Source organism: Mesoplodon bidens (assembly GCF_964165515.1).
Source record: "Mesoplodon bidens genome assembly, chromosome: 8".
Lineage (NCBI taxonomy): Eukaryota > Metazoa > Chordata > Mammalia > Artiodactyla > Ziphiidae > Mesoplodon > Mesoplodon bidens.
The window spans coordinates 98,505,228-98,649,406 of NC_138165.1; the positions used below are offsets into that span (position 1 = coordinate 98,505,228).

The following is a 144,179-nucleotide window of genomic DNA, read 5'->3' on the forward strand; positions in this document are numbered from 1 at the left end:
TGGTAGCATCTTTAGGATTCTCTATGTATAGTATCATGTCATCTGCAAACAGTGACAGCTTTACTTCTTCTTTTCTGATTTGGATTCCTTTTATTTCCTTTTCTTCTCTGATTGCTGTGGGTAAAACTTCCAAAACTATGTTGAATAAGAGTGGTGAGAGTGGGCAGCCTTGTCTTGTTCCTGATCTTAGTGGAAATGCTTGCAGTTTTTCACCATTGAGGATGATGCTGGCTGTGGGTTTGTCATATATGGCCTTTATTATGTTGAGGAAAGTTCCCTCTATGCCTACCTTCTGCAGGGTTTTTTATCATAAATGGGTGTTGAATTTTGTCAAAAGCTTTCTCTGCATCTATTGAGATGATCATATGGTTTTTCTCCTTCAGGTTGTTAATATGGTGTATCATGTTGATTGATTTGCGTATACTGAAGAATCCTTGCATTCCTGGAATAAACCCCACTTGATCATGGTGTATGATCCTTTTAATGTGCTGTTGGATTCTGTTTGCTAGTATTTTGTTGAGGATTTTTGCATCTATGTTCATCAGTGATATTGGCCTGTAGTTTTCTTGCTTTGTGACATCCTTGTCTCGTTTTGGTGTCAGGGTGATGGTGGCCTCGTAGAATGAGTTTGGGAGTGTTCCTCCCTCTGCTATATTTTGGAAGAGTTTGAGAAGGATAGGTGTTAACTCTTCTCTAAATGCTTGACAGAATTCACCTGTGAAGCCATCTGGTCCTGGGCTTTTGTTTGTTGGAAGATTTTTAATCACAGTTTCAATTTCAATGCTTGTGATTGGTCTGTTCATATTTTCTATTTCTTCCTGATTCAGTCTTGGCAGGTTGTGCATTTCTAAGAATTTGTCCATTTCTTCCAGGTTGTCCATTTTATTGGCATAGAGTTGCTTGTAATAATCTTTCATGATCTTTTGTATTTCTGCACTGTCAGTTGTTACTTCTCCTTTTTCATTTCTAATTCTATTGATTTGAGTCTTCTCCCTTTTTTTTCTTGATGAGTCTGGCTAATGGTTTATCAATTTTGTTTATCTTCTCAAAGAACTAGCTTTTAGTTTTATTGATCTTTACTATCGTTTCCTTCATTTCTTTTTCATTTATTTCCGATCTGATTTTTATGATTTCTTTCCTTCTGCTAACTTTGGGATGTTTTTGTTCTTCTTTCTCTAATTGCTTTAGGTGCAAGGTTAGGTTGTTTTTTCGAGATGTTTCCTGTTTCTTAAGGTGGGATTGTATTGCTATAAACTTCCCTCTTAGAACTGCTTTTGCTGCATCCCATAGGTTTTGGGTTGTCGTGTCTCCATTGTCATTTGTTTCTAGGTATTTTTTAATTTCCTTTTTGATTTCTTCAGTGATCACTTCGTTATTAAGTAGTGTATTGTTTAGCCTCCATGTGTTTGTATTTTTTACAGATCTTTGCCTGTAATTGATATCTAGTCTCATAGCATTGTGGTCAGAAAAGATACTTGATACAATTTCAATTTTCTTAAATTTACCAAGGCTTGATTTGTGACCCAAGGTATGATCTATCCTGAAGAATGTTCCATGAGCACTTGAGAAAAATGTGTATTCTGTTGTTTTTGGATGGAATGTCCTATAAATATCAATTAAGTGCATCTTGTTTAATGTATCATTTAAAGCTTGTGTTTCCTTATTTATTTTCATTTTGGATGATCTGTCCATTGGTGAAAGTGGGGTATTAACGTCCCCTACTATGATTGTGTTACTGTCGATTTCTCCTTTTATGGCTGTTAGTATTTGCCTTATGTATTGAGGTGCTCCTATGTTGGGTGCATAAATATTTACAATCGTTATATCTTCTTCTTGGATGGATCCCTTGATCATTATGTAGTGTCCTTCTTTGTCTCTTCTAATAGTCTTTATTTTAAAGTCTATTTTGTCTGATATGAGAATTGCTACTCCAGCTTTCTTTTGGTTTCCATTTGCATAGAATATCTTTTTCCATCCCCTTACTTTCAGTCTGTATGTGTCTCTAGGTCTGAAGTGGGTCTCTTGTAGACAGCATAAATGTGGGTCTTGTTTTTGTATCCATTCAGCCAATCTGTGTCTTTTCGTGGGAGCATTTAGTCCATTTACATTGAAGGTAATTATTGATATGTATGTTCCTATTTCCATTTTCTTAATTGTTTTGGATTCGTTATTGTAGGTCTTTTCCTTCGTTGTGTTTCTTGCCTAGAGAAGTTCCTTTAGCATTTGTTGTAAAGCTGGTTTGGTGCTGCTGAACTCTCTCAGCTTTTGCTTGTCTGTAAACGTTTTAATTTCTCCATCAAATCTGAATGAGATCCTTGCTGGGTAGAGTAATCTTGGTTGCAGGTTTTTCTCCTTCATCACTTTAATTATGTCCCGCCACTCCCTTCTGGCTTGTAGAGTTTCTGCTGAGAGATCAGCTGTTATCCTGATGGGGATTCCCTTGTGTGTTATTTGTTTTTTTCGCCTTGCTGCTTTTAATATGATTTCTTTGTGTTTAATTTTTGACAGTTTGATTAATATGTGTCTTGGCGTATTTCTCCTTGGATTTATTCTGTATGGGACTCTCTGTGCCTCCTGGACTTGATTAACTATTTCCTTTCCCATATTAGGGAAGTTTTCAACTATAATCTCTTCAAATATTTTCTCAGTCCCTTTCTTTTTCTCTTCTTCTTCTGGAACCCCTATAATTCGAATGTTGGTGCTTTTAATGTTGTCCCAGAGGTCTCTGAGACTGTCCTCTGTTCTTTTCATTCTTTTTTCTTTATTTTGCTCTGCAGCAGTTATTTCCACTATTTTATCTTCCACCTCACTTATCCGTTCTTCTGCCTCAGTTATTCTGCTATTGATCCCATCTAGAGTATTTTTTATTTCATTTATTGTGTTTTTAATCGATGCTTGATTCATCTTTAGTTTTTCTAGGTCCTTGTTAACTGTTTCTTGCATTTTGTCTATTCTATTTCCAAGATTTTGGATCTTGGAAATAGAATCTTGGATCATCTTTCCTATCATTATTCTGAATTCTTTTTCAGGTAGACTGCCTATTACCTCTTCATTTGTTAGGTCTGGTGGGTTTTTATCTTGCTCCTTCTCCTGCTGTGTGTTTTTCTGTCTTCTCATTTTGCTTATGTTACTGTGTTTGGGGTCTCCTTTTTGCAGGCTGCAGGTTCGTAGTTCCCGTTGTTTTTGGTGTCTGTCCCCAGTGGCTAAGGTTGGTTTAGTGGGTTGTGTAGGCTTCCTGGTGGAGGGGACTAGTGCCTGTGTTCTGGTGGATGAGGCTGGATCTTGTCTTTCTGGTGGGCAGGTCCACGTCTGGTGGTGTGTTTTGGGGTGTCTGCGTACTTTTTATGATTTTAGGCCGCCTCTCTGCTAATGGGTGGCGTTGTGTTCCTGTCTTGCTAGTTGTTTGGCATAGGGTGTCCAGCACTGTAGCTTGCTGGTCGTTGAGTGAAGCTGGGTGCTGGTGTTGAGATGGAGATCTCTGGAAGATTTTCGCCGTTTGATATCATGTGGAGCTGGGAGGTCTCTTGTGGACCAGTGTCCTGAAGTTGGCTCTCCCACCTCAGAGGCACAGCACTGACTCCTGGCTCCTCAATTTGGGATGATGTGTTGTCTATTCATGTATTCCACAGATGCAGGGTACATCAAGTTGACTGTGGAGCTTTAATCCGCTGCTTCTGAGGCTGCTGGGAGAGATTTCCCTTTCTCTTCTTTGTTCCCACAGCTCCTGGGTCTCAGCTTTGGATTTGGCCCCGCCTCTGCGTGTAGGTCGCCGGAGGGCGTCTGTTCTTCGCTCAGACAGGACAGGGTTAAAGGAGCAGCCTCTTCGGGGACTCTGGCTCACTCAGGCCGGGGGGGAGGGAGGGGCATGGAGTGCGGGGCGAGCCTGCAGCGGCAGAGGTCGGCGTGACGTTGCACCAGCCTGAGGCGCGCCGTGCGTCTTCCCAGGGAAGCCGTCTCTGGATCCTGGGACCCCGGCAGTGACGGGCTGTACCGGCTCCCGGAAGGGCGGCATGGACAGTGACCTGCCCTCGCACACAGGCCTCTTGGCGGCGGCAGCAGCAACCCCAGCGTCCCACGCCCGTCTCTGGGCTCCGCGCTTTTAGCCGCGGCTCACGGCCCGTTTGTGGAGCTCCTTTAAGCAGTGCTCTTAATCCCCTCTCCTCGCGCACCAGGAAACCAAGAGGGAAGAAATAGTCTCTTGCCTCTTCGGCAGCTCCAGAATTTTCCCGGACTCCCTCCCGGCTAGCTGTGGCGCATTAGCCCCCTTCAGGCTGAGTTCTCGCTGCCAGCCCCAGTCCTCTCCCTGTGCTCTGACCGAAGCCCGAGCCTCAGCTTCCAGCGCTGCCCGCCCCGGCGGGCGAGCAGACAAGCCTCTCGGGCTGGTCGGCACCGATCCTCTGTGCGGGAATCTCTCCGCTTTGCCCTTCCCAGGTACGTGGGGGAGTTTCTTGCCTTTTGGGAGGTCTGAGGTCTTCTGCCAGTGTTCAGTAGGTGTTCTCGGTTATCTCTTTTTAATCAAATATATTGAGTCTCTGTTCCAGTACACCTTTGAAAAATAATAGAAAACCAACTATTCTGGAGAGTTTAATATAACTGCCTGAATTCAGAGTTTTTTTTACAGATATAAAATGGATAGGAGAGTTATATGAATTGATAAATTACAGAGAAGTTTTAATAAAAATAATATAAAAAGCTAAGTATTCAGAGACTAATACATAAAACAGCAAACAAGCCCAACAATGGATTTGAAGACTTTGAGACACATAAGTATGTGTAGCTAATTAATGTTCATTGCCTTAACTGGAAGTTATCATTAATCAAAATGAACCAGGAATGAAAAAATATGTGTGGTTACTTTAAAAAGCCAATTAATTTTAGGCTATTTTAATGGAATTCTGATAGGTAAGGACTTGGAATGGATTCTTTCAATATATTTTACAATTGTCAGGCCCTTGTTAAAGTTTAGGTATTCTATTTTGTCCTCCAAATGACGAAGAAAGGAGAAGAATAATAAAAATGACTAAAGGGATAGAAGATAGGTCATTTGGAAAAGAGTTAAAAAAAAAAAGATAGTCTAGCCTGGAAAAGAAAAAGTAAAAGTGGAATTTAAAGTATTTCATTAATATGAAGGGTTACTAAAAGGAGGCGGGTCGGTTCTTAATCACTAAAGTGGAACAAAATTAAATTACCTTAAATTGAAGAAAGAACACATTGCTAGAGTGTTTATGGAATCCAGTGTCATTGAAAGACATTGAGTTTGAGAATCTCAATCCCTAGAGATCTTTAGTGGATGTGAGGGTATCCCACTGTGATGTCTCACCCCATGATCAACATGTACATCCCTCCTGAAGTTGATACCTGTGTTGCAAAGAACTTCCTGGAAGGACTGCAGGATTTGGATATACAAGATCTCTTAGAATTCTCCTGATTCTTTCCTTGAAATTCAGTAATTGGAAAATTTCTTAAAATACATTCTAGTTTCTTTTTTTTTTAAACAAAAGGATAATGACAAACACTGTTGAGTGTCCACCTGTAGCAGATTCTGTTGATGCCCTGAACATATCCCCTCAGCATTCACACGTCCAGGATTTCCTGATGGCACCTGTGAATCTCCATCTCAGGGCTTTCTCCCTACCAGAGGGTAAGGCAGTAATTTGTCCCTATTGGGGCTGATACATAACCCAGGCACAGTTCTGCCAATCCTGCCTACTAAGTCTTGCTAGCACTACAACCTGAGGCCCCACAGAGTATTGGCTTTGCCTTCATGGAATCTTACATAACACTGACCTGCAACCAAGAAACTCATTTTTCTGCAGAGTAGCAGCAGTGGGCATGTGACTATAGGACCCATGGGTATTACCATACACATGCTGCCTGACAGAACTCTTAAAGGTCTCTTAAAGGCCCAGCTAAGGAGTCAGCTTGTAGATGATGCTCTTTTGGGGTGGGGCCCTGTGCTTCAAAATATGGCATAGGCTTTGAACCAAAGGTCAAATGATGCTCTGTCCCCAGTTGCTAGAACATTCTCTCCCAGCCCTAGTGGATGATCTATGATTGAGCTAAGCTTATCAGGGTATTTTCATTTGCTAGTGATTGGTTTAGGGGAAGTGGGCTGAATACATCTTGGGAAGATGCAGTGCCATAATAAACACATACTGACATGTCGGAGAAGCCAATTTTCCCTTCTGGCTTTGGATGTAGTATTGTGTAAAGATAACATTTGGAGCAGTTGCAGCCACTCTGTAACCAGGAAGAGAGAGAACATGAAGACTGAGAATGGCAGAGTAAAGAGATAGAAGGAGCTGGGTTCTGATGACACCAGTGAGCCCTTTGAAGAAACCCTAGAATTGCTTTCCTCTGGACATTTTAAGTGAGATAACAGATGGTTTTATTGTTTAAGCCACTTCTAGTCAGAGGTGGGTAATTTCCAGTGATACCCACGGTGGACACTTCTGAATTGGGCTTCCCACGTTTATTCCTTCCCATGGCTGCTTCTGTGTTGATGGTGTCCACCTTCTACTAGAAAGGCCAAAAATGCTGGCATTTCCTGGTTTCTCTTGCAGCTAGGAAATGACGTGACCCAATTCTGGCCACTAGGACTTGAGGAGCAGTCAGTTGTTAGCTTTCTGAGAAAGGGTTTCCTCCCTGATAAGAAGCGGCATTTAGGAAACATGCCCCTATTCTTTGGCCAGATGCTGTTGTGTCTTCATGTGACACTTGAAACTGTCGCGGCCATCTGTGACTATGATGGTCTAAGGATAAAGCCAGAGTGAAAGATGTAAAAGCTGAGGGCCACAGTGACCTAGCAGAGTCCCTGGACCAATCTTGGACTTGTCCTTCCTCTTGAGTTATCTTTAAGTGAGGTAAATAAATGTCATAATTTAAGTTGGTTTTTGTTGGATGTTCTGCTCCTTGAGGCCAGCGCCATCTTAACTCAAAAATATAGTATAGTATGCTACTTCAATCACGGTCTTCCCTTCCCAATCCACCAGAAATGAAAGAACAAAAAGTTTCTGTTAAACTTTTAAACATCAGCTGGTCCTGGTTTTACCTTATAATGATTATGGAAAATGCTAGTAGTATATAGTTTACTATAGAAGCACAAACTATTTCCATGACCCTTCACATGAGACAGATCATTAGGTATTCATGAAAATTACAAGAATATCTCCTCTCAATAGCCCTGTAATTGGGAGAAATAACAAAACTGTAAAAGGAACCGTTGGATGTTTTCATTCAGTTGGCCATTAGAGTCTCTGAATTGAGTTTTTCTAAAAAGAAGGAAAATGCAGCCAAATTTCATAATTCCCTCAAAAGCTCTAAGTAAAAATATACTGAAATCCTGAATAAAAGAAAAGCAACTGTGCATATATTATTTTATTTTAAAAACAGAACATCTTAGAGACTGGAAACATTACATTTCTGTTTACCCTAAGCAAACAAGATGGGAATTTAGAATTTTGAGTCCAAGGAGTATTTTTCTTTAAAAATATATATCATACATACACACACACACACACACACACACACACACACACACACACTAGTAATACAGAAAGAGATAATGAAGATGTTTTGCTGGAATTCTACTAGTCTGCTTTATGCTTATCGATGGAAAAAAAGATTCCTCCCTTGTAAATTACTTATTTTGCTAGAGGCTTTTCCTGGTTCTGGAACTACCACTTTTAAGGTATACTTCCCTCAGCGTGCAGAATGGTGGCAGTCTTTTCAGATAAGAAATTCTGCATTCCATTTATCTTCAGGGTGTTAACCTTTGACAGCGCTTCGACAGATTAGCGAGCAAATGAACCTATTTTTCTAGCAGAAGAGCAGGTTGTCTGAATCAGGTATCCTTTCCTTTAGGTAGTTAAACTGGCCTGGGGCCCAAGATGAGTGAGATTTCTTTGCTCTCAGCCTCATCACTCCACCTAGCTCAAGTTCAGGCGGCTTCAAGGATTTTGAGATTCTCTTGGGAAGCGAGCCCCTGCTTTAGCCAGAGGCTGGCTCATGAACGTCACCTTTCACCTACTTAAAGACAAGTTTTGCATAGCATCGAGGTTTACTATTCAAGTAGCTATTTCTAGCTCCTTCATTACTTCAAAACAAAATAAACCCCTCCAAATGTTTTATTTCTTGTGGTATCAAATCTGACTTAATGTTGTAACTTTGTCCACAGACCAACTAAATAATATGTTGGATTAAAGAAAAAAGAAAAGCTCAACCCCACTGCTGCTTGGGTAATGAAAGCCATCTTTCTTACAGTGTATTGTACTTGTTTTAGTCATTTGTGTTTTGGTTTGTTTGCTTGCAGTAATGCAGTCTACCTGCACTCTATGTTTTTTTCCTTTTTGTAGTGTCTAAAGTGAAATATAATGGCAAACTTTAAAATACAGAAAGTTTTAGCTTCATAAAAAGAACGTCCAAAGACAATAATTTGGGGTCAGCTTTATCATTTGAAAACAAATATCAATCTGGTATAATTAGTGAGTGCACTGAGGGGAGATGGGTTATTTGCTGGGTTCGGTAAGGCCAAAACAAGAGACAATAAAGAAACATGCTTTGAATTTTTGAGACCCTCTCGCTTCAGACATTTCCAAAAATCATTTTATTTTATAAAATTTGACAAATTTGTGCAAGAACGAAACAAGTAATCCAATTAAGAATGAAAATAATAACGCGCATTTTTTTTCCTGACCTATATTAAGATTTATGCATTACAGCAATATCTGCGTTTTCTAGTTCATTTTTCGGGGGACAAGGCGGTGGCCTTTTTCCTCAGGAACTGCCCTCCTGCAGACCCGGCCGGCCCCGCCCCATCTCCGCCCATGTCGCGGCCGCACAGACTGGCTCCCCTCCCCTCTCCCGGCCGCAGTGGTCCGGTCCCTCCCCGCCGACCTGTCCCCGCCCCGCGCCGGCTGCGGCTGTGTCCCGTCCGCCCCAGCTCGGGCGAATGACCCATAGTAACCCCGCCCCGCCCCCGGCCGCCCGCGCCGCGCTCCCGGCCGGAATTCGATAGGCCCAGCCCCGCACGCGCCACCGCCCGCGGGCCAATGGGCGGCTGCCTCTCTGCATATGCAACGAGCGCCGGCCGGGGGCGCGCGTCTTGGGCGGTTCGGTTCAGCAGACGCTGGTCTGCCGGCGCTGGGGCGCTACGGTGTGCTAGTTGCGAGTGCTGGGGCTGAGACGAGGCGGCGCGGCAGCTGACCGGGCAGCCAACCGCTGCCCTCTCGCAGTGCGACCGCGGAGGCTGCGTCAGGGTCCCCAGGAGGCGGCCCGGGGCGTGAATGCTCTGGGGGCGCAGCAAGGCCTGCATGGGCCGGAGGAACCGGAGCTCCGGCCTCGCGGTGAGTGCGGCGCCCGTGGTGGGAGCGGCGGGGCCGTGTTGGCGGCGGGGCCTCCGCGTGCGGCCGGGTTGGGCCCGAGGGCGGCCCGGGCCTGGGGGAGGGACGCGGCCGGCCTGGAGGCCCCGGCTCCTCGACGTGGCCGCCGAGCCCGGCGCCGAGGGTGTGCGCGCTGGCGGTGCGGGCTCTGGGGCCGGCCCGCGGCGTGTGTGGGAGGCGCGGCCGTGGGGTCTGGGAAGCTGGTGAGGTGGGGCCCGGGCCGAAGGGCCCACGTGAGCTGGGGGAACCGCAGCCCGAGCGGCCGCGCTGTCCCGGGGAGGAAGGATGCGGCAGGGTCTTTCCCGGCGCTTTGGGGGCGGGGTGGCCTGGGGGATTGACAGCTATCACTAGCCCGGCTCTGACGCCGTCGCTGGGAGGAAACTGAGCCCTGCGGTTTCGGAAACCCACACTGGGGGGGGGGGGTGGGTGGGTGGGTGGGGGGTTGCTGCGGGGTGTGAGGAGAAATTGGGGGTGTGAGATGGGTCGACCTTGGTATTTGTTCAGGCCACGATCGGTGGTGATGGGGCGGGGATGAATACTATTGTTTTGGGGTTGGGAGTTGAAGGTTTATTTTCCCTAGGTGCATTTTAATTACACAGCAGTAGTGGAATGTGTAATACCGAGAGAGTGCTCGCTATCACCAGCCCAGTGGGGTAGGGATGATCCGGCCCGTTTCACAGATGAGCAACCCGAGGCCCAGAGACATAGAACTGGTTTGTCCAGGCTGGATTTAGAAAATGTGCTCGAAGCTATTGTGTATATGGCCTTTCAAAAATAGGGTAGAACAACGTCTTTGAAATTATATGGACGTTAGAGAGAGACTAGGCCTCGTGAAAGTGATTGTAGCCGAATAAGATGCCAAACAGCTGACACTTATTGAGCCTTTATAACATTGCGGGTGTTGTGCTAAGAGCTTTCTGTATAGTACCTCTGAAACTGTGAACAACCCACTAGGCTGGCGGTTATTCCCATTTTACAGCTGGAGAAACTGCTGTTTGGATATATTAACTTGCCCCCAGATCGCAGCAAGTAAGAGGAGAAGCTGGGATTCAGATCCGCCTGTGTGAAAATCCAGAGCTTTCACATCTAAGCACTGCACTATACTGCCACTCCTTGGTGGCTGGCTGAATAGTTGTCACCGTGGATTTTTGTTTGAGTGTCCAGGAGAGCTGTAGTTTGATGATAACCTTTTTTGTTTCCCCAGATTAGTTCCGAGAGTTGAAGGGTGCTGCTGAGGTGCTCCTGGAAGTGTATTAGTAGGTTATTACAGGGCGGAGGAGGTGTGACACGGGAGTGTGCTGCACAGACTTTATTCTTTTTTTGTGTTCTGGCGTCTTCCCATTGCACTTCTTACCCTTAGGAATGAGTAAGGCTTCTTTAGTCACTCTGGTAGTTTCCCTTCAGACTTTTCCTGGTTTCTCTCTTTTTCTATAGAAAGCGTTGGTTCTGTAGGATGGCAGTGTTGGGTGTAGAGCAGAGATCCACTGGATGTATGGGTCACCTAGTGTCTTTGGGTCTCAGTTACTGGGTTTGTAAGATGTTTGCGCTGGTTGATTTAAAGCTGAAATATTCTGAGTCATGTCCTTGAAGGAAAGAAGGAAGGAAGGAGGGATGGGAAGAATCAATCCCTGTCTGGTTTGGGAAGTCAGATCTTAAAGCCCCAACATTTTTCTCATTGCTTATGTGCTCCTCTGCTGTCTGGTTCTGCTTAAGTTAACCATTCCTCTTTCGATTAATTGCTCACTTAGAGCCTTTAGTTCCTATTCTATATCAGGCACCATGTAAAGTGCTGAGAATGCAGCAGTGAACAGAATTGATGGGAGCTTTGCCTTTACGGAGGAAACAAACATGAAGCAAATCTCATACAAATAATATATAATTACACATTATGATATGTGTAATGTGTAACGAAGGACAAGTAGTGTGTGAACGAATACTGTATAGAGGATTGTGATTTAGATGGAAATCTAGTCTAGGGAGGTGGTTTTGTTTTTCCCCTTAGATGGTGGGTGACCAATAGTGCTTGTTGACTAGACTGGGTACTATATATATTTTTTATTTTTTATTTATTTATTTATTTATTTTTTGGCGGTACGCGGGCCTCTCACTGTTGTGGCCTTTCCCACTGCGGAGCACAGGCTCCGGACGCGCAGGCTCAGTGGCCATGGCTCACGGGCCCAGCCGCTCCGCGGCATGCGGGATCTTCCCAGACCGGGGCACGAACCCGCGTCCCCTGCATCGGCAGGCGGACTCTCAACCACTGCGCCACCAGGGAAGCCCTATATATATATATTTAAACTTTTTATTTTGGGATGATTTGAGATTTACAGAAAAGTTGCAAATATGGAATATTCCTGTATACCATAACCCAGCTCCCCTGCTCTTATACTAACGTGTCACATAACCTTGGTTCATTTGTCAAAACAAGAAATTAATATTGATATTATCCTCTTAACTGTAGACTTTATTCAGATATCACCAGTTTTTCCACTAATGCTCTTTTTTCTGTTCCAGGATTGAGTCCATGATACCAGCTGGCATTTTGCATTCATGTTATTCTAGTCTTCTCTAATATTAAATATTAATTTTAAAATTTACCTTTTATGAGTTTACTTCTAATAATTTGTAAGAGTGGTATGGAACACTAAGAAAATAAATACACGAATATGTAAAATAAACTATATTATATGTCATTTTCCAGCGATTCCAGTTTTGTTTAAATTAAGATTGCCCAGTATCAGTACGGTAGAAAGAAAATTGATCAGACTTAAAATTCAGTATCTGGAAAGGGAACATTTTCACTGGCATCTCTTTACCTCTCAAATTCCTTTTATTTAATTTTACTTATTTCTCTTTCTTTTTTTTGACAGATTATATTCCATTATAGGTTATTACAAGATATTGCATATAATTCCCTGTGTACATCCTTTTTGCTTATCTGTTTTATGTATAGTAGTTTGTATCTGTTAATCCCGTGCTACTAATTTGTCCCTCCCCTCCTCCCTCTCCCCTTTGGTGACCATGTTTGTTTTCTGTGTCTGTGAGTCTGTTTCTGTTTTGTATATATATTCATTTGTATTATTTTTTAGATTCCACATACAAGTGGTATCATATAGTATTTGTCTTTTTCTGTCTGACTTGTTTCACTAAGCTTAATATTCTCTAGGTCCATCCATGTTGCTGCAAATGGCAATATTTCATTCTTTTTTATGGCTGAGTAATATTATAAACACACACACACACGCATATACACATCACATCTTCTTAAGCCAGTCGTCTGTTGATGGGCACTTGTGTTGCTTCCATATCTTGGCCATTGTAAATAGTGATGCTAATATACATGTACCCAAATGTTCATTTTGAATTAGACTTTTCATGCTTTCTGGAGTGGAATTGCCGGATCGTATGGTGATTCTATTTTTAGTCTTTTAAAGTACCTGACTACTGTTTCCCATAGTGGCTACACCAAATTACATTCCCACCAACAGTGTAGGAGGGTTCCCTTTTCTCCTTCAGCATTTATTGTATGTAGACTTTTGATGGTAGCCATTCTGACAGGTGTGAGGTGATACCTCATTGTGGTTTGTTTGGATTTGTATTTCTCTAATAGTGATGTTGAGGATCTTTTCATGTGCCTGTTAGCCATCTGTATGTCTTCTCTGGAGAAATGTCTGTTTAGGACTTCTGCCCACTTTTTGATTGGGTGGTTTGAGTTTTTTTTTGATATTGAGTTGTATGAGCTGTTTGTATAGTTTGAATATTAACTCTTTGTCAATCACATCATTTGCAAATATTTCTCTCGTAGGTTGTCTTTTCATTTTGTTTATGGTTTCTTTTGCTGTGCAAAACTTTTAAGTTGGATTAGGTCTCATTTGTTTATTTTTGCTTTTATTTCATTTCCCTTGGGAGACTGATTTAAGAAAATATTGCTACGATTTACATCAAAGAATGTTTTGCTTATGTTCTAGGAGTTTTATGGTGTCATGTTTTATATTCAGGTCTTTAAACCATTTGGAGTTTGTTTTTGTATATGGTTTGAGGGAATGTTCAGATTTTGTTTGTTTTCTAGCTGTCTAGCTTTCCCAATACCATTTTTTGAAGAGACTGTATTTTCTTCTAGGGAGATTTTTGAATTGATAATGGTGAGATATTACTAGATGACAATCTTGCGTTCTGAGGCTGTAATTAAATGTACATAAAGCAAGAGTTTGAGAACTTTTGAGCAACAATATTCTTTTAATTTCAGTGTCTGTTTCTACCCAGAATGTCACTCACTCCAGCTCACATTGCAAGATATGAAAATGAGAGAGGGAATTTTTTCAGGAAGTCATTCTCCCTGCCTTTAGGATACGTAAAGCTTAAATATTCCTGTAATACTTATAAACTTTCCCCTTTCAGATGAACAGTTGGGAAGCAAGAAATTTATGTGAGATTTGGACCTGAGGATGGGATTTGGATGTTTTCAGGAAAGCTAGGCCAAAAAAAGTTGACAGTTTTTTCTAACTTTAGATAAGTAGTATTATAATTATTAAAAGTATCCTGTGTAGTTTACACTTTACAGAGTGATTTAACTTAAAATTCTCACCTCTTAGGAGACAAATGATGACATGATTTGGGAAATATAAGCCATTAAATGTGTGACTATTTCAGTTGAACATGTATTAAGCCAATACAAATAGTTCATTGCAGTACATTTACTGAATGCTGTCTGCATGCAAAGTACTGTGCTAGGTGTACAATGTGGAATAAATAAAAAGATGAACTAGTAAAGTCCTTGCTTTCAAGGAGATTTCAATTTAATGAATACTAATACTCAGATTAAAGTTTTTTCCCTTTTTAAAGTACTATCATTTTAGCTTATTTGATCCTCTTAAGAGCCTTATATCATTAGCAGAAATATTGAGAAAATGGAGATTTAGAGGCAAAATTGCCAGACGTGATGATTAATTGTAGTATATGGGTTGGGAGAAGGAGATGTTGAGTGATAACTCGTTTACCGTTTTGATGCTATCAGTGTAGCGATTGCCAGTGGAGAGACTAGAAAGAGAACAGGAAGAGGCCAGGGATGGAGCTGGGTATAGGAAGCTGAGCTTGCAAAGGAAACAGTAGTAGTGGCCAGGGAGGTGAGAGGACTGCCAGAAGCAGGTGTCCCTGCTGCCAAGGGGTAGCTGTCAATACTGTGGAACACCCCTGTGAGGAACACTGAGTACCATCTGTTGTATTTAGCAACTTGGAGGTCATGGGTGACCTTGGCAGGAGATACTGATGTGGTGGTAGAGGTAGGATGAGGAGCAGAAGTAAGTAGAAGGTGGGGAAAATGGAGACAGCAAGAATCGGAAACTGCTTCCACGAGCTTTGATTTTTTAGCATATTTAAATGCTGATGGGAGGGTGTCTGTTGAGAGGGGGAGGTCGAATATAGATGAGAAAAGTGCTACTTGTTTGTGCAAAGTTGGTGACAAGATGGGAGGGCATGGGATCCAAAGCAAGTGAGCCCTGTGCCTTAGCTGGGAGGAGGGACACCTCTTCTACAGTAACAGAAGATGGGCCTGTAACCACCTGACAGGAGTCAGTACCATATTATGGAGCCCTGAGCAATTTCCAGAAAATTGCCAAGAACTGTTGAATTCCTAAAGATCAGCCCAATTTTTGCTGACTCATGACATAGTCTTTTTAGAAAACTTCACTACAAAGCATTGTGTGAAATTGATTTAACATGTGACTTAATCTTGATTTTTATCCACCTTAATATGGTATATACTTCCATCTGGCTTTTGAATATAGTTTATTTCTTTGCTGAAGAAGGGGACAATATAAACATTAAATCTTGTGATTTCTTCCTTATGTGCTATTTTTAGTTTCATAATAGTTTTTGCACTGCTTCTGTTTTCCTGACATTTTAAATGCCTAAATTCTTTTTATTTAAAATTTTAACTTCTGTTTTTACTGAAATATGTTTACTTCTCATGTTTCCCATTTGGAGGAATAAAGAATTATTGGATGATTCAGTGGGCTTAATGGATCTGCTAATTTTTATTTTGAACTGAAGATACCTGAGTAACCAATGTTTTGGATAAATTGCCTCCAACTATAGTTCCTTATTTGTTTGTGAAGGTATTACGAGGATATATAGGGGCAATGATTTATTCACTCATGTATTTCTTTAGTATGTATCTTGCAAGACACTGGCAATTTGAAAATGACTAAGAGATCGTCCCTGGGCTTCTGGCGGCGCAGTGGTTAAGAATCCGCCTGCCAGTGCAGGGGACACAGGTTCGGGCCCTGGTCCGGGAAGATCCCACATGCCGCGGAGAACTAAGCCCATGTGCCACAACTACTGAGCCTGTGCTGTAGAGCCCATGAGCCACAACATCTGAGCCCGTGCGCCTAGGATCCGTGCTCCACAACAAAGAGAGCCACCGCAATGAGAAGTCCGCGCACCGCAATGAAGAGTAGCCCCCACTCGCTGCAACTAGAGAAAGCTCGCACGCAGCAAAGAAGAATAAATTAAAAAATTTATAAATAATTAAATAATTAAAAAAAAAAAGAGATCGTCCCTGTTCTCGAAGAAGTCAGGATTCATGAAAGGAAAGTATGAACATTATATGGTGTAAGGGAAGAAGGTATAAGAATAGGTGCATTACTGTATGGTATAGCTCAGACAGAACAGGGCAGGAAAAACGGGAGACTTTATGGTGGAGGTGGTAGCCCAGTTTTCTACGACAAACTGGACTTTTTGCCAAGTGAACAAGGGAGACGGAATAGAATGTTTCACCTTGAATCTGTGCCAGGTGTGTGTGTACACAGATATGTACACATTGGAGGTGGTATAACAATACTAAAGAATGTTGTTAGAAAAATAAAAACCTTATCTTGCTATAAAAAGCTTCCCATTTGTTTGTCATGTCATGGTCAGCTTTTCTATCCCTCATTTAATTTGGAAAGTAATCACACTTAGATAATATTTTTCTGATACAAAGCCTGGGTTTTCTTTTTCTGTACTAATGGTCTTTGGAATAAAGATGATAGCCAATACCTTTACAGTATTTCCTCTGGCCAGGTGCTGTTCTGATTTTCGTCTCAATTTTATGAGATAGGTTTTTTATCATTCTTATTTCACACATGAGGAAATTGAGGCACAGGGAGCTTCAGTGACTTGCCCAAGTGTGTGCTGTACCTCATCCCAGGTAGTTAGGTTCCAGAGTCCAAGGCCCAGGCGCTGCACCTCCTCTCTGGGGTGACAGCTTGGTTTGAAGTTCATATATACCTCTGAAGGCATGATTATACCTGGAAGGGAGCTGTGATGACAGTTTATCTATTTTTATTACACATAACTTACCTCCCCTCCCCCCAAATAAAAGCCCTGTTTTTACAGAGGAGAATGTGAGGAGTAACAAACGAAATTGAGAGAATTTAACTAAAATTTTCTTCTTGTACTTGAACGTAAATACATCAGGATACATTCTCCTTTAACATCCTTACATAGGAATCATTAACATTGCCCTTTTAGCATTTTTTGGATCAGGAATATAAAGCAATTTTGGGTTCTGTAATCTGCTAATTCCATTTTTTTTCCTTTTCTTTCTTAAGGAAAAAAAAAAGAAAGGAGACCTGCTTTCTGTATGTCTGAGAAATATTTTATAATATTTAATCCAGTTAAAGAAACCTACTTCCTTCCCCCAAATCCTCCAGTTAACCACTGATCTGAATTTGGTGTTCATTATTCATATCCATTGCTCTGCAATTTTACTACATATGGATGTATCCCTAAACAGTGTATAGTATTGTTTTATGTATTTTTAAACTTGATATAGATGGCATTGTATGTATTCTTATGCAGCATCCTTTTTTTCAGTCAATATCACTTAATCTATGTGGTTTCATCAGTTGAGTTTCATCACTGTGGGTATATCTCAGTTTAGCTAATTTACTTTAAAATTGTGTTACTTTCATTTTTATTTCTTTTTTTGTTCTTAGTAGATAACTTTGCAGATATATATCTAATATTGTTTCATTTTAAATTCCATAAATGACTGTAGGGATAATTCACATGTGTCCTTCCTTTTGGGAAATTTTTATAAATCTACTTTTGATTTAGCCAATTCTGTATTTGAGTGCTTGTTTAAGAATTTTCCTCTAAAATGTGCCTTTTTCCATTGTAATTTTGGTGGGTAGGGACATGGACTTGGAGTTAGGTTTTCTTGGAATTGAATTCTGGCTTATTAGTTGTGTGATCTTGGGCAGCTTATTTAACCTCTCTGTGCCTCAATTTCTTCTATAAAAAACAGATAATAAGAAAATCTGCTATATATTGTCAGGATTTATATGAGATAAGTTCCTGGCACGTAGTCAGCACTCAGTAAATATTAACTATTTTAAATTTATTTATTTTTAGACTATACAGTATTTTCTAAGTTCGTCCACTCACTTTTTGTTACTGCCTTACCTTTTGAAGCAGCGTTATCATCCTTACATAGACAAATACACTTTAAGGAAATGTCTAATGTATTGTAACCTCTGGGTAATGGAGATTGGGAAGAGATATTGCAAATAGTAAACTGTAAACTGAGGGACATTAAGTAGATTTTGATATATTTTAACGTCAATAGTTTAGGATTTACCTTGTGCTTTAGTTTTCTGGAAGTGTATATAAAGCACCTTGAAAGTAGGTTGACAGGGTGTACTTCTCAGTCGGGCAACTTAAGAATCCCCTTATTAGTTTTAAACATCTTTTGAATATGACCTTGATAATGGTTCAGGTAGCATCTCTAAATATACTGTCTTAGGTCATCAACTTTGTGTTGAGTGGCGAAGGAATCATTCCCATATATGTGTGTAAAACTTGCTGTGTAAATTTGATCTGATCCCTTAACCTTTCTCAGCCTTCTTAACCTTAACCTTAACCTTCTCATAAAGATGTTCTTACTTTGCAGGGCTATCACGAGGATTGAGGGAGGTGACAGATAGTAGTTTAGGGTACACGGTTGACCCGTATGTTAGTTGTTAGTTATTTCTCTGCCTCCCTCTGTCTTCTCTTTTTTTCCTGTTTTCTTTCTTCTCTATTCTTCCTTTTTTTCTCTTTCCTTCTTTCTCTGTCCTTTCATTGATATATAAAAATCTGCACATATTTAATGTATACAATTTGAGTTTGGACATGCATACACCTGTGCAGCCATCACCACAATCAAGGTAATAGACACATTGATCACCTCCAAAAGTTTCCCTGTGCCTCTGTGTTTCTTGTTTTTTTTTGCATTTTGATTTTTTCTGTCCTTCAGAAGCAGTTTTTTGGTAAGAAGTAACAAGGTATTCTGAGTCCAGCATGTGACCAAACCCATCGTATAAGTAAAAAGCATACATCACTTAAAGGGGGTCTAAGGAGTACTAATTCCTTAAGGATGAGAGTGTTCAAGCTGTCTGAAGATACATAAAGGATGTGGTTAATGTTGAGTGAGCAGTACAGAGGTCAGAGAGGTCATATTGGCCAGGGTAGCCAAGGGAAAGGTCAGCTGAGCAAGATTGGATTTGAAAAAATAGTTGAGTTTGAGGTAGAGGAACTCAAATGGGGATGTCCAGGGCAGTTGGGGAAGAGCAAGATTGACAAATAAAATTGAGGCATCACCTGTTCTGGGGGACTAGAGAACCTGTGAGGATAAGTCACATCCCTGCGGAGAAGCAAAAACACCAGAGATTTGGAGGACAAAGACAATTAAAGATCTTGCCTAAGACTCATTTATTTATTGATTCCTTCAACTCAGGAAGTACAGTTGGCCCCTGAACAACATGGGTTTGAACTGTGTGGGTCCACTTACTTGTGGATTCCCCCCCCCCCCCAAATGTGTACTACAGCACTACACAATCCAAAGTTGGTTGAATCCCTGGATGTGGAACTGTGGGTATAGAGGACTGACTATAAAATTATATCCGGATTTTTGACTGTATGGAAGGTTGGCGCCCCTAAACCCCGTGTTCAAGGGTCAGCTGTAATTGTTGTATGAATGGAAGGTAGTAGGAATAAGAAGGGACACTGGGCAGCCAGCAAGTGAAGAGGACCATGTGGGCTCTGAGTTTTTACAGGAGGAGCATTTAGGGTCTGGCCCGAGTTGTTTCTAACCCTGCTGCTTGACTGTCAGTGTGGCACTGCCCGTGCCATTTAGCCTTTGTGGAGCTCCGTTTCCTTGTCTGTAAACCTTTCTTGCCCAACACTGTTGTGAGCTGCTTCTCCATCAGTGCTCTTTTTCTTTTACCTCCCTTTCCACCTCTTCCTTTTTCTTGGTTTAGGACTTTTTCTATTCCTGCTGCGTTTCTTTCTTAGGCTTCTTTGAAACTTTATCAGTTAGCTTTGTGTGTTTCCCCCTCTGTGTTTATTTATGTGTTTACTACTTGTAATTCACTGGGGTATTTGTACGGGTTTTATTAGATACTAACTACACTGACTGCTGCATAGATGTAACCTTTTGAATATTATTTTCTAAATTGGTATTGTAGGCATAAAACAGTTCATTTTTCTGCATTGCTGTTTCTAGGTTATAAAATACTGTTAACACTTTGGTCAGAATTATGAAAAGTTCCCACTTCAACCAGAGAAGTTTCTTATTTTTACTTATTTTACTTTCATCAGGATTGAAGTGGTCCTCATTCTGGACCCTGACTGCGGCTCTTTTTTACTGTAACATTAAAACAATCAGAAATCTTTCTCTTCTCTTTGGAAACTGACTTGATCTCTGAACTTACTACTTCCAGTTTGGGGGAAGCTTGGGGTAGTCGAGTTCTTTCTAAAATGAAGTAAGGAGTTTATTTTAGTTCCATGGAAAACCAGAATGAACCAGAATGAATTAATCTTAGAACTGTACTTGACATTAATTGCAATTATACCACATGGACCATAATACACGGAATTATTATTTGTTACATATTCACAATACTTCTGTAAGTCATTTTCCTTTTGTACTGAAACTTTCCATATTGCTAGTGTGTTAGAGTCTAGGAATTTGTATTCATCATTGACTCTGAAACTAGGCCTGATGCCCGTTTAGACTCTCCTGCATAGTATTCTTAGAAATTCAAAATGTTTATTTGTAAATCACTTTCTGAGGCATAAAAAGAATACCTGTTTTCTCCAACATCTTGAGGTGGGAGGGTTGTGAGAGGTAGTAGCTGGTTGGGAGTGAGGTGTGAGGTCAGAGAGGGGAGCTCATGGGACCCCAAGTATAAGGAGTGAGATTGGCGTGGTAGAGGGGAGTGATGCAGGGCTTGAGCTTTATGACCACATGGGCACTTGAATTCCCAAATCTGACTCCACCTCATTCTAGTTTTGCAACCACAGCAGATTACCTCCAAGCGTCAGTTTCTTTAAGATAAGGATGGTCTCTGTCTTTCAGTGTACATGTGCTCCGGGGTGTGCATGCAAGTCATCTCTGCAGTGCTGGAAGAAAACGTTAGAATTAAAAAAAAATGTCCATATATTACGCATGATTTGTGGTGCTTATAGTATGTATGCTAGAACAATAACACATATGCACAATGTTAAAGGTACACATGTTTGGGATGCCAGCAGTTTTACCAAAAGGGGCTTGTTGTGATCCTTAAAGTTTAGAGACCACGAGCTAGTAGATAAAAGCTAGGCCCATGCTTGGAGGCCTATTAGTTTGGGGGCAGCATTATATACAGATGAATCGGGGATGGGGTTGAAGAGCTTGGGTTATCTGGCTCTGGGAAACGAAGGGTGTCAGATTTAGGGAGCATGTCTCTGCAAGTTCATTTGAAAAATGGTAGACATAGTAAATCTGGCATGGGTAATGATTTGAGTTACTTTGTGAAAGTTTTAAACTGTATATTCTTACATTATCTCTGTGTTAGAAGATTACATGGTAGAAATTTGGGTGGGATATAACCCAGAAAAGTGAGTCAGTGTTAGGGAATTGCTCTTGATATGCATGGGTAGTTTACCCACAGATAACTGAGAGCTGGCTGTATGTATGTCTAAGTTAATGTTTGTTTATATTGTATGATGCCAGAGGACAGGCTTATTAACTATAGGTGATTAATTACAGTTTTGTGTTTCATGCTATTAATTTCAAATTGCTTTATGAAATAAATGTATTTGCTATCTTTTCTTTTCAGATAAGTCTAAAACATAATGTGTTTCTTTTGGGCTCCTTTAAGAGAGAGTAGCTGTTTATCGTAGAAAGTAAGCATCTCTGAGGACGGGGATACTTGTTATTCACTGATGCACATCCAGTGCCCAGCATATAGAAGATACTCATATTTGTTGATAGAATCAATCTTTGCATCCCTGTCACCTAGCACAACAATGAATATGAGATACTCAGTAAATGTTTATTAAATTGAGCTGAAAGATTTGAACATAATACCAGAAGAATTTTGGAAGGTCCAAAACCTGACATCAAAATGACCAGTGTACACTTAGTAGTGGGAGCTCAGGAATTCTGAAAGAGTAGACTTGCTTTTGATATGCATTTGAATAGCTCACTGGTTGAGTCATAGGTATAGGTATAATTTAAAAATTATGTGATAAAGAAAGTGTGATGGATTGTCTCGGGCCAGGCCAGCTGCTTGTTGTACTTTAATATCATAACCACTTGTAGCCTTTGAGACTCCCGACCATGCCCTCATTGACCCTTATGTCTGCCTTTGGCTTCTAGGACATGCTCTTGGTTTCTTTACCCTTCTAGCTGGCTTTTATAATGAACTGTCTTTAATCCTTTTATCGTATAACTGAGTATACTTTTTTTAAAAAATTTATTTATTTATTTATTTTTGGCTGTGTTGGGTCTTCGTTTCTGTGCGAGGGCTTTCTCTAGTTGTGGCGAGTGGGGGCCAGTCTTCATCGCAGTGCGTGGGCCTCTCACTGTCGCGGCCTCTTTTGTTGCGGAGCACAAGCTCCAGACGCACAGGCTCAGTAGTTATGGCTCACGGGCCTAGTTGCTCCGCGGCATGTGGGATCTTCCCAGACCAGGGCTCGAGCCGGTGTCCCCTGCAACGGCAGGCGGATTCTCAACCACTGCGCCACCAGGGAAGCCCTGAGTGTACTATTTTTGAGGGATTCCATGGTTTCAACTCTAATATGGTTAGAGTCAGTGATGATTCTAAAATCTACATCCTCAGTTCTGTCTGGAGCCCCAGTCTTGGATTTCTGACAATATTGTGAATATCTTTTCTGGCCATTTCCACAGACTTAATATCCTACCCTATACTCATGTACTCATGTGTATCTGTTCTTCTACCTGTATTCCTCATATCTATTGCAAGTCATCCACTATTCTAGAAGTGTTGACTTTAATCTTCAAAGGTTAATCTTCACATCTCACCACATCGTATTGGTTTTACCTCAGAAAAGTCTCTCCAGTTGGTCCTCCTACTTCTGTATCTACTGCCCTAAACCCTGGACCTCATCATCCTTTGCTTGGGCTCTTGTAATAACTACATACCGGGAATCTTTTGTGGTTTGTTCTGTTTGTTGACCCAAGTAGTCATTCTGAAAAAACAAATTTGGTCAAGTGCCTTGCTTATTAAAACCTGTCTCTGCAACATATTCCTCTATTCCATTTTCATTTCTAACTTCCCTCAGTTTCCTATGCTCCAACGATCTCAAGCTCCTTGTGATTCCTTATTCTCTGCCCCTTCATGCTGCTTTGTGTCAGGCAGGAGTGGAGGGTGGAAGTGGGGCACAGAGGGACTGAGTTAGCTCTTGTCCTTGGGACCAGGGAGGGCTTCACATGGAGGCTTCAACTGAATCTTAAAGAATGAGTTTACTTTGGCAGGCCTTTTAGCTTCTTTTAATTCTATTGAATTCTTTTAATTCAATCCCAGTTCCGGGTTCTAGAGAGAATATTAGTGAACCAACACATCATTACTTTCGTTACAGGCCTCACTGGTCATAGGCTCCTGGATCCCTGTGGATGCCTGTGTTTGCCATAGTCAGCTGGGGTAGAGATGGGCGTGAGGTGGCATAGTGCAAACGAAACCAGTGCTTCTCTTCCCAACAGAGTTGTAGGCCAGGCAATGTGGGCTGTGTAGGCTACCGTGGTAGCACTGGAGATGGTTTTATAATGAGAAAAAAGACTTAGGAACAAATCCTTTTTGGGACATGGGAGCTGTGGAAGAGAGGTATTGCTAGGCTGATTGTTTCAGGGATGTGTTCCTCATCTTTCTAGGACTCACATTCAGCCATTGGCTCAATTCTGGTTTTACTTTGATACTGTTTAATTTATTGAACAATCTGTCCTTCACTCATCGATCTGAAATGCCACCATCATTAAATGTAAATGTCGCATGACTATTTCTAGTTTTTACAATTCTGTACCAGAACAGTTAGTGTTAGTTTTGGCATCTAATAGGCTGGTATGGGCTAAGTATTCTTGTTCTCAAATTTTCCTAGCTAATCTTAAAATGTTCCCTTCTAGATAAACCTTGGAACTAGTATATCAACTAATCATACAAAATTGACAAAGTCCTAGTAGGATTTTGATTGGGATTGTATTTGGTTTATAGGTTAATTTTGGTAGAGTTATAGTTATCCTTTCTACCCAGAACCTAGTCTGTCTTTCCATGTATGCAAGTCTTTTAGTGTCTGTTAGTAGTAGTCTATATATATATGTGTATATACACACACACACACACACACACACACACACACGTATATAAAATCTTTTCCCTTTTTATTTTCTAACTGGTTATTACTACTGTATAGGAAAATGATTGGTTTTTGTTGTCTACGTAGTACCCAGATATCTTAGTGAACTTTCTCTCTGGTTGGATAATTTTCAGATGATTCTTTTGGATTTTCTTGTCAGACATTAATTATCTGCAAACAGTGATTATTGTGTCTCTCCTTTTCCAGTATTCCTACTCCTCATTTCTTTTTTTCATCATTGCATTGTCTAGACTGCAGTGCTGTCCATAAGAAATGCAATTAGAGCCACAAATGTGAACCATATCTGTAGTAGTTTAAATTTCAGTAGGTATCATAAAGAAGAAACAGGTAACTTTAATATATTTTATTTAATCCAGTATATTCAACATATAATCAATATAAAAATGATTAATGAGATGTTTTACATTTTCTTCATACTAAGCCTTTGCAAGTCCATGTGTATTTTACATTTAGAGCACATCTCAATTTGGACAAGCCACACTTCAAGTGTTTAGTAGCTCCATGTGTCTAATGACTACAGGGCTAGAGCCTTTTTAACAGTGTTAAATAATTATAGTCACAACTGGCCTCCTTGTCTTAATTCCTGACTTTAATGGAAATTTGAGTCTGATGTTTGCTATTGGTTTCTGATATGCTTTTATTAAGCTGAAGTTTTCTTTTGTTTCTGAGTAAGAAGTTCCTTTTAATAATTGACGGTGATGGGGAAATTGGGCAGCCACATGCAAAAGAATAAAACTGGACCCACGGGCTTCCCTGGTGGCGCAGTGGTTGAGAGTCCGCCTGCCGATGCAGGGGACACGAGTTTGTGCCCCGGTACGGGAAGATCCCACATGCCGCGGAGCGGCTGGGCGCGTGAGCCATGGCCGCTGAGCTTGCGCGTCCGGAGCCTGTGCTCCGCAATGGGAGAGGCCACGACAGTGAGAGGCCCACGTACCGCAAAAAAACAAACAAACAAAAACTGGACCCACTATCTTATACTGTAAACAAAAATTAACTCAAAATGGATTAAAGAGTTGAGTGTACTATGACATAAATCACAGCAAGATCCTTTTGGACCCACCTCCTAGAGTAATGGAAATAAAAACAAAGATAAACAAATGGGACCTAATGAAACTTCAAAGCTTTTGCACAGCCAAGGAAACCAGCAACAAGACCAAAAGACAACCCTCAGAATGGGAGAAAATATTTGCAAATGAAGCAGCTGACAAAGGATTAATCTCCAAAATGTATAAGCAGCTCATGCAGCTCAATAGCAAAAAAACAAACAACCCAATCCAAAAATGGGCAGAAGACTTAAATAGGCATTTCTCCAAAGAAGATACACAGACTGCTAACAAACACATGAAAGAATGCTCAACATCATTAATCATTAGAGAAATGCAAATCAAAACTACAATGAGATATCATCTCACACCAGTCAGAATGGCCATCATCAAGAAATCTAGAAACAATAAATGCTGGAGAGGGTGTGGAGAAAAGGGAACACTCTTGCACTGCTGGTGGGAATGTGAATTGGTACAGCCACTATGGAGAACAGTATGTAGGTTCCTTAAAAAACTACAAATAGAGCTACCATATGACCCAGCAATCCCACTACTAGGCATATACCCTGAGAAAACCATAATTCAAAAAGAGCCATGTACCAAAATGTTCATTGCAGCTCTATTCACAATAGCCCGGAGATGGAAACAACCTAAGTGTCCATCATCAGATGAATGGATAAAGAAGATGTGGCACATATATACAATGGAATATTACTCAGCCATAAAAAGAAACGAAACTGAGCTATTTGTAATGAGGTGGATAGACCTAGAGTCTGTCATACAGAGTGAAGTAAGTCAGAAAGAGAAAGACAAATACCGTATGCCAACACATATATATGGAATTTAAGAAAAAAAAATGTCATGAAGAACCTAGGGGTAAAACAGGAATAAAGACACAGACCTACTTGAGAATGGACTTGAGGATATGGGGAGGGGGAAGGGTAAGCTGTGACAAAGCGAAAGAGAGGCATGGACATACATACAGTACCAAACGTAAGGTAGATAGTGGGAAGCAGCCGCATAGCACAGGGAGATCAGCTCGGTGCTTTGTGACCGCCTGGAGGGGTGGGATAGGGAGGGTGGGAGGGAGGGAGACGCAAGAGGGAAGGGATGTGGGAACAGATGTATATGTATGACTGATTCACCTTGTTATAAAGCAGAAACTAAAAAAAAAAAAAAAAAAAAAAAAAGAGTTGAGTGCAAGACCTGAAGCCATAAAGCTCCTAGAAGAAAACAGAGGTGGTAAACTCCTTGACAGGTCTTGGTGATAATTTTTTGAATCTGCCACCAAAAGCAAAAGCAAGAAAGGCAAAAATAAACAGGTGGGACTACATTAAACTAAAAAACTTTTGCACAGCAGGGGAAACATCAACAAAAAAGGCAGCCTACTTAATGGGAGAAAATATTTGCAAATCATCTATCTGATAAGGGGCTAATATTCAGAATATATAAAGAACTGATACAACTGAACAGCAAAAACAAAACAAAACAAAAAACAACACAACCACAAAAACCAATTGAAAAATGGACAGAAGATCCAAGTAGATATTTTTCCAAAGACATACAGATGGCCAACAGATGAGTAAAAAAATGCTCTACATCATCATTCATCAGGGAATTGCAAATCAAAACCACAATGAGAGATCTCTTCATACCTGCTAGAATGACAGTTATCAAATAGACAAGAAATAACAGTGTTGACAAGGATTTGGACAAAAGGGAACCCTTGTGCACTATTGATGGGGATGTAAATCAGTGCATCCAGTATGGAAAACAGTATGGAAGTTCCTCAAAACATTGAGAATAGAACTAACATATAATTCAGCAGTTCCACTCCTGGATATTTTTTTTTTTTTTTTTTTTTTTTTTTTGCGGTGCGCGGGCCTCTCACCACTGTGGCCTTTCCCGTTGCGGAGCACAGGCTCCGGACGTGCAGGCTCAGCGGGCCTGGCTCACGGGCCCAGCCGCTCCGCGGCATGTGGGATCTTCCCAGACCAGGGCACGAACCCATGTCCCCTGCATCGGCAGGCAGACTCTCAACCACTGCGCCACCAGGGAAGCCCCACTCCTGGATATATATCTGAAGAAAATGAAGACACTAATTCAAAAAGATATGTGCATCCCCATGTTCATTGCAGCACTGTTTATAATAGCCAAGATATGGAAACAACTTAAGGTGTCCATCAGTGGATGAATGGATAAAGAAGACATATATACACAGTGGAATATTAGGCATTAAAAAGAATGAAATCCTGCCATTTTTGACAAAATGGATGGACCTTGAGGGCATTATACCAAGTGAAATAACTCAGAGAAAGATAGACACCATGTGATCTCTCTTTTATGTGGAATCTCTAAACAAACAAACAAACAAAAGCTAAGGTCCTAGATACAGAGAACAGATTGGTAGCTGGCCAGAGGTAGGGGTTGGGGGAGGGAGAAATCAGTGAGCTGTTTTGGCAAAAGTTAATAATAGTTATTTTTCTTAAATACTTAAAAAAACATATACTGACATGGTTACACCTTTCTGTCCCACTTAAACTGTTAATATAAATAATAATAATAGAGTTCTGTGATACAATACGAGAGATATATAAGGTTTTTGTCCCCACTCTTGGCACGGAGCTCCTGAGACCCTTGGAATTTCCTGATGGTTAGGAGTGCCTTTTATTCATAAAAGCTCCTTTGGATCACACCCTAGTTTACACTAATGAAGTGACTTAGGATGGGGTCCCTAGAGCATCTCAGGATGGAGCTGGTCACCAGAAAGACCAAGTGATTAGAGGTTTGAACTTCCAGCCCTACTCACCGACCTCCTGCAAGGAGTGAGGGGGCTGGAGACTGAGCTTTATAAAAACTCTTGAATGAGGGGATATTCAGGAAGCTTCCGAGATGGTGAGCATTTCTGTCCAGGTGCTGGGGAGGCGGCACACCTGGAGAGGGTTTGGAAGCTCTGCTGCATACCTTCCTCCCCATCCCTTGCCCTGTGCATCTCTTCCGTTTGTCTCTTTCCGAGTTGTATGCTTTATAATGAACTGGAAAACATAAGTAAAGAGTGTTCCTGAGTTCTTTGAGCCATCCTAGTAAATTATTGAACCTGAGGAGGGGTTTGTGGGAATCCCTGTTTACAGCCGGCCGGAGACTTGTAACTACCGAGTGGGGAACAGTTTTGTGGGACTGACCCCTTACTTAAGCTGTGGGATATAGCTCTTATGAAATAGATTACAAAACTTAGACCAACGCTGGCTTAAAAATTATCTCTAACTTTTATCAGAAGAGTGTACGCACACGGTGGAAGACTTTTTAAAGTAATTTCTTGGCAGAGTGTGTTTGTGGAATTAAATTTTCTGAGTCCGTGCATGTCTGAAAATGTCTTTATTCTACCTGCAGTTGAACAGGAATGTAGATGGGAATAGAGTTCTGGATTAAAATTTCCCTCAGAAGTCTGAAGGCATTGTTCATAGCCTTCTAGCGTCCAGTACTGCGGAGACATCTGCTGCCAGTATGATTCTTATTCCTTTATAGGAAGGGTGGCTATACATCCTGGTTTGTCTGGAATACCTTCAAATTTATCTTATAATAGTACATGCTTTTATTCTCAAAAATGTCCTTCTTTGTTGATTAATTATAGAACCACCTTATTTGTAAGTGACCTGGTTTTTGTTTTTTGGAAGCTTTTAGGCTATGCTTTTACCTGGTGCTCTGAGAATTCACAAGGCTGTGTCGAGAATTCAGTTAATTTTTTTTCCCCCATTCATCCGCTCAGTACCCAGCAGGCCCTTTCAATTTGAAGAGTAGCGTTCATCAGCTCTGGGATATCTTATTGCAGAATGCTTCAGTAATTTCTACCTCTTCATTCTCTTTGTTCTTTCTTTCTAAAACTCCTTTTAGTGGAACTTGGTCTTTGGGATTAATTTGACACCCAATTAGAAAAACAAAACTTTTTTAACCTCCTGTTCTCTACTTCATTGCTTTTGCTTTCCTTTCTGGGAAAATATTCCCAACCTCATTTTCTAATACATCTATTGACTTTTTAATTTCAGGTGTTATTAACTTCCAAGAACTTTTTCTTATTTTCAGTCCTTCTGTATAGCATCCTATTCTTGTTTCATCAACAAGATGGTCTCTCTTATCCCTTTGAGAATATTAATTACATATGCATATTTAAAGTGTTTCCTACATTGTCTATCTCCATTTCATACCCCCCTCACACACACTTTTTGTTTTCATCTCTCACTGTGATTTTTTTCCCTCAAATATCTGGTGATCTAGAGCTTTATCTTCTGTCTGGATTTTTCGTTCTGATATATCTTCCTGTTTCTAGTTTTTTTCCATCAATAAATTCTCAACATTGGCACTAGATTTAACATTATAAAACAGATCTGATTATCCCATTCACTTGCATAAAAATCTGAATGGCTCTTCAGAGATCTGGATAATGTCTAAGCCACTTAGCGTGGCACACAGGGCAGTGGCAGTGAGGTACAGTGTTTTCTAGAGCTGCTGTCATGCCACAGATTTGGTGGCTTAAAACAACAGGAATTTATTCCCATAGTTAATAGAAGCCAAAAGTTTGAATCAGCATTACTGGGCTGAAATCAAGGTGTTGCCAGGGCTGAGCTCCCTCCTTCTAGAGAAGAAGCTGTTCCCGCCTCTTCTAGCTCTTCTAGCCTCTTCAGCTTCTGGAACTGCTGCAGTCCGTTGCTCCACTCGAGGCTTCTAGGCCAGTGTCTTCAAATCTCTTTGCTTCATCTTCACTGTGTATGTCAAATCTAGTGCTTCTCTCTTACAGGGACACTTGTGATGGCATTTAGGGCCCACTGGATAATCGACGATTGTCTCCCCATCTCAAAAGCCTTAGTTTAATAACGCCTGCAAAGACCCATTTTCCGAATAAGGTAACATTTACAGGTTCCAGGGATTAGGACCTGATACCTTTGAGGTCATTAATCAGCCTACAACAAATACTTAGAGTTTTCTTAAATTGCCCTTTTCTTGAATACCTCTGCTTTTCCAGATACTATTACTGCCTGCAGTTTCTTCTCTTCTTGCCTCCTTGGCCAAAAATGAATGGATCATTAAATCTTTGTTGAGGAGATTCAACAATTATTGAGGGTCAATTGAATACTAGGGCTTGTCATATTAGAAAACAAAACAAGGTAAAGTAAACATGCACCTATGTCAAACCTTCTCCAGGGCAAATTACTCAGAAGGGATTCACTAAGTCATAGGAATTTACATTTTTAGCTTTTGCTGCCAAATTGCTCTCCAAAGTGGCTGCACTTCCCCCAATAATGCCAAGAGCGATCTTGTTTCCTATATCCTTGCCAATACTTGTGATTTTATTCATTAAAAGAAATCTGATAGGGGAAAATTATATTGTTTTAACTTGCATTTCCTTGTGATGTTGACCATTTTTTTCAAAGTTAATAGACGTTTGGATTTTTTCTCTGAATGTACATAGCCCATTTTTTCTATTGTGTTGCCTTCTATTTATAGAAATTCTACAAATACGGATATGTATTGTTCATATCTGTTGTTGCTGTCCTCATTTACATAGTGAGTAAACTGGCACAAGGAATAAATAAATTGATAAGATGCCCCCCTCACTCCCCATGGACAGATGGATAGATGAATGAAGAAACGAATGAATGTGTCTAGAATCATAGCTATTAAAAAACAGAGCAGGGATTTTGGACCCACATATATCTGGTTTTAAGGACTGTCCCTTTTAAAGTACATCTGGCTGCCTTGTAGCGAATGAGGAAATTAATAGTGAGGCACTGGTGTGCTGAATTTTGACTCAAAATACTTAACCATTACTTACTACTAGTTCTGTGAGTTTGGGCTGATGTTAATATATTTTTTTAAGTAACTGTAATGATTCCTAACCTATCTGCTTTGAAAGTGATTGAGAAAATCATTGAGGTGATATACAAAAGTATGGTATATACAATGAAATACTATTGTAAAACTTACTAATTCTCCTTGACCATCATAACAGTGAGTGAAAAAACTCAACATACTTTATAAAAGTTTTGGATATACCTTTTTTAAAAAGATAGACTTTATTTTTAAAGGGTAGTTTCAAGTTCACAACAAAATTGAGAAGAAGGTAGTGAGATTTCCCATGTATCCCCTGTCCTCCCATATGCACAGCCTCCCCCAGTTTCAGCATCCTGTACCAGAGTGGTACATTTATTACAATCGATGAACCTACATTGATGCATTGTTATCACGCACAGTCCGCAGTTTACATTAGAGGTCGCTCTTGGTGTTGTACGTTCCACGGATTTTGACAAATATGTAATGTCGTATATCTACCATTATAGTATCGTACAGAGTAGTTTCACTGCTCTGAAAATCCTCTCTGCTCTGCCTGTTCATCCCTTCTTTCTCCTTAACCCTAGGCAACATTTTGCTGTCTCAGTAGTCCCAATCCTGTCTCCGTAGCTTTGCCTTATCCAGAATGTCATATAGTTGGAATCATATAGTATGTAACCTTTCAGATTGACTTCTTTCACTTAGTAATCTGCATTTGAGTTTCCTCCATCTTTTCATGGCTTAATGGCTCATTTCTTTTTAGTGCTGAATAACATTCCATTGCCTGGATGTAGCAGTTACACATTCGCTTGCTGAAGGACATCTTGGTTACTTCCAAATTTTGGCATTTACAAATAAAGCTGCTATAAACAGTTGTGTGCAGCTTTTTTGTCTAGACATAACATTTTCAACTCATTTGAGTAAATACCAAGGAGATCAACTGCCAGATCATACGGTAAAGAGTATGTTTAGTTTTGTAAGAAACTGCCAAACTATCATCCAAAGTGGCTGTACCATTCTGCATTCCCACCAGCAGTGAATGAGAGTTCCTGTTGCTCTGCATTGTTGTAGCATTTAGTGATGTTAGTATTTTGGATTTTGGTTATGCTAATAGGTGTGTAGTGGTATATATAACATGCTTTTTTGGTAAAAGTTTACATGATAAAATGTCATTTGCTAGTATAATAGATGATGTTTCCAGAAAAACTCAACAGAAATTTTCCTGTGACGTTTGGAGATAGAGATATCTCCAGGAAAAGGTTGATATTTGGCTCTATGATTAACCACATGAGGAGTAGTAATGCTTGCCTTCATGTGTTTGTTTTGACAGGTATTGAAACAAAGGCATATATTTGAAAGGCACTAGTACCTCCTACCATTGTTAACTGGTAAAATGTTTAATTTTATTTAACTACAAAGTTTCTGTTATTAGGTGTGAAATGTATTAAGTTAAAAGCAAGTGTGGGTAAACTGTCAAAGAAAATTATTTTCTCTCCATTTTGTGATTGTAGAATTATGAAAGTTATGAGAAAGTAGCTTTTATACTAATTTTAATTCCATATAAGCCCATTGGAAAATTGAGCCATGTTATTCAGCAATACTACTGATATTTAACCTTCCTTTCCTCAATTTGAATTTCATTAAGCGTCTCTGCAAAAGTTTGAACCTCAGTATCCTCTTTATTTGGCAAAGTTTAGCACTAATTAGACTGGTAGCCCCATGTCAACACATGATGGTCCTTTGAAATATGTTTTATTTAAAATTTCTAACTGGACATTTTAACAGAAATTGTAGGTTGAAGGCCAGTAAAACGGCAGTGGATTTGTTGTTGTTGTTTTTTGACATCTTTATTGGAGTATAACTGCTTTACAATGGTGTGTTAGTTTCTGCTGTATAAGAAAGTGAATCAGCTGTACATAAACAATATCACTATATCTTCTCCCTCTTGCATCTCCCTCCCACCCTCCCTATCCCACCCTCCCTATCCCACCCCTCTAGTTGTACACGAAGCACCTAGCTGATCTCCCTGTGCTATGTGGCTGCTTCGCACTAGCTCTCTGTTTTACGTTTGGTAGAGTATATATGTCCATGCCACTCTAGTCTCTAGGCCCATCCACCTCACTACAAATAACTCAATTTCATTTCTTTTCATGGCTGAGTAATATTCCATTGTATATATGTGCCACATCTTCCTTATCCATTCATCTGTCGATGGACACTTAGGTTGCTTCCATGTCCTGGCTATTGTAAATAGAGCTGCAGTGAACATTGTGGTGCATGACTCTTTTTGAATTATGGTTTTCTCAGGGTACGTGCCCAGTAGTGGGATTGCTGGGTCATATGGTAGTTCTATTTTTAGTTTTTTAAGGAACTTCCATACTGTTCTCCATAGTGGCTGTACCAATTTACATTCCCACCAACAGTGCAAGAGGGTTCCCTTTTCTCCACACCCTCTCCAGTATTGTTTGTAGACATTTTGATGATGGCCATTCTGACTGGTGTGAGGTGATACCTCACTGTAGATTTGATTTGCATTTCTCTACTGATTAGTGATGTTGAGCATTCTTTCATTTGTTTGTCGGCAATCTGTATATCTTCTTTAGAGAAATGTCTGTTGAGATCTTCTGCCCATTTTTGGATTGGGTTGTTTGTTGTTTTGATATTGAGCTGCATGAGCTGCTTGTAAATTTTGGAGATTAATCCTTTGTCAGCTGCTTCATTTGCAAATATTTTCTCCCATTCTGAGGGTTGTCTTTTCATCTTGTTGCTGGTTTCCTTGGCTGTGCAAAAGCTTTTAAGTTTCATTAGGTCCCATTTGTTTATTTTTGTTTTTCTTTCCATTTCTCTAGGAGGTAGATCAAAAAGGATCTTGCTGTGATTTATGTCATAGAGGGCTCTGCCTATGTTTTCCTCTAAGACTTTTATAGTGTCTGGCCTTACATTTAGGTCTTTAATCCATTTTGAGTTCATTTTTGTGTATGGAGTTAGGGAGTGTTCTAATTTTATTCTTTTACATGTAGCTGTCCAGTTTTCCCAGCACTACTTATTGAAGAGGCTGTCTTTTCTCCACTGTATATTCTTGCCTCCTTTATCAAAGATAAGGTGACCATATGTGCATGGGTTTATCTCTGGGCTTTCTGTCCTGTTCCACTGATCTATATTTCTGTTTTTGTGCCAGTACCATACTGTCTTGATTACTGTAGCTTTGTAGTATAGTCTGAAGTCAGGGAGCCTGATTCTTCCAGCTCCGTTTTTCTTTCTCAAGATTGCTTTGGCTATTTGGGGTCTTTTGTGTTTCCATACAAATTGTGAAATTTTTTGTTGTAGTTCTGTGAAAAATGCCAGTGGTAGTATGATAGGGATTGCATTGAACCTGTAGATTGCTTTGGGTAGTATAGTCATTTTGACAATGTTGATTCTTCCAATCCAAGAACATGGTATATCTCTCCACCTGTTTGTATCATCCTTAATTTCTTTCATCAGTGTCTTATAGTGTTCTGCATATAGGTCTTTTGTCTCCTTAGGTAGGTTTATTCCTAGGTATTTTATTCTTTTTGTTGCAGTTGTAAATGGGAGTGTTCCCTTAATTTCTGTTTCAGATTTTTCATCATTAGTGTATAGGAATGCAAGAGATTTCTGTGCATTAATTTTGTACCCTGCTACTTTACCAAATTCATTAATTAGCTCTAGTAGTTTTCTGGTAGCATCTTTGGGGTTCTCTATGTGTAGTATCATGTCATCTGCAAACAGTGACAGCTTTACTTCTTCTTTTCTGATTTGGATTCCTCTTATTTCTTTTACTTCTCTGATTGCTTTGGCTAAAACTTCCAAAACTATGGTGAATAATAGTGGTGAGAGTGGGCAACCTTGTCTTGTTCCTGATCTTAGTGGAAATGGTTTCAGTTTTTCACCATTGAGAACAATGTTGGCTGTGGGTTTGTCATATATGGCCTTTATTATGTTGAGGTAAGTTCCCTCTTTGCCTACTTTCTGGAGAGTTTTTATCATAAATGGGTGTTGACTTTTATTGAAAGCTTTTTCTGCATCTACTGAGATGATCATATGGGTTTTCTCCTTCAGTTTGTTAATATGGTTTATCACACTGATTGATTTGCATATATTGAAGAATGCTTGCATTCCTGGGATAAACCCCTCTTGATCATGGTGTATGATCCTTTTAATGTGCTGTTGGATTCTATGTGCTAGTATTTTGTTGAGGATTTTTGCATCTATGTTCATCAGTGATATTGGTCTGTAGTTTTCTTTTTTTGTGACATTTGTCTGTTTTTGGTATCAGGGTGATGGTAGCCTCGTAGAATGAGTTTGGAGGTGTTCCTCCCTCTGCTATATTTTGGAAGAGTTTGAGAAGGATAGATGTTAGCTCTTCTCTGAATGCTTGATTGAATTCACCTGGAAGTCATCTGGTCCTGGGTTTTTGTTTGTTGGAAGATTTTTAATCACAGTCTCAGTTTCAGTGCTTGTGATTTGTCTTTTCATGTTCTATTTCTTCCTGGTTCAGTCTAGGAAGGTTGTGCTTTTCTAAGAATTTGTCCATTTCTGTCAGGTTGTCCATTTTTTTTTTTTTTTTTTTTTGCTGTACGCGGGCCTCTCACTGCTGTGGCCTCTCCCGTTGCGGAGCACAGGCTCCGGACACACAGGCTCCGCGGCCATGGGTCGCGGGCCCAGCCGCTCCGCGGCATGTGGGATCCTCCGGGATAGGGGCACGAACCCGTGTCCCCTGCATCGGCAGGCGGACTCTAAACCACTGCGCCACCAGGGAAGCCCAGGTTGTCCATTTTATTGGCATGTAGTTGCTTGTAGTAATCTCTCATGATCCTTTGTATTTCTGCAGTGTCAGTTGTTACTTCTCCTTTTTCATTTCTAATTTTATGGATTTGAGTCTTCTGCCTTTTTTTCTTGATGAGTCTGGCTAACGGTTTATCAATTTTGTTTATCTTCTCAAAAGAACCAGCTTTTAGTTTTATTGATCTTTGCTATCGTTTTCTTCATTTCTTTTTCATTTATTTCTGATCTGATCTTTATGATTTCTTTCCTTGTGCTAACTTTGGGTTTTTTTGGTTCTTCTTTCTCTGATTGCTTTAGCTGTAAGGTTAGGTTGTTTATTTGAGATGTTTCTTGTTTCTTGAGGTAGGATTGTATTGCTATAAACTTCCTTCTTAGAACTGCTTTTGCTGCATCCCATAGGTTTTGGTTTGTTGTGTTTTCATAGTCATGTGTTTATAGGTGTTTTTTGATTTTCTCTTTGATTTCTTCAGTGATCTCTTGGTTATTTAGTGTATTGTTTAGCCTCCATGTGTGTGTGTGTTTTTTTTTTTTTTTACAGATTTTTTTCCTGTAATTGATGTCTAGTCTGATAGCATTGTGGTTGATACGATTTCAGTTTTCTTAAATTTACCGATGCTTGATTTGTGACCCAAGGTATGATCTGTCCTGGAGAATGTTCCATGAGAACTTGAGAAGAAAGTGTATTCTGTTGTTTTTAGATGGAATGTCTTATAAATATCAACTAAGTCCATCTTGTTTAATGTGTCATTTAAAGCTTGTGTTTCCTTATTTATTTTCATTTTGGGTGATCTGTCCATTGGTGAAAGTGGGGTGTTAAAGTCCCCTACTGTGATTGTATTACTGTCGATTTCCCCTTTTATGGCTGTTAGCATTTGCCTTAAGTATTGAGGTGCTCCTATGTGGGTGCATAAATATTTAACAGCTGTTATATCTTCTTGGATTGATCCCTTGATCATTATGTAGTGTCCTTTTTTGTCTCTTGTAATAGTCTTTATTTTAAAGTCTATTTTATCTGATATGAGAATTGCTGCTCCAGCTTTCTTTTGATTTCCATTTGCATGGAATATCTTTTTCCATCCCCTCACTTTCAGTCTGTACGTGTCCCTAAGTCTGAAGTGGGTCTCTTGTAGACAGCATATATATGGGTCTTGTTTTTGTATCAATTCAGTCAGTCTATGTCTTTTGGTTGGAGCATTTAATCCATTTACATTTAAGGTAATTATTGAAATGTATGTTCCTCTTACCATTTTCTTAATTGTTTTGGGTTTGTTATTGTAGGTGTTTTCCTTCTCTTGTGTTTCCTGCCTAGAGAAGTTCCTTTAGCATTTGTTGTAAAGCTGGTTTGGTGGTGCTGAATTCTCTTAGCTTTTGCTTGTCTGTAAAGGTTTTAATTTCTCTGTCAAATCTGAATGAGATTCTTGCGTGGTAGAGTGGTCTTGGTTGTAGGTTTTTCTCTTCCATCAGTTTACATATGTCCTGCCATTCCCTTCTGGCTTACAGATTTTCTGCTGAAAGATCAGCTGTTAACCTTATGGGGATTCCCTTGTATGTTATTTGTTGCTTTTCCCTTGCTGCTTTTAATATTTTTTCTTGGTATTTAATTTTTGATAGTTTGATTAATATGGTCTTGGCATGTTTCTCCTTGGATTTATCCTATATGGGACTCTCTGTGCTTCCTGGACTTGATTGACTATTTCCTTTCCCATATTAGGGAAGATTTCAACTGTAATCTCTTCAAATATTTTCTCAGTCCCTTTTTTTTTGTCTTCTTCTTCTGGGACCCCTGTAATTCGAATGTTGGTGCGTTTAATGTTGTCCCAGAGGTCTCATGGACTGTCCTCAGTCCTTTTCATTCTTTTTTCTTTATCCTGCTCTGCAGTAGTTATTTCCAGTATTTTATCTTCCAGGTCACTTATCCATTCTTCTGCCTCAGTTATTCTGCTATTGATTCCTTCTAGAGAATTTTTAATTTCATTTATTGTGTTGTTCATCATTGTTTGTTTGCTCTTTAGTTCTTTTAGGTCCTTGTTAAACGTTTCTTGTATTTTGTGCATTGTATTTACAAGATTTTGGATCATCGTTACTCTCATTACTCTGAATTCTTTTTCTGGTAGACTGCCTATTTTCTCTTCATTTGTTTGGTCTGGTGGGTTTTTACCTTGCTCCTTCATCTGCTGCGTATTTCTCTGTCTTCCCATTTTGCTTAACTTTCCTCGCTTGGGGTCTCCGTTTTGCAGGCTGCAAGTTCGTAGTTCCCGTTGTTTTTGGTGTCTGTTCCCATTGGGTAAGTTTGGTTCAGTGGGTTGTGTAGGCTTCCTGGTGGAGGATACTGGTGTCTGTGTTCTGGTGGATGAGGCTGGATCTTGTCTTTCTGGTGGGCAGGACCATGTCTGGTGGTGTGTTTTGTGGTGTCTGTGAACTTATTATGATTTTAGGCAGCCTCTGCTAATGGATGGGGCTGTGTTCCTGTCTTGCTAGTTGTGTGGCATGGAGTGTCCAGAAGTGTAGCTCGCTGGTCATTGAGTGGAGTTGGGTCTTAGCATTGAGATGAAGATCTCTGGCAGAGCTTTCGCCATTTGATATTACGTGGAGCTGGGAGGTCTCTGGTGGACCAGTGTCCTGAACTCGGCTCTCCCACCTCAGAGGCTCAGGCTTGGCACCCGGCTGGAGCATCAAAACTCTGTCCGCCACCCGGATGAACTGTGCCCTGAAGAGGAAGCATATCTCTATCACCTGCTTATCAGGTTTAGAAAGTGAAATGAATGTCATTGCATTGTCGGCATTCAAAACTAGCTTTCCATGGATCCTCAAGTGCCTGAAGACTTGGCTTCACATGGACTATAGGCATTGTATTGCCCGCACCTGTGCCCACTGTACCCGCACGTGTTCAGCATTGGAGTTTTTGTTAACCTGTAGCAAGATCTTCCTGTTAATTAGTTGTCATGGGTAAAATATAGCATAGTTTTATTCTTTACTTACTATGACTTCTGAAGTGAATTATAGTTTGTGAAATTTTGGGGCAAGAATTGAAGGATCAGGTGTCCAGGAAGTTTTTAGCATTCTGAGAAGTGAAGGAAAAGTTGGTTAGAACCGTTATAAGGAAGAGTCTATGTTGTTTAAGTGCTTTGAAAATATAAGGGCAGTAAGCATTTTATCTATTAGAATCATGATTGTTGACATTTATCTTCTATTTCAGAAGATCACTTCAGAAACTTTGTCCACAACTGTTTAGTGATTTTACATTTTCTACTGATTTTAAGAAATTACATGAATAATGTTTATTACTAAAAACTGTAAACAGTATGAGAGTGTGTAAGTAAAAGGAAACTTCCCTGTCCCCTGTTTCTTTTGCTAGAGGTTACCCCTTACCAATTTGGAGTGTGTCCTTCTAGACTTTTTACATGCATATCCGAGATTACCATCTTTTAATGAAGCAGGTATGATGGAGAAAGGCAAATACCTTGCCCATTGGTGTGCCTTCATTTTACTTTAGACATTTCTTTGCCTACATCTTCTTGAGCGATATTCTTGGGTAAATGAAGAATGCTTTGACGTGAATACATATATTGCAACACTGTAGTTTCTCTACAAATTTCTTTTAGCGAACATAAAAGGGAAATTCTATGGAAACCCAAACGTCAAATTTCTAGCTAAGAATAGATCAACATAGTTTGGATTTACATTGAAATTAAAATCGCAAAGTTAATTTACTGTGTACTGAACGACAGGTATTAAAGAGTAAAGCATTTATATAAATGACTGCAATTAGTGTTGCCTTTATTGAGGGTCAGCTAGATTGGGGTAGAGAAAGAAGTGGTTTTGGAAGTTTAGTCCATCTGTTTAGGGTGGGGGAGGGAAACAGTGCATGGAAAAAAAAGTGCTGTGGCAAAGTGACAAAGGTAACTTTGTCTCTCATAATTTTGCCTAGACTTGATCAGGTATCCAAAAAGAGGAAAGGAAATTCATCATTTTATGTAGGTTAACTATATTATGAAGTAAATAGAATTTCATGGACTATTTGAGAAACCCAGTGTCTTGAATTATAAAACTTAGAACTCCACCTCTTCACATTTGGGAACTACTCATATTCAGGAGTTTTGTGACTTAAGATATGATGTAAAAATTGACCTGATTCACTTGTGTGCATATCCTTTGTGTAGTTGTTAGATTGAAGCATTTAAAACTCCTTAAGAAATTTGGAGAAGCAGATTTTGATTTGGGTTTTATTTTAATGCTACTTATTAGTAGTCCCCCCAAAAAATGACATGTAGAATTTAAAAGAGAACATTAACAAGTAGAATTGTATGTGAATAAATTTAGATTCATTATCATTGCTATTCAGTAGTGTTTTAAATCTATGTTACAGATTCACAGCAAGTTGATTACTCTTTTTCTTGATGTTCAGTTATACTGATTAAAAAAAGGGAAATTCTATCCATGATTCTAGTGATTCATACTTAAATATTTTATAGAGTAGACAAGTTTTGATGGCCTTCAGGATTTCATCACTCACTTGATCCAGTAGTCCACGTTCAGCTGGTAGCAGAAAGTGTTACTTGTGTGTGTAGTCGTGCAATAGAGAGAAATCATTCAGAGTATTTTCATTTGTGTTTCGGTGAAAATGATGCAGATTATAAGTTTGCAAGGAGATGGGGACAGCAGCGGTTTTGCCACTCCCTTGGCATAACACGAAAAGGTTTCTTAGAGTCAGGCCAAATACTACTCATAGGTATTGAAAGTGGATTCCTTTTTTTAACACCTTCTGTTTTTAAAACACAATCTAGTTTTTGAACATTGATGGAAAAGCTGCAGAGGCCAGAAAACTGAGCATATCGGAGAGTGGTGGAGAGGAGTGGGAAGACAATGCTTTATCTTGGTAGCTTTGATTTTGAAACCTGTTTAGATAAAGCTTTATTAATGGTAAAATAAGTGAGGATTTATGGAAAGAAGAAAATATTTTATGTAAATTAAACAAGGAAAAAATCATGAATAAAATACAAATAAAAGACTATTGACTAAAGGAAGTAGTTGAATGTTTAAACCTTATTCTTAGCTATCATTCAGATAGTATAAATAATGAAGTTGATGTAATGTTGTGATACGGGTCATTCATCCAGTTCTGTATATTTCCACAGTGTACTTATAATGTCTAATTATATATGTTATTTGCTTTTTCTTAAGTTTGTTTTTAACTGATACGCCAAAATTTAGATAAGAAGGGCTTTTGGGGTAAGGAGGTGAAAAAGGAAATTATCTAAAGAATCTTACTGAACAATTTATAAATCCTTGAAATTGAAAGAACAGGTATAGAGTCAGACTGGATAGTTTTCAGTAGAATTAAATTGCAAAATTATTCTAGCATTTTATTATTTTTTTCTTTTTTACTAGAAGCATTTTAAAATTATCTTAGATTAAATTATCCTGAAAATCTTAATTTAGACATTTGAATCTCTTCATATTCCTAAAGGCTAAACTTACCTGAAGCGCTTTCTTTTCTCAAACATGCATACTTTGCTCATTATAAGCACATTTAGTTTGCTGACATATTTCATATGTTTGGAACTATTAAGTCTTTGAATTTTCTTTAATTTTATTTTAAATTTTACTCTAGGGAAGAAAATAGGTAAGTTCAAAAGGGAAATTGTTAATATAGCTAAATCAACCTTCACTTAAAAATTAGGCCATCTGGGGAATTCCTTGGTTGTCCAGTGGTTAGGACTCTGCGCTTTCACTGCGGAGGGCCCAGGGTCGATCCCTGGTCGGGAAACTAAGATCCCACAAGCTGCACATTGTGCCCCCCCCCCCCCAAAAAAAAACATTAGGCCATCTGTTTACTATCCTAGGTATGGGTTCATGTAATACTATATATAGCACTTAGCTGGATTGAGTTGGAATTATAAAGACCCTCAAGTACCAACCAGCCAAGCTGATGTCATTATATAATTTAATAGTACATGTTCTCCTGAAATGTTTATGTAGTTGGCCCCTCATTAGCCATTTTGTGTGAGATCACTGGAATAAATAAGGAATAGTCCTTAAGGGGAAAGTAGTCCTATTTAATATATGTTTTAATATAGTCAAGGAATTCAATTCTTGGCTGGTTAGTACTTACTGGTAAGTATTGTTATGTCAAAACAATGCTACTAAGTAGGGGTCCTAGGTTTGGTTTCTCTGCCCTACCATTTGGGTAATGTAATAGTGACTAACATGCCATTCTCCCCATTCCCCTTCAATGAATCAACCTTCAACAAAATTCTAATGTAAAAAGCTGTACTTTTGTATAGAGAATTTCATTATCACTTCTTTTGGTTATAATAAGAGGAGGGTATATGTCTTGGGAAGGTAAGTAGAAAGCAGAGTACGGGCAGGCTTTCCCATAGATGAGGAAGTTGAGGCAAAATGATTCAGAACCCTGAACCTGGGGCTTGTGTATATGTGGTTTTCTGGGCGGGAACTGTTTGGTGATCGACCACACGATAATGAGATAGATGAATGGACTCCAGAGCCACCTCTTAGTACTTCCCTGTGTGTTGCTGGGTCCAGGTATGAGGTTGTTAAGGGTGGACCTAAACCCCTGAGAGTTAGGGAAGCTTGTTGAGGATCATATTCTTTAGGGGTAGGGGGCTGTGTAAGTTGAATTGGTTAAACAGAGTTGGTCCTGAGTTGTGTTCCACATGTATTCTCTACCTTTGGGACTGGAGTGGGATCCAGGGAGTGGGATTCAATAGTTCTGTGTTGTAAAATCCAAGGACATTTAAATTTTTGCATGGAGTACTAGACATGAGAAAAAAATATTAGTATATGTATTTTCGTAAACATACATTTGTAATCATCTAACTAAAGCTCATGGAGAGAAATTCCCAAAACAGACTGGCTAGCTAAGGAGGCTCAATGGACTAGTACCAATTCCAAATACAAGATGTGTTAAGCGTCATTATTTTTGCTTACTATTTTATAAGGGACTTCATGGATGTATATATGGTTTCAGCTTCTTCTTACCTTTGAATCTTTATTTAATCAATAATAATAGCAGCTGAGATTTGAGTGCTTATTATGAGGCAGTTGTTATATTCTTTACATGTATTAACTGTTTATGTGATACAGATATTATTCTCCACATTTTACAGATGAGGGAACTAAAGCTTAGAAAGGTAATTTACCTAAGGTGACATTTGGTAAGTAGCAGAGTGAAGTGTCAAACCCAGTGTGTTGGGACTTTCCTGGTGGCTCAGTGGTTAAGAATCCGCCTGCCAACGCAGGGGATGCGGGTTCGAGCCCTGGTCCAGGAAGATCCCACATGCCACGAAGCAACTAACTAAGCCCGTGCACCACAACTACTGAGCCTGCACTCTAGAGCCCACGAGCCACAACTACTGAGCCGGTGTGCCACGACTACTGAAGCCTGCATGCCTAGAGCCCGTGCTCCGCAACAAAGAGAAGCCACCGCAATGAGAAGTCCGCGCACTGCGACAAAGAGTAGCCCCTGCTCGCCACAACTAGAGAAAGCCCATGTGCAGCAACGAAGACCCAACGCAGCCAAAAAAAAAAAACAAAAAAAACCCCCAGTCTTTTACTGAGAACTTAGGCTGTGGAGCCAGAGTACAGTTGAATTGACTTCAGTACCTTCAGAATCAGAGGGGTATAAGAAATTATCAAGGTAAAAATATTGATATTGGTATCCATAGTTTTGTATAAACAAATTTAAAGTGCTACTAAAACATACATTGTATTTTGTGATTTATGTAGAATGCTTTCACCTACCTCTCTTATTTTTTCCTCAAGGGAGTTTCGTGAGGTATTTGTTATCATCCCAGTTTTACAGTGAACCTGAAGCTTGGGGGTGTTAATTGACTTGTCTCATATTATACAGCGAGAACGTGGGGGGCCAGCATCAAACCCAGAGCTTAGCCTTAGTTCTAAATGGAGCAGGTCTGTTGAACAGTTTCTGTGTGCAATCAAACCAGTGTTGCAAGGAATAGGACCTTCAGTAGGTCATGTAAAAAGTATATAAGTGAAACAAGCACCTGTCTGCTTTGAAGCTCCACATGAAAAAGAACTTTGTACCCAAACCAGCTATGCTAATAATTAGCATTTACATGCCTTTGCATTTTTCCAGAGTCCCTTATATCTACCACACTTTACATTTTGTACATATGGGGAAATAAGGTACAGAAAAGTTATTTCATTAGTAAAAGATCAGACTTAACTAGTGGTGGAGCCCAGGCTATAATTGGTTTGCTTACTTGGTGAAATGACTAATTTTAGGGTGACTAGCTCATTCTGGTTTGCCTGGAACTTCCCTGGTTTTAGTACTGAAAAGTCCTGTGTCCCAGGAAACCCTGAAGTCCCAGGCAAACCAGAGTGGTTGGTCATCCTAATTTTCCCACTTTGTGGTGGATTGGGGATGGGAGTAGGGTTGCCATATAAAATACCAGGCACTTAGTTAAAGCTGAATTTCAGACAAATGTTGAATAATGGTTTACTGTATGTCCCAGATATTGCACGGACATATGTACACTGAAATTTGTTGTTTAACTGAAATTCAGCTTTAACTGGGCATCTTGTATTTTTATTTGTTAAATCTGGCAACCCTAAGGAAGAGTGAAGGGACATTCTAATGGGTAAAAAGACCACTTTGCTGCTTTTTTTGTGTGGACCTCGGGTTTATACATTTATCTATGTAAGGGAGTATCATCTGGCAGTTTCCTTTTCTGGGGTACTTGACTCGTTCTTTTAGCCAAGTGGACATAGATGTGAGAGGTCAGGATGAATGTATGAAACCACATTTTGCCAATGCATTAAAACTGGTGTGTGTGTGTGTGTGTGTCTGTGTGTGTGTGTCTGTGTGTGTGTGTGTGTGTGTGTGTGTGTGTGTTGGTTTGAGCAGTTAGTTCTCCTTTACATGGTGGGAAACTTAACCCAGATCTGAGCCCCTCTGCTCTTTGTTGGATCAGTCTGTCCAACACCTGCACAATCTCACAGATCACCCATATCATCTTTAGACTATATATATGTTAAAAAGTACTTTTGTTGTTGTTAAGATGTGATTCAAAATGAAAAGGAAGTAAAGGCTTTCCCTACCCCTTTCTTGCAACTCTTCTTTTTCTCACCATGGAGGTAGTCTGATTAGAAAATGTTAGAATTTTTTTTTTTGAAGTGGACCATTTTTAAAGTCTTTATTGAATTTGTTATAATATTGCTTCTGTTTTTATGTTTGGTTTTTTGGCCGGGAGGCATGTGCGATCCTAGCTCCCCGACCAGGGATCGAAAATGCACCCCTTGCATTGGAAGGCAAAGTCTCAACCACTGGACCACCAGGGAAGTCCCGAAAATGTTAGAATTTTTGAAATGGATTTTTAGAAGTCTTCTTGTTGAGTGTTTTTTCTTTGTGTGTGTATGTGTGTTTGTGTGTGTGTGTTTTTAAGCAGGGAACTCTTTTCCTACCCCTTTTCCCTTCACCCCCAAAAGGAGAGGGATGTACCTTATAAAGAAGACAGAAATGGGTTCCTCAGGACATTTAAATCTCCAGTGTTTGATGGTTGTCAGTACTTCTAAATCAGTCTGGGAGTCCTTTACATCAATAGAATATAGCCTTGAAATAGATCTTGTTGAATTCCATCAACATTAATGGTAAGCAAATTAGGATTTAATGACTTGGACAAGGACTCATAGTAATTGGTTGCAGAGCTGAGACTGGTGTAGGTTTGTATTCCTGTATCCTTGTGCATGAATTTGTTTAAAATCCTTGTTCTGCAACAAGCAGAAAAAAGTATAAATTTCCTTGCCTAATTTCTTTGTTTCTTGTTTAATTTTATGCTGGAACCCAGCATTTTTTATTTTTTGAAAGAACATCTGGCTTGGACTTTATTTAGAAAAGGAAAATGGAATAAAAGTTTTCAAACATATATCTATATTTTCAGATTACTTTCTGTTATAGGTTATTATAAGGTATTGAATATAGTTTTTTGTGCTATACAGTAAATCCTTGTTGGTTATCTATTTTATGTATAGTACTTTGTAGCTTTTAATCCCATACTCCTAATTTTTTTCTCCCCCCACTTTCCCTTGGTAACCATAAGTTTGTTTTCTACACCTGTGAATCTGTTTCTGTTTTGTATAGATCCATTTGTATTATTATTATTATTATTTTTACCCTTTGAGAAAGCTGAACATTTTTTTTTTGAAGTATAGTTGGTTTACAATGTTGTGTTAGTTTCAGGTGTACAGCACAGTGATTCAGTTTATATATATATATATATAAAGAATATATATATAAGAATTCAGTTATGTATGTATAAAGAATATATATACTCAGTTATACATGTAAAGAATATATATATATACTTTTCCAGATTCTTTTCCTTTATAGGTTATTACAAAATATTGAGTATAGTTTCCTGTACTATACAGTAGGTCCTTGTTGGTTATCTATTTTATATATGGTAATGTGTATATGTTAATCCCAAATGCCTAATTTATCCCTTCTCCCCTTTCCCCTTTGGTAACCATAAATTTGTTTTCTGTGTCTGCAGGTCTATTTCTGTTTCGTAAATAAGCTCATTTGTGTCTTTTTTTTTTTTTTTTTAAGATTCCACCTATAAGTGATACCTACGATATTTGTCTTTCTCTGTTTGACTTACTCCACTTAGTATGATATTCTCTAGATCCATCCATGTTTCTGCAAATGGCAATATTTCATTCTTTTTTATGGCTGAGTAGTATTCTGGTTGTGTGTGTGTGTGTGTGTGTGTGTGTGTGTGTGTGTGTGTGTGTGTATATGTGACATATTCCTTACCCGTTCTTCTGTCAGTGGACATTTAGGTTGCTTCTGTGTTTTGGCTATTGTAAATAGTGCTGCTGTGAACATTGGGGTGCATGTATCTTTTTGAATTAGAGTTTTCATCTTTTCCGGATATATGCCCAGAAGTGGAATTGCTGGATCATATGGCAGCTCTATTTTTAGATTTTTAAGGAACCAACATACTGTTTTCCATAGTGGCTACACCAAATTATTGATGTATTCCCACTGACAGTGTAGGAATATATCACACCCTCTCCAGCATTTGTTATTTGTGGACTCTTTGATGGTAGCCATTCTGACAGATGTGAGGTGATACCTCATTGTAGTTTTGATTTGCATTTCTCTACAAATTGGTAGTATTGAGCATCTTTTCATGTGCCTGTTGGCCAGCTGTATGTCTTCTTTGGAGAAATGTCTTCTGCCCATTTTTTTTGTTTTTTTTTTTTTTTTTGCGGTACACAGGCCTTTCACTGTTGTGGCCTCTCCCATTGTGGAGCACAGGCTCCAGACACGCAGGCTCAGTGGCCATGGCTCACGGGCCCAGCCTCTCCGTGGCATGTGGGATCTTCCCAGACCGGGGCACGAACCTGTGTCCCCTGCATCGGCAGGCGGACTCTCAACCACTGTGCCACCAGGGAAGCCCATAAATTATTATTATTATTATTTATTTATTTATTTTTTTGCGGTACGTGGGCCTCTCACTGTTGTGGCCTCTCCCGTCGCGGAGCACAGGCTCTGGACACACAGGCTCAGCGGCCATGGCTCACGGGCCCAGCCGCTCCGCGGCATGTGGGATCTTCCCGGACCAGGGTGTGAACCCATGTACCCTGCATTGGCAGGCGGATTCTTAACCACCGCACCACCAGGGAAGTCCCTGCCCATTTTTTGATTGGGTTGTTGGGGTTTTTTTTTGATATTGAGCTTTATGAGCTGTTTATATAGCTGTTTGTATATTTTGGATATTAATACCTTGTCAGTCTCATCGTTGCAAATATCTTCTCCCCTTCTGTAGGTTATCTTTTTATTTATGGTTTCTTTTGCTGTATGAAAGCATTTAACTAGATTCCATTTGTTTCTTTTTGCTTTTATTTCATTTGCCTTGGGAGACTGGTTAATTTATTCCTAGGTATTTTTTTTTGACACAATTTTAAATAGGAATTTTTTTTTTAACTACTTTTCAGTTTTTAATTTATATTTATGGCAAAGACTTGAATTTTCCTCCCTCTTTTCTTCCTCCCTTTCTCCCCCTTTCTCTTTCTTTCCTTCCCTTTCTTCCTCCCTCCCTTCCAATATATGTCTTTTGGGTCAAAATCTTATTTTCTGAGATTAGAATAAATATAAGCCTCATAGTTTTCTTGAAAAGACCGAACTATTATTTCCTTATCACATTTCCTAGTTGTGAATTGAAAGTTCATTTAATCCAGATGGTAATGTGACTCATCCCTCTAAAAATGTCTTTAATAGACTTTCTGGCCCAGAATGTCTTGAGCTTTTTAATTTGTTATATTAAGGAAGTACTTACATGGATCAGTGGGCTCAATTTTCAGCTGTACAGTCTAATTTCATTCATAGAATAGTAATAGCTGTGAGGTCAGAGTTCAGATTTTTAAATTTGTGAAAGATTGTATTAATATTTGAAGTTTTATAAAGGAAAAATCTTTTTCAGTAAAGGAAGAGTGAGAACCAATGCAGTACTGAGTCAACATAGTAAATTAGCTTATATGTTGATATTTGTAAGAATTAAAAAAAACTTTCCTACAGTTAGGGTCTGGGTGTTTTTTTTTTTTTTTTTTTTTTGCAGCAGTGCATACAGTCAGTGAATGTTTTAAAACCGTTCTCCTGAAGCAGATGTGTATTTTTCATATGAGGATCTTAGCATTGGGAGGCAGAGAAGCAAACATGTTCATCAGAGCCAGGGTCCCGCCTCTAAAATTCTTTCCTGATAGCAAATCATAATTGCTGGCTGCGTTTTCTGTGACGATTCAGTAAAGCCTAGTTTTGGGAAGGAAGTCTTTCTTTCTGCCCTTCTTGACCCCAGTTTCTTATTTCAAAGTAAATAATTTGGATAATTTATCAGGACTCTTGGTTTCTGTAGAATGTATGTGACTGTGACTATTGTGGAAGGGAGAATCTGTAAGTAGTGAAGGGCTTTTTATCTTTTTTTCCACCCCTTTTTTTAAAAGAGTTTAGGGGGTGTGGGGAATTAAAAAGTTTGGGTTGGCTTTGGAGTCAAACATGTTGATTAAAATTTCACCTCATCTGTTTGATGTGTCTTTGGGCACAGTCTGTTTGAAATTGGGTTTTTGTGACAAATGAGATGATATGAAGCTCCCTACGTTGTACTTGCTTGCTTGGTACTCAGAATTGCTTCCCATTTATTGCAAGCCTGGTGAAAAATTCTAGTTACGCTTTACGCCAGCAAATACAGATTTCTTGATGTTCATCGCTGTGCAATCCACTTATACCTCATTAGAAAATGCTAAGCTGTATTTTTTTCCAGATGTGAGTAGTTATATAGTATTGATGCATGTTTGGGTGTGTAGGCTACAAGGAAAATATAGAGGAGGAAATAGGACTGGGTGGTGGGTAAGGTTAAGCAAGAAATAAATTGTCTGTGGGCATCAGGATGCCCCCTCTGGAGCCTTTTTTGGTCACCTCCTCTCTCTTTTTGGGTCACTCCCTCTGCCCCCAGTGAATTTGTAGGAGAATTTCCAAGTTTAGGGGTTCTTCCCCTGCTCTGGAAGTTGAACTTTCAGGTGGCTTTTCTTGGTGGGGGTGAGTGTGGAAGCGTAAAAGACTCTGTTGGCAGAGGGAATATAATGGTGTTAATTGACCTCTTCCCTCCTGTAGATACTGCAGATGTCTTACATTCAGAGTGACGCCCATTTCCATTGTTCAGTCTTCCAACTTGTGGAGGTTGATGGATTGAGATACTGCTATGTTGCGTCTCTCCTGAGCCTATGACCTTCTTGTAGATGAACCAGATGTAAGCAGGTAGAACCATGGAATATGATAGCATGAACTTGATCCCTTTGGCAGCCTATACCCCGACCCCCAGCCCCATAAATTCAGGCATTTACATTTTTTTTTCCCTGTTACTAAAACATGTTGTCTCTGGAAGCTGCTCATATGAGAATTTATAGCTTTTTATTTTGGGGGAGGCCGGCATTTAAAGAAAAGTGGGAACTTAATATAGGTTGTATGACTATGATATTACTAATACCCCTTGGTAACAATTTAAAACATAAAATTTTATCTTAACGTCAGAATTTCATATACTTCTGAAGCATATTATTTGAAGGTGGTTTTGTAGGTGGGCATTAATCTCCATTACTTTATGCACAGTCATTTTCATAACCCCAACTTCTGTCTTCAGTGTTCTGACAGTTACCCACAATCCTGTCTGCCCTCCTTGCGCGTCCTCCACTCTCTCCAAGTCTCCTGTGTTCTTCTTCTCAAAGAAGGATAGAGGCCACACTTGGCGAGATTTTTCTTAAACTTCATCATTATGATTTTAAACAAAAGCTAAATAAAATTATATAAGATCTGAAAAACTTATTTTGATGTAGTACAATTGACCATTTACATAAAACGTTCTAACAACATATTTCAGGTGTTTGAACCTAGCTAGTTGTAGTCACACAGTTTCATGTTTAAAGATTTAGTGTTGGCTAATCTAGCATTGTGTAAATAATGATGGGTCATTTTCTTTTAGTGTTAAACTTGACTCATCTTGTTATTTTAATTAGCAGTTCCTAGAGCATTGTAAAGGTGGAAGTTATTATGGTCTTCAAAGATTAATGTACTTTGACCAATTATAGCTGCATTTAAATTTTTTTAGAATTAACAAGATATGTGGAAGTCCCTCCAGGTTAATTGCAGATACATATAACTCGTTTGTGATGGCTGCATAAGTGTCCACACATAATCATCCATAATCGTTTGTGATGGCTGTAGTGGATGTATAAGTTCTTTAGCCATTCTTTGATTTTAGATTTTCTGATTTTAATTGTTAAAAATTTCCACAATTTTCTGATGTAGTAGGATTTATTCAGCAATTCAAGAATTAGGCAACATCCAATGTAGCAGACAGAAAGGAGCTCCAAAGAGCTGTACAAAGCAAGAGATTTTTGTAGATCACAGTGAGCAGGAAAAAGGAAATTATACTGAGCATTTGCTGATGGGTTAAAACGGGCTTAGTTTCCTTTACATGGTGCAAAGGGTGGTATTGGAGCTGGGTCAGGTAACTTGTGCTGAGCAGGCCAGACTGATTGGTTGACCTACGCCTGCCTTTTCTGGGAGAGCTGAGCATAGAAACTTAGCCAAGTTTTGCTTTGCTGACGTGGGGCTGAGCACGAGCGACTCCATCTTGGGCCTAATCTGATCAACAGTTGTTTTTTGCCTTTGAAACGGTACTACCTCATCCTCCAAGCTCTGCCTTCAGACTGTACTACTTACCATACATAATTCCTGTTTGTCACAGTCATCTATCCCCTTATTCCTTAACTATTAGAGCCTCAGGCTTCCTATGACTCTGCTGCCATCCTGTCATGGTTCTTAGCGTTTTCAATCTTTCCAATACCACAGCCTTTCACTTCCTTAACCTCCTGTCCTTAAATGATCTCATATTCCAGTCTGCCTCTGCTTCCCCTTTCTCCCTTATTATAATCTAGACCTCCCCGTGATGGATAAGCATACGGCCTCAGCAATCTCAACTTCAAACATTCTGCACAGACCATTACCTCCTGTGGTTCCAACCTACACCCTTTTAGCACCTCACCTCCAACAATCCTGTGACTAATTCCACTGATCTGTCTCCTCATAAATGCTTCCCCTCCTTGTGGCCTTCCTTTCTCAAGTTAAAATTGCCTTATCAGTCATTATACTGACTGCCTTGGGAACAGACTTAGTTTACTTATCTTTCCTTTCTTTACCCCTGTTTTGTTCTGGAGCTTGCCTGATGAAATCCCATCCTTGGTTAATCTAGCTCTCCCTGATCCATATTTATGCTCTGTCCGCCGACCTTGGCTGGGAAGCACACAGCCAGCTTGATTGGTCTCCCTTCACATCCACGGCGGCTGACCTCAGGTGGGCCTTTCGAGCTGCCAGGTGATCCTGCTCTGTCCCCTGCTCCATGCACCCTCCTGCTTTCCTAAATGACTACTTTATACTTAATTTTTTTAAACTTTTTATTTTATATCCGAGTACAGCTGATTATCAGTGTTGTGATAGCTTCAGGTGCACAGCAAAGCGGCTCAGCCATACACACACATGTATCCATTCTCCCCCAAATCTTTCTCCTTAATTTTTTAATACTTTCCTCCCTCTCAGCCAGTGATTTTTTTCTTCCTGTTACTCTGATAACATAGAAGCACCCAGAAGAGGCTCTTCCACCAGCTCCTGTTAGCATTTCTACCCACTCACATGCATCTGCCTCCCTGTTCCTCTCTAAGGCCAACCTCTTCCACTTGGGTACCATGCTCACCCTCTCCTATCCAAGGATGTGACTCTCTTCTGCACACAGTTGACTCTTGGTATCTGTGGGTTCCGTATCCATGGCTACAGAGAGCTGACTCTATAGTGCCATTTTATGTAGAGGACTGGAGCATCCCACGGGGTCATGGAAACCTCTGAGGTTTCTGAGGAATGAGTGTAATCCTTTCCTTTCCTCTTTTGGGTCATAGCTATCACTATGCAGACGAGCTATACTATCTCTTATTTTTATTTATTTTTATTTTTTTGACCGCCACGTGTGGCTTGTGGGATCTTAGTTCCCCGACCAGAGATCGAACCCGGGCCCTGCAGTGAAAGCTCCAAGTCCTAACCACTGGACTGCCAGGGAATTCCTGTTACCTCTTATTTTTGAAACAAAAGGAACTGCTTTGTCCTGTCCTATTACTTATTTCTCTACTCCTCTTCCTAGAGCTCTCTTCCTGTTCTTTCTTGAACTCTCTCCAGTTGGGCTTTGATCTTGAACCACAGTTCTTTTCAAGGTCAGTAGTGACCTTCACGTTGTTAAATCCAGTGTCTGATTCCCAGTCCTCCTCTTTTTTTAACAATTTTTTTATTTTTAAAAAATTGTAGTAAAATATACATAACAAAATGTACCATTGGAATCATCTTTGAGTGTATAGTAGGCATTAAGTATAGTCACATTGTTCTGCACCCGTCACCATCAGCCGTTCCCCAGAACTTTCCCATCGTTCCAAACTCTCTACCCATTGAACATAATTTTCCATTCCCCTGCCCCCTCAGCCCCTGGCAAACACCATTCTACTTTGTCTCTTATGAATTTGCCTATTTTAGGTTTCTCATGTAAGTGGAATCAAATCTTTGTCTTTTTGTGTCTGCCTTATTTCACTTAGTGTAATGTTTTCAGGGTTCATACATGTGGCATGTCTCAGAACTTCATTCGTTTTTTAAGGTTGAATAATACTCCACTGTGTGGCTGCTACGTTTTGTTTATATATGTATGCGTCGTGGATATTTGGGTTGTTTCTGTCTTTTGGCTGTTACGAATAACGCTGCCGGGAACTTTGGTGCGCAGATATCTGTTTGAGCCCATGCTTTCAGTTCTTTGGGAAATATACCCAAAAGTGGAATTGCTGGATCATATGGTAATTCTTTGTTTAATTTTTTTAAGGGACTGCCGATCTGTTTTCAGTAGCAGCTGTACCATTTTACATTCCCACCAGCAGTGGATAAGGGTCGCAGTTTCTCCACCTCCATCTCCCAGACAATGCTTTTTATTTTCCGTTTTGTTTTTTTCTCTTTTGGTAACGGCCATCCTAATGGGCGTGAAGTCTCAGCTCATTGGAGGCGTGGCTTCCATTTATCTGTGTTGACGACACGTGTAAAGCGCATCAGTCTTCCTTGACTCCACCCTCCTGCTTCTCCTCTGTCAACACCGACCCCTCCTCTCATGCTCTGTTTGCTGGCCCCTCTCGTCCCCGAGCCCTCTAAACATTGACATGCCCCAGGATCTGCTGTTTGTACCTCTTCTCACTCCCTAGGCCATCTCAGCCAGTCTCATGCCTGAAATACCACAAATAGGCTGAGAATTCCCAAAGTTAACCTTTCACAAAACGGAACTGCTCTTCTTCAAAATCTCCTCCTGCAGCCTTCCCCATCTCAGTAAATGGCAGCTCAGTAGTTTTCAACGTCTCAAGCCAAAACCCTGAGAGTCACTTTTGACCCCCCTTTCTCTCTCGCTGTATACAGGGCTGTACCTTCAAAATAGAGTCAGGTCATTTCTCACTGCCTCCTTCGTCCTCCTCCTGGTCTAAGCCAGTGTCATCTCCCCATCCGATCCCTGTCAGAGCTCCTGCAGCAGCTGCGGTCTCCCACATCAGTACTGTTCTCACAGTGACAGGCCCTTCAGGATCCGGCCCCTTTCTCACAGTATCCTCTCCGACCTTGTCTCCTTACACTGTCCCCCTCTCTCCCTGGGTTCAGCTAGAGTGCTCATTTCCCAGATATCCGCTCATAACATCTGAGATGCCTTTTCGTAACTGCTTTCTAATGCAACAGTCCTCTCCTCCCCCAGATTCATTCCCTTTAACCTGCTTTATTTGTCTCGGTAGCTCCTGTTACCTCTCGATATTTAGTTACTTGTGCGTGGTCTGCTTGCTTCCCATGTTTTGTTCGTGACTGTGACTTCATCCTCTGGAAGAGGTCTGGGTATGGAGTCTGGGTTCAATATTTATTTGGCAAATGAATGATTGAATCTTTGTTTATATGTTTAATAAGCATTTGCTTTTCAGTAGACTGGAGTTTGAATGTGGGATTGCAAAGGGTGTGTTTTTTTTGTGTGTGTGTTTTAAATATTAATACTGTACTGCTGGAATACTTCAGTGCACTCTGGATATATGGTAGTCTTACATATTTGTGAAACTATTGGATGCAAATTAGTATGGTTTCATTTTAATCTTAATTACAAGTTGAGGAGAATATATTGTCTGTATGTATTAGCCATCTGCATTTTCTCTTTTTTGGCTTCTTTGTACATATTCTTTGCCCAGTTTTCCTTTTTGTTGCTTGAATTTTTTTTTTTTTTTAATTTATAGGAGTTCTTTCTATATTCTGTCACGGCATTTTTTTTTTCTAAATCTTGTTTTCCTTTTTTTAATTGAAGTACAGTTGATTTACAATGTTTCAGGTGAAGAGCATAATGATTCATTCATATATATTCTTTTTCGTATTCTTTTCCATTATAGGTTATTACAGGATATTGAATATAGTTCCTTGTGCAATGCAGTAGGTCTTTGTTGTTTATCTATTTCATACGTATCAATAGTAGTATGTACCTGTTAATCCCAAATTCCTAATTTATCCTCTCCCGCCCTTTCCCCTTTGGTAACCATAGTTTGTTTTCTATGTCTGTGAGTCTATTTTTGTTTAGTAAATAAGTTCATTTGTATCATTTTTTTAGATTCCACATATAAGTGATATATGATATTTGTTCCTTTTTGATTTTTTAATTTAATTTACTTTTTATTATTTTTTGGCTGCGTTGCGTCTTCGTTGCTGCATCGGGCTTTCTCTAGTTTCAGCGGGCGGGGGCTGCTCTTCGTTGTTGTGCGTGGGCTTCTCATTGCAGTGGCTTCTCTTGTTGCAGAGTATGGGCTCTAGGCACACAGGCTTCAGTAGTTGCAGCACGTGGGCTCAGTAGTTGTGGCGCACGGGCTTAGTTGCTCCTCGGCATGTGGGATCTTCCCAGACTAGGGATCGAACCCATGTCCCCTGCCTTGGCAGGCGGATTCTTAACCACTGCGCCACCAGGGAAGTCTCTTATTTTTAAAATTGTGTTACCATAAAGAAATGTTAAATCTTTAAAATTTATGTGGAATTAATCTGTAAGAATTTATGAGAAAATTTTGAAAAATATGGCTAGTGAGGGTCTTACCAGCTATTTAAAGCAGTAGTTCTCAAACATAAGTGAACATTAAAATCACATGGTTGCTGTTTAAAACTGAGTCTGCCAGTAGTTTTCAGCTTATAGGTATTGGGAAGGAAAGGAAAGGAAAGGTATGTCTGAGGAATCTTTATTTAAAATATACTCTAAGGTAATTCTGATCTGATTGGTCCATGGATCACAGTTGAAAAAGCATTGTTGTAGATCTGTCTTTGGTGTAGTGTGGTATTAGCAAAGCAGTAGACAGATGGATCCAAGAAACAGAACAGTGTCCAGAAACGAATCCAAGTGTGAATGATAACTTATTATGGAAGATGACATTCTGGTTAATTGAGAAAAGGATGGTTTATTTCATAAATGGTTCAGACAGTTCACCTGAAAGGAAAAGTTAGCTTTTTCCCTTACACAATAGAGAAAAATAAATTCCATGTTGATTAAAGATCAAAATATAAAGATTTTGCAAATACTAGAAAAAAATATAGGATACCATTAGTTTAACCCTGGGGTTGGATGAGGCCTTCTTAAACTAAATTGGAAACCTAGAAGCTGTGAAGGAAAAGATTAATACATTTAATGGTTCAAGTTTACTTTCTGAAAGGTGATACTCATATTCTAAGATGTGGCAACATAATAAAATAGCTGTGACTGGTTTCCTAGTGTGGATGAAGAATGTTGCCTGCCACATCAGTAAACAAAGAATGTTGTGGCCGTCAAGCCATGAGCCCATTCAGGATAGAGAAGAACAGAATACTGGCCCTACACAGTTAAGGTGCATATCAAAGGAATGATTTCAGTGAGCCCAGACTCTTGCATCTTCCTATATATAGAAAAGCACTAACTTCATTAACTTGATGTTTGTTTTTTTCTTTAATTAGCAGAAATCTTTTGATATTCAACTACCTGATTTGTTTTTGCAGAACTCCTATATATCCTGGCTCCTTCCTTACCTCTTTGGAACAGTCTTTCAGAGCTATCTGAGAGCCTGTCTCCTGGGCTTAAGTCCTCAGTATGTCTGTGGAATAAAACATAAACACTCGACTTTTTGGATGTGCATTTTTTTCAGTTGACACTAGTCTACATTTTCTGTAGCCATTGAGCAAATAAGATGCAATTGACCAAACTTTTGTAACTTTACCTAGTTTATCTAAAACATTTTAGAAAAGTTAAATGTCTTAATTGCATGTGACTGGTACCTCTAGGCTACGCTTGACACCATTGTCTCTCCCCTCCCTTGACTTTCATGACACTGCCCTTTCCAAGTTCTCCTACTTTGTTGGCCTTTTCCGTGGGATTTTCCTCCTCTCAGTCTTGGCATTAGTTTCCCTCCAAAGTTTTCTGTCCTTGAACTTATCTTGGAGGTTTCCTGTGTGTTCTTTTTGGGCAGCTCTGACCCCTCTTAACTTTCACAGTTTGTGTATTTGGATGACTCACAGACATCTTAAACCCATTATTTTCGAGACTTGTATTCATCTCCTTTCCACCAATCATCCAGCCACTGACCAACCTCTTCACTGTTTGTATTTCTGTCTCAGTTGAAGGCACCCCAGCTGTTTTCCCTCCTTTCACTGCCTCTGCTCTAATTTGCAACTTTATTCTGTTGACGATTCAGATACAGTACCACCCTCACTATGTTAAGCAGAAAGATTTCAGTTGTTGGAAAGGCTGGAGGAACAGCTGCTACCCTTGCCACCCTCTGGGCAGGTAGCAGCCAGGAATCCTAGCTGCTCGCTCCTTGTCACACCCACCATAGCCTTGTGACCTAGGAGTAAATGATTACTTGTTATCTCTTATGTAATTTCCTTCCCTCCAGTTTCTGCTGCCTTCAGGTTATCCTCTGCATAAAGTTATTTTCTAATACTGTGTGTTTATGTACATTTGAATGCAAACTAAGTTTCTTCCTCAGCATCAAAGGCCACAACAATTTGACCTTTAAAATTTGGGGCCTTTAACACCTTGCCCTCATCGCTCATCTCCTCATCCCTACCCTGCTCTACTGGGTGGCTAATTATTTCCTGAACACCTGCTGATTTTGGTGCTTGTTCAAGCTGTGTGGTATCATCTGTTCAAAATCTCCATTCCTCTGCCCTCCCTATCCCCAGACTTTTAAGATCGTAATAAATTGTTGTTTGGTTCAAGAGGATGTCTCAGAAAAAGCCAGAACTAGCCTCTACCTTTTACTGTACTCTTCTTGAAACACTTTATACCCAATGATCAGTACTTATTAAAGTTTCGTAGTTTTAGTTCTTATATTTAGGCCTGTGATCCATTTTAAGTTAATTTTTTGTATGGTATAAGAAAAGGGTTCGTCTTCGTCATTTTATATGTAGATGTCCAGATGTTCCAGCACCATTTGTTGAAAAGACTGTGCTTTCCCTGTTGAGTTTTTTTGCCATCTTGTTGAAAAGACTCTTCTTCCCCTATTGAGTTTTTTTTGCCATCTTGTTGAAAATCCGTTGTCCGTAATGGAAAAGTTTATTTCTGGACTCTCAATTTTATTCTATTAATCTATATATATGTACTTTTTCTAGTACCACACTGTCTTGATTAATATTGCTTTGTATTAAGCTTTGAAATTGAGATGTGTGAGCACTTCAACTTGGTTCTTTTTCAAAAGTTTTGGCTGTTCTGGCTACTTTGAATTTCCGTGTGAATTTTAGGATCAGCTTACAAAATTCTTTATAAAAGTCAGCAGAGATTTTGATAAGCATCTTGTTGAATCTGTACATCAGTTTGAGGAATGTTGCTATTTTAACAGTATTGAGTTTTAAAATCCATAAACAGGATGTTTTCTATTTAGGTCTTTAATATCTTTAAACAGTGTTCTGTGGTTTTCATAGTACAAAGTTTGCACTTCTTGTTATATCTAATCCTAAGTATTTTTGAAAGTGTTGTAAATATAATTGTTTTCTTCATTTTCCCGTTATTCATTGCTAGTGTATAGAAATACAATTTATTTTGTATATTCATCTTATATCCTGCAGCCTTTGCTGAACTCTTTGTTCCATTAGTTTTTCAGTGGATTCCTTTGGATTTTCTATATTACAGTCATATCATCTGTGGATAGAGATAGTTTTTAAAATCACAGTTATTTTTATTTTATTTTATTTATTTATTTTTTTTTTGTGGTACGCAGGCCTCTTACTATTGTGGCCTCTCCCATTGCGGAGCACAGGCTCCGGACGTGCAGGCTCAGCGGCCACGGCTCACGGGCCCAGCCGCTCCGCGGCATGTGGGATCTTCCCGGACCGGGGCATGAACCCGTGTCCCCTGCATCGGCAGGCGGACTCTCAACGACTGCGCCACCAGGGAAGCCCTTAAATCACAGTTATTTTTAAATTCAAAATACAAACATGTGGAATTAAATTTCAGAGTACTTAGTGAGATAACATCATTCTCCTGGGTTATTAAGGTGCATCTTATTCTTTGCAGTTCTGATGTCCTGAAAGTATTAGGGCCATTGTTTTCGTTGTGCCACTTTTCTGTACAAAAACCTTCAGTGGCTCCCCATGCCCTTTGTGGCAGACATCTAGATTCTTTGGACTCATTCTTCAGGGTACTACACAATACGTTGTGGAAGAAAAGAGCTTGGAATGGTGAACAGAGCCCAGAGGTCAGTTGGGAGTCCTGGCTTCTCTCCAGCTGTGCATGAGCAAATTCGGAGGTGTCCCTTTTCTTGTAAAGTTGCAGAGTTTGACTTTTAATTTTTTAAGAACGGTTTCCTTTAGTTCTCTGAATATATTTATAATAGCTGCTTTGATGCGCTGTCTGCTAGGTCTGACACTTGGATCCTCTCAAGGAGGATTTCTGTTGCCTGCTTTTCTCCCTGTGTGGGGGTCATACTTCCCTGTTGGTTTGCATGCCTCATAATTTTTTGTTGTAGACTGGACATTTTAGTTATTTTTGTAGCAGTTCTGAATACTGATTCCGCCTTCCCCTTTTCCGCACTTTCTTGTTGTGTTGTTTGCTTGCTTGTTTGCTGACTTGGCTGACCGGTTTTGGTGAAGTTTACTTTTTCTGCAGTGTGCATCCTCCGATGGGGCTCCTTCAAGGGCACAGCCTTGGGAACACGCACAGTTACTCTGAAGTGCCTTCTTCAGGGGGTGACAGCGCGGTGGTTCTTGTAGGGACTGTCTGCCTCCCTGATCTGCCTCTTGGCACCACACCCAGCAAATATTCTCCACTGATAGCTAGTTGATTGCTTTATTGTCTTGCACAGTGCCCTGGGCTATAAGTTGCCCCACAAGGTGATCCAGTTAAATTAGGTGGTCTTCGTCGGGGTTGTGTTTGAGGCCAGTCTTTGAGCTGCGCTGACTCCAGGAGGGCTCTTCCTAGCTGTCTCTCTCCCACGATTCCATTGAACTTCTCTGGATCTGTTCTTTTGCTTGTTCCTGTTGTGCAACTACCAGCCTCATCTTAGTTGCTCACCACTAAAGTCTCCATTGTTTTCCATAGTGCCATTAGGCTTGAACTTCTCTGTTCTCTGTTCCAACTAAGGTCAGTCCTCTTAGGGATTGCTGAGTGGTTCTATGTTCTTACAGCCTGCTTCTCTGGCCTGGGGAGAACCTCTGTGCCATTGCTCCAGAGCCAGGGGCAGGGGCAGCAGCTTGTCCTCTGCTCTGTGAGTGGGGTCCTGGGCTTGGCTGTAGCCACTGGTCTCTGGAGCTTCTCTCCCTGCATCCACCTTACGAATCACGGTGCCCAGTAGTCTTGGTCTGCTGCGTCTGCAGTAGAGCTTCTGCCCTGAGTGGAGACTGGGTGAAAGAAGGGATTCCTCAGATTTCTCGGCCACACTTTCCTAGAATAGAAGTTCTACGACTTGGAGATGAAGAATGCTAGAAATCATCCTGGATTTAGAGCTGGGTGGAGTAATCAGTTAGTAGTTAGCTTCAGTTTTGTTTCTTCAAAAATGATATTATCACCTACCTACCGAACAAAGGCTGTGTCCTCTGCCTCGTGTTCTTCTTCCCCACTCTCCCTCTTCCTTTAAGTCTCAGCTCAAATAGCACTGGCCAGGGAGGCTCTCATGGACCACCCACATACTAGAGCACCTCTTTACCCTTGCCTGGTCACCTAGTATTTCCCTTATTGGGTTCATTTTTCCCTCTTAGGATTTCTCACCATCTGGTGATATTTGTCTACCTCTCCCAAAGAATGTATAGGTTCCATGGGAAGAGAGACTTAGATTGTTTCCTTCACTGTTACAGTCCCTATACTTAGAACACTGTCTGACACATAGTAGATTCTCAATAAATCTGATAAATGCAACATATAAAATGTCCAAAATCTGTTGTCTTCTTGCTTTACAATTTAACCTGCCTAAAGTGAAAAATATCTAGAATCACTGTGGGAAGTGAATTTCATATTGTTTGCTAACTCCAATTGCTTGTTGCTGCCTAGAGTGGGAGAAGGGGGCTCCCTGGGAAAGAAAGCAGTGATGATTCAGCAGTGGCTGCAGGGGTCGGGAGAGAGGAGAATGTGGCATATGTGCTAAGTGTTTGCCATCTCTAATGTAATGAGACACTGAAGAACAGGAAATGGGTGCATTGTTGGTCTCCATTCTCTTGTAGGTCTTCTGGCTTGCTTCCTCTTCACCACTGGGAAGTATTTGTGGTTACTGGGGGTTAAGTTGGAAAAGCCACCTGTTTACAGAATGATGTGGAAACTTTTCTGTAGAAATCCCATTGTTAATAGATATGGCATAAATGTGTATCCTATAAATATCAGGAGTGGACAGGAGATTGCTGGCGGCCAGTATACTAGCTGCTGTTTATTGGGAAAAAAATCGTGTGCCTATCTGATATGAAGACTTTTTCTTTAAAGTTATTTAAGAATGATTTTTTGACTAGTAACTTTCTTTCTTTTCCTTCTAGATTCTTACGGAAATCTGTTAATTCTACTTTTTGAGCACTATGAATAACCACGTATCTTCAAAGCCATCTACTATGAAGCTAAAACATACCATCAACCCCATTCTTTTATATTTCATACATTTTATAATATCACTTTATACTATTTTAACATATATTCCATATTATTTTTTGTCTGAGTCAAGACAAGAAAAATCAAACCAAATTAAAGCAAAGCCTGTAAATTCAAAACCTGAGTCTGCATACAGGTCTGTTAACAGCTTGGATGGTTTGGCCTCAGTATTATACCCTGGATGTGATACACTAGATAAAGTTTTTATGCACGCAAAAAACAAATTCAAGAACAAAAGACTCTTGGGAACACGTGAAATTTTAAATGAGGAAGATGAAGTGCAACCAAACGGAAAAATTTTTAAAAAGGTAATGTGGTTTTTTATTACCTTTGAATTCGCTCTGAATAAAATGTGCGCTTAGAAATGGTGGCAGGGGACAAGCACGGCCTGCTTCTATTGGAATTTGCTGATGTGGCAGGAGAAACAGGGCAGAAGGGGACTAGACTGCGCTTTTTTCTCCTTCTGTACCCCCGGCATGGATTTGTTCCGAATTTTCACGAAGACATTGAGATCACTCACTGGTGTGGGTCACTTCTGAGCCTGAATGGCCACCAGGACTTGGAATAGAATGTCTAGGGCAGTTTGGGGTTTGAAACTCTATTCCCTGGTAGTTCCAGAAGCACCTGTGAGCTCGAGATTGCTCTGGGTTTTGGGGTGTGACCTTTTTCTGATTATAATGTAGGTTCCATTGGATACTTAATGAGTTGGTACTTTGGTTTGTGGCAAGTGCTTTGGTTTTCTAAGAATTTCTTTTCACAGATACAGAACTTGCCATTATTGATTTGAAACAGAGGATAAGACCTCCTTAGAGGCAGTGTAACAGTGCTTAAGAGCCTGGACTCCAGATACAGACTATGGGTTCGAATCTCGGCTTTGCCACTTACTAGCTGTGTGTGACTTTCGAAAAGCTATATAACAAATTTGCCTCAGTTTCTTTAACGTGGAGGTAATGATCATTGCTGACATTTATTAGCATTTCTTATGAGCCAGGCTGTTTTAAGAGCTTCACACATATCAACTTATTTAAGACTTACAATCGCCTTACGGGTTAGTGTGATCGGGATATCCCTCCTTTACAGATGATGGCACTGAGGCACAGATAGGTTAGGTAACTTACCCAAGGGCATTATAGCTAGCTAGCAGGTGGTGAAGCTGGGACTGGAACCCAGGGTGTCTAGCTCCATACTCCTTAAATAATCCCAGCTCAGAGTTGTTGAGAGGATTAATAGATAGAGAAAGGGAGTGAGAGAGAGTGAGAGTGTGTGTTTGTGTGTGTACATTCTACAACTATGTGTGTGGAACAGTTTGTGGTGTCTAGTGTAAATGCTGTAGCTTTTATTATCATCTTGGGAATTCACTGGGTAAAATTGTATGAATGATTCTAAAGACTTATATCATGGAGTAGTGCAGCCCTGTGAAGGGTAATAAGTATAGAAATGTCATGAAAATGCTGTTTATGAACTTGGGTATGTGAGTTTCTTATAAACGGTTCTTGAAGTTCTGGTAGGTGAAAATTGAAGATAAAGTGTTTTTAGAGGCAGTAAGGTGATCTGTAGTTAGTTGATAATTTTGTTAGGTTATGGGTTTAATACCTGTGTAGGCAAAGTTGTTTTTCCCTTACCCTCTTTTTTCCAACTACATCCTGACTCCAGCTGTCTTTTTTCTGTTAATCGTGAAGGAACTCTCAGATCTTGGAGGAGAGTCCAAATAAGCACAGCTATGGAATGAAATGCTCAGATTTACTCCTGTTACTGCAGAATGTGGGGAGGGGAGTGAGAATGATGTTGTTTAACTTAATGGTCCATTAATTTTGCCACTTACCACACAAATTCCAGTCATCATCTTCTAAACGTAAAGGAGATGGCGCGCAAGTTAATATCAGTAACGCCTAGAAATTAAAAAAACATTATTTTAACTCTACACAACAGGATCTGTATGTGTTCCTAACCTTCAAATGGAGTGATGTTTTATCCTGTTGTGCCTGGAACCCTCCTGACTTACACTTGTTGTTCTGGCATTAGTAGTGCCCCCTACAGTCGCCAGAGGGATTTGGATAAATCCTGTGGTCACTCTACTGTTAAGGCATTTTCCCTATTTCTTTTGGTGACTTAGTTTTGCCTCACTTAAATGATTTTTTTTCTTTTTTTTTGCTAAATTAAGATCTAGCTGGGGTTAGTTAATAGCACATTTCGAGAAATTGAAGTCATGTAGTTAAGCATGTTTGATTACTCTTCTCTAGCCTATAGATTATAATTTGCAAAACACTTTATCATAATGGTGTCTGATTTTTGTCATATTTAGTTGCTACTTTTTATGGTGTACCATCCTTGATTCTGTCTTTGCGAGATCTGGTAGTTATAAAAGGTACTGAAAACACTACATTTTTTAACTGCTAAAGTTTTCCACTCCTCTGCCTTCTGTGCTTTTGGTATCTAAAATAAACATTCATTTTTGTCCTTTGACAATTCCTACTGCTATTTGAATTCAAAGATTGGGTTCTCTTACTTTTAATGAAAGCATATATAACAGAAATGCAGTTTTAGCAGGAAGCTTATTTTTTCTCTAGTATCCTGCACACACTGCAGGATAGTGTGTGCAGGATACACACACTATGCATTTTATGGAGCTAGCACTTTCAGTCATCCAGTACTCATAGCAGCAGACTGGTTCCCAAGTATATAAAAAGGAGAAAAATATGGTGAATATGAAATTCTTTCTTAATTCAGGTATCAGTATAATTAGGACAAAATAAAATTCTAGAGCTACCATAGTTGTTCCTTAAATGTGGCCAGATAGGGCTTCCCTGGTAGCACAGTGGTTGGGAATCCGCCTGCCAATGCAGGGGATGCGGGTTCGTGCCCTGGTCCGGAAAGATCCCACATGCCGTGGAGCGACTGGGCCCCTGTGCCACGGCTGCTAAGCCTGCGCGTCTGGAGCCTGTGCTCCACAGCGGGAGAGGCCGCGACGGTGAGAGGCCCATGCAAAAAAAAAAAAAAAAAAAAAAATGTGGCCAGATAATGCAGTGGACACAAGCAAAGTTCTTCTTCTTCTTTTTTTAAAAAAATTAATTAATTAGGTTGTGCTGGGTCTTAGTTGCGGCACATGGGCTCCGTAGCTCTGGCTCACTGCCTCCTTAGTTGTGGCATGTGAACTCTTAGTTGCGCCATGCCTGTGGGATCTAGTTCCCTGACCAGGGATCAAACCTGGGCACCCTGCATTGGGAGCACAGAGTCTTAACCACTGCACGACCAGGGAAGTCCCGACACAAGCAAAGTTCTTATGCCCCGTGCATGGTGTGTGTGTGTGTGTGTGTGTGTGAGTGTGTGTGAGAGAGAGAGAGAGAAAGTATGTGGCTCTTTCCTCCCTGTCTTGACCGTGGTGCCTTTGTATTCATTGTTTATTCAACAAAGAAATATTTGAACTCTAGTAGAAAAGTTAGAAGGTGAGAGAAACCATTTTCAGTTAGCACCCTGTCTATACTACATCACTGTCAGAAGGTGTGCCTACCATTGACATTTGCCATTAACTTCGCATTTGTGATTCATCAAACTTTTTTCAGAAGTCTTTAATATAAACCCTGATGTAGAAAACACATTTTTTCTTGTTTGAAATTAGACTTATTGGGAAAGTAGGTTTTGTGTATCATAAACAAAGCAAATATTTTCTGTTATCCTTACTTGAGAAGGTGTGCTTTACCACTGGTTAGCCAAGACTTCCGTTTCTGTTGGTCTGCATTGCAACTGTAGCAGTGGTCTGTAGACTGGATAAGGGGGTATCTCCACTGTGTATTAAACTAGGCTGCCCCGCCCTTGGTTTCTTATTTAACACCCATTGTATTGCAGCAGCAGCTGCTGCTATGGAAGGATAGTGAAAAGGGGACCTTTCACAACCTGCCCTTAGATGTAAAAGTGGAGTTGCTTAGGCAGTGTGGCCTCTGCTCAGAGTGCTTACTAAGAGTGGAATACATACATAATCTTGATGGAGTGTATCTTCATATAATAGTTTCCATATTTGAAGATAATTTTATATTGGAAAATAAAGCTAGTGATTAGCAATATCTAAAAGTTTTCTCCCTGTTTTGGGGGACTGAGCTTTGGGGATTAACTCTAGAGTGTATCTGGCATGGTTGAAACAAAGATGCTCAAAGCTTTATTTCAAATGAATGAACTCTGAAGCTTTGTTTCCGTCTTATCCCAGAAGTCTGTTTTGAGCTTCCAGGGGAAGGTAAGTGAAGATGCGATGGTTCTGCTGTAATTATGCCCAGGATAGTGCGGCCATCAGCTTCACCAGGACAAGTTTCCCAAGGGGCACAAACAGAAGAACAAACGGCGAAGAAACAGAGGTGGCTGTGTTCCTGAGGCTTGGCCAGCTTTTCCAGGACTATATCGTGCTGTCATTTTAAGTCTCATATGGTTTTATAAAACTGGCAGAGTGAAGCGTGTGGAACGTGTCAGTAGCTCCTGATTCCAGCCTTCCCAGCAGCAGCAGCAAGTGCTTGTACTGATGTCTTTTGAAATGAATTAACAATGAAATGATCAGCTTCCAGAGCGTTTTAAAAATACATGTACCTGAAATAGAACAAAGTTGCAAAGAATAAAAATAACTTTGCAGTGAAACAGAAGACACAAGACCAGGTCAAACATTTAGTGATCTAACTTCCGGAGATACTTTACGTTTTTTTCTAATATATTTTACACACCTTAGAGAGAAGAAACTAGAAGGAATTATGCAGTCATAGTGCTTAGAAAGAGAAGTTTCACTCTGACTGACGTTCCTTCTAAATTGATGCAAAAAGATACTAGAAATACTCATTTCTGTTCTTAGGAGTTGACTTAGCTTTCTTTTCCTCTTCCTCATTGCCTACTTTTGTGTTATTTCTTTCTTGAGTCATTTTTTTTATCCTATTTGCATATGTGTATGACATTTATTTTTTGACTTCTTAGGATATTTACATAATTTATATAAAAAATAATGGCCCATCTCTTGGCCAGAATTTGTGGTTGGTTATTATATTAATACTGTCCCCAGCCGAAATGCTTGGTTTTCCTTTCCATACTTGCTCCTCTCCCTGTCATCCCCCTGTTTGTTAAAGGCACCGCTGTGTACCAGATGGCTCAAGTCAAAAACCAGGAGTCTGATTTTTTTTTTTTAATTTCCTCCTTACAGCTCCCTCCACCTCCCTCCCTTTAAAAAAAAAAAGAAAAAATCAGGTCTTCTGCTTCCACTCTTGCCTCTACTATAATCCACTCAAACACAGCAGTTGAAATGATATTTTACAGCTGTTAATCAGGCCACCTTACTCACTTTCCCAGCAGCATCTCAACTCCTTTCTATAGTGCAGTTGGAGCGTTGTGATTTAGTACTTAGATTCTGGAATGAATCTGCCTGGGTTCATATCCTAGTCCGTCACTTAATAGCTGTGGGATTTGAGCAAGTTATGTTTATTCTGTCTATGCCTCAGTATTCTCATCTGTAAAATAGGGATAATAATAGTAATTATCTTAAGAGTTATTGTGAGGGTTACTTACAGCATACCTAGCACGTAGTAAACACTAGTAAAGGTTAGCTGCCCTCACCGTCATCATGGTTATTACCAACTGTCCAGATCTCTTGAATATTTTCACTCTCTGGCTCCCTCACAATAATTTGTTTGTAAAGATCTTCATTTGCAGAGGGAAAGGTTAAATGAAGCCAGATGTACTTTGTCGATGGTAGGAAAGTATATACTTTTGAGATATCTCTGTTCTGAATGGTTAAAGTAAAAGTTTTAGTGCTGATAGAGGTTAAACTCATCTACCTGAAAACTTAACCTTTATAGAATATCTTACTCTTCAGGGCCCTGACTGGTTAAGTATTGTGTGATTTTGTTTTATGGAATGTTCTGTATCTTATCTCCATTTTATTTTTTTATTTTAATTTTTTTTGCGGTACGCGGGCCTCTCACTGTTGTGGCCTCTCCCGTTGCGGAGCACAGGCTCCGGACGCACAGGCTCAGCGGCCATGGCTCACGGGCCCAGCCGCTCCACGGCATGTGGGATCTTCCCGGACCGGGGCACAAACCCATGTCCCCTGCATCGGCAGGCGGACTCTCAACGACTGCACCACCAGGGAAGCCCCATTTTATTTTTATAGTTTTCTTTTGAGGTAAGAGGCCTTCCTCATCAGCATAATCAAGGTATCTAATTTCATAGGTTCCTGAACAAAGGTAAATTATTAAGTTCCTATGTCCCAGGCAGTGATAGTCTGAGCGACAACATTGATACTTACATATGTGTATGTCACACCTGTCATAGAATGAAAATACAGGCAATTAAATGTGAGAGAGGAAAGCGACTGTAGAGATCATTTAGCCCCCAACTAGGTTTACAAATGAGGAAACCGCCTAGGCTCCATGGTGAGCGTTCACGTAGCCACACTAGGCGTGCGTTTTCCTGACTCTTAATACAGTCAAACATATTTATGTCTCATGGGTCACAGGTAAGAATATTTAAGAGGTGGTGGCAAAGGCTGTATGCGATTGAATGGTGATGAGAACAAAAGAAGCCAAGGGAGTTAAACGATTGGGTGGAATGTGGACCTTTTAAAAAAAGCCATCTTTTAAACAAATGAGGCTGCTGGATGAGAGGTTGAAGACCCCGAGGCCCCGAGTGAATTGAAGTTGTTTCGTTACACCGGTCCGTTCCACACATTTAGCTAATGATCGCTGAGTGCCTGCTATATGCTAGTACCGTCCTAGGCACGAGGAGACAATAAGGAACAAGACACACAGATTACTCTTTCCTGGATCATGTATTTGTACGGGAGGAAGAGAGACAATAAATAATAAGGTAACAGATTTAATAACTGTCATGAAGAAAGAAGGCTGATTGGAGATCAGTGATAGCCTCTCTGAGTAAGTGGTGGCTAAGTGGAGGCCTGAAGGCCGGTAACGAGCCTTCTTTGCAGTGGGACAGGATTGTGCAGTGGCTCTAAAACAGGAATGAGCTCAGCTGGGGAGGCAAAGTTCATGACGGCATTCAGACCCTGAGACCGAGCGCCTCCTTAAATTTCGTGCCCTGAGCACCTGTTTTGCCTCATCTTAGGTCCTGTGCTGCCTGTTTGAAGGACAGAAAAGACAAAGTTGTATTTATAGAAAGTGAGTCAGGGCAGAGGTTTTGAGATGGCATAGAGACCCTGATAAAGTCTAGGACCCCTAAGGCTTTGTAGGCCAGGGTAAGGTTTTCCAACTCCATTCCTACTGGAAAGGGAAAATACTTGCAGAGGAGTAAGCTGATTTATGTTTTTCAAAAGCTCACTACTGTAGGGAGAAGGGGCTAAAGGGGAATAAGAATGGAAGTTGGCCAGTCAGCACTCCTTAGTTCAGGGGAGAGACGGACTAGGGTGACAGGGTGCATGCAGGTGGAGGGAAGTGGTTGCATTGGGGTGGGGGGTACCTGTTAGACAGCTTAGTTGCATAGTCAAGTGAAAAAGCAGCTTGGATATCCAAGTACGGGTGGTCAGGACTAGAGATGGAAACTTGGGAAGCTCTTCAAATTAAAGTCCTAGTGAGTCGAGCTTTTGTCAGGGACAGTTCAGCCACTGTGATACCGTGAGGGACTGCAGAGGGTATGGGTACAGGTGTATGTAGGTTATTAACCTTGGTGGTAGGAAGGTAAGGGAGTTTCTGTTTAATTTCTGATTTCTTAGTGGAGTGTGAGGTAGTATCATCACATGGAAGTGGAGAAGGGAGAGAAAGGGTAGAGGATATTTGAGTAGAGAGAAGGTTTCAGATAGCCATTTCAGAGGGTGACAAAATGAATGTACCGGGGAAGCATAATAGGATTGCTGGGTGGTGAGATCTGTGATCCTGGATTTAAAACACCTGGTTGGTGTTCTTCAGCAGTATTCCACAGTATAGGCAGGGAATAGGTAACATGAGTTTAATCTCAGGTTGGGCTAACCATAGGGACAAAGTTAGGATTTGAAACCTTTTCTAGCACAAGTCAGATAAAATTCTGGGGTAGGTAGGGTCCCTTACATGTAATCTTTATGGGAAAGATCACTCCTAGAAAATTCAGTGGTTTAAAGAATTAAATTCAGATTTAGGTTACACTTGAATTAAACTCATGACTTGATTTCTTTGTACGATCATTTATTTGGGTTTACATGTTTGGGTTATATAGCTTTTTCAGAACACATATATTCTCTGAAATTTACAAAACTCATTTAGATTCTAGAATCTAGGAGGTAGCTCATGCCTACCTTTGGAGTGTGAAATTCTTAATAATGGTAAATCCAGTTCCTACACGTTTCGGCCAAGTTCTCGTCTGCCTTCTCACCGCCACAGAGCTCCTTTTGAAGCCATTGGAGCTCTGCGTGCTGAGCATTTCATGGGGGTGCAGAGCAGGGTGAGGGGTTTGGGACCCACTAAAGTTAAATAAGCATTTTAATTTCAGCTGCTTTATCCAACAAAATGAAAATTTACTTCTCAAGTCCAGTTTGGAATAGGGCACTAGAGGGCAGTATTTAACTTTTTCCATTTGTATCTTCATCCAACCTCTGTTTCTAGAAATCTCTTAAATATTATAAGCATTTTTGAAAATGAATATGGTTAGATGGTTTTAAGTCATGAGAGACGTATGTTAGTGACGCAGCCATGTTTGGGAACTGTCCATATTTTTGCAACAAGCACAGCTTTCTGTCTAATCTGTATATAATTGGGGATTTACGGCCTGATCTAAGTTGGAGAAAATTCTTAAAGGTAGTTAAGAGGGGGGTGTTACTAATGTGAGCCTTGATGTCACCTGCACAAATAAAAGTCAAAAGCCCTGCCACGTCAGTGGGCATTCAACAGAGGGACTCCAGAAAATAGTATAACAACTCCCCACCTGTTCGTATAAATAGAGACTTTGTTTACTTTGCTTATCCAGAGTTAGTTACAGCAGGTCCAACTGAATGGCCGTAAGCATTTCTGTTAGCTTGGCTCTGTCAGTTTCTGTTTGTGAATCATGTTATAAGTGTCTGATATTGAAATCCAGGAATTCATAAGCAGAGGGAAAGTAAAATGTTGGCATCAGTAGTACTTGACACTAGGCTAAGTTATAAACTAACATCTACATTGTTTAAGTAAATAAAGTCTATAAATGAATTCTTAATATATGTGCCTTTGGCCAGAAAGTTGACATATAAGATCCTGTCAAACCTTGAATAATTTTTTAAAAGAAAAACAACCCCCACCCCCAAATTACAGTTAAAGATTTAGCAAAAGATTTGAGTTGTCATAGAAGACATCACAAAATAGCTAATTTTCAAAATAGACTTTTCACTTGAAACTCACTTTCCAGCTTTTTGTTAGAACAAAATAGTTTATATACAAACACAGCTTTCTGGTTTGCCAAAATTTGGAACACATCCTGGCTTCTTTCTAGAAATTAATATCTTGGTTAATTTGAAAACTATTTGTATGCTTTCTGTTTTATCAGGTTATTCTTGGGAACTATAATTGGCTGTCCTTTGAAGATGTCTTCGTTAGAGCTTTTAATTTTGGAAATGGCTTACAGATATTGGGTCAGAAACCAAAGACCAACATTGCCATCTTCTGTGAAACCAGGGCTGAATGGATGATCGCTGCACAGGCCTGCTTCATGTATAATTTTCAGCGTACGTGGACTTTCTTATCTTCTCACAGTGTGGACCTAATGTTGTTGTGGGAGAGATGATACTCACTTTTTATTATAAATATTTACTCCCAAGAGATTAAAATTCTGATGTTAATTTTTACCTCGTATCCAATCAGTGGATAACTCTTTGTTACCACGTAGAATTATTGATCTATTTTGGAAAAGGAACCAGTCGTGGAACAAATTACACAGTGTAGTAAGGGGACTTGAACCTGTTCAGAGGGGACTTTCTGGGTCTGGGGAGCTACATCTATACCTGTGGGTCATTGCTCTGCTACCCCCTCTCAGAATTTTCTTTTGAAGTTAGTGTCATCTTGTTATGCTACTTCTGTCAGTAACAGCTGGCCTCTAAAACACTTCCAATACTCAAACCTAGCTGCTCCGTTAAATGATAATTTTTATGTTGTAACTGTAACACAACCTGTGGAAGTTGTGATGCTTCAGTCTGTGAGGTAGTCCTGGAGGCTTAGTTCAGAGGTCTTGGTGCCAAATATGATGCAAAATATGGACATTGCTTATCCTTCAGATGAAACAGGAAAGATACTTTTACCAGATTTCTTGCTGTAAATGCCTCCGCTGTTTTTTTGTGTGTGTGTTTTTTTAAACTGGCATACCTTTTTGTTGTCACAGGTTTGGGTTTACAGTTTGTTTCCTTTTTTTGTTGTTTGTTTGTTTGTTTTTTTTTTTTTTTTTTTTTGCGGTACACGGGCCTCTCATTGTTGTGGCCTCTCCCACTGCGGAGCACAGGCTCCGGACGCGCAGGCTCAGCGGCCATGGCTCACGGGCCCAGCTGCTCTGTGGCCTGTGGGATCTTCCCGGACCGGGGCACGAACCCGTGTCCCCTGCATCGGCAGGCGGACTCTCAACCACTGCACCACCAGGGAAGCCCCCAGTATGTTTCTTTTAAGAAGCTTTAATTATCTCTTACAGTGACTTTAAGTCTCACTTTTTTGAGTTAGGGAGAAAGCAAATAAAAATTCTCTTCCTCCTCATCATTATTATTTAATTTTGACATTTCTAAGAATGTCTTTCTTTAGATTTTTCTACTTTAGCATAAGCAGTATTACCACTTGTTCATGCTATATTCTTAACAAGTAATATCTTAAATATGACATTCAGTGTGTTATCTTATTGGTATATTTTTCATATTTTAGTATCAAGTAGTTAACAACTAAGACTTGACATTTTAGAAGTCAAATGTAATTCCTTTCAACGTGACAGTCTCAGAATAGCATCTATAGGTAAAACAAAATAAAATAAAAAATTTTTAAATTTTAAAATATTGCAATTTTGGGGGGAAGTTACAGAAGGGTGAGCAGGCATAATGTTAGTTAATATATTAAAATAATTTAGAAAAACAGCATGATTAGATCACAAACTGTGGATCTAACAATTTAGCGTTTAGTATGCTCCATCCATGCTCAGAGGCTTTATTTAATTCCTTTTAGTATTTCCATGAAATGTCCAAATGTTTGACTTGCCCTTCTTTTCCCTGTAGTTGTTACGTTGTATGCTACTCTAGGGGGTCCAGCGGTTGTTCATGGATTAAATGAAACAGAGGTGACCAACATCATTACTAGTAAAGAACTCTTACAAACAAAGCTGAAGGTGAGAACTAGTTTTCTAATAACTGTCCCATACTTTAGAATTGTCAGTGTCATGAGCTCATTCTTGATACTTAGTTCTTTTATGATCTTTAAAATCCTTAATATCTCTGTAAACTTTGTGGGACTATCATACTTTATTCTTCTCCTTTAGAAAAGAAAAAGTGGATTTCATATATATTTGTGTATAAGCAGCGCAGAGAGCTACAAATTAATTGTCAGTGTGTCCATGTCAAAGGTGAAGGGATTACAACTTCACTGTGCTCATCTGTTTTCTAGTCTATTTTCAATAAATTTGTAATTTTTAAGGGTTATTTTTAAACTAGTAATTCACTTGGTTCTGAAGCATTTGAGTCATTACAAGTTTCAGAATTTTTTAAAGGGAAGAAAAAGACTTTACAAAACTACAGGAGAAGGGTTTCTTTCGTCTCCAGACAACTCTGTGAAAACAATAATACCTGATTTTTTTTTTAAAATACAAGTTTATAAGAGAATTCCCTTCCTCTCCCCCTGTATCTTTATTTGCCTCTTAGAAGCATGAGGAATGTTTGGCTACCCTATAGTTCAGGCAGTGTGTGTTTACATGCCCATTTTTGTTGGCCATTTTTGTAAGGAACTGACTTTATTGATTAAGATTTTACCAAAGAACAAGGGTACACACAGTAAATCTAACGTAATAAAACTGTAACTTATATTTCAGACCAGTAGTTCTCCATCTGAAAAAAAGGGGTATTCATACCACTACACCCCACCCTTACTTTTTTGAGGCAAGAAATTAACAATTTGCTGAATATGGTAAACTGCTTTTCTTGTGTCCTGGACTATTTGCCAAGCTATTTAATGAAGAGTAATGAAGAATACAATGAATGCTTGTGTTTTTCCAGGATATAGTTTCTCTAGTCCCATGCCTGCGGCACATCATCACTGTGGACGGTAAACCACCGACCTGGTCTGAGTTCCCCAAGGGCGTCATCGTGCACACCATGGCAGCAGTGCAGGCTCTGGGAGCCAAGGCCAGCGTGGGTATGTGGCGGTTTCCCAGTTCCCCATGTATGTTCTGCAGTGACCGTGTTCTCCAGAAGTGCTCCGGATATTTGATTCTAAAGTTAGATCAAGTGGCAAACTAGTTTCCTAGGCCATCACTTTGGGAAGAAAGGTCACCCTAGGTATACTGTCATCTACCCTTTAAAAAAAAGGTTAAGGAAAACATGAACATTAATTTATTAAAATGTTCTAAAAGTAGTATTTATTTGAAGTTAATTTAAAATACTTTTTACATTATACAGTTTTCCCGTTTCCCTTTTTCTCTTTGGTTTAAAGTTAGTGTTTAAACCAAATAACAAATAATGCCATTAAACTTGCCCTATGTGAATTATCTGTCAGTATTAACAGATATGTAAAATGTCTAAACCTGCATCCCTCCTTTTACTTTCCGCTCCAACTGTGTTGTTTCCAGAGGGGACACCTTTCTGTCCTCCAACTAGCACACCCAGGCATGGTAACTGGAAATTCCCACTCTCAAATAAGTGTCAGAAGATGTTAGATAATACATTGATGTTTAAGGATATCACAAAAGCTGTTAGGATGGTGGGACTGTACTTCCTTTATAGTTGGAAACATAGTGATGAATTACGTGTAAACATTCACTCAGCTTGGGAATGGGGTTATGCTGAGGTTAATTTTGGACATGTTGAATTTATGTGCTGGTGGGACACTCAAATGTAGCTTTGTAGTGGGGAGTGGCCTATACAAGTCTAGTACGCTGGAGTTTAATTTGGAGTTAAGAGATTTAGAAGCTAGAAACAGATTTTAATTAAAGCTGTGGGAGTAGGTGAGGTTACCCACAGAGAATGGTACCTCCAGAGGCCACCAAGAATTGGTCAGAGAAGAAGGAAGAAGACACGCAGCGTGTGGTTCATGGGAGCCAAGTGAAAGGAGCCCCTCAGTGAGGCAAGAGTCTTCAGCAGGACCAGGTGCACTGGAGGAGTCCGGTGATGCGGGGATTGCAAAAGCACCATTGGACTTAGCCAGTGTCACTTCAGAGAGAGCAGCTTCTAAGTGCTGGTGGCAGAGGAGAATGGTGCCATGGGATGAAGGAGTGAATGGCGGATTAGGAAGCAAGAACTTGAATAATAACAATTGTCAAGAAATATATCTTGACAGGTAGGAGAGGAAGAGTTCACTTGGGAACGTGTTTTAAATGTTTTCCTCATTTATTTAAGAAGACCACATTTAGGGTAGTTCCAAGATTAATTCAGGCAGATCACCAGTGCTATCCATGACCTACTTCTCTTAGTCTTTCTTACTGTGTCACCTCTGTAGGATGTTGGCTGCTGTTCTTAGGCTTGCGCAAATGAGGGACAGTGTCTTTTAATCCAGGATTCCAAGTATAGCCATGTTAACTTCACCGCTCTGAAGCAGAGAACATTTTGTAGCAAGTGTCTAGGTACCCTTGTCTAACCACCCTTATTTCTTAGTTGAGTTGCTGGAATGGCCTTTTGTCTCCCTATACCTCCTTTCTTTCCTTTTTAAGTTAGGTAGCCACACAGTAGCTAAAGTGATCCTTGTCACAGGTGATGACAAGCCTCTGTTCAAAGTAACATTGCTTTCCACCCAGAGTGAAATCCAAAGTCCTTCGCATGGCCTCTGAGACTGCATGATATGGTGCTGGCGGCTACTTCACCCTTCATTTCTTGCCACTTTTCCTAACATCTTCTCACCTTGCCCTGCTTTATTTTTCTTCATAGCTCTTATAACATTATAGATTTGTTTATGTCTCTCCCAATAGCATATGTCTCTTATGTGCAGGGACTTGATCTGTTTTGTTGAGCTTGTATGAACCCAATTAATAGTTGTTAACTCAGTTAGACAAATAGATGATTATGAAAAAGTTGGTGATACAACTAAATTTCTCAGAAGTATGTGTGTCTTTTCTTCTCCAATACAGAAAACAAACCTCATAGCAAACCAGTGCCCTCAGATATTGCAGTAATCATGTACACAAGTGGATCCACAGGACTTCCAAAGGGGGTCATGATCTCCCATAGTAACCTTATTGCTGGTATAACTGGGATGGCGGAAAGGATTCCAGAACTGGGGTATGTCATAGTAAATACATTTGGGGTAGTCCAGTATTTCTGTCTGTTGTTACATTAATGTTTGTGTCATTTATTACTATACGGTTAAATTAGTCCTTCAGAGTCTGTTTACAGTAGGTATTTCTTCAAGAAAAGGACATTAAAATTACAAAATAGTTATATTGTTGTTTTTTTTTTTTTGCGGTACGTGGGCCTCTCACTGTTGTGGCCCCTCCCGTTGCATGCTCCGGACGCGCAGGCTCAGCGGCCATGGCTCACGGGCCCAGCCGCTCTGCGGCATGTGGGATCCTCCCGGACCAGGGCACGAACCCGTGTCCCCTGCATCGGCAGGCGGACTCTCAACCACTGCGCCACCAGGGAAGCCCTAGTTGGGGGTTTTAAAGTATAGTGGATAGACATCATTGTTAATATTTACTTGTTACTTTAAAAGTGCAAACTTTAACTGACTTAAATGTCTTAAATTATTTTAATCAGTTGGTGTTGTTATCTTCATAGTCATTTTTATACCTAAATATTATACTTCAAGTGAACAAATAATATATCCAATAGATGCTTATTGAGCTTCTGTATTCAGTCTCTGATTTTTCTTTTTAAGACACATTCCAGTAGTTTCGGGGGAGAGTGGGTATACTGGGATGGGAAAGAGACCAATGGAGGAAACCAGACGGGAGTGAATTTTAGGGGTGGTAAAGCTAGCGTTCCCAGAGATGGAATCAATATTGTGATGACTGATGTAGTGCAGTGGTTGGATGCACAGAAATTATACACACACATGTTACTGTGGAATTGAACTTGGGGATGGAGAGAGAAATTTTTCTTGTGTGTGCATAACTTTCAGAAAAAAAAGTAAGAGCAACTAATTCCTTCTGGAAATGGGAGCAGTTCTTGAAATATATGGATATGTATACATATACATTTTATTACATAAGGTATAATTTAACTCTCAGAACATGAATCTCATCCTGAGATTCCTGGCAGACGGTTGTGGATCCTATTTGAACTCTCCTGTTTGATAGCCCATTAGCTTTAAAGACCATTTCCTCCTTGGGGGAATTTCTTCTGTCCTTCAAAAGAACCCTCATTTTCTTTTCCCCCCTCCAAGCCCATATTTCCTCTGTCCTGGCGCTTTGCTTCTGCAGCACTCACAGTTAGTGAGTGCCTTCCAGGAGGACCTGGAAACAGGAGCCACTTCCTTAGAGTGTCTGCCTCCTCAGCTTTAGGTTGAGCTGTACTATAGTTCTTTTCCCTGACACCCTCAGTGTCTGTCTCTGTCTGACTCTCACTCTTCACACACACACGCACACGCACGCACACACAAAGAGCCCAGATTGAGCCCTGAGGGTAAAGCTCGCTTCCGTTTTCACAGAAACAGCACCTGACTGTTGCTTCCTGTATCTCCCTTTTCTTTTAGGGAGAAAGATATTTACATCGGATATTTGCCTCTGGCCCATGTTTTAGAATTAAGTGCTGAGCTTGTTTGTCTTTCTCATGGATGCTGCATTGGCTACTCTTCACCACAGACTTTAGCAGATCAGGTAAATTAAATTCTGTGATTTGAGATACTAAAAAATCATAATTACCTTTAACACAATTTTCATTCAGTATGACAGTATATTGTAAGGCTGACAGTTAATCATTCTAAAGGAACTTGCCTTTTAAGTGCTATTTAGAATATAAGTGAATTAAAATGATGAATTTGTAATGTGTTTTTTAAGGTTTCATTGAATTTTTAAAATAAGGATCACTTTATATAGATAACTTTTTCTCTCTGTAGTCTTCAAAAATAAAAAAAGGAAGCAAAGGAGATACATCCATATTGAAACCAACACTGATGGCAGCTGTCCCGGTAAGAATTGACCATTAATCAATATCGCCTGCTAAAAAAGCATCTACAGAAAGTAAATGCTAGTGGAAAAGATATTGTTGACAAGGTAGTTTATGTAGGATTTATTCCTTATTCATTATCTATGTTACCTTGGGCTCTACAGTATTTATTTGATCTTGTTTTATCTTTTTTTTTCTTGCTTATTAAGCAATCACCTTAGTTTCAGCTTTGATATGATATTATCAGTGCCTTTCCCTAAATAGCTTCTTGCCCAAATCATTTTTGTGATAGCTGTTTGCTATTGGTAGAAACCTGAAGCCCAGCAGGAGATAGGAGAAAAGGTTTGAGATCACCTCCTTCTAAGCAAATCATATCTCCCGAGTCCTTGGGGAAAGTCTGGCCTAGACACCAAAAAAAAGGGACAGAGAAGTTGGTGCAACTTTGAATTACCCTAGCAGCTCTGTGCATCTTAACTTAATACCAGGCATAGGGAGGGGCCTGGGGATAAGATCAGTAGAAATGGGATAGCAATGATTTTCTGCTCCCTTAATGTAAATTTTACGAGGCTCTCTGATTTTGTTTGAAAGTGTTGGGAATTATAATTGGATACTGAGTGTTCACATTTAAGCATAATTACTTAGTTATTCCAAAGTCAAATATAAACGACCAGTAATTTTGGAGTTTTATTAGGTATGTAGTTTCCTTAGTACTATCTTTCTTTAAAGTTTTGGTTCACATAAATATTAAATATAATTTAAAATTGTAGAGAGAAACTATTTCAAGTCATTAAAGTATATGTCATAGGAATAGGCATAGTAAGCAAAACACAGTGCAGACAAGGAAATTTTTCATGGATGCAGCATTAAAAATCAAACATACAGGGCTTCCCTGGTGGCGCAGTGGTTGGGGGTCCGCCTGCCGATGCAGGGGGTGCGGGTTTGTGCCCCGGTCCGGGAGGATCCCACGTGCCGCGGAGCGGCTGGGCCCCGTGAGCCATGGCCGCTGAGCCTGCGCGTCCGGAGCCTGTGCTCCACAATGGGAGAGGCCACAACAGTGAGAGGCCCGCGTACCGCAAAAAAAAAAAAAAAAAAAAAAAATCAAACAAGCAACCAAAATAACCCCATGGTCTTTTTGTGAGCAAAGAATGTAGTACTTTATATCTTTATAAGATAGAATGGTTTTTAAAATTCTCTTAATTTTATATAGTTGTTCATTTATTTAGTGAGTTTAGTTTTTAGTTCAGAATAAATAAGAGCAAAACAGTATAAAGAATCAATAATGGCGTATTACTGCCCTAAGGTTTTTAATATCTCCCTGCCCCCACCTTTTTTTTTTTTACTACTCATGAGCATCTATTAAAAATTACAGAAATCTCATTTTTAAACAAATTATGGCTGTATTTTAAAAGTTTATTCTTGACAGAATGTATCTTTTAAAATGCCTCTATTGATGGAAATAGTAATCTGATGTTAAGATTTTAAATAAGGTAGCTGATAGCATTATTGACTATTAACTCATTTTTATACATCTAGGAAATCATGGATCGGATCTACAAAAATGTCATGAATAAAGTGAATGAAATGAGTAATTTTCAACGCACTCTGTTTATTCTTGCCTATAATTACAAAATGGAACAGATTTCAAAAGGACATGGTACTCCGCTGTGTGATAGGTAAGTAAAGGCTCTCCCTCTCCTTGATAACTTGATCATTTTATTCACATTAATAGCCCAATTAATTGAGATAGTTATAAGAAAAATTATCTTAAAAAGTCAAAGGGACTCTAAAAAAATCCATCTTGCATAAGAATATGAGCAATTAAAAAGATTGCAATGTTATTTGAAAAAAAATTTCACTAAAAATTTTACTGTGTTAAATGTGTGCTTATGTCTTCTGTGGACACTTACATGATTTTAATTATTTTGAGAAGTAGTTTGTCTTTGCTTTTATATTTATTTCAATATGAATATAAAATGGCAACCAAATATGATTAAATGTTTTGTGTTTAAAGTGTTAAATGAGTTTTACCACACACCTGTCATCCCCCCCCACCATGGCACTAATAGAATAAGTAGATTTAACTATAAAATAGTTTAGAAATTAGAAAATAAAAGTATGACATTCAAATTATTTTTTATGGGAACGTTAATGTAGTTTTCATATGTGTTTCACATTATTTAAAACTTAATAATTTTTTTCCTGCCTTTTACTTATATCTCCAGTGAGATGCAGAATTGCTTTGTAAAGCCTATTTACATATATATATATATATATATATTTTTAATGATTGCCTCAGTCTTTTTTCAGTTATTAAAATACAAAACAAAACGCTTCCCCCTTTATCATCTAGGTGGTAAGCAATCTTTTTAATTAGTGTATTTTCAGAAACATATCAATTAGATGTTTGAATTGTTTTCTTTTTTTAATTTACCAGATACTTCAACTTGAATTAGTGAAATTTTAAAGAGTTAAATTGCTGTATACATTTCTAATGAAGTAAGCGAAAGCAAAAAAAATAATTTACTTTTCATACTAAATTTTATGAAGATACAATAGGATTATTCAGTATTAATATAATATGTATTTTATAATGACATAAAACTAATTGCTCTGGCCATAAGCAAGGGTTTTCCATTACTATATAAAATTAAACCTGACAATTTTGAATTCAAATATTACTTGAAGTTCTCAAGAGAAAATCACATGTTCTTGGTTGAATAAACATTTAGATTTAAGTAATGGGTCAAGAGAGTCTCTTAAATTGGCTTTGTGGCCTTGGATAAGATACTTAATCTCAACATCTCATATAGGTGTACCTCGTTTTATTGCACTTTGCTTTATTGCGTTTCACAGATACTGTGTTTTTACAAGTGGAAGGTTTGTGGCAACCCTGTATTGTCAGATAGTTAGCATTTGTTAACATAAAGTGTTTTTTAATTAAGGTACGTACATTACTTTTTAGACATAATGCTATTGTACACTTAATAGACTATAGTATAGTATAAACATAATTTTTGTATGCACCGGGAGACCAAAAAATTCATGTGACTTGCTTTATTGCAATATTCACTCTATTGCGGTGCTCTGGAACTGAACTCTAAATATCTTCACGGTGTGCCTGTGTATCAGAATTGGAAGATTAGTCTAAATGATTTGGAAGATCCCATTCTGCTTTAAAATTCTGTGATTATCTGATGGATTTTTCTTTTTTTTTTAAGCTTTATTTTCCGGAAAGTTCGAAGCTTGCTAGGTGGAAATATTCGGCTTCTCTTGTGTGGAGGTGCTCCACTTTCTGCAACCACACAGAGATTCATGAACATCTGTTTTTGCTGTCCTGTCGGTCAGGGATATGGACTCACTGAATCTTGTGGGGCTGGAACAATTACAGAAGGTTAGTGTTGTCTACAGAGTGGTCTGTCCAACAGAGGCTGGGGTGCAACTCCAGGCACTTTTTAGTATGGGTTGTTTTTTGCAGATATATAGAAGAGCAGTTAAAATATTTGTGTAAATCCCAAGTAGTGTGATTATTGATATGTTTTTAGAATGTACTAGGTGTATCTAATTGTCAATAATTCATCTAGAGGAATTTTCAAATTAAAACTATGATATGTAGTAGTAAAAACTACTTAGCTTTATAGAAAAGAAGTTTTTGTCACAAGCATTGGCTGTATTGTGTACATTTATCATCTTATATCAGTTTTTAAATTTCTTTTTATATAGAAAAATTAATGTGTATCTTCTAGTTGTTTAGGTATGTTTATTAAGGCTCAAATTCAGAAATGTTTATTGGGGTGGGTGGTCTGTGTTAAGTGCAACGAGAAACTAGATTCCGGTCTAGAGAATCTAATTTCCAGAGTTTATCATGGTGACGGGGTTGAGGGGGCTCAGTCCATTACCTGAGTGGTTCCCAGATGACTCCCCTAGTGCCTCACGTGCCCTTTTATGGAAGAAAGCTACTTTGTTCTCCAACCCTAGTTAAAACTATGCTCCTCCTTTGTATTTTCTAGATACTGATAGACACTAAACCTCTTAACTTTTCATTTTCCCCTATTTACCTTAAACGCTTTTGTGCACCATTCTTATGCCAGGTTTATCCTGCATTACTTCTGTATTTTCCAGTTTTCAGTTATGTTCTCTATATTTTATATATTTTTGGAAGCTGCTTCTAAGTCTTGTTTTGCACAAAATAGACAAGCAGTCTTAAAAACATGCATATACGGTTCCTGAAGAGCCTTAATTTCTTCCATTTTTAAGGTTTCCATTGGATGTGTGATTAATCAGTTACGGTTTATGGTGTAAATAAGTCTGTAAAGTATTAAATATCAACCTTTCATTTCTGATATTTGAATGCTCTTTAAAGAGGAAACATAATGCAGTAGTAGTTCGTAATAGTGGTGGGTTCTTTCCCAGATCCTTGAAAGTTAACAGTCTTAATCTCCAGCGTGATCTCTGAACTCTTATTATATGAATTTATGAAAAAATAGGGTGTGGTAGTATAAGCTGATGTGAGGGAAGCTTCAGAGATCTCAGTCTGAAATAGTGGTACATGGGAGAAGATTGGAGAGGTTATTTGTACTGCAGAGCTGTTAAGTCTAGTAAGAAAGTGGAATAGGTGTAAACCATTGTGTTCCTTTATCCTTTAAGATAGAGAAGACAAACTCATGAACCAGGCAGCTACTTAAATGAGTGAAGTGGGCCCTGGTGTAAGAAAATGTGATGGTAAGGGATCTGGGGAAACTGGAGCAGGCCTGCACCGTCTGATAGGGGCTACAGTTGTTGCTGTGCTGGAAATGTGGGCCCATTGTTCTTGGAGATTCCATACTCTTTTGTAAAATGTCTTGATTTTTAAATGTCTATAACCAATCCGGATAAAAAAAAATACCCAAAACACTTCAGTGTGGACTACACAGCTTGCTTCACCAATGTGCTACTTCTGCATTTAAGGGTTCTCTGGGGATATCTAAGGTTTGGGATAAATCACTGGTTTTTTGTAGTTTAAAAAAATGAAGCAATTTATTAACTACTATAATCAAATGCTTTTTTTTATTTGCATTTTAGTGTGGGACTACAATACTGGCAGAGTGGGAGCACCATTAGTTTGCTGTGAAATCAAATTAAAGAACTGGGAGGAAGGTAATAACCTCTTTTAACCACAGAGCATTAATTTATATAATATTAAACTTTAGAATTGTGCTTCATTTCCTTCCTTACTTTAGAGTGTAAAATCACCCACAAGTGCTCACTTTTGTCCTTTATAATAGAAATATTTTAGCTAGAGCTATATGAATGCATTTATTTTGCTTATTTCAAAGATGATTTCAAAGAATTGTAATTGTTTTTATTTGCTTATTTTATTACATAAATGCAAATAAGAATTATGGGAAAAACTTGAGAAATGTGCTAAATAAATAATGCCCATAAATTACAAATGAACATATTTTGTAGAAACAAAATCATATAATTCATTCTATGAAACGGAAGATTTTTACCTGTTTTTTCTTTTTTCTTTCTCTTCTCCGAGGGCTTCAACCCAAAATTATCAGAAGGAAATTTTTACTATAATTACATGAAAATCTATTGCTCATGCCATTTAAATACTAGTCACTTCTTAAAAATTTTATATGACCCTATTAACATGTACATATTATCTGTGATTTGTTTGGGTGCACTTTTCTTTTATGCAAAGAGATTCTAAGGCTTGGGTGTCATTTTTCAGCTATCTTTTAGCAGAACTAGTGAAAATGTTTAATAAGCTTAAACATGGAACCATTCTGAAATTATCTGTAAGGAATAAATCTTCTAAATATATAGTAATTTGATTTGATACAGAGATTTATTCTCAAAATGCACGATTTAACACTTTTATCAGTTACTAGTATGATATTTAAGAATCTCTACAGAATCCTTAAAGGAATTGACCAGTGTCGTCCATATGTAATTATTTTGTACAGTAGATGTTGGATTTTTGAGTTTAATTTTTTCCTCGGAATAGTAGTTTGAAAGCAGAAGTGCTTAGGGTTAAGCAGCTGAAAATTTGCGACTAGTTTTATGTTGATGAATTTTGTTCGTAGTGCCTGCCTTATTTCCTTTGGGAAATCCTGATTGGATCAAAATCAGATGTCCCTATTTAGAAACTAATAGTTTCAAATATTCACACGATGCACACAGGGATAAAAATGTTGAATTAACTCTAAATTATTCTATGTTTGTTAGGTGGATACTTTAATACTGATAAGCCACATCCTAGGGGTGAAATTATTATTGGTGGCCAAAATGTGACAATGGGATACTACAAAAATGAAGCAAAAACAAAAGCTGATTTTTTTGAAGATGAAAATGGACAGAGGTGGCTCTGTACTGGAGATATTGGAGAGTTTGACCCTGATGGTTGTTTGAAGATTATTGGTAAGCGAAGTAATACTTTTTTTCTTTAAGTGGATGTTTCCAAAATAGCTTTTCAAAAGAGAGACTATATATTTAGAGAAGCTGTTTAATAGTGTAAGAATTCATCTTTATGTAGTGTTGGTATGGTCTCTGCATTATCCCTGGAATATAAAAATGTACAATAGGGACTGTGTGGAATTTATAAGGCTTGACATATTATGAGGTCTCAAGGTCTGTTCAACAGCAGTGGTATTTTTAAGTACTACTAGATAAATCCTTAAAGAGTCCAGTTCTTAATAGGGAATATTCATTTTTGTGAATTCTTTGCTATCTAGAGGTTACTAGGGCTCTTTTCCTGTCAGAACCATGTCCTTCCCTTGCCTATGAGAGCTAAGGAAGGCCTGGCAGCTCAGTACTAGGACCTGTGGGTAAAAAATACCTTCCCTGCTTCTCCTCTTAGGTTCTTTCTCTCAGTTAATGGCACTTCTATCCCAGTCGTGCCATCTAGACACTGGCAGGAGATGAGAACCTCTTCAGTCAGCTCCCCATATCTAATCTATATCCCACTGCTTTACCTTGTAAGATATGCCTCGAGATCATTCTTTTCTGTCTGTCCCTCTTTCTGTGATCGTAGGTCAGGCCTGCACCTTCTGTCACCCTATTGCAAGAATTCCTTTCTGTTGCTATGCTTACCCCTGCTGAATGCACCCTCTCACTGCCACCACGTGATTACTAAACCCCCATCTCACTGGCTGCTTTCCTGCTGAAAACCTTCCCTCCTCCTATATGCTGCAGTAATTCAAGCTGGCACGCCCCTCTCCTTTGCCAGTGTTCTTCCACTTGGCCACTGCTCAGTCTTCCCTCAAGACTCAGCTCAGGCCTCCCTTGCGGGAATTCTTTGAAAATCAGCAGGTTGGAGAGTCCTAACACCTAGTACTACCGTATCGTATTAAAGTGATACATTTTTTCGTCCTGCTTCTCTTCAGATAGAACGTGAGCTTTCAGATGGCATTGAGTATATTCTTGACCTTTCTGGTATTAATGTATACCAGGAACAGAATCTGTTCAGCAGAACATGCCTGAAGCCCTGATGATGGGGTCCCTTAATCAGAAGCTAATTCTTTAAAAGAATATATTTAGTAGTACCAAAATAAGGGCCTAATTTTATATGTGTTTTTAATTTTAGCATAACTACTATAGTGAACTTAATTGATAGCAAATTACTTAGGGAATGGCAAATATTTCTGTGCATTGAAGGTATAATAATATTGTCCTCCAATGTGCCCCCCTCCCGGCCTTGTTTTTGCGCAGATCGTAAAAAGGACCTTGTAAAACTACAGGCAGGAGAATATGTTTCTCTTGGGAAAGTAGAGGCAGCTTTGAAGAATCTCTCACTAATAGATAACATTTGTGCATATGCAAACAGGTAAGAAAGTAGAATTTATGCTACTTACTTTTTACTTAAAACATTTGGTGTGCTGTTGGCATTTCCTTTCTATGCCAGCCTTCTTTGTAAAATTATACCAAGAACTCTTCCTTCTTATCCGTTGTCTCTGGGAACGGCCTGTTCTCATTACAGCCGTTAGCTGATTCTTCCCTTGTGATGCTCCTCTCCTTACCTTCCTCTGTCCCTGTTTTCTGTTTTACATCTCAGTGCGGTGTTCTGTGTGACAGGAAGGGGAAGGAAATAAAATCCTCCTTCCTGCTGCCTTGCTACCTGTCGCTCTGCACAGGGAAGCTTCCCACAACCAGTCCAGAGGAGAGGCGAGTAAAGAAGGAAGTTGGGGGTGGGGTCAGAGAGCAGTGCCCTGCTCTGTTCTTACTACCCCCTGCCAGTTTGAGCCTGCCTGGGAACCTAGCCATGTGTGGGCTTCCATTCCCCCTTAAGACGTGTTAAGCTGTGGCTTCATACATAGCATCTCGAGCCCATGATGATATAGAGGCAGCTGGGAAGGAGAGTTTAAAGTTAAAATCCCAGAAATGCACTCTTGGGAAATGCGTTGGAATTTCAGATTGGCACTCTGATTACATTTTTTCATAACAGTATTGCATGTGGCAATCATTCTCCAGAGTTAATGACCGGATGTTTTGTGGCCAGCCTGGGACCCTTACTACAGCAGTTGACGTAATGCTTATTATGAAAAGATAAAATCTGGTGTTAGGAGAACCAATTTAGAAAGAGGCTTTGAGGTACAGCCCACTTTAAAGATTTACTACATTGGTTTATGAATGATTCTGCCCTTTGTTAGTCATGAAGTGGTTTCTTTAGTGATGCTACAGTTCTGGATTTTCCTATGTGATATTAACCAGAACTGACCTTCTCCTGATGCTGCTGCCGTTTCTTCAGGTTGCTGCCTTCGGCGGGCATACTCAGAGTTCCCCTAGAACACAAATTCCCATGATAACAAAGGAAAAACTATGTATAATCACATTACTTTGATCTGTTGCCAAATTTTTTTTTTTTAATATTTTTTTATTTTTTGCTTTATAACAAATTTAATCAGTTATACATACACATATGTTCCCATATCCCCTCCCTTTTGCGTCTCCCTCCCACCCTCCCTCTCCCACCCCTCCAGGCGGTCACAAAGCACCGAGCTGATCTCCCTGTGCTATGCGGCTGCTTCCCACTAGCTATCTACCTTACGTTTGGTAGTGTATATATGTCCATGCCGCTCTTTCACTTTGTCACAGCTTACCCTTCCCCCTCCCCATGTCCTCAAGTCCATTCTCTAGTAGGTCTGTGTCTTTATTCCTGTCTTACCCCTATGTTCTTCATGACATTTTTTTTCTTAAATTCCATATATATGTGTCAGCATACAGTATTTGTCTTTCTCTTTCTGACTTACTTCACTCTGTATGACAGACTCTAGGTCCATCCACCTCATTACAAATAGCTCAATTTCATTTCTTTTTATGGCTGAGTAATATTCCATTGTATATATATGCCACATCTTCTTTACCCATTCATCTGATGATGGACACTTAGGTTGTTTCCATCTCTGGGCTATTGTAAATAGGGCTGCTATGATCATTTTGGTACATGTCTCTTTGAATTATGGTTTTCTCAGGGTATATGCCCAGTAGTGGGATTGCTGGCTCATATGGTAGCTCTATTTGTAGTTTTTTAAGGAACCTCCATACCGTTCTCCATAGTGGCTGTACCAATTCACATTCCCACCAGCAGTGCAAGAGTGTTCCTTTTTTTCCACACCCTCTCCAGCATTTATTGTTTCTAGATTTCTTGATGATGGCCATTCTGACTGGTGTGAGATGATATCTCATTGTAGTTTTGATTTGCATTTCTCTAATGAGTAAAGATGTTGAGCATCCTTTCATGTGTTTGTTGGCAGTCTGTATATCTTCTGTGGAGAAATGTCTATTTAGGTCTTCTGCCCATTTTTGGATTGGGTTGTTTGTTTTTTTGTTATTGAGCTGCATGAGCTGCTTATAAATTTTGGAGATTAATCCTTTGTCAGTTGCTTCATTGGCAAATATTTTCTCCCATTCTGAGGGTTGTCTTTTGGTCTTGTTTATGGTTTCCTTTGCTGTGCAAAAGCTTTTAAGTTTCATTAGGTCCCATGTGTTTATTTTTGTCTTTATTTCCATTTCTCTAGGAGGTGGGTCCAAAAGAATCTTGCTGTGATTTATGTCATAGAGTGTTCTGCCTATGTTTTCCTCTAAGAGTTTGATAGTGTCTGGCCTTACATTTAGGTCTTTAATCCATTTTAATTAATTTTTTTAGAAACAGTTTCATATGTACATTAGCTTTCAGTTTTGTTTAATCTGTTGATGTGAATTACTGACTTTTTATGGATGAATTTTCTGATTTTGTAATTTTCTTTTTTTCTTTTTTTTTTTTTTTGCGGTACGTGGGCCTCTCACCGCTGGGGCCTCTCCCGCCGCGGAGCACAGGCTCCGGACGCGCAGGCTCAGCTGCCATGGATCATGGGCCCAGCCGCTCCACGGCATGTGGGATCCTCCCGGATCGGGGCACGAACCCGCGTCCCCTGCATCGGCAGGCGGACTCTCAACCACTGCGCCACCAGGGAAGCCCTGTAATTTTCTTTTTTAAAAGCATAATTCATAGCAGTTATATACATAGTTGAAATTTGTCATGAAATGTCAGGTTCAGGTTTCTTTAGCAGTGAATTCTGCCAGAGCACCGCAGCGCGTTATGAATCAGACAGCAAACGTGGCGGTACCAGATATGTCCTCATGCGTGTCGCTTGGGATGGTGAAGAGCTGATCGCTAATTGTCTGCGTAGCCAGTTAACCGCCGTTAACACGGTGTACGCCGTGTGGTGCCTTAACCAAGTTGCCCTTTATTTCAGTTATCATTCTTACGTCATTGGATTTGTTGTGCCGAATCAAAAGGAGCTAACGGAACTAGCACGAAAGAGAGGACTTCGAGGGACCTGGGAGGAGCTGTGTAACAGCTGTGAAATGGAGAATGAGGTGCTCAAAGTGCTCTCTGAAGCTGCTGTTTCAGGTGAGAGAGTGTTCAGCTGATTCCGAGAACTGAGATGGGAAGAGGCTACTTAAGCTTGCTTATCCTGTTTTTGCTGCAAGGGCTTAGTTACATTTCCTGCTCAGAAACCAATCATATTTTCCCACCATTAGTAGGGAGAAAAACGTACTTGTCAGTCCCCCACTGAAGCCCCTTTAGGGACACACAAATCATCCACGCCCACCACTGATGGACATGTCTCAGAATGTCCTCTTCTCGGCAGCTTCTGTTTTCTGGGTTGGCCCTTTCTCCACTCTTCTCAGCTGTTTCCAAGGCCCTGCTTAGCTTCCTGGACACCCCAGCCCGCAGTGAACCGTCCAGGACTCTTTGCTACCCTGTTAGTGTGCTGGTAGTCGGTTGAACTCATGTGTCCTCCACCGCGCGCGCGCGCGCGCGCGCGCGCGCGCGCGTGCGTGCGTGCGTGCGTGTGTGTGTGTGTGTGTGTGTGTGTGTGTGTGGGGAGGGGTGAGTGCAGAGAGACTTTGTTTAATGTTGTTGGTTTCATAAAAACAGCTGTACCTTCTGAGTCATCAGTGTCATGGGTAATACGAGTATGCATTTTTATTCTCCTTAGATATGTTATTCAAGATTATGAAAAATGTAAATTGCATTTAATCAGACGAAATCATTTTGACCCTTTATTTCAACAGTAATTGTGTTTTGTAGTATGTCAGCTTGAAAATAGTTTCCAACTTTTCTAGGTAACTTGAAATCCTTGGTCTGATGCTAAATTGAGTTAATTAATGGATATGAAATTAGAAACCTACATAATTTCTAAGTAAGGTAGAATACTGAAACAATAATTAAGCATAATTTAAAATTTATATGCCTTCTTGCTTTATTTTTAAATTTTATATATATGTTAACAGCTCTGAGATATATTATAATTGACATACCAAACAACTTGCCCATTTAGTATATACAATTACATAGTTTTTAGTGTATTCACAGAGTTGTACAGTTACCACAGTCAGTTTGAGAGCATTGTCATCGCCTCAGAAAGAAATAGAGTGTCTGTTAGCAGCCACTCCCCACCGCACCTCAGACCTCCTAGTCCTTGGGGACCACTGATCTTCCTGTTTCTATAGATTTGCCTGTTCTGAAGATTTTGTATAAGTAATACCATATAATATTTAGGGTTTTGTGACTGGTTTCTTTCACTTAGCATGTAGTGTTCATCCATGTTTTCTTGTCGTAGCATGTATCAACACTTCGTTCCCTTTTATTGCCAAGTGATATTTGGTTATCCATTCATCAGTTGACACCTGGGTGGTTTCCACTTTCGGCTGTTAATGAATAATGTTGCTGTGACCATTTGTATGCAAGCTTTTGTGTGGGTCTACTTATTTATTTCTGTTGTGTAGATAACTAGGAGGAGAATTGCTGGGCCTCTGCTAACTTTATGTTGAACCTTCTGAGGAACTACCAGGCTATTTTCCAGAACATATTTTTCTAAATATTTTCCAGACTATTTTTAAAAATGGTGGCACCATTTTACATTCCCATGAATGTTGTATGAGGGTTCCAGTTTCCCCACATCCTTCCCAGCAATCAATATTGTTCATCCTTTCAATTTTAGCCATCCCGGTTGGTGTGAAGTGGCCTCTCATTGTGGCTCTGATTTGTATTTCAGATGGTGGTTTATGATGTTGAGCATATATTCATGTACTTAGTGGCCATTGTATGTCTTCTCTGGAGAAATGGCTATTCTGATTCTTTGCCCGTTTTTTAAGTGAGGTTGTCTTTTTATTATTGAGTTGTATGAGTCTTTATATATTCTAGATGCAAATCCATTATCAGATGTATCTTCTCCCATCCTGTGGGTTGTGTTTTTACTTTTCTTGATGGTATCCTTTGAAGCACAACAGTTTTAATTTTTTTTTTTTTTTTGCGGTACGCGGGCCTCTCACTGTTGTGGCCTCTCCCGTTGCGGAGCACAGGCTCCGGACGCGCAGGCTCAGCAGCCATGGCTCACGGGCCCAGCCGCTCCACGGCATGTGGGATCTTCCCGGACCGGGGCACCAACCTGTGTGCTCTGCATCGGCAGGCGGACTCTCAACCACTGCGCCACCAGGGAAGCCCAACAGTTTTAATTTTTATAAGATACAGTTTATTTTTTGCTTTGTTGCTTGTGCTTTTGATGTCACATCTGAGAAACCGTTGTCTAATCCAAGTTACAAAGAAGTAGCGCTTTGTTTTCTTCTAAGAGTATTATAGTTTTAGCCCTTATATTTGGGTCCTTAATCCATTTTGGGTTAATTTTTATATATGATGTAAAGAAGGGATCCAACTTCATTTTTAAGCAAAATCTATATTAGGTTTACACCAGAGAAACAGAATCAGTAAGTTAAATATATTAAGAAACTTATTGTAGGGAATTGGTTTACATGATTATTGGGGGCTGGCTAGACAAACTTGGAAATATGTAGGGCAGACTGTTAAAAAAAAAAAAAAAAAAAGGTGGACTGGAACTCCTAGGTACGAGCCAAAGCCCCTGTCCACAGGCAGAATTGCTTCTTGTTTAGGGTGCCTCAGCTCTGCTCTCAAGGCCTTTCAACTGACTTAGTCATATCTGCAAAACCACTTTCAAAGCAACACCTAGATTAGTATTTAATTGAATAACTGGGAACTCTAGCCTAGCCCAAATGATGCATAAAACTATCATAGCCCACCCATTGTCAGCTTGGCACCCAGATACATTTCCTTACACCATAGTTAATTTCCAAGTAAAGACAGTAACGAAGTCAGACTCTCACCTAACATTATACACCTGTTCTGCGTGCAACTGAAGATACATTAACCTTTTCCCCAGAAGTGGATGCAGACCCCTTGACTGATGTTTTTTACTCTTCTCCTTTGATATCCTGTAACTTAAATACTGTGATATAAAGTGAACTTATTAATATATTGTGATAAGAGAATAGGAGGGAAGAAAACAAAAATATTTGCTTAACATATATACAAGCATATTCACAACAAAATAGGGAAGAAATACTCATAATTATACTTAGAGTCCCCATTTCTTCACCTGGTCATTTGGTTGTAGCTGTGTTCACTTTTCTAAAACCTGGTCTAGATGATATCACTGTACCTAACTAACGTCATGTTGAGTCAGGTCATAGAGTGCGGTGCCGACTGAGCACTTAACAGCTGAACGTGGGCTTCCAGTGCTTGCCTGTGAGTCTCCCCACATCTCCGTAGTGTCAGACTCCTGTCCCTTAAGAACTGTCGTCCCTGCCTTACTGCTTTTTCTCATAGTGGTTTTTCCTCTTAGAAACCACTCCTGACATATTTTTCATCTTTGAAGAATAAAACTTTGTTATTTCTGTTTCTTTTTACAGGTTAGAGTTAGTATATCATTTTTGTTCCCAAGGCACTTATACCTTTTAATTCAATTCTTTTGAGGTATATACGTTATTATGGCTAGGTGTTTACCTGTTTCCCGATAGTATACCAGTTGAGAGCAGAAACTATTCATTTTTGTATTTTAAAAGAATGTTTAGTAAAGCACTTTTATACAGTATTTTTTTCCTGGTAAATATTTGTTAAATGAATGCTGGAAAAGTAAATCAGTCTTTTTAAGGAAAGGTGTTTCTTCAAAACTACATCTCTTTTCCCTGTCTTCCCCCCACCCCCCGCCCCCTTTCAGTTTTCCACTGTTGAGGACCTACTTGGTATCAAGCACTGTGGGAGAAGCACAGTAGTGAGCAGACGTTCTTCCTCAGAGCTCATGGCGAATATCGTGGCTCAGTGACAAGATTCTGTTTAAACTTTATTATTTCTTAGTTTCTAAAGTGATTTTTTAAAATAAATTCAAAGAAAACAAATAGGTGTAAGGTAAAAAGTGACATTGCTTTTTCCTTAATCCTGGATCCTAGCCCCCTAGAAGTATGCGGTTTATTTTGGTGTGTATCCTTGTCGTACACATCTAGTTGCATATAAGTTTATCTAGTGTTAAAAAACAAAACAAAAGCAAAACTTCTTTTAAACCTAACAATATATCGCAGGTATCTTTATATACCCATACCAGATAGATCTAACTCATTTTTAGTGACTGAATTGTGTACGTTTTATGCCTGTATCATAATTTATCCAACTCCTTCTATTGATGGACATGTAGATTTTCTCAGCAGTTTTTTGCTATTGTAATTCTCATACATAATCTGTTTCTTACTTCTCGTATTTCTGAGGGATAGATTGTTTAGAAGTGAGATTTATGAGCTGTTGGCTTTGCATTTTGATGAGTGCTCAAAGACTGAGGAAGTTAAATTATTTGCCAAGAATTTTAATTGTATATTTTTCATGACTTTGCATTTACATTTCTTTTCACCGTCTCAGCAAGTCTGGAAAAGTTTGAAATTCCAGTAAAAATTCGTTTGAGCCCTGAACCGTGGACCCCTGAAACTGGTCTGGTGACAGATGCCTTCAAGCTGAAACGCAAAGAGCTTAAAACACATTACCAGGCGGACATTGAGCGAATGTATGGAAGAAAATAATTATTCTCTTTCAGCATCAGTTTGCTGCAGGGAGCTCAGATCAAATAGGAAAATACTTGAAATGCATGTCTCAGACTGTGAGGCAGACTCCATTCCTCATATTAAACCTAAACTGTTATTTCTCATGACATCACCATTTTTAACTAACAGGATTAGTAAAATATTAAGACAGCAAACTGGTGTCTGTCTCTTCTTTCTTCCCCTCCTCCAAGTTACTTTACCACCTAGGACTGCACTTGTCAGCATGAGGACTTTTTTGAATCATCTTGGGGGAACAGTGATTTTAAAACCTCAAGTTTTTAAACATGATTTGTATGTTCTGTATAATGTTCAGTTTGTAACTTTTTAAAGTTTGGATGTATAGAGGGATAAATAGGAAATACAAGAATTGGTTATTTGGGGGGCTTTTTTACTTACAGTATTTAAACATGCAAGGGTATGGATGTGAAATTATGTAAATTTCATTCAAATGCTTATGAATCAAATCATTGTTGAACAAAAGATTTGTTGCTGTGTAATTATTGTCTTGTATGCATTTGAGAGAAATAAATATACCCATACTTATGTTTTAAGAAATTGAGACCTTGTGAATATATGCCCGACAGTGTCTTCTTTATATATTTATTTTTTCTTAGAAAAAAAATTGTTTGGTCCTGCATGAAACAAAATAGCAATAGAGGGTTATGGTTTCATAGTAAAGAAGAAAACGCAGCAAGGGTAGCACCAGTGCATCATTAATCTCTAGTAGCTTACCATCAGAATATCCAGAGTCTTCTAGTTAGCTGTGGAAACTAGGAAACTAAACTTTTAGAATTGGGAACAATTTTAAAAGTTAAGGTAGAATTAAAAAAAAGAAAGTTATTCTTTATTTCATTGACTACATGTACATTGAGTTGTCTGTGTTTATGACATATTAGTCACGGATAATTATTCTATCCCACTCTACTTTTAGTCTAGCTGTTTAATGATATATCTCATTTCCAAATTAGGGTTATTTTCCTGGATAGTTTGCACTGGGTATGTGTGTCAGCCACTGTCAGTGTCTGTTGGCAGCTTATTAAAAAAGCACCTTATTTTTTCTACCATAACCTTTCTACATTAGAAAATGAAATCATTTAGAATGCTTCTAGTAATAGCATTCTTACTATGAGATAGATGAGAATTTAACTTTATAATGAGGTGAGTTAAGATTTAATTTGCAGGTTTTTAATGTCAGTGTGGAAATTATTTGTGATTCTAAAAATACTGTATTATATATAGTACGTCTTTTCATTTGTATTGCTTGTCTGTTGTTGTTTGGCTATTATTAAGAGTAATGTTGCACCAATTAAGATGTGTTTAGGATGTAAAAAAATCATAGGTACCATGTTTTTCATGTCATATTAGTTATTTTCTTGATGCTCAGTTACTTTAGGCACCAAAAAGGCAAAACAAAACAAAAATATACATATGTGAAAAGGTATGAATGTAGATCTGCGTAGGATAGTGGGAGTGTTGAGGACCTGTAACCCTGTAGTTTTTGGCCGTATCATGAACACCTCGTATTTGGAGATATTGTAATATGGTGTTTTTTGTTTTAAACTTTTCTTGTATTCTTGTATATATTTGTGTTATGTTTTGAATGCTTTTCTTGTCATAGTTTAAGTTTTCACAGAGTTTTGAAAAACTGCCAAGAAGAAGTAAAAATAGGGAAAAATTAAATGGAACCTCTCTAAAATGTTGTGATCTAAACATTAAAGTCAGCTTGGGCGGACAGAATTTGTTTCTGATGCTTTATCTTTAGAATTATTACTTGCTTTCAAATGACGTTTGGAAAGTATTTAGAAAAAAACATTCAGCGCTTCAAAGGAGAGATACCAGTATAACTGTGACTTGAAATAGTGGCAGATGAATATGTAGCTTATCACTGATTCAGAATAAAAGTTGTTTCTTTTCAGAAACATCTAATAAGACTGGCTTAATCTGTACATAGTCCCATTTTTCTCTCTCTTTTTTTTAATAGTTCCTTTCATTCCTAAAATACCAGATGCCAGGTGTCAGATGCCACAGCAGAATACAAAATTAGATAAGTAGAATCCCCTTTCCAATTACTTTCTAATCCAAACCATCTTTAGTGACTTGAAAAATAGTACGTTTTAATGTTATCCTTTCAAAAAAGAAAAAGTTCGTTGATTTGGGGGGAAAAAAAAAAACACCCAACAACTGTAATTTGATTATAAGAAAAATACTGGTTTAACCAGAAGATACCTGGAGGGAAACTTTCAGGAATTTCACAGTAAATGGCTAAGTCTAATTAATACACACATCTGAAAAGAGACTCTAGATTCTAAAAAGATGTCTTCTGAGAACTGTTGTTTCCCAGAAGTAAGCTACATGAAGAGTTCTTGAGTCTCTCCTGTAAGTGTCTAGCAGTTTACATCAGGTAGATTGGTGGCCACCTCCGTCCCGTCCCCCGCCCCCCCGAATCCCCACTCCCCCCGCTGGTATTTCTTAGCTTAAACTTCATTAGAAAGTTCTTAACAACAGAACACAACTGTAAGTGTTAGCTACTTTTTAATACTACTTTGTTTTTAAGTAATGGATTTGATATCCATGATCTCTAAAGTTTCTGATATTAAAACTCAGTATTATGTTTTTCCAAAGAAAGAAAAGCTCTCTCCATAAAAAGCAAACTTAATTTGACATTCCTGAAATACTCATTGAAAAAGGAGTTAGGAGAATTGTCTTTCTCGGCCTAGCAGTCCATTTGAAGGGAGACTTTGCTGGAGAAGCTCTGTTCTTGACGTGCCTGCTTTGCTAGCATTCTGTTCTCACTTGCCCTGAGCCCCCTGAGTCCCTCCCTCCCTTGGGCTTTGACGGCACGGGAGCCACACTGTCCGCCAAGTCAGTGGTGATAAGAGGTTTTCTGTGCGCAGAACATTCACATAGCTTGAAGGCTTGAATAGAGATGATAAATCAGAATTTGGCATTAAAATTTGTGGGGCAAAGGCAAGGTGGCAGCAACGAAACATCCAAATTTCGTGCCCGCACGGAGTCCTGGCATCATGGCATCATGGGAGGAAGCGTCCTGTCTCCGAAACCGACCCCTCCCTGCCTTCAGCTGCTGTTCATGTTGGTTTCTGACAAGACTGGCTGTATGTACCTTTATACTAATGTGAACTTCTATAAAAGTAGGTCTTTGTATGTAGTCTTGTAACTGTAACAAAACACATGGCAGCTTCAGTGTTTGTTTGGCTTGAATCAGTTTAAAAAGGTGATTGTGCCTAATTTCTGTCATTAACATTGCTCAGATTATTAAACATAGGTAGCTTAATATTTCTGCCATAGCAAATACACCTGTCATTTTAGGATGAGGTAGGTGGGTCTCTGTTGTTATGGAAAGATTCTTCGGACATATCCGTGTAAAAACAGCAGACTATGTACCTGTGTTGCCTGATTTTAAGTAATGAAAATAAGTTACCTTCAATCCGATTCCCCTCCAGCACTCCTGTCTCAGATTCCCTTCTCATCAGCCCACATGCAGGCACGCAGGCTACAAGGGCACCTCTGTTTAGAAACCACCTTTCGCCCCAGGGCCTTGACATGGGACTGAGTAGGTGTTCCTTAACTTTTCTGAGCGGATGAAAGTGTTAAAATTATAACGACGGATATGTGTGTCCACATTTAATGTGACGTGCATTTTTCTAGTCAGTTCAGACTCCTCAGAACCCTCCAGCAAACCCTTCCGCATCAGTGCCCTTCTTTACTGATGCCTTTGAATACTGTTCACTTTGGTGGGATTCCTTCAGGGGCAACTTCTCCGCTTTGGTGGTGGTTCAGGCTGGGCTGGAAAGGACGAAGGGCAAGAAGGTGCTGATGTATAAAATACCAGCCCTAACAGCCCAGCAGTGTGTGCCCTGGAAGCCCCCTGTGTGGGTGCTGAGAGCTGGGCCTCTTGGTCCTGAGCCGCCCAGCCCCCGCTCAGGCCTCCCTCCCCCCTCCCCCTCCCTTCCACTCCCTCCTGTCCCCCACCCCCCACCCCACGAGCCCGGGGTACGGTCCCCTCCTCTGCTACATGCTTGGCCTGCCCTGCAAAATAGTCCTCTGCTCAGCTGCAGTGCTGACAACAGTATCGCTTAGCTACCTGTCTGGGTTCCAATGATTTCTGCCTCAAGAGGAGTGTGGCAAAACCTCAGGGAGTAAAAAAAAAAAGTGCCCACAAATGGAGGAAAGACAGCTGTTCTACAGCCACGGTCACAAGTAGCCACCGGAATCTGATTTAAATCTGTCCACTTGATCAGTAGCTCATCTTTGGAAAGCAAGATGCAGCAGAGGCTGAAAATGTTCTTAAGTTTTTTGCCCATTAATTCCACTTCTAGGAGTCTAAGAAAATACCCGAGATGTGGACTGAGAGTTCCTGCACAACGACCTTCATTGTGACGTTGTTTACAGTAATACCCAAACAGCTGATATTATATAACATTCATTTGATTCATTTGATTGGTTATATAGGCAAGAAAAGCATCACTGCAACTTCTTTTATCATGAAGATTATTTCATATTATGCATCATTTGGGGGGAAAGAAAGTGGGAATAAAAATTCAGCAGGCTCTTCCAGTCATAAATCTGTGTGTGTTTGTATGCATGTATAAATGTGTGTGTGTGTGTGTGTGTGTGTGTGTATGGTGTGTGTTTATTGCATAGAGAAGAGCCTGGAAGAAACTGTGCCAACATGGTGTTGGTTTCGGAAGTGTGGCTGACTTACTTTTCTCTTCATACTTTATTAAAAGCTTTTTACCATGGCATTCCCTACTGCTGTCATAAAAATCCAAGCTTATAAGAACAACTAGTTTAAAGCTTTTTTATTTTTCTTATTCTGGCAAAATTAATAATTTTTAAGAGAAAAAAAGTCTTGAAATCGTCTCATGTTTTGGTAAAGAAATAACCAGAAACCCTTATATTTTCTAATCTCTTATTTATATTAGTTTCCTAGGGCTGTCATAAAATAGTACCACAGATTGGGTGATTTAAACAAGAGGAATCTATTTTCTCACATTTCTGGGGGCTAGAAGCCCGAAATCGAGGTATCGGCTGGGCCGGCCGGGCTCCCTCTGAGACCTCTAGGAGAATCCTTCCTTGCATCTTTGTTGCTTTTGGAGGTTTGCATGATCTTTGGTATTCCTTGGTGGGTAGATGCATCTCTCCAATTCTCTGTCTTCACATGGCATTCTCTCCATGTCTTCATCTTCCCTTTGCAAATATCCCTGTGTCTTTCCCCTTTTTATGAGGACTTCGTCATGATTGGGTTAAGGCCCACCCTAATGACCTCATTTTAACCGGACCATCTGCAATGAGTGTCTCCAAATAAGGTCCCATTCTGAGATTTAGGAGCTAGGACTACAACATATCTCTTTTTTTTGGGGGGGCGGGGTTGGACACAATTCAGCCCATAGCTGAATTTGTATATTTTTTGAAAACTTTCTTCAATTTTACTCTTTTTATTTTTATTTTTTTTGTGGTAGGCGGGCCTCTCACTGTTGTGGCCTCTCCCGTTGCGGAGCACAGGCTCCGGACGCGCAGGCTCAGCGGCCATGGCTCACGGGCCCAGCTGCTCCGCGGCATGTGGGATCTTCCCAGTCCGGGGCACGAACCCGTGTCCCCTGCATCGGCAGGCGGACTCTCAACCACTGCGCCACCAGGGAAGCCCTTCACTTTTACTCTTGCTTATCAGTCTTGTTCTGTTTGTCTGTCTTTATAATGTGATATGTGAGTACCTGCCCCAGTCTTCTACTCTTAGATTAAACAATTTTTCCCTTGGTAATTCCTGCCCCATTCTGAATATCTTTATTTTCATATACTTAGTTTGATTTTTTCCCTCTTATTTACTGTTTCATTACTTTATTTGAATTTTACCATAACCAAATACTGTGGAACTTTTGTCCCCCAAGCAGACCTTTTCTAAACCCTTCATGTATATCCAATAGATTTGTTACATTCTTCTCCTTCCCCTCTAATGTAGAACTTTATCAGTATCAGTTCAGGTGGTATATTGTTTTTCAGATCATCCATTTAAATAAGTGTAGGTAGCTTGATCATCTTTAAAAGCAGCTCCCACAAGAAATGGAAGATCAGAGAGGTGGTACTTTCCTCCTATGTTTTTCCTGAAAGGCAAAAGTTCTCTGCTCTTTGGTTTTGTCTTTGGCTGATACTCTGATTCTGTTTTATGGCACTGGTGTATTCTTGCCTTGTTTCCTCTCTGCCCCAGGCCAGCAGCCACCCCTGTGGGATGGTTATTGCCAGTCCTTTAAAGACCAGGCCTGTGGCTCCATCCCTACTGTGATACACTTTTTTAAAAAGTTTCATTTGAAAGTAATTCCAGACATAAAACATTGCAAAAATATCATAATAGTTTTTAAAGAATTGCTGATTTAACATAATAGATGAATTTATGCTCATTATAACATTTCTAGCAATTCAGAAAGATAAACTGAAAATAAAAATTCTCTATCTACACACACAGTTTTGAAAGAGCATATTAAAAGGTGAATTATATCCCTCCCCTCAGTTCATGTGTTGAAGCCCTAACGCCCAGTACCTCAGAATGTGACTGGAGACTGGCCTTTAATGAGATAATTAAATTAAAATGAGGCCTTTAGGGTGGGCCTTAATCCAATATGATTGGTGGCCTTATAAGGAGAGATTAGGACACAGACACAGAGGGAAGAACTGGAGACAAGACAAGGAGAGCGGCTTTAGGAGAAACAGCCCTGTCAACACCTTGACCTCAGATGTCCAGCCTCTGGAGTTGTGAGAAAGTAGATTTTAGTTGTTTAAGCCCCCCGGTCTGTGGTGTTTGTTTTAGCAGTCCTAGCAAACTAGTACAGGACATAAATGGACCATGGGGTATATTCTGGAACTTGCCTTTTTTTCATTGAGGGTACACTGGGCATCTTCCTAGGTCAGTATGCATAGGTTTACCTAATTAATTAATAATGTGATCTTTTTAATGGCTTCATAGTATTCCATAGCATGGATGTATTGTAGAATGTATTTAATCATTTTATTGCTGGGCATTTAGGTTGTTGCAAATTTTACTGCTAGGATCAGTGTGACAACAGACAGCCCTTACTAACATTTTTGTGCCTAAGTGGAAACTCATCTATAGGATAGCTCCCTGATAGTGGACTGGCTAGATTAAACCTTTTGCAAGCTATCCAATTGGTATTTTGTCTTGAATGTATATATCCTAACTCCTCCGGTAAATTTCAATTCCAGAGGATGTGAGTCCTTTAGTGATTCTTTGTATCCTCCTAGTCTAGTGTAATATGACTTTCTCCTAAAAGATTCTGAATAAGAGTTTGCTGTAGTTTTGCTTTCATCAGTTAGCCTTTAATTCAGGCTAAAATGCAGGGAACAAGGGGAAAGATGGTGAGCAACGTGACCCAGGCAGGCCCATCCCTGTGAGCCGCCATGGACACCGTGTCAGGTTAGGTTTTTTTGGTCATATATTTCCTCCCTCCCTCCCTCCCTCTCTCTCTCCCTTATTTTTTCCCTGATTGCAAATCATAATTTCATATGCCTTTTGAGTCCTTTGTGGAATGGTTTTGTTCTGCTGTTTCCCAGGAACGCACTAGTAATGAGTAACATAAAACTGAATCCAGTTCCATTAATGAAGCAGAGGCTCATGCAGGTATTTTCTGTAGAACTTAGGCAACCTTGCTGTCGTGTATCTTGCCTTTCCTCCTCCGCAGCATTTACGGGAAGCAGCAGGGGCTGTGTGGGGATAACTGATGTTGCTGTCTGCCACCGTCTGCCACCTGTTCTCCTACCGTGAATCAGCAGCCCCGTGACACTGTCCAACACACATGATGAATGTTCGCCAGCTGCCACTTCCCGTCTTCCCGGAGTGGCGTAGACACAGAGCCTCTCTCTCTCAGACTCAGGGCACTCTGGGCAGCAGGAAAGGCTATTTCCAGAGGTAGAGAGGATGATGGATGCAGACTCACCATAGCAAGACGCCCACGACCACTGGTCATCTCCGTGCCCTTGATGTTGAAACTGATTATGGATACGTGAAGAAAAGGATGGTTCTGGGATTGCAGTGTTGGTAACAAGAATTGCTTTTTGAATTTTATGATCGGTCTCTCTATTTCCCCCCAAGTCCTTTTTTTTTTTTTTTTTGCTTTAAAGATACGGAAAAAATAATTTCAGTTTTATTGGAAAAACCTCTTAAACAGCCATGCTCTGTGAGACACTAACAGTTCTCATGCTTGTGGGTTCTGGAATAATAATAATAATGTAATGATAATTATTATTATTATAGTTAACACTGAGAATTAGCCAAGTATCTGATGTGTGTTAATCCCCATGACAGAGCCACACAAATGGGTGTCCTTATTCATCTTGCTGTACAGATGAGGAAGCTGAGACTTACAGCAGTTAAATGAGTAAGTGACAGAGCTGGGGAGGCACTGAGTCAGTCTGACACACTTTGCAAACTAGTTTGGTGGACCCCTGTCTCCTAGACTCCAGACTCTCTTGGTTAGTGCTGCCAGGCCTTTCCGAGCTATCCTGCTGGTCCTCACCTGTTGACTGGCTGTAATAGCTCCAAACCTCTGCCTTGTTGACCCAAGATGCTAACCGTATCCTGCCCACATAGTGTCCCACCCTTGCTTCTCCAGGCCTGCCCTGGTGTCTAGGAGTGGCACTGACATGTTTCCTGAGCAGTCAGTGAAATGACAGCCACTCAGCTGATGGCTTACTGTGTGCCCCACACTGCGCCAGACGCTTTATGAAGACGAGGTATAAATGAACACGTTGACTATATGAAAACAGGAAGACTGCTATATCCTTAGAATGGAGTTTTATTAACTTCGGTTTAGAGTGGACATCCTAGTTATCCTGTTCCTGACACGCAAGTCATTCTAGTAATTTCTATTTTGGTTTGAATTTGATAATTATAGCCACATTTTCCATTTAAATTTTCCATCCATTGGTTTCCTTTTTCTTTTTTTTTTTTTTTTTTTTTTTTTTTTTAAGTTTATTTATTTATTTTTTTAATTAGTTTCTGCTTTATAACAAAGTGAATCAGTCATACATATACATCTGTTCCCACATCCCTTCCCTCATGCATCTCCCTCCCTCCCACCCTCCCCATCCCACCCCTCCAGGCGGTCACAAAGCACCGAGCTGATCTCCCTGTGCTCTGCGGCTGCTTCCCACTATCTATCTACCTGACGTTTGGTAGTGTATACACGTCCATGCCTCTCTTTCGCCTTGTCACAGCCCACCCTTCCCCCTCCCCATATCCTCAAGTCCATTCTCAAGTAGGTCTGCGTCTTCATTCCCGTTTTGCCCCTAGGTTCTTCATGACATTTTTTTTTTAAATTCCGTATATATGTGTTAGCATACGGTATTTGTCTTTCTCTTTCTGACTAACTTCACTCTGTATGACAGACTCTAGGTCTATCCACCTCATTACAAATAGCTCAGTTTCGTTTCTTTTTATGGCTGAGTAATATTCCATTGTATATATGTGCCACATCTTCTTTATCCATTCATCCGATGATGGACACTTAGGTTGTTTCCAGCTCCGGGCTATTGTGAATAGAGCTGCAATGAACATTTTGGTACATGTCTCTTTTGGAATTATGGTTTTCTCAGGGTATATGCCCAGTAGTGGGATTGCTGGGTCATATGGTAGTTCTATTTGTAGTTTTTTAAGGAACCTCCATACCGTTCTCCATAGTGGCTGTACCAATTCACATTCCCACCAGCAGTGCAAGAGTGTTCCCTTTTCTCCACACCCTCTCCAGCATTTATTGTTTCTAGATTCCTTGATGATGGCCATTCTGACTGGTGTGAGATGATATCTCATTGTAGTTTTGATTTGCATTTCTCTAATGATTAATGATGTTGAGCATTCTTTCATGTGTTTGTTGGCAGTCTGTATATCTTCTTTGGAGAAATGCCTATTTAAGTCTTCTGCCCATTTTTGGATTGGGTTGTCTGTTTTTTTGCTATTGAGCTGCATGAGCTGTTTATAAATTTTGGAGATTAATCCTTTGTCAGTTGCTTCATTTGCAAATATTTTCTCCCATTCTGAGGGTTGTCTTTTGGTCTTCTTTATGGTTTCCTTTGCTGTGCAAAAGCTTTGAAGTTTCATTAGGTCCCATTTGTTTATCTTTGTTTTCCTTTTTCTTTTTTTAAAAAAACTTTATTGAGGTATACTTTATATACCATAAAATTTACCCACTTTAAGTGTGTAATTCAGTGATATTTAGTCAATTTACAGAGTTGGACAACCATCACCACAATAGAGCATTTCCCTAACCTCATAAAAATACCTCATGCCTGTTTACAGCCACTCTGGGGGCTTCTTTTGCTCCCTCCTGCCCCCATCCTGGACTTTAAAATACTTTCTCAAGGAGGGGGCTCAGAACTTGCACTGCGGACCTTCTGGGATTTCCTTCTCTGTTAGCACAGGCTGTGGTGTCTGGCATCAGTGCTAAAAGTCTAGTTGGTTCTCTAAATCCTGGTGGCTTCAGATGCTGGCTCCCTGAGGGGGACCTCAGATATCTGCAGCCTCTCCCCTGGCGACTTCACCCAGAGCTTTTCAATATGGGGACACAGACACCTACTGTAGCCCCAGCAGGATCCCTCCCACCTCCACCCAGACTTTCCATGGGGCTCTTTCACCTTGATGGGGAGATTCTGTGGGAGGAAAGAGAGCTGGCATGTCCTTGGGTACTAAGGGCAGCCTTCTCTGAGTGCATGGTCAGCACAGACCTCCCCACTGTACCCACCTCTGCTTGGGGAAATGGTGGTGGCGGTGGGTGAGTTTGTTTCCGTCACTTCTCCTGACTCGTGGTTGCAACGTCGTCTTCCCATGGCCCTTCTTCAGCTTTCGGCAACACTGGAGTGGTTTGCCAGTCGTGCTGTTGAGCAGAGCGCTGGTGAGATGTAAGTGCATCTCACACCTCACCAAGTGACAGTGTGCTGTGCTCCTGTGCAACCCTAGACCTCTCCTCTCTGTCCCACTTTATGTATTTATTTGTTCGCAAAAGTTGCCAAGGAGATGTGCCTGATATCAACTGTGGACTGAGATCCTCACACCAGGAAGTGCAGAGCTATGTAGAATATAGAATCTTTGCTGTCACTGGGAGCTTTGTCCACAGCAATCCCTTCACCTTTTGTTTGGGTATTTCACACACCAGTGTTCCATGTAATATACAATCCTTAGGTTGAGAAAAATTGAGGCTCAGAGACATTAAGTAAACTGGACATGGTCACACAGCAGAGATACACACAAACTAGGTCTGTCTGCAGACTGAGGAGTAACAAGGCGCAAGGAAGAAATCTTGTACCCAACACCAGGGACATAGATTAAAATGAAGGAACAATCCTATGATGGACTATTATGCAGTTATTTAAATTCCTCTATTTAAAAATATTTAATTGAGCAACGGAGGCAGTTAGAAGCTATGGACAAAATGGAGCTTGTGACTATGCAGAGTGAAAAGCCCAGCATGAGATGTGTGACATGCTCACTCCGCAAAGCGATGCACATTCTAAGAGCACAAGCAAACAAAAAGGAGAATGGGGATAAAGCGAATGAATAAAAAAGGTACTGTTGACAAATATAATATAGACTCCGTGAAGCACAACACCCCTCTGGCACCATTCCCCTTACATTTCTAGGTCTTTTCTTTGGCTTCTCCTGTGTGGGTGTATCCTTCTCTAGCCAGCCCTTTAAACAGAAAGGGCTCATCAGGCTCATCCCCAAGCCCTCTTCTCTCCCCATGTGATCTCGTCCAAGCCCAAAGCTTCATAGCCAAGATACGCTGGTAACCCACACATTGCTGTCTCCAGCTCTGTCTTCTCTGAGTGCCAATCCAGTGTCTCTGTTTGCCGAACATCTCTACTTAGATGTCCCAAAGCACCTCTAAATTAAATGCGTAATAATCCTGTCCGTAAGAGCAAGCTTGGTCCTTTCAGCATGCCCTGTCTTAGTGAATGCAGTCATTTATCCACCTAGCTACGACCTGGGTGCCATCTTGGACTCCTCCCTTGCACTTATTTCCAGTAGCCAACCAGGCACCAACTCCTGTGTATCATGCCTTCTAAATCTCTTGAATGGTCCGTGTCTCCATGTCTACCACCACCACTGTAGTGCAGGCTGTCATCAACACCCACCTCGATTGTGAAAATAGCCTACTCACTGGTCTTTCTGTGTTCATTTTCTATATTCCTGATTTTTCCCATGCTGCTACCAGGTTGATCTTTCCAAAACATAAATCTAATCATGCCTTAAAAAGAAAGTCTTATTGAGATATAATTCACATACCATACAATTTACCCATCTCAAGTATAAAATTCATGCTTTTTAATATATTCACAGAGTAGTGCAAACATTGCCACAATCTAATTTTAAGAATATTTCCATCACCCCAAAAAGAAACTACATATCCATTAGCAGTGACCTTCCATTACCGTATATTCCCAGGCCTAGGCAAAGACTACTACTGTACTTTCTGTCTCTATGGATTTCCCTATTCTGGACATTTTCTATAAATATAATCATATAGTATGTGGTGTTTGGGGACTGGCTTCTTTTACTTAGCATAATGTTTTCAAGGTTCATCCATTTTGTAGCATGTGTCAGCCCCAGCTGAATGAAGGAATGATGGACTTGGGGCTTGAGGATATCGTGGGTGAATTCTACTCTAACACCAACCAGCTGTGTGATACAGTTGTCCCTCAGTATCTTTGGGGATTGGTTCCAAGAGCCCCTCAGATACCAAAATCCACAGATGTTCAAGTCCCTTGTATAAAATGGCGTAGAATTGTCATATAACCTATGCACATCCTCCTGTATACTTCGTCATCTCTCGATTAATTATAATACCTAATACAGTTGCTGGCACATAGTAGATTCAAGTTTTCACCTTTGGAGCTTTCTGGAATTTTTTTTCTAATATTTTCCATTGGTAGTTGGTTGAGTCTGTGGATGTGGGACCCATGGATACAAAGGGCTGACTGTACATCACTTCTCTCTCCCAGGCTTAGTGTTCTGATCCATAAATGAAAGCTGTGAACTGGTTGTGATGATTCCACTGGCTACAGTATAATGGGCTTAGACTAGTACCTGGAGATGCTGATGCTAGAGAAATGGTTGTTGAATCTGAATCTGTGCAGTTTCCATGGGCACAAACCATCCTCTTTCCTGGTCTAAACTCTTACAGGGCTTTGTAACTGGCAATCTCTACTTTTCCATTAGTCAGAATCCTTCACATCCTTCCAGGTTGACCTGAAAACTCCCCTCCTTTGTGACATCTTTCCTTACTAGCTGAACCCGTAGTGATCAGTCCCACCTCTGACTTCTCACTGTCTTGTATCATTTCTTTGATAATTTCTTCTTCTCCTGTGTTCTCTGTTTCTCTTTTTCTAGAAGTCTTGTTAGTCTGATATTGGATCCATGGATTGGTCTTCTAGGTCTGTTATCTTTTCTATCATCTTTTTTTAATCTCTTGTGTTTTGGACCTGATTTTTGGGACGTGATCTTGGTTTTATTTTCCAATTCTTGTGATGAATTTTTCTGTTTGTAGTCATTTAAAATTTTTCAATATTTCTTATTTTTGTCACAATTTTCCTTACTTTCTTTAGCATCCTATTTTTATTTTATGATGCAATTACTGATTAGAGTTTTCTTTTTTTGAGTTCTCATCTATAACTCATTTTTCTTTAAATTTGTTGGAGTCATTAAAAAAATAAAGGTCTCTATGCTGAATGGCTGGTCATACTTGCGTTCATTCAAATTAAAGTGTGAGGCAATAAAAATGTCCTGTATGTGGGCAGGACCTGTCAACTGGAGGGCTTTGGAGTTTGAGAGCATCCTGAATGCCAGAATGCAGAGATGTTTCCAGTGGGGCCGTTTGATTTGTTTTGAGAACTCTCTGATGATTAGACTGGAGAACTGGGTGGGTGTGGATGCTGTCTGGCTTCCAGGTGTTTAAAGTGAGTGCAGTGGGGCAATGCAGCTGCTTCTTGTTCACAACTTCATTTCACTGTACTCATCATTCCTGTTGTTTCTGAGTTCTGAAACTCACCAGGGTTTAGCAGAATAGACAAGCTTTTTTTCTGGAATGTATTCCCTTCCACACAGACTCCAGGCTGTGATTTCCTGTTATTTTCATTTTAACATGCCTTCAGCCATCCTCTATCTCCCAGACATGTGTTGAATTTTCATTAACCGCCTCCCCTCTTTAATTTTCTTTACTGTTGCTGGGTTTATGTCCACTTAAATTTTCTGGCTACCATTTTAATATGAACTCAGGAGTGGGAAGGAGTTAAACATATTCAACTTTTCATCTAGAACTTTCTATACTACTTATTTAATTATTCAAATCAAGATAATTTTCTACTTATGAGACTGGATTGTTGGGGATCATGTTTATTCTTTATTTCATGAAGTCTAGCTCAACTTCTTCTATGTGGGTGCTCAATTGATGTTTCTCAATTGAGCTTTAACATTTAAGGTCCACCACTTTACTTCCTGTTTCACGTTTTTATCTGTCCTCACAAGTGCAATTTCTCCTAAGATGGACTCACATCTGGAGAACTATTTGCATCTCCATTTTATGGCCTTTTCTATTTTCTGTCTTGACTATGCACTTCTGCAGGATTTGAAAGAGATGAGAAAATATGGTGAGTACCCTAGGTGGAGAGATTCATATTCTATAACTCGTCTTCAAAGTGATAGTCCTCTTGGCTTACTTTCCTTCCAGGGAAAAGCATAACCTGGGCATTTTATCCCTTATCTCTTGCTTGTTTTGGCTCACTAGGAAGAGTAGGTTATTTCCTCTTGTAAGTGCCAGAGTTCTCTGAGTTGGGGGGCGCCTTTCCCTCTTTCCCCACGGCTCTGAACACATGGGTGTGCACACTTCCATGCCCCCACCCCACATACCCTAGTATACGCAGGACATTTTTCCCCTCAAAAGAAAACCAAATTGGTACTCTCATCTTATCCAAGTAAAAATCATCAAGCGGAGCAGCATGACATAGTCCTTAAATCCCATAGGTCATATTTTTGGCAAATAGCTGTGTCCTGTAACTGTCATTCCCATAATGTCCAGCTTACTCATCATCGAATGCATGACATTTTCTTGGTCTTGGAATGTTCTATCTCAATTAATATTGGAGGAAAAAAAGTCATTCTTCTACATTGTACATGGAAAAAAGTACATCATGGGGGTTTCCCTGGTGGCGCAATGGATAAGAATCTGCCTGCCAGTGCAGGGGACATGAGTTCAAGCCCTGGTCCGGGAAGATCCCACATGCCATGGAGCAACTAAGCCCACAAGCCACAATTACTGAGCTATGCACTGCAACTACTGAGCCCGTGTGCTGCAACTACTGAAGCCCGCACGCCTAGAGCCCCTGCTCTGCAGCAAGAGAAGCCACCGCAATGAGGAGCCCGCGCACTACAACGAAGACGGAATGCAGCCAAATAAAAAAAAAATATATATATATATAAATCATGGAGGCTTTTCTCATAGAACTATAGAAGAGAAATTGGTGCACTGCTGGGGTCTCCCAGGGGAGATGACTGGTCCAGCTCAGGAGGAAATCTGGAAGATTCATGTATTGTGTACTTGGAAAAATTCATTAGGATGTTTTTTCTTTTTGTGCTTCAGTAATTAATAAAACCACCCCAATTAATTCACAACATGTATTCAACACAGAATAAAATTTTATTTGCACAAAATAAAATTTAACAAATCCATAATCCAACCCATTTGGAATTAGACAATATAAGAAAGAACATTGATTTTTGGGGACTAAGAAAGACATGACTTTGAATAGTAACTCAGCACCATCTTCTTGCTTTCTATCTTTCTATCTATTTACTATTGAGGTAAAATATATATTAAATTTACCATTTTGACCATTTTTAAGTGTGCAATTCACACATTCACAGTGTTGTGCAACTATTACCACCTTCCATTTACAGAAGTTTTTCATTATCCCAAACTGAAACTGTGCCCATTTATACTAATTCCCCATTTCTCCCTCCTCCCCTCCTAGTAAACATTGTTCAAGTTTTTGTCTCTATGTATTGAATTTGCCTATTCTAGGTACCTCATTTAAATAGACGAATTTACAAATTAGTAAATTACAAATATTGTAACAATACAATATTTGTCTTTTTGTGTTTGTCTCTTTTCACTCAGTGTAGTGCTTTCAAGGTTCATCCATGTTGTAACGTGTCAGAATTTCATTCCTTTAGAAAGCTGGATCCACTGTATGCATAGACCACATTTTGTTTATTCATTCATCTGTTTATGGGTATTTGGGTTGTTCCCACCTTTTGTTTATGGTGACTAATGCTGCTTTGAATATTGGTGTAGAAATATCTGAGTTCCTGCTTTCATTTCTTTGGGGTGTACCCCCAGAAGTAGCATTGTGGGACCATAGGGTAATTCTATGCTTAAGGCTTTAAGGAATCATCACAGTTTTCCACAACATCAGCATCATTTTACAGATGAGGAAAATGAGGCTTGAGAGGTTACCTTACTAGCCCAAGGTCACATAGCTGGCCTCTAAAGAGAGTTATTAATTTAGATAAATAAGTGTGTAATATGTATAGAGCATGTCATAAATAGGCTGTCCATAAATGTATATTCTCTTGCCTTCTCCTTAGAGTTTACATTTACTTAAGACTCCACAGTCTTTCATTTTCTTTACAGATCTCACAGAAACAAACAAACCCCTGCATCTTGGCTAAAGTGATTCGAGAAGCTTCTCATGTTTCAGAAGTGCCAGCTCCTTTCAAGCAACTCACGTGCTAATTACAAACCACCCATCTGTGTCCCTAGCCTTTTCTCAGACCTTGGTGACTGTAGTTAATTTGTAGTTTATGGTTCTTGAGAATAATAGAATTGCTTTATAAATTTCAATGTCGAATTTTCAGAAATGCAGATTGATCTGCCCCTTTCCCCTGTCTAGTCCCAAACACAAAGGTTGGAAGTAGTGAGCTCACCCTGTGTGTAGGGAGGCTGAACATGAAGCAAAGAGTAGGGTGTGTGGAGTTGAATCTGGGGGCCCTGTTGACCTTTCTTTGTCACAGGCTCTGCCTCTTGGTGTCTACCTTTAGACTTAGTCTTCTGGGTGACAAGTGACCTTCCTTCTCTGTCCTCACTCTTTAATACCTGCCTGTAGGTTGTCTATCGGACATTTAAGTTGGTATGATTGGAAATCAAGCTGCACTTCTCCCAGGATGATTTACATCTAAAGCCTGAGTTCTGATAGTGAAATAAAAGCATATTATAAAACTCCCAACAGGCTGGTCGGTGGGTGCTGAATTTTGGAAACTGGGGCTGAGATGGCCTTCCACGATGACAAGGAAAGCGTGCCTCGTAGGAGAGCAGCTTTGGATATGAAACACTGACATTACCTGCAGTATTTCCTGACTTAAGGACTAGAATTGGGTGAAGCTGCTAAGTAGAAGAACAGTTTGGGAGAAGTCAAAACCTCAAGCACCCTCAGTTCTCTCCTTTTTGGGCCAGGAGGAAATTGATTATTTTCCTGAAAGAGTGAGATCACCAATCTAAAACACTCCCAGTCATGGAGGAGTTTGGGACGTCAGGAAGGTGAGGACAGGAGGAGTTTTATAGCTTTGGGGGTGGAGAGGAGAGCAGTAAACAGAAGCAGCATTTCACACGCGCTGAGACACAAGAGGACCGCTTCAGGAGGTGTAGTTCCGAGTCTGTCAACAAGATGGTGCAGGAACTCCACTCTCAGCCTCTCCTCTGAGGCATGATCCGTAGTCTCAGCCAGACTCCTGGTAGATTGATAAAATGGTTAGAAGGCACGATGAAGCCTTCACTGTGGCGAAGATACCTTTCGACGTTTTAAGCATTCAGAATGAATATTCAATTAGAAATGGATCAAGTTCCTAATAAAGTAAATGAAATTACAAATGTGTACAAGAGCTCCTTGTACAGTGCCTGCCTATATGAGGGATCAATGTCAGGGAGAAGCAAAAGGAGACATGGGCAAGAGGCTGGGTGGGGTGATGCAAAGCAGCTCACATTCCCAGAGCATCTTGAAGTCTAACTGGGGATTCGTTCCTTTGTCACACTGGGCATTTACTGCAGACAGCACTACTCTGGGTGCTGTGCAGACAGCAATGAAAAAAATCCCCAGTCTGTTGAGAGCTTGCATCCTATTGGGAGGATTAGACGAGTTAGACAAGAAAAATATGATATGCATTATGGGAAAAGTATTAAAACTGACGAGGGGAGGTGGAGGGCTACAATTTTAAATCATGTGACCTCTCTGAGACGGTGACATTTCGATAAGACCTGAAAGGTTGATGGGGCAAGCCGTGGGGATTTTAGGGGAAGAGCATTCTAGGCAGAGGGCACAGCAAAGGCAAAGGTCCTGAAGTGGGAATGTGTTAGGCTGGCCATTGTGGTTGCAGAGGGAAGGAGGAAAAGCAGTAGGATACGAGTCAGAGAGATACCGCTGGGGGTAGATAGGGGATTTTGTAGCAGATGGATCATGTGAAAACATGTAAGAATTATACGAACTTTGGCTTTTATCTTGGCATGGACAGGAGCCATTGAAGATTCTGAATATAGAAGTGACATGATCCGATTCATATTTTAAAAGGATCACCCTGGCTCCCAAATTGAGAAGGGGACAGAGGTAGGAGCAGGGAGACCAGTTAGGAGACGAGTGTGATGCTCTAGGTCGAGACATGATGGTGGCTTGGGCCAGGGTGATAATTGATTTTGGATATATTTTGAGTCAGTAGGATTTGATGGTAGATTGAAGGAGTGTTTTTTTTGTTTGTTTTTGCGGTACACAGGCCTCTCACTCTTGTGGCCTCTCCCGCTGCGGAGCACAGGCTCCGGATGCGCAGGCTCAGTGGCCATGGCTCATGGGCCCAACCGCTCCACGGAATGTGGGATCCTCCCGGACCGGGGCACGAACCCGCGTCCCCTGCATCAGCAGGCGGACTCTCAACCACTGCGCCACCAGGGAAGCCCTTGAAGGAGTGTTTGAGAGAAAGAGAGGACTCAGAGATGACTGTGAGGTTATTTTCCTGAGCAACTGAGCAGATGAAATTTCCATGAACTGAGGTTAGTTGGAGGGGCAGGTTTTTGGGGGAAAGATCAGGAGCTCACTTTTGGATGTGCTGAGTTTGAGATGCCCTGGAGACGTCCACGTGGAGATGTTTAACATCCACAAACCTGGAATTCAGAGGGGAGTCTGGACTGAGATGCAAAATCAGGTCTCGGTAGGTCTGAAGATATATAAAGGTATAAACGGAAGTGAGAATGGTGGAGTGATGAAGTCCAAGGACCGAGCCTGGCACACACTAATGTTTAGAAGGTTGGAGGAAACCCAAAAAGTGTGATGTCCTCGAAGCCAAGTAGGAGAAAGGGCAAGAGGAAGGAGAGCTCAGCTGTGTCAGATGCCGCTGCTGGGCCAGCACACAAGTCACCCTCAAGCAGGGAGGCTTTCTCGGCCTCAGCGCTGCTGATATTTGGGGCTGAAAGTCGTTTGCTGTGGGGCTGTCCTGTGCATTGTAGGATGTTTCGCAGCGCCCTGGCCTCTCCCCACTAGTTGCCAGTAGCACCTCCCTCCTGGCCATGACCATCAAAAATATGTCCGTTGGGGTGCATGTGTCTTTTTGAATTAGAGTTTTCTCATAGAAGCACTATTTACAATAGACATGACATGAAAGCAATCTAAATGTCCGTCGACAGATGAATGGATAAAGAAGATGTGGTACATATATATAGTGGAATAATACTCAGCCGTAAGAAGAATGAAATAATGCCATTTGCAGCAACATGGATGGACCTACACATTTTCATAATAAATGAAGTAAGTCAGACAAAGACAAATATCATATGATATCACTTATATGTGGAAACTAAAATATGATACTAATGAACTTATTTACAAAACAGAAACAGACTCACAGACATAGAAAACAAACTTATGGTTATCAAAGGGGAAAGGTGGGGGGAAGGATAAATTAGGAGATTGGGATTAACAGATACACACTAGTATATATAAACTAGATAACCAACAAGGACCTCCTGTATAGCACAGGGAACTGTTATCACCATCGTGTAATAACCTATAATGGAAGAGAATATGAAAAAGACTACATATATGTATAACTGAATCATTTTGCTGTACACTAGAAACTAACACAACATTGTAAATTAACTATACTTCAATTAAAAAAATGAATCCAGACATTGTCACAAGTCCCCTGAGACACAAAGTCACCCCGCCCCCACATCCCTCGTTGAGAACCATTGTTCCAACTCAAGGTCTGAAGAACTAACATTCAGGGAAAGGAAGACCTCCTGTAACCGAAGGGGAAGGACGCTTCTGGGGAAGCTGGCAATTTTTTTTTTTTAGTTTTTAAAAAATATTTATTTTTATTTATTTGGTTGTGCTGGGTCTTAGTTGCGGCAGGCGGGCTCCTTAGTTGTGGTATGCGAACTCTTTGTTGCGGTATGCATGTGGGATCTAGTTCCCTGACCAGGGATTGAAGCCGGGCCCCCTGCCTTGGGAACGTGGAGTCTTATCCACTGCGCCACCAGGGAAGTTCCAAAGCTGGAAAATTTGAATTTGACTTTAAAGGTTGGGTAGAATATTGACAGAGAGTTACTGGAACACAGTGGTTGAGGGCATCTCAGCCAAGGGACCGTTCCTGAGGCTTGATAACCATCTCTGTATGGAGATCAACATCTCCTTTTAGAGTCATGGAAACAGTCCTATCATTTTCACCATCTTTTGCTTTCAGCACAAGCATGGTTTCCATGACATCTTTCTTCCTCACAAAGGAAGACTGGAGGTTAAAGGACTTTTTTTCTCTAAAATATGATTTAGGGAGATTTAGTCATGGCAATACATGTTATACCATTTACAAACCGTGATTAAAAAAGAAAAACTACTCTCCCACCCTCCTCACCTCTGCTGCCTCCCCACCCCTGGCATCTTTCCTAAGTGATAAAAGAGAAACTTGTCTTTCCCCCAGTTTCCAAGTACCAGGTCAGATTGTTTTTCCCCTTTGGAATACATGAGTAATTTATTGCTTTGCTTAAATCTGACTCAAAATCTCTCTGCCCCTACAACACACACACACACACACACACACACACACACACACACACACACACACTGAACTGAAATAAAACAATCTTTTTTAATTTTTTTAAGCAAAAAATCCATGGGTACATTAAGACTTTTACTGGGCACCTGTCAGAGTGATTATTTTTCCATGATTTTTTTGCTAGACTGTCATATTTTAGCCACTATGTTTCAAGGACAAACTCATGTCGCATTTACAAGACTCTCAACAGGTGAAGTCTTCAGCGAGAGAGGGGGTAAGATGGATTCCACTTTGAGAACAGGGAGGTTCAGATACAGCTCAAGGTAAAGACCAATTTAAGTGGAAAGTGTTAGTGCTTTGGCAGGAGGGACTTTTTGCAGCAGAGGAGCAGGAAAACCCCTGGATAAGTAGAAGGAATGGGCTACTGGCGTCACGTTATCTTCTTGGAACTTGCTGGACAACTTCCTGATGGCGAGTTCCAAGAACAACCAATAATGTGGAGATGACGTTCTGATGCAGGCTCTGTAAAGCTGGGCAAGGAAATGGCCTATTCCAGCAGTTCCCAAAGTTGGTTACCCATCACAATCATCAGGAATGCTTAAAACAATGGGGGCCACCCCTGGAGTCCTGGGTTGGTCTATGTGGGGTAAGCTCACAGCACCTGTAATTTATCAATGTTCTCCAGGTGATTCTGACCAGCACTTGACTCCACACTGACATTTGGCAATTATTTGCCCAATTTTAAGAGAAATGAAGGCAGGTCGTACACAGGAAGGGGTTCCATAACTTTGTGACTCTGATTTCTCTATTTTTTAAAAAGTCAACCAATTGGTATCTAAATGAAGATGGTAAGATCATAGCAGATATATAGCTGAGAAAAATGAGTTTTTGACTTTTTGTTTTAGGGAGATTCCTGTTGAGCATCTGGCAAACTTTTTCATTCCTCTTTTTTTTTTTTTCTTTTTGTTTTTTGTGGCATGCGAGCCTCTCACTGTTGTGGCCTCTCCCGTTGCGGAGCACAGGCTCCGGACGCGCAGGCTCAGCGGCCATGGCTCACGGGCCCAGCCGCTCCACGGCATGTGGGATCTTCCCGGACCGGGGCACGAACCCATGTCCCCTGCATCAGCAGGCGGACTCTCAACCACTGCGCCACCAGGGAAGCCCTCATTCCTCGTTTTAAAAAAAAATTCTTCCACTTCCTCTTGATCATGAACCCTATCATCTAGCACTATTGTACTTTGGTCCATGATGCCCTGTCAAATGAGGCTGGTGCCTAGATCAGGTCAAGGCAATGAGACTCTGCTGGCCAAGCTAGTTTATACATGCTGATGTGCATCTGTCAATCACCTGAAGTGACTAACTTCATGCCTTCTCTCTTTTGTGGTCTATCAGCCTCAAAAAATGCCCATCCCTCATGTTGTCTGCTTCAGAGTATCTTTGGCAATCTTGGCTGTATAACTCCATTCATCAGGGACGGGAAAAGCCAAGAGTTTCCTAATGATGGCCACTGTCACTCCACCCCTTTTTCATTAATAATGATGCAAAGTTTGTAAATCCCACTCAGCTTGCAGGGTATTACTTCACTGTTTTGTGTCTGCCATCCCTATTTTTATGGTCACATCCCAGAACCAAACCAAGAGATCTTTCTCCACGAGCAGTGGAAAGAACATGACTGATGGAAGACCAGTCTTCAAAGATCTTGGTTACTCTGGAACCATAAACATACAATGACATGAAATGTTTAAGGGGTGTCTCCTCTGTAGGATCTTAAAGGCTCCCTGCAAAGTGCTAACTAGCCTTGATCAAAGAGTTGTCTTCTAAGCTTGAAGGTAGAAATCTGTACATGTGCCCAGCTGATCTGTGGTTTTCCATCATCAGTAAGGGCCCCTTCTTCTTTCCCTGGCTGGAGTGATGACTGCAAAATGGCTCATTCTCTGTGAAGAAAGATGGTTCACTTACAAGGCCTTTTCAGAAATTAAACATAATGTTAATATTGTTTCTGTCAGTACTCATCAGCAACTAGACACTCCACCAAGCCAAATCTCATTTAATTTTTATAACAACCATGAGGGAGTTATTAACATTATTGCCATTTTACAGATAAGTAAGACTAAGTCTCAGAAAGGTTAAGAAACTTACACAAGGCTGGTAAGGGGAAGACCTAGACATCAAACCAGGTCTGCTTGACTCTTGACTTCATGTTTTTTGAATGTCTTTGCCATACTTTGTGGGCTTTGGACATAATCCCTGCACAGTAAAGGTACAGAGGCAGTTGGCCAACACAGTTCCCTGCATGTCTTACCAAGAGCACCACCTGTATGTGAAGGCTGCTGGCCTCACCACGGCTGCTGTTGGGGTGGTGGTGGAGGGAGAACACAAGAGGGTAGAATCTGTGATTCCTCCTTCTTTACTGCATTGTTCATATACCCGCAGAAAGGATCTATCAAAGAATAAATGACCAGTCTCCCTGCTCATCATCTAGTCACCACAGGAAATCAAGTTAAAGATGAAATCCTGCATACACCAATATTATCAGTTATCGCCATCAAGGGCTTTAGCCCATTAGGTAACATCAAACCCCTGCCATGTCACTGATTTTTTTAACTATCGGCTGAAGAAGAGGAGACCAGCCCCAAGATTCTCTGTTGTCCTAATTGCCAATCAAGTTGCTCTCAGATGGCATGCTCTGTATATTCTGGTAACTTCATACTGTTACCAGAAACTTCATGATCACCTAGGAAACTTCTAATCATCTTTAAAGGATGTTATTTTCCTGGAAGTGTTATCTCCACTAATGAGCCCTGAGGGCATGGTGACCTTGTCTTTCTCCTTCAAAACGCCATCTCCATCCTTCGTTGTCTGTTATTTATATTGCCACAAGGGCTGTCTTCACCTGTTTCACTAAAATATCTTCTTGAATTTAAACAATTTATTTTCACTTCTCTCAGAGAAGCAGCAATGCCTCAGGCTCAAGAAGGTGCATTTCAGTGATACCGGACGTCTGCAATGTGGGCTCTCCCCAGGGGTCTATTCTCACAGCGGAGGTGTGCTCAGGCCAACATCACACCGGCTGCATCCAAGGTCAGTGAGGTCCAGGTGGATGCAGGCCCCCGGGGAGTGGGTGTAAACAAGATGAAGAGAGCTGGTTTCTGTTCCTAGGGAATTTACAATCTAATAAGAAAAGGGAAAGAAAGGTATACAAATAAACACAAAACAAGGAGGAATATAATGGATGTCTTAAGAAGGCTTTTCACCAAAGTGCTATAGAAATCCAGAGGATGAAATGGTCCTTTCATAGAAGGACCCACGCATTGGGTTCTTCAGGTGCATTGCAGGGATCCATGCTTTCTCGAGCACGATGCTAAGTACACTACTTACCCTCAACTCAGCCTGATTCTAATTCTTTCCTACCGGTGATCATATGTTGAAAAACCAAAGCTGTTTCACTTGACCATAGGTGTTTATCAGTATTGCTTACCCTTCGTTCAGCTCCTTTCTTCTCTGAATTTGGCCTGGTGCCCCTGAAGGTCACCCTCATGTCTGGGTCAGGGTGGCAACATGCCCTCACCAGGTGGGAACAAGTTATTGAGTGGCTTTTTCTGAAGGATCTAGAAGAATGGGTCCCCAGTTCACCCCGGATTCTGATGGTGGTGCCTGGATATGACCCCCACGTACCTTGAATGGAGACTTGATGATTCTCCGGCAAGTTTTTAAATCATCAGCTGATTTCTAAACCTGGAAAGAAGACACGACTCTTCTGTGTAGGTTATGTCCTGTAATGAGGCTGGGGAGTCTTTTCCCCCCATCATCCTGTCTCCATCCTTCTTTAAGTCATTAAGAACTTCTCTCAGCTGCCTTCCATGCTCCTTCCTATATTGTTTTCCTCCCCCTTCTCTGCATTCTTGGGAATTCTGGTATTTGGAGGATTTTAGGACTATCTGAGGCAGTGATGATGAAACAGAGCAGGACCCTATCGTCCTCTCCCCCAACCCCCCACCCCCTGTCCTCCACCTGCCTTTTGTCTGTGGAAAAACTTTAACCAAAGAATAAGTTTAATTAGAGAAGTGAGAAAATGCAGAAACAAAGGAAAACAGTCAAAGGAGACCAAGTAATAATAGTTTAGTCATTAAGCATAGTCAAGGACCTTTAGTTCCTTCTCAAGGGCTATAGGTAATATTCTGAGCCGTATTCTGTGAGCTATCTTGTAGATACTGAAATCCCCATCAGGTGGAAGAAGTTAACTACATGATGACCAGACTGTAGCCATGACATAAGCTGCCACAATTCCAAGAATTGGCCTCAAGAAAATGGGACAAACCAACCCTGGAATCGAAGATTAATTGTACTTAAAACAATCAAGATGACGCTAGTCAGACCACAGATGATCAATTTCAAGATGACTGTCAGAGCTGACCGTGTTGTTTCTGCATGCAGACCCTTCCCTCTGCCTGTAAAAGCTCTTCCCCACTGGTTGTCACTGGGAGGGGAGCAGTTGGCCTTTGGACAGGAGTCCACCCTCCAACTCCAACTCTGGGGTTGCTGGCATCCAAAATAAAGCAAACTTTCCTTTCCACCAATCTTGCCTCTTTAATGGCTTTTGACTGGTGAGCAGCCAGACTCCCACTTTTGGTAACAATGAATCCTTGGAGGTTAAAATATAGTCCAGGGCTGTTTCCACTCAGAAGGCCCTTTGAGTCCATGGTACTTTGAAAGTCTCTCCTGTCACCTTCCTCCCTGAGGGTGTGGCAAAGTGGCCCAACACTCCCCTCCCCCCTCTTTTTTTTAAAGTAAGCTATCATTTTTTAACAGCTCCACTGATACACAAAAAATTGCACAGATTGAATGTATGCAATTTAATGAGTTTGGATATATGCTTACAAAAGTATAAAACTCACTTCATAAAGGTAAATATAAAGTCAGGTACAGAATATGGTACTAGTGTAATAGTTGTATGTTAATCGCTCTTAATTTTACTGTAAAAGTTAAAAGATAAAGGAATTAAGCATGTCTATAACTTCAAAAATTGGTTAATGGATAGACAATATAAAAAGATGTAAATTAAGACATCGATTTTCCTCCCCCTTTGTTATTCAGGTCTGCCAAGCCTGTGTTCATAGAATGAGGACACACTCTTGCTGGATGAAAAGAACCTTTTCTCAGCTTTGTCTGCAGAACTGGTCCGCTTTCTTCTTCTATTAAGTAGACTACAAATAAAAGAAAAAAGATTCATAAGGGGGGGATGAGAAAACAAAACAAATGAAAGAAAACAAGACAATACAAGACGAGTCTACGATCGTTTCTTGACGTAGCATGTTTTTCTTTCTGGTCCTGTGGCTCAAACATTAATTTAAGGGATTTTTTAAAAAGACTTAAATCTCTTTGTTGTAAGATTAAAGAGAATTTCCCATATAAAATAAAATTAAATTAAAAACTCAGATTAAAGAAAGCAACATTGCTAGCCAGCTTTCTCTCATTGGCTACACCATCGACACCTTTGAACCCCAGGATCTCAGATGGAACAACTTCTGAAAACTCTCATATTTTCAAGTCCTGTTTCTTCAGGGGGGCTAAAGGCTGTGGGGAATCCAGAGGCCACCTGTTTGGCCAGTGGGGGCCACTTCGAACTCTTGCACTGGGTATAGTCGCTTTGATTTTCACATCTGATCTGGCAGAACTGAGGCCAGCCCGTGTCTCACACAAACAACTTCCCTTAGCAACAGATCAACTGCTCCTGCTCTTGCTTTTTTTTTCTAATCCTCAAAGGTAGACTCACCTGTTTGGAAACCTAACGTCTGTGCTCCAAAGTTCAGGAGAGCCTAGGCGTCCTGAAGACACGATGGGATGACCTTCAAGGGAAATCAGGCTGTATTTTGACTAAAATGAAGATTTTTCAGATTTGGAAACCTTGTTTATCCACTGGGGCTCCAATTTAAAAAATGGGACAGTCAGTAGACATCTTCTGATCTCAAGAAGGACATATTGTAAGTTCTGGGTCACTCACCTTCCCACGGCGTCCTCAGTTTTCCCAGAACCTTTGTTGCTCTTAGCAAGCCTTCACGAAAACCACTTCCTCTGGATGTCTGCCCCCTGTCCCCTGCTTGTTACAGTCTTCCCAGCTGCCCTCTTACAATACTCCCACCATTATTCATTGTCCCCACCGATCACCCCTCCCTCTACCTGCTCCCTTCATAACTTGACCTTGCCCACTGTCCTCTTAAAGGGGAAGAGCAGAGGTGGAGAAATACTCATCTCAGTCATGCTTTTATGGGACTCTTAGTAGCTCTGAATTCTTCATTCAAGGGGGACATCAGCTTTGATTGCCCCTCGCTCAGCAAAATGCTTCAGAAAGCAGCCTTTTCACAGAGCCCTGGCCACCGTACATCACAGCCTGAGGACCACTTCCCTGTGGCCAGAGCAAGGTCCCTCCGCACACAGCTCTGACTTTCTCGTTGAAGCTAATCTGGGCCTCTGACTCTCTGCAACCTTGAACTTTCATCGTTATCTTCTTTGGCTGACCATCTGCAGCTCAGTCATCTGAATGTGGATGTGCATAAAGGTTCTGCTCATTACCACGCCATATCCATTTGTCCCACACAGGAGCAGTGACGGTGGCACTAAGGATAAGAGTGTGAGCTTTGGGTTCGACATGCCTGAAGGGAATCACAGAGAACTAGCTGTGTGACCTTGAGCAAGTTAATGAATGACTCTGTGCTGGCCTCTATCTCTGCAAAAGGAAGTAAGTAACAGAACCTACTGATATAGTATTAAAAGGATTATGTGAGATCGTACATATGAAGACCTTAACATAGTTTGTGGCATACAGTAAGTGGTCAAAAAATATTAGCTAGTAGTCAGAATAGAAGTCGAGTGAGATTGAATTACATTTATAAAAATCATCCGAGTCTGCAAGCTCCCAGTCCATCTAAGAGAGGCACACCATCATCATGATCCCAGTATCCTTCTTCCTGTACCAAGTAAGAACACGTCAAGGCCCATAGCTCAGTCTTTCCTTCCTCCATCAGTTGAGGTAGACATGTGAATGCCTTTCTTGTCCTCTAGGTGCCAATGGTAGGATAGATAGTATATTGTACACCAGGACTTCTCAAATGTTAATGTGCACAAGAATCGCCTGGGAATCTTAGAAAAATACAGATTATGGTCAGGTAGCTGTGAGGCGAGGACCTGAGATTCTGAATTTCTCTTATTCATAAGTTTCCAAGTGATATTGCTTCTTCTGGTCTGGGGACCACATTTTGAGTAGCGAGTACCTATACGATAATCCAATCGGCAGGAGGGAGCTTATTCTGGATAAATATTGGTTGGAAAAAGGATGCAAGGAGATCAGCTGCTCTGGCTTGGCACAGTGTTTCAGGCTTCTGCATGTTCACACTCTAGAAATGGCATGATAGACTATTGCCAAAAAGGTCCTGGAATGGCCATTAAGTCATTCCTGTGGCCAAGGTCATCTTGTTTTCATTTCAGTGTCTCTTTCTCTCTCTCTTTAAAAAAAAATTAACAAGGGAGTCATAGTAAACATTTAAAACGGGACACAAAGATGCATTTTTGAAAGCAAAGGCACATTAAATACAGGTAAAATATATTTCCGAAAAATGATTCAGATACACACTTCTAAAGTCACAGGTTTTTTCAGCATTTCTAAGTTTTAGGAAAAATGATATAAAGTTCTTTTGAGTCTGGGGGCTAACTTTCCTCATTATTCCCCATTCTGTGTATATATGGATCACACATTCATACTGATATTCTAATTTAGCTGATATTATAACTTTCTAGGGATTATAATTCTTCACTGTTGCTGTAAGAGAGATTTGAGGGAGGTGGACAAGGTGAGGATGGGAAGGAGGCCCTTCCTGGTGGGCAGAAGCCAACCACAGCTGGAGAAAGGGTCAAGACTTTCTTATTTCATAGTGAACGTCATTGGCCTAAGGGTTTTCCAGAACATACTAGCAGATCTGATGTTTCTTGTTCTGTGTCTCCTCACAGCTCTTTGAGGTTTCATTGTGATCAATCAGGATGCCTCAGAGCACCACCTTTGTATTCTAGGTGAAAGCTGCTACAGGGAGAAGACACCTAGGCATTCCCTTCTAGATTTTTGTGGTATCTGTGATTTGCAGAGGAGTCAAGCTCATCATTCTTTGATGGCACTTTTCACGTGGGTGAATTTTATGGTCCCTGGGTCTCTGATCATAGTGCACGATTGACCTAAAAGGGAAACTCTGCCCATGAGGGTGGCCAGGGGAATTTCACAGGGCCCAGTCTGTCTGAGTCCCAGACAGCTCTTCCTTCACATTTTCCCTCAGTGGACACATGCTCCTGATGGACTGGATGTACTAATGTGAAGTTTGCTGTTAGCTTGGCAGCCAGTACTCATGCTGTAAAAGGACAATGGCAGCAATGTGTCTTCTGATACACTGTGTTGGAGGAAATAGCTGGAAAAGAATCGACTCCTGGGCTTCCCTGGTGGCGCAGTGGTTAAGAATCTGCCTGCCAATGAAGGGAACACAGGTTCGAGCCCTGGTCTGGGAAGATCCCACATGCCGTGGAGCAACTAAGCCCGTGCACCACAACTACTGAGCCTGTGCTCTAGAGCCCGCGAGCCACAACCACTGAGCCCACGTGCCTCTACTGCTGAAGCCCACGCGCCTAGAGCCCATGCTCCGCAACAAGAGAAGCCACCGCAATGAGAAGCCTGCACACCACAACGAAGAGTAGCCCCCGCTCGCCGCAACTAGAGAAAAGCTCGCTCACAGAAACAAAGACCCAACACAGCCAAAAAAAAAAAAAAAAAAAAGAATCGATTCCTCCTTTAGATGACCCCCACAGTCCTTGATCCTGCAGACCACGTCAGGACAAATGGAAGGACCTTGGGCCCTGGAAGCTCCTTTTGTTGCAATTTATATTATTACCAGCAGAGATTTAGGCCAGGAATATATCTGGATTCTTGTTTGTAACCTTAAGGGTATGTGCTAAGTTTATTTATGTTATAGTGTCAAAGATTCCTTGACTTTATGAGGGGAATGATCACTTAGTACACTTTCATGAATGCGAGTTATGCACTTTAATTTAATTTTACTTTAACATAATTTTACTTTAATTTTTCTGTGTACTGGGAGAAGCTCACGGCTCCCACTAAACCGATAAGCTCTTATGATGTGTACATATCTTTCCCCTTCTTTGTCTAAATCTTTGAATTTGATGGGGTTTTAAGAAATGGAAGTTTATATACTTTAGAATCTTTTTAACCTCCTATATTCATAGGCCCATACAACACCTAAAGATATCTAAAGTTATATTCTATTGGATTTTGGATAGTTTATGTGGCTTTGTCTGACTTGAGAGCAGAACACATTGGATCATTCTATTATTATTCCTGCTTGAGCTAAAATCTGGTTTTTAATTGATGTGTTTACATTTACTATTTCTGTTCCTGGTTGATACATTTAATGAATCAATTTCATAAAGGTGATTGGATAACAAGACTCAACAGAAATACATTAGAATATTTCATTTTCTTTTAGAATGTTTTATGTTAACTTTTTCTCACTTTTTTTAGAAAAAATATTTTTCTAAATACTTTGTTTTGTAGACCCCCTTGAGAATCTGATAAACTATTGACTCTCCAGAAAAATACACGTACACGTGCCATTTTGTCCTGGTTCATAATCACCGGTCACTACTGGATTGTATTAACTTTCTAATCTGTACTTCACTGTTATATTGCTGTCTTCCTATGATTATAGTTCCTCATTAATTTGTTCATTCAATCAGGGTTTCTTTCTTTCAGTGTAATATCTAAGTACTATAACACAGTTTTGAGTACAGTGATATGGGCACATTAAGTACTGATCAACCAACTCCATTCTGGGATCAGAGAAGGTTGCAAAGAGATAGTGATGTCCTTGGAACTAAAGACTGAGAGATGAGCTGAAGTCTCCCAGGCAGAATGGATTGGGGGAAAGACTCCTAGTCAGATGGAACAGTATGTACAAGGGCAAGAGGTGTGGAAAATTTGGGTGAAACTTCGAGAAGAAGGAGCAGGGTAGTAGATGATCCTGGAGGTGTCGTTGGAGCAGTAAAGAGAAGACATCAACCAGAATGCACATAAGGAAGCCTCTAGCTCTATATTTAAGTCCCAACAACATAAAATCAGCAGATCTTTCTGTTCTTTGGTTTGGATGTTCAGCAGAGTCTGGGGGTGACCTAGTTGAAGGTGAGAATGGCTTTTGCTAATGGTATTCTTGTCTCCAAAGAAACAACCTCAAACCTTTTGAAGGAATAATTGGTGTTCAATTTTAATTCAGGGGAGTTTGAAGCTTGATCTCACATTCTATGTGGATCTAGGTCATCATCATTATCAACATCTTCATCACCAACAATGACAAGTCACCGCCACTGCCACTCACTTATGTTGGGAGAGCTTAGGCCAAGATAATTTTTAGTAAATATAAGCAAAGAAAAACACACGATCTTGCCTTAGAATGCAGATATTGTCTTGTCTGCTTCCACATCACAATATGAGGCAGGAAAAAACTGTTACCTTGGTAAATGAATGATAAAAAATGTGAAAATCGGGGCTTCCCGGTGGCGCAGTGGTTGAGAGTCCGCCTGCCGATGCAGGGGACACGGGTTCGTGCCCCGGTCTGGGAAGATCCCACATGCCGCGGAGCGGCTGGGCCCGTGAGCCGTGGCCGCTGAGCCTGCGCGTCCGGAGCCGGTGCTCCGCAACGGGAGAGTCCACAGCAGTGAGAAGCCCGCGTACCGCAAAAAAAAAAAAAAAAAAAAAAAAGTGAAAATCCATGCCACTGCTTTACTTCATATCCTCACCATCTCTGGCTTGGACTTCTCAGTACTTCTTCACTAGTTTCCCTGCCTTTGATCTTGTCCTGGCTGCATTATCTCCAGCACTATAGCAGAGGGATTTTATTAATATGCAAACTTGATCATGATACTTTGTGACTTAAACACTTCAGTTTTCCCTACTTGCATGAGACAATGTCTAAACCTTTAAATGCAGAGCGTAAGACACTCTTGCCCTGGCCACTACCTACTTGTATAGTCTCATCTCTAAATAGTGCTATTGAATGCAGTCTCCTGAATACACAAGTTGTTTTTCATCTTCTAATACTTTAAGATGATTTTCCTTTAGTCTCATAAGCTCTTTCCTTTTTCTGACTGCATAGAGAATTACTATTCATCATTTAAACTCAAATGTCACACCTTCTAAGAAGCTTCCTCTATATTGCTGGGGACAATTAAGACTTTATTGCACTGTATTCCAACAATGTCTTGCTTCTATCAGTATGAAAACCTAAAGGCACACAAAAAAATTACTCTAACACTGGGATTCCTAGGATAGCAGGATTTTTATTCTGTTACCCTTGATGTCCTCTGCACAGGGCTCGGTAGAGAGTTTGACAGTTACTTTATTGAATTTATTTTATTTATTTATTTATACAGCAGGCTCTTATTAGTCATCAATTTTATACACATCAGTGTATACATGTCAATCCCAATTGCCGAATTCATCACACCACAATCCTCACCCCCCCGCAGCTTTCCCCACTTGGTGTCCATACGTTTGTTCTCTACATCTGTGTCTCAACTTCTGCCCTGAAAACCGCTTCATCTGTACCATTTTTCTAGGTTCCACATACATGCGTTAATATACGATATTTGTTTTTCTCTTTCTGACTTACTTCACTCTGTATGACAGTCTCTAGATCCGTCCACGTCTCAACAAATGACTCAATTTAGTTCCTTTTTATGGCTGAGTAATATTCCATTGTATATATATACCACAACTTCTTTATCCACTCATCTGTCGATGGGCATTTAGGTTGCTTCCATGACATGGCTATTGTAAATAGTGCTGCAATGAACATTGGGGTGCATGTGTCTTTTGAATTATGGTTTTCTCTGGGTATATGCCCAGTAGTGGGACTGATGGATCATATGGTAATTCTATTTTTAGTTTTTTAAGGAACCTCCATAATGTTCTCCATAGTGGCTGTATCAATTTACATTCCTACCAACAGTGCAAGAGTGTTGCCTTTTCTCCACACCCTCTCCAGCATTTGTTGTTTGTACATTTTCTGATGGTGCCCATTCTAACTGGTGTGAGGTGATACCTCATTGCAGTTTTGATTTTCATTTCTCTAATAATTAGTGATTTTGAGCAGCTTTTCATGTGCTTCTTGGCCATCTGTATGTCTTCTTTGAAGAAATGTCTATTTAGGTCTTCCGTCCATTTTTGGATTAGGTTGTTTGTTTCTTTAATATTGAGCTACATGAGCTGTTTATATATTTTGGAGATTAGTCCTTTGTCTGTTGATTCGTTTGCAAATATTTTCTCCCATTCTGAGGGTTGTTTTTTTTGTCTTGTTTATGGTTTCCTTTGCTGTGCAAAAGCTTTTAAGTTTCATTAGGTCCCATTTGTTTATTTTTGTTTTTATTTCCATTACTCTAGGAGGTGGATCAAAAAAGATCTTACTGTGATTTATGTCAAAGAGTGTTCTTCCTATGTTTTCCTCTAAGAGTTTTATAGTGTCCAGGCTTACATTTAGGTCTCTAATCCATTTTGAGTATATTTTTGTGTATGGTGTTAGGCAGTGTTCTAAGTTCATTCTTTTACATGTAGCTGTCCAGTTTTCCCAGCACCACTTATTGAAGAGACTGTCTTTTCTCCATTGTATATCCTTGCCTCATTTGTCATAGGTTAGTTGACCATAGGTATGTGGGTTTATCTCTGGGCTTTCTATCTTGTTCCATTGATCTATGTTTCTGTTTTTGTGCCAGTACCATATTATATTGATGACTGTAGCTTTGTAGTGTAGTCTGAAGTCAGGCAGTCTGATTCCTCCAGCTTCGTTTTTTTCACTCATGACTGCTTTGGCTATTCGGGGTCTTTTGTGTCTCCATACAAATTTTAAGATTTTTTGTTCTAGTTCCGTAAAAAATGCCATTGGTAATTTGATAGGGATTGCATTGAAACTGTAGATTGCTTTGGGTAGCATAGTCATTTTCACAATATTGATTCTTCCAATCCAAGAACATGGTATATCTCTCCATCTGTTGGTATCATCTTTAATTTCTTTCATCAGTGTCTTATAGTTTTCTGCATACAGGTCTTTTGTCTCCCTAGGTAGGTTTATTCCTAGGAATTTTATTCTTTTTTTGCAGTGGTAAATGGGAGTGTTTCCTTAATTTCCCTTTCAGATACTTCATCATTAGTGTATAGGATTGCAAGGGATTTTTGTGCATTAATTTTGTATCCTGCTAATTTACCAAATTCACTGATTACCTCTAGTAGTTTTCTGGTGGCATCTTTAGGATTCTCTATGTATAGTATCATGTCATCTGCAAACAGTGACAGTTTGACTTCTTCAATTTCAATTTGTATTCCTTTTATTACTTTTTCTTCTCTGATTGCCATGGCTAGGACTTCCAAAACTATGTTGAATAATAGTGGTGAGAGTGGACAACCTTGTCTTGTTCCTGATCTTAGAGGAAATGCTTTCAGTTTTTCACCATTGATAATGATGTTTGCTGTGGGTTTGCCGTATATGGCCTTTATTATATTGAGGTAGGTTCCCTCTTTGCCTACTTTCTGAAGAGTTTTTATCATAAATGCATGTTGAATTTTGTCAAAAGCTTTTTCTGCATCTATTGAGATGATCATATGGTTTTTCTTCTTCAGTTTGTTAATATGGTGTACCACATTGATTGATTTGCGTATATTAGAGAATCCTTGCATTCCAGGGATAAATCCCACTTGATCATGGTGTATGAGCCTTTTAATGTGTTGTTGGATTCTGTTTGCTAGTATTTTGTTGAGGCTGTTTGCATCTATATTCATCAGTGATATTGATCTGTAATTTTCTTTTTTTGTAGTATCTTTGTCTGGTTTTGCTATCAGGGTGATGGTGGCCTCATAGAATGAGTTTGGGAGTGTTCTTTCCTCTGCAATTTTTTGGAGGGGTTTGAGAAGGATGGGTGTTAGCTCTTCTCTAAATGTTTGATAGAATTTACCTGTGAAGCCATCTGGTCCTGGACTTTTGTTTGTTGGAAGATTTTAAATCACACTTTCAATTTCATTACTTGTGATTGGTCTGTTCATATTTTCTATTTCTTCCTGGTTCAGTCTTGGAAGGTTATACCTTTCTAAGAATTTGTCCATTTCTTCCAGGTTGTCCATTTTTTTGGCATAGAGTTGCCTGTAGTAGTCTCTTAGGATGCTTTGTATTTCTGCAGTGTCTGTTGTAACTTCTCCTTTTTCACTTCTAATTCTATTGATTTGAGTCCTCTCCCTCTTTTTCTTGATGAGTCTGGCTAATGGTTTATCAATTTTGTTTATCTTCTCAAAGAACCAGCTTTTAGTTTTATTGATCTTTGCTATTGTTCTCTTTGTTTCTATTTCATTTATTTCTGCTCTGATCTTTATGATTTCTTTCCTTCTGCTAACTTTGGGTTTTGTTTGTTCTTCTTTCTCTAGTTCCTTTAGGTGTAAGGTTAGATTGTTTATTTCAGATTTTTCTTGTTTCTTGAGGTAGGCTTGTATAGCTATACACTTCCCTCTTAGAACTGCTTTTGCTGTATCCCATAGGTTTTGGATCATCATGTTTTCATTGTCATTTGTCTCTAGGTATTTTTTGATTTCCTCTTTGATTTCTTCAGTGATCTCTTGGTTATTTGGTAACGTATTGTTTTGCCTCCATGTGTTTGTGTTTTTTACATTTTTTCCTTGTAATTCATTTCTAATCTCATAGCATTGTGGTCAGAAAAGATGCTTAATATGATTTCAGTTTTCTTAAATTTACTGAGGCTTGATTTGTGACCCAAGATGTGATCTATCCTGGAGAATGTTCCTTGTGCACTTGAGAAGAAAGTGTAATCTGCTGTTTTTGGATGGAATGTCCTATAAATATCAATTAAATCTATCTGGTCTATTGTGTCATTTAAAGCTTCTGTTTCCTTATTTATTTTCATTTTGGATGATCTGTCCATTGGTGTAAGTGAGGAGTTAAAGTCCCCTACTATCATTGTGTTACTGTCGATTTTCTCTTTTATAGCTGTTTGCAGTTGCCTTATGCATTGAGGTGCTCCTATGTTGGGTGCATATATATTTATAATTGTTATATCTTCTTCTTGGCTTGATCCCTTGATCATTATGTAGTGTCCTTCCTTTTCTCATGTAACATTCTTTATTTTAAAGTCTATTTTATCTGATATGAGTATTGCTACTCCAGCTTTTTTTTTGATTTCCATTTGCATGGAATATCTTTTTCCATCCCCTCACTTTCAGTCTGTATGTGTCCCGAGGTCTGTAGTTGGTCTCTTGTAGAGAGCATGTATGTGGGTCTTGTTTTTGTATCCATTCAGCAAGCCTGTGTCTTTTGGTTGGAGCATTTAATCCATTCACGTTTAAGGTAATTATCGATATGTATGTTCCTATGACCATTTTCTGAATTGTTTTGGTTTGTTTTTGTAGATCCTTTTCTTGTCTTGTGTTTCCCACTTAGAGAAGTTCCTTTAACATTTGTTGTAGAGCTGGTTTGGTGGTGCCGAATTCTCTTAGCTTTTGCTTGTCTGTAAAGCTTTTGATTTCTCCATTGAATCTGAATGAGATCCTTGCCGGGCAGAGTAATCTTGGTTGTAGGTTCTTCCCTTTATCACTTTAAGTATATCATGCCACTCCCTTCTGGCTTGTAGAGTTTCTGCTGAGAAATCAGCTGTTAACCTTATGGGAGTTCCCTTGTGTGTTATTTTTCATTTTCCCCTTGCTGCTTTCAATAATCTTTCTTTGTCTTTAATTTTTGCCAATTTGATTGCTATGTGTCTTGGCATGTTTCTCCTTGGGTTTATCCTGTATGTGACTCGCTGCGCTTCCTGGACTTGGGTGGCTATTTCCTTTCTCATGTTAGGGAAGTTTTTGAGTATAATCTCTTCAAATATTTTCTCTGGTTCTTTCTCTCTCTCTTCTCCTTCTGGGACCCCATAAAGCGAATGTTGTTGCATTTAATGTTGTCCCAGAGGTCCCTTAGGCTGTCTTCATTTCTTTTCATTCTTTTTTCTTTATTTTGTTCCATGGCAGTGAATTCCACCATTCTGTCTTCCAGGTCACTTATCCATTCTTCTGCCTCAGTTATTCTGCTATTGATTCCTTCTAGTGTAGTTTACATTTCAGTTACTGCATTGTTCATCTCTGTTTGTTTGTTCTTCAATTCTTCTAGGTCTTTGTTAAACATTTCTTGTATCTTGTTGATATTTGCCTCCATTCTTTTTCTGAGGTCCTGGATCATCTTCACTATCATTATTCTGAATTCTTTTTCTGGAAGATTGCCTATTTCCACTTCGTTTTGTTGTTTTTCTGGGTTTTTATCTTGTTCCTTCATCTGGTACATAGCCCTCTGCCTTTTCATCTTGTCTATCTTTCTGTGAATGTGGTTTTTCTTCCACAGGCTGCAGGATTATAGTTTTTCTTGCTTCTGCTGTCTGCCCTCTGGTGGATGAGGCTATCTAAGAGACCTGTGTAAATTTCCTCATGGGAGGGACTGGTGGTGGGTAGAGCTGACTGTTGCTCTGAGTTTGACAGTTATTGAATGAGTGAAAACACATATGTTATTTAAGATAAGCTCTAAGAATAAACACCCAAAGTTTATTTTTGTGATGAGAAAGTTATACTTTCTTTCCCCTCCTGAGAATTCTTTTCCCATTTACTTTGGTGAGAATGGGATGGAGGGCTATGAACAGAGCTATAAAAAACAGAGAGAAGAAGGAAATTAGAAGAGATTAAAGCATAGAGAGTGATAATCAAGACAGAAAGGAAGTGAAAAGAAGGCTATCCTTCTTGATATTAGTGTATCAGTTTCAGGACCAGATAGAAAAATGCCCATGGATTTTCAAAAAGCAAGCTGGGGTTCCCGTCTGGCCATGAGGTAGGGCCATGTCCATCTGTCCCTGCTTCCGAAGGAAGAGAAGAGAACATGTGAAGTCTCCCTGTACAAATTTCAGAAGGAACTCGGGCATCCACACTCCAGCTGTCTCTCCATTCTGTTTATTTTCCTTTTCATACTCTCTCCCAGCTCTTAGGAACCTTCCCTTTCAGCCTGTTCAGCTGAAGATTGCAAGAAAACATAACCTTGGCAACCCCAAAGGGCCTTTGGAACCCATTCAGACATCCATTATTAAAATCCCAAAACTAGATTTTTCCTGAGAACTAAGCACAGTACTTGGCTGTGCCTGGTAGATGTATGGAAATATGCTGGCTTTTCCATGTGGGTGAGTGGGCAGTAGCACTGTTGACCTACCTAAACTGGGAAAGCAATTATAGGTGAAGAATCTTTAGTGCTGTGTCTTTTTACCCTTTATGTGAATACAGCCTGGAAAAGGTACTCTTGAAATATGCTCTAGCCTAAAGAAGAGAAGATCATGGTGGAGGCAAGAGCACATGGAACCTGGCTGCCAGTGTCATTGACAATGATCTTCCCAGGAGATTGTCCTGCTATGGTAGCTCTGAAAGTGGAAGCTCCCTCACTCAGTGGAGTCTGCTTGGAAATGGGCTAATGGCTTACAGTGGTTCCTCTTCCAGACCAATTGCCCTCCTTTTGGGGTAGTAGCTCCAAAGTGCCAGAGGTGAGGGAAGGGGTGCACCCCTCACCTGAAATTGGAATATGGGCAAAATCTAGTTAAAGAGAATGTCCAGAGTATATGTGATCCATGGAATGAGAGCATTCATATGAGGAAGTGTAGCTGGTGGGAAGAAGTGTTTCTGAGAGAAGGTACCAGAGAGGGATAACAAGTAACTTGAGGGGTTTACCAGGAGACAGTGGATGATGATGGTGATAGGATACCTGTGGTTGCATTTCAGGGACCAACAGATAGCAGTTCTATTGCAGCTGCCAGCTGATATCTAGCTGCCTGCTTTTCTCCTTCCAGTGGTGCCTTAAGAGTCCTTTCCCCAGAGTGTTGATCTTGGCACAGTTTTCCCCATATGCCCTTTCCTAGGGATGTCTCAGGTTCCTACACACAAAGAGAAGATAAGAATTGAATACTGAAATATTCAGATATATGGTTTATCCATGGGGTTGCTAGACTCAAAATCTCCAACTAGTAGGACATTTTCACCAAACCATATTTTACTTTCATGGTCTAACTATATGCATAGACAAAGATCATATTTTCCTCTGGGCTTTAGTATAGTATCTTCCTTTAGTACAATATCTTTCCTCTGGGCTTTAGTACAGTTGCTTCGGTATACATAGGGGATTGATTGCAGGATTCCTGTGAGCGCCGAGATCTGAGGATGCTCAAGTCGTTTGTATAAAATGGCATAGTATTTGCATATAACCTATGCACATCTTCCTGTATACTTTAAATCATCTCTAGGTTACTTATAATACTTAATACAATGCTATGCTATGTAAATAGTTGCCAGCCATGCAGCAAATTCAAGTTTTGCTTTTGGAACTTTCTGGAATTCTTTTTCCTGAATATTTTTGATCTCCAGTTGGTTGAATCTGCAAATACAGAACTGTGGATACAGAAGGCCAACTGTACTTCAGAAGCTGAAAAATCAATGGAAATACACACACACACAGACACCCCACACACATGCATGTAGCTTTTTCTATGATTAGGGTTGGTTATGGAGGAAAAGTACGTAATGTTTCATTCATTCATTTGTTCATTCATTCATTCATGTCATATACTCTGAGTACCTTTTTGAGCTAGTTCTCCTACTAGGAACTGGAGTATAGCAGGGTATAGTCAGAAGTCTTTACCCTTATAAGGCTCATAACTAATATGACCTCAGGCAATAGATTGACGTCTCTATTATCTCTACAATACAATATAATATTCAGTTGACTTTCTTCCTCTCTGTTCTCTGTCCTGGGAGTCCCGTGGGCCCCAGCACCTCTGCAATCCCAGAGCAGATGCACGGAGGGCAGAGTCAGGGGAGTGCACCGCGACACTGACTCATGTCCGCCGGGTGACTGAATAAGCCAGTGGGTTTCTTGGGGGCTTCCATTTCTACAACGGTATTACAAAACATCCAGTACCCACCCTTGCCACAAGGGCCATTCTGCTGCCTTCCAGTGTCACATCTATGCTAGGAACAGCTGGCTGTTCTAGGCGGTGCTTTTGCCATTAGTGTTTCATGCTGTCTGTTCAATGTCCACATTCGTGGTGCGGGGACCACCTGGTCGGAGGTGGCCTGCTCTGCTTCAGAGTAGAATCCGGGCTTCTCTCTGCCGTCTTGTTTATAAATCTCCGTCTGCTCAGTCTCAGAGGAGAGGAGAACACCAGGCAGCACTGCTGGCTGCTCTGAGTCCGCTCTGCAAAGAGTTCTGGTAATTTTCCTCTGAGAGAAAAAGGGCTGGTTTCCAGCCTGAGCCTGTGATCCTCCGCTGTCCTGCCTGTGTCAGCTGATGAAATAAGGTCTTTTGATTTCATTTTCCGTTATTTTCTCTGACACGGAGCCACTAAGAAAAGGAGGCTAGTAACTTTCAGGTTATCCCGGGCAGCTGAGAAATATTCACAGGAACAAAAATATTAGACTCACTAAATCCTAGGACTCAAATCACAGTAGTATACTAACGCTTATGAATACATTATGCCTTTGTAGATTTGCAGATATGTTTGTGTATGCACATTTTTCTCCCCCCAAAATTTGTATCAGATGGGAAAGAATAATACCCCCTTTGCACTATCTTTGTTTTTCAGGTTGAAAAGCAAAAACACCATGCAGCTCTTGGCCAAAAAGAGTTTCTCTTCTGTACATTTTTGGAGCAGGGTTTTGTGGGAATCTAGGTTTTCCATATTTTAAAAACATTATTCCTATATTCTAGCTACTTGTGGGGACACTTTCTCTTGGAAAATGTAGAGTGTCTAGTGTTGAACACTTTAGTTGAGGCACTATACCTCAAGCTCCTAGTGTATTTTGTTGCCTTCTAGTATATTTCACCACAGAAATTGTGTGCATGTATGAGTATATTTCATTTAACAATGCAATCTAGTCTTATATGCCGGAAGCATTATTTTTCTTATCAAGACTTTAAATCCTTCTCTCCTTGCTAAATAATAAATTTAACATTATTTAAAGAGATTGGACTCTCATGCCTATTTCCCTTATAAGAGCCTCTAGGGAGCTGAGAATGGCTCTGCATGAAACTTCTGGAACAAGCGGGGTCAACCTTGAGCAGATTATTTCTGATTCTCAGCTCTCTCCTTTGATGGAAGGGGCATGGGGCTCAGTAAATGCTGCCAAGGATCTTTAAATTGTGGGCACATCTACATGTATAAACAGTTTAAATAAATGCATCAGTGTGTTTCATTCATTTAAGTTAGTAAAATATACACTTATTAAATTACACACTTGGATTCATTCTCTCCACAACTATTTTGGAATGAAACCAGCCATTTAAGGGAAAAGATCAATTTGGTTCGTTGCTGCTATCGTGTAAGATAGAACAACGCATGTTAACATGATTTTCCCTCCTTGGCCATGGGCACAGCTGGTATTATATAGTCCAAAGTGATTCAACGGGTCAATTATTGTGACATTGCATTTCTAAACTGTTCCAAAAGCAAAGGTTGAAAGTTGTTTTTAAGAGTTATCAAGCGATCATTCTGTTGGTATCTGGAAGGGAAACACCCCCTGAGAAAACCCTGCTCACAGGGGTTATTTCACTTGATTCAAGTATTCACCGGAGGAATATCAGATCCCTCTCTAATAATCACTAAGGTGCCATGTGGGGTCATTTAGCTAAGTGATATGCAGTTGTTGTCATCCCTCACAGGTAACTATGGCAACGGATGCTGTGCTGACAAGCTCTGTGCCTACCATTATTAGAGATTCGACAGTCTTCTCAACTACAATTAACTGGTATTTGTTCCCCCTGGATTTGTAAGGCAATTGACGTCAGCATTTCCAGAGTGCAAATAAAGACATTTCGGATGTGGAAAAAAAACAGACTTCATTTTAAAATCATGGCATTTACTCAGAAAGGCAGCTCAGAGAGGGAAATGCAAATGGAGAAGCATCAGTCTGATTTGCCTTTCTCTTTTCAGAGAGAAGGAGCTTGTCAATGTTTCTGTGTGTAAAATTTGAGCTAATGGTTTTAGACATCTCCATGTGTGAAACAGCTAATTTTTTTCTTGCAATATTTAGAGAGAAAGTATCCCAGAGAAAATTCTAAATAGCAATACATTATTTTGGCCAGCCCACAAGATAGCTTTTTCTCAGCCTTTCTAATGAGTTGTTTGCAGTTTTATTTCTCCAGGGTTTGTGGTGAAAAGCAGTCTGATTATTTTGACTTTGAAACTTTACTTAGTAGTATTTTAATGTGTCAGAAATCCTTAGGCAAGGGACTAAGGTTTCAAAAGAACTCTGCATTCTTGGTATATTTAGTTCCATGGTAGGGTTAGGACAAAAGCAGACCTTGGTGTCTGCTGTGAAAAGCTGAAAGGCCCCAGAAAGAAACTTCAGCAGATTCCAGGTTAAAAAGCATTTATTAAGTACCCATATGTGCCTTGAAAATCCTAGGTACTTTCACATTTATCTCCTCACTTAGTATCCTTATTAAGGTAAAAAGAACTCTTACAATTAGCCTTGAATATATATATATATATATATATTTGTGTGTGTGTGTGTGTGTGTATATATATATATATATATATATATATATATATATATATATATATATATATATACCCAAGGAGATAATTAACAAGGGTAAAAAAAGGAAATAACTCCACCTCATTGGATCTGAATAAAATTTGATTCAGAAGAAAAAAATAGAAGCAGAGTCCAACAATGTTTGGATGATCCTATCTGGTCAACTCTGGAGGCCATTACACCTAGTTCTTTATTTTTCTCTACTAATGTGACAGTCTGTTTCACCACCTCTTCAAGGTGGGAGTTTTTCCAATGATGTTTACTTGCTGGAGCTTGGACTTGACTCAGCTGAGTTCTTGCTCCAGAAAATTCATACGAGATCAGTGACTAATTAAAGTCTTGAAGCCTCAGGCTGTGCTTATCAAGTACCATCTGATTTCCCTGGAGTTTAGACCTGGGGTCGGAAGGAATCAGGTATTGGGCCTCATCATACCCAGACTGAAAGACACTCAGAAATATCATTCTTCTCCTATAGTAGAAATTTCTAGAAGGTTACTTCTAGGCCAGAAGCCAAAGAATGTAAGGTTCAGAGCTGGAAGACTTGGATTTGAAATCCCGGCCCTACTCCTTGCTCTCTTTGTGTCCTGGGATGGATTATATTACCTCTTTCTAATTTTCTAATCTCATATTGAAAAATGTTATAATGAGGTTGATTTAAATGTAAAATGAGATAGAGTAGGTGTGAGATTTCTGTAAATTCTAAAACGCTTTTGCAAAACTTACGAACTCACTATTGGAAAAATTAGAAAATACAATCTTGGGGTTGGAAAAGGAAAGGGAAGCCAAATGGTTGGTATTGGAGTAGATTTTTTTGCAATGCGTTCTTGGGCAAGATACGTACAAGTGAGACAAAGCATACTGAGCCTTCTCCCACAGTCTGTCAGTTGGGAGTTGGGGGGAGGAGTTTGAGAAGGAGGAGTCATATAGTCCGGAGTGTTTTGATACATTTTGATGCATAACAGCGTCATGGGTAGAGTGATGCCACTCTATAGGTTGGGTGAAGGGAATGATCCTGATGCTACCATTTTTTAAGCACTTACTATGTGATAGGCACATCACAAAATGTGCAAAATGCTTTACAAACATTCCTTTATATGTAACAAGAAATTTATGCAGATGAACTCTTACTATACCCTAGTCTGCATATCAGGAGATTAGAATATAAAGAACTAGCTTGCCCCGCGTTCACCTGGAGAAAATGGCAGAGCTAGCCCTTAAGCTCATGGAGGGACCCCAGCCCACCAGTTAACTAAAAATACTCCAAATTGAGGTAAATGGAGTAAAATGGTAACTTGATTTATATAAGAAAAATAATGTATTTTAAAATTTATTGAATAATAATAATTTCTGCAAGTTTCTGTGCTAAGACCTGGGTCTATAAAAGTAAGCCTCTTGACCACCTGCAGCTTCTGGTCTGTTGGAGAAGTGTGATACATGTGGAATAAATACTTAAATATTAATCAATTAATTTATTAATTAAATGCAAGTATAATAAGTGCTGTACAAGAGAGTACTAGGAGCTCTGAGAGCGTGTAGAGAGGGCGGTAACATAGCCAAAGGGATAATGAGGAAGTGACACTGAAGAGAATTCTTGGATAGAGCACCCAGGTGAGTGACATGTATGTAATTTCCTCCCATCTCCCCATACCCACATTGTATAAACAGTTCTTCAAAACTCAGCTCAAATGCTGCTTCCTCAGTGCCCTCCCAGCTGAACATGACCCTCCTTCTCTGGAGTCCAATAATTGTTTTAATAGTGAACATTAATTATATACCTACTGTGTGTCAAATGTTCTAAATGTTTTCGATGGATAACTCATTTCCCTCACAACAACCCCTTAGGTATCTACTATTATTGTCACCATTTTGCAGATGAGAAAACTGAGGGAGCTAAAATAACTCTTCCTGTCACAAGAACAAGATCTCAATCCAGACAGTGCTGTACAACCCAAGAGAGGGTGGTTATAACACTTGGCTATGCAGGCTCTAATTATGCCTCTCTTGTGGGACTTAGGCTTTCTGACCAGTATTAAACTAATTTTTGGAGGTATTATCTTCCTTATTGGACAGTAAACACTTTTTTTAATATATAATTTACCTGCAATAAAGTGAACAGACTTTAAACATTCCTCCTCTATAAAACATTTCCATCACTGCTGAAAGTTTCTTTGGATCCCTTTCCAATCAATAACGCTCTTCTCCATTTCATCCCAGGGATGATTTATATTATCACAGTTTGTTTTTCTCTGAAGTAGAACTTCATATAAATGGAATCATACAGTATGCATTCTTTTTTGTCTGGATTCTTTCACTTAGCAAAATGTTTTTGAGATTCATCCACTTTGTTCTTTTTTATTGTTGGTAGTACGCCACACATAAGCTCCTTAGGACCTGCCCATTTTTGTATAGACCCCTGTACTTAGAACCAAAGTGATATTAAAAAATATTTATCAACAGGGATGACAGGGTACTTATCAGAACAGACACTGGCCTAAGGGCTGGAGCAGAGTCGTGTGCCAGAGATAAACTCCTAGTCACTGGATTGTGGGAATGTAGGGGTCCTGCAGAGGTGTCATAGGAATGGGGTTGGCTAGGGTGGTGATGGGGCACTTGAAGCCTCGGGACAGTGGCTATTCACTAGCCAGCGTGGGAGTTTTCACTATTTCGACAACTGATCCAAGTGTACCAGTGTATGCTGCTGCATATCAGCTCTGCCTAGTAAAATGTCCTATATAGTAAAGACATTCAATAATATTTATTTATTGAACAGATTAATAACTAAAAATTAAATGTAAACTGAGGATCTTTGCTTTTATCACTTAGAATTGATCTGTCTTGAAAATATCTCTAAGTACTTTGGTTTTATTAGTTGTATCATATAGTTATGAAAAAAATTTCAGAGCCTGTATCTAGGTTGTAGCATTTGGCCCAAACTTGATCCCTATCATGGTATCAAAGACTGATGAGCAACCAATAAATGCTATTAAGTCTTAAATCGAGTTTTCAGATACGAACAGTTATGCCTGGAATATCACGGGGAGGAGAAGCAAGACTATCAGTTGCAGAACGGGTATCCAATAGAGTACCGGGCACATAGTGAAGGCCCAAAAATATTTGTCAAGTGAATGATTATGTGAATGACTACTTGTATGTGTTAAGAAGAGGAAGAGGTCAATAAGGGTTGGAGTATCCAGAGGAGACTTCTTAAAGAAAGTGGGTTGAAGGTAGACCATGAGGGTGGGAGGTTTTAGATGAGAGAGTTAGAATAGTGAAGAGCATGAATAAAGAAATGGCACAGGTCCTGTAGAGGACACCTGTTTTTGCCTTCCAGCACCTCTTCTTCTTCCTTTGGGGGACTCAACTACATTTTCTCTGTTGCTTTCAGGCTTGGAGGGATGGCCAGTCAAGGACTTCTCTCTTCCCTGGACAGAAGTGGATGGGTGATCCAAGCTACACTGGTAAGACGTTCTCTTCTTAGCATGTGGATATCACAGAGAATAATCCAGAGAATTTGGTTAAACTCCTGAATCCTGATGGCAGTGCCCTGAATAGAGTGTTCCTTGGTTGCTGCTACCTAGCTCTCCAGAGCTTTCCTGATTCCTGGATTTTCTGAAATTTTGACCACTCTGCTATTCCTTTGTTTCTGTGAATTATTCTATAGGCTTTCAGTATTTTTTTTTTTTTACTTAATGTAGCAGGAGTCAATTTCTGTTCCTTGTAATCAACAAACCTTGATGGATTTAGGCATTTTCCAGCTTCCCAGCCCCTAGCGGTTTTTTTTTTTTTTTAAGATGTCCTGGCTGCTCAGTAGCTGATTTCAGAATTCTTTTGAATGTTTACTTTAGAGAATGGAATCCCCTACACTTTCCTTATGAGCAGACCATGTGGTTTCACTACTTGAGTCATAAATTGAGATGTCTAGAAATGGAATGTTCCCCTTTATAACTCAGTATCATGTTTTGCTATGCATGACCCCCTAAGAGGTTCCACTCAGAAGGGTGTTGTGAAGATTTGAAGATAATACCAATCATATTGTAGACTCTTAAGAACAAAGATATAGTCTGATTTTAAAAAATGAAGATTCTTAATTTTATAGCTGTAGCCAGTGGCTGTCTTGTGGGTTTTTTCCCCCACTTACTTCATCTACTATTTTTCTTGCAATAAAAGTAAATTTTTTTCTTTCCCTTCCCACCTCCTTTTATTGGGATAAACTATTGTTGTGGTGGTGCCTTCCGTCTTTCTTTCTTAGCCTCCACTAACATTTTCATTAGCTTCATCACTTGCTACTTATTTGGAACACTCCAAGATTTGCTTCTGACTAGTGCTAATTGAACTATACTCCTCATTTTTTCTCATGAATCCTGGGGAGAGTAGTACTTTCTCCCTGAGGGAAGATGAAAACATGACAGAAGACAGAGGTAGCTATTATGTAAACAAGAGAGGAATCACAGAACAGATTTCAGTGGCCTTTGTGCAAAGGGAAAGCGGAAGTGAAGAGCAATTCAAGTCCAGTCCTGGCCACGTGGATTAGCCTTTTTCAATGATACGATAACACAGCATGAGAAAAAAGGAGGGCCTGACTCAAGAAGAAGTGCTCCATGTGGGATGGCTGAGCAAGTAGTTGCTCTTACAGTCCTCAGTGGACTCAGGATGAATGGGGAAAAGAAGGCCCTAAAAAATCTAAATATGGTACAAAATCAGAAGAATCCAAGAATGAATATGATTGTCAACAGTTTTATTCTTTGTCACTGGTTGGTAATAAGTGCATTTAGCAGATAGAAAAAAAATATTAGCTTGGGGAAAAAAATCTGTCCTTCTGATTTCAAGGCAAGCACCACATCCTTGGGTGCTTTGAAAATTACCTATCAAGTCTCACTCCTCTCTGCTCTTCCCATCATGGATCTTATTCAAGCTCTCATTATTCCTGGTGTAATTTTTGAATGGTCTTTCTTCTCTGGTTTCTTACCTCTTCAAGCTCTTCTTTCTGCTCCCAGAATAAATAAGACCTGGCCATGTCAGCCACCTGCTTAAAGACTTTTGAGGATGCTCCTTAGTCCACAGACGGAGTTGGACTCTTTACCATGGCAAATAAGAGCCTACCCATATGGGCCTGCACATGCCTTCCCAGCCTGTCTCCTGCTTCCTGTTTCCACCCATCATCCCACACACATACTAACCTGCTTGCCATTCCACAAACACATCAAGTTCTTTAAGGCCGCTGTGACTTTGCTCATGCTTCTTCCATTTTGGTTTTCTCCTCAAGCTTTGCCTCCTCCGGAGAAATCTCTTAAAGACCAATATTAAATGTCAAAATCTCTGCCCAGCAGAATCTGTTGCCTTTTCCTCTGTGCACAATTTTCTTTCTATACATACCACACATATAGCACATACATTATATCAGTGCAGCCCAATAGAAATATAATATGAACCAGATACATAATTAAGAATTTCCAGTAGCCACATTAAAACAGTAAAAAAAAAAACATGCTAGGTTAATTTTAGTAATGTTTTATTTAACTCAATATATCCAAAAATATCATTTCAATATGTAATCAATGTAAAAATTACCAATAAGATATAATAAATTCTTTGAAATCTGGTGTATGTTATATACTTACAGCATACCTCAGTTTAGCCTAAATACATTACAAGTGCTCAATAGCGACAATTGACTAGGACTACCATATGGGACAGTCAGCATTATTTTATAGGTCATTGTCCTCTTGTCTTTCTTCTGGTTCAGTGATGTGTTTCTCAAAGGCTAAGCCTTATTCACCTTTTGATGTCTGCTATATAGTCCTATGTGGGGAACATAGCAGTTGAGTGAATGTGTGCTGAATGGAAGAATAACTTTTAACTCTTGGGAATCTATGAATGTTGGTCCCACAAATGAACCATTATATTTCCTTTTATGTCAAATTCCCTTGGTAGTCTCAGTGCAAGCTATCACATAATGTTCAACAGTTCCCGTAAATCCATTGCCAAATGGTCAATGGGGTGTGCATAGTAAAAATGACCTGGATGGAAGATGAGTTGCACTGTTCAAATTCCATTTGGCTGTTGTAAAATTATCATAATAGTTTGAATACATTATGACTATAATGATTGCATTGTAACTGAACACTTTTTGGGTATTTTTTTCATGACATGGACCTAGATGAATCAACCATGCACACATGATCTAATCAATCATGGACAGCATCCCTGAATGTTTTCAGAGAAGATGGAAGTGGAAGGAAAAAAGGGATTAGTTAAATCCCATGTTATTTGATTACTGTCATCTCTGAACTCCTATAGCATTTATAAACCCTGCTGGTAACGTGTACACAATGATACTATGGGTTCAGGGTCACATGGAAAACCTGTGGGACCTCTGAGAACAATGGTTACACACCATTGGCAAAGATCCTGTTCTTTAATCCTACACTGTTACGACCTTCTCAGTACCACAGGGACAGAGTCTGTGGTGGGGACTCTTGGGGTTTCAGGATGAGATTGCAAAATACAAAGTACGGTAACATACATTTAATGGTTTATAAACAATATCTCTTCTGGCCAGACTAAAGTCCTTGAGAATCATTCAACGACTCAAAATACAAATAATTGTGACTAAAAAGATTATCCAAAACACATGGTTTTGAATTCCTTTGCTAAAAGAAAACCCCCATTTCTGTTCCCTAGATGATAATATTCAGATGAGACTCTTGTCATGTCTGTCACCGTATTCACCATCACAGATCATTTTGACTTTTCCAGTGTTTTTACATGCTTTAATCTGTCACAGCCATTCATTTATTCAAAAAAATGGGTCAAACTCTTATTGTCATCTCTTGCACTATGATTCACATTGGCCATGGAAACTATAAAAACTATTTGAGCTAGTATTTTGGAAGGTGTCTGTTATCTTTCAACATATAGACGCAACCATAAATAATTTCTCTCATGCTGTAAATAAATCAATAGCTGTAATTAAAGGAAAATCAGTTAAAAGGAGGTAACAATATTAAGACTTTGTTCCCTACTCACTTCTCTCTGTGGAAGAAATTCCTGAATGCTGGGAGAAGGAACAGTTAGGGTCTTGGTGGACAATACCTCATCAAGTGGAATAGTCTTGTCTCCAGCTGTGCAAAAATATAATTACTTTGGCATGTCTCAAAAGACCCAACTCTTTTGTGTTCTGGAGAAGGGAAGAGCCAAACATGGAATAGTAATGTCGATTTTCAGGCCATTTATCAATCAAATCTAATCATTAAAGCAATAATGTATTCAACATTTAAAAATTTTAAAGTTTCTGTTCCGCCCAATTGTTTGAAGCACGTATGTTTTAGTATGTCTTTTTCCCCTCGACCTAGACACTGAAAATTTGAGTGAAATTTGAGTCTTGTCCAAATATAAACTGAAATCTAAAGGTGATGGAAGATGAGGTGCTTTGCGGGGACCATCCTTCATGCTCCATCTGCCATGAGAACCCTCTTGAGGTTTGTTGGAGAAATACTACATGATCCATTGTGTGCCTGCCTGTTTTCATCCTTTTCCCAGACATCCCATCCATCTGGTGTTGAGTGGAGGTGGAGAATGGCTCTGGAGTCAGATAAATCTGGGCTGGATTCACTCTGGGATTTTGGTTACGATATTACTCATTAAACAATGAAGGCTTTTCTTTATATTGTTCTTGATATTTTTTCAATTATGTATATACATACCAAAAATTCAAATTACCATTCAAGCTTTGAAACATTTTTAGGAGATTAGATCAATGGCAAATTTAGTTTACTTTTTTTCCCAAGAGTGTAATAAGGGAAGAAATTCTACTCCCTTATTGCATGTCATCAACTTTAGACTATTTATTAGACCAAATGACAGATTTTCATCAGTGTGGCTAATTTGGAACAGCATAAAACCAAAACAGTTTTTTGTTTGGGATGCTCTTTGACTTGGGTGATTTCCAATATGTCAGACAGGCCTGCAGTTAAGCTCAAGTAGTGAACTCAGTAACAGTTTGCCCCCAATTTTAGAAGAGCTAATCACAAAATCAAATCTTACTAAGCAAATAAAGTAGGGGATGGTGATGCTTCTCCGACAAGAGAAATATTCTGATTACGATTTATCCTTGGGTTCCTTTAAATCAAACAACCTCGATGGAACTAGTTTTGCCCTATAGGGGGCATTTTTCGTGTCACAGTGATTGAGGTAGTGTTACTAGCATTTAGTAGGAAGAAGCTGGTGGTGCCTGACTGTGTCACAGTCCTGCACAAATGAATTGTCTCTTGGCCTTTACAATTGTCAAATGCCCAAAGGGACATTCATACAGGTGGAAAACCTGTTTTTATTGAGCTGAGCCTAGAATCCAACCCTATTTTACA

The 144,179-nt window shown here is 39.9% G+C and overlaps 1 protein-coding gene across 1 annotated transcript; it reads left to right on the forward strand.

Annotated features, from left to right (window-relative positions):
• Positions 1–9,103: 9,103 nt before the first annotated feature.
• Positions 9,104–94,899, forward strand: ACSL3 (acyl-CoA synthetase long chain family member 3). The gene is made up of 15 exons (XM_081241622.1): positions 9,104–9,344; positions 61,314–61,730; positions 70,885–71,062; positions 72,581–72,690; positions 73,571–73,709; positions 75,634–75,784; positions 77,196–77,319; positions 77,559–77,630; positions 79,142–79,281; positions 80,827–80,999; positions 82,667–82,741; positions 83,822–84,013; positions 85,304–85,418; positions 88,327–88,484; positions 92,841–94,899. Exons 2-15 carry the CDS (start codon positions 61,353–61,355, stop codon positions 92,996–92,998), a joined length of 2,163 nt encoding a protein of 720 aa, XP_081097748.1. The 5' UTR covers positions 9,104–9,344; positions 61,314–61,352; the 3' UTR covers positions 92,999–94,899.
• Positions 94,900–144,179: the final 49,280 nt, after the last annotated feature.

Bases quoted from the DNA above. Each gene is read 5' to 3' on its own strand.
- ACSL3 (XM_081241622.1), top strand. From the start codon at position 61,353: ATGAATAACCACGTATCTTCAAAGCCATCTACTATGAAGCTAAAACAT. The intron at 75,785-77,195 runs GTATGTCATAGT...CTTTTCTTTTAG, and splicing joins GAAAGGATTCCAGAACTGGG to GGAGAAAGATATTTACATCG. The intron at 88,485-92,840 runs GTGAGAGAGTGT...TCACCGTCTCAG, and splicing joins CTCTGAAGCTGCTGTTTCAG to CAAGTCTGGAAAAGTTTGAA.